Raw genomic sequence first — 144,179 nt, forward strand, 5'->3', positions numbered from 1 at the left:
TTGAGATGAAACGTGGAAGTAAAAACAGGAAAGAGACGTAGATAAGGAGGGAAAGTCTCCTGAAGTTTTTTCCTGCACCAGGACAACATTGGAGTATTGGCACTTTAATAAAGAATTTTTATTTCTCATTGATTGGCCATGCGCCACAGCTCATCATGTGATTTGTAAGAAGGGGGGATGGAACGTGAGTACAAAAAGATTCATGTTGACAAAGATTCTCATCTCATCATGAGAGAAATGGACAAAATGTTCCCCTGATCTGATTTATTTTTCAGCAGAAAGACGGCGATCTGAAACTCACCTGCTGTTTGTTCTTTTTCTCTCCTTCATGTCTTGATCCCCTCTTTTATTTCCTTCCCTCTCTGAATGAATGGGGGGGGGGGTGGTTCTAATTTCACATTCTGGATGGAATGATGGGTTTTGAAAAGGAAAATGCTCTGAGGTTGAACAACCAATTCCTGTTATAATAAAGTGAAAGTGAACGAGTGACACAAGCGAAAAGTCGTGGCTGTTCAGCTGCAGCAACCTGTGAAGAAACTCCCATGGTGCCTCTGACACTGATACCTGCGCATCTTGCTGAAAACATTGGTTCCATGTTTAATGATCAGAAATCTGAGTGGAGGAAGTCATCTTCATGTGATGCTGCTGAAAGAATAAAAGAGACCAATGTGATTTCCAGCCAAACTGCTGCTCTAGTTTTCACCCACTCAGAGAAGCTGCGTGGCGTTTTGACATCACGTCATGTGTGAAGCGTTTACCTGGTCGCACCAACGTCCTCCAGAGGGGCGGGAATGAAATCCTGTGGAGCCTCTGAGGTCATGAAGCAGCTCAAGCATCAGCTGAGAATCTTTTAATGTGATTTCTGCTGATTAAAATGTGGAAAATGTACCCTGGTTTTATAAGTCACTGTTGAAAGAGTCCAGAGCTGAAGGCGTTGATAAAGTTCCTCTAATCTCTGAACCTCCATGAAACAGAATACAAGAAGGAAAATAAGCTAATGAGCTCAGGGGGGATTTGTCTTTAACCTGAATCACCAAATTAAACTCTCTTCTCTTCTTTTGTTCTCGCTGCAGAAATGTGTCTTCTGCCACGGGAAGACGTCTAATCAGAACCGCGGCGCCTGCATCCAGTGCTCACATGAGAACTGCGCCACCTCCTTCCACGTCACCTGCGCACAGATCGCCGGCGTGATCATGAAGCCAGCTGACTGGCCCTACGTGGTGTCGGTCACCTGTCACAGACACAAAAGGCTCAATCCAAAGGTGGGACAAAAGACTGTAGACTCATCTGACGAGGGGGGGCTTTGGCCAATCAGAGCAGGACAGGAATACAGAGTTACAGAGGAAAGATTAAGACAATATATATTAATCTATATAATACAGACAGAACCAGAACAAGAAAACACCAAAACAGACAAACACCAAAGAGGTTAGCTGTAAGGATTAATCTGGGGCTGCGCACTGGATAACACAGGGTTAATAGTATGAAGGTCTTCTGTCAGTTTCGAATGGACAGGCAGCCGATGAAAGGAAGTGAAGATCAGGACGAAGTGATGACGTCGGTTAAAACCAGGAAGACTCAGTAGAAAATAAAGCGTGAGTGACTTCTTCCTGGTCAGGTTGTGAGGATGGACGTGTCTGAAACCTGGTCTTTGGTTCATGTGGACCTAAAACCTGTCTCCCCCTTCAGCCCAGGACGGCACCCAAAAGCCCCCAGGGCGTGAATCTGGGCCAGAGGGTGATCGGCCGCAACGCTGACGGCTGGTACTACCACTGCACCATCATCGGCATGGCAACGCAGACGTTCTACGAGGTCAACTTCGACGACGGCTCGTACTGCGACAATCTGCACCCAGAAAACATATTGGTGAGCGTTGGACGTCTCTCTGATCTGCTGTAAAATAACATCAACAACAAATCTACTGCTCTTCCAGATTCATGAAAGCTGCTGAAACAGATGATGATTTAGGTTTTAAAAGCTGCCCAAACAACAGGTAATACATCTTCTTCCTCCTGCAGAGTCACGACTGCCTGCGGACCGGTCCTCCCGAAATTGGAGAGTTGATCGTGGTCAGCACGCCCGAGGGTCAGGTCCTCAACGCCTCCTTCGTCAGACAGCATATCCACAAGCTCTACCAGGTGAGGGGGGGGCAGGAACACAAACCCCCACCTGGTCCACAGCTCTGATCTTACCTTTAAAATCCAAAGTGAAACACTCCGACTGTTTCCTCCTTCTGTCGGTTCAGGTGGAGTTTCAGGACCAGAGTCAGCTGATGCTCAAACACTCCGAGATCCACCAGCTGGACCAGGAACTGCCCAAGAGGGTCCGAACCCGACTGGTGAGTCTGAAACACAACACAACAGCTGCAGACAAGCTGGAGGGAAAAAGTCAGCCATTGTCATGTCATATTTAATTATCCGGAACAAAAGAACTCTTCATATTAATTTTGCTTGATGAAGTGAATTTGTCCACGTCCTAACGGGGCCGTCTGTTCTCAGGCCATACCTGTCCCTCAGGAGGACGTCTCCTCAGCAGACGAAGCCCAAGCAGCCAAACGCCGCCGCCTGCCCTCAGCCACAGCCCCACCCTCTGAGACTACCATGGAGACAACAGACCCGACCCCCGGCTCCCCGACGGCAGCCCGGGCAGAACAACACGAAAGTATTAACACACTGCAGACCTCACAACCTCTGTCCCAGCCGAACGTGGCCCGGCAGAGCGTGCCTGTCCCCGCCTCCATCAACAGTGTTCAGGCAGATGCCGAGGCGCCAATGGACACAAGCGCCACCCTCAGCCACGCTCTAACGGAGTCGCCACTGGCCTCGGACCCCACACTGACTCCGCAGACCGCCTCTTTCCACTCCACGTTGAACTCTGACCCTCTCCTGTCAGCCCCCTCCCCGCCCCCGCCGCCTCAGCACATGTCCGACGGCTACACGCCAAGCAGCGGCTACGTCTCCTACATGGAGACGCTGCTCCATTCACATTTCCCTCAGGACGAAGGCCCCGGGCCCCTGTATTAAAGGAGACACACCCCCACTGTGTCATTACCTGGTCACTGAGACTGAGCCAATAGGAAGTAAGCTAACGGAGGACCGGGCGGACAGACCGGAGCAGGAAGAGGCACGAGTGCTCGTTGGATGCATGCTACCTTTGTCTTTCTGAGTTCATGTATTTGCGGTGGTGCTTTAGCTCCGAAGCAGCAGCTAAAGAGGACGCAGCTTTTTTATTTTTCATATGAATAATTATTATTATTATTATTATTATTATTATTATTTTATTATTATTATTATTTTGGATTCTTTGCTAGGTCTTCTTGTTTTCTCGTTAGTTTTTGGTCAGCTGCTGTGCTTTTCTCCTCCATCTAAATATGAACTGGTCCCTGGGTGGAATCAACTCCATACCTCGATGCATTAATTCAGAAACAGCACAGTCCCGCCATCTTTCTACAGGAAGCTAATAACTCTGTTGGCCTCTCGCTCTGAGGCCTCAGTGGACAACACCTCTTTCTTTTCTCTCCAATCCAACAACCAGCAACTAAATCTCTATTTTTCAATCCGGCCTCTCGAGGCTCCGACCCAGAAGAGTCCAGAGTCCAGGATGTTTTATTGCCAGACTGTAAGAGGGGAAAGGGGAGGGGTTCAAAAAAAAAAAAAAAAAAAAAAAAAGTATTGTTGGGGGGGACTCAGTATTTAAATGTCTTAGTCAAATATTGAAAGAATTATTTGTAATAGAAGAAACATGTTGAATGCAAGCCACTAGTAAATGTGTCAGCGTAGTGAACAGAAGAGATCTTTTATGTAATGACGTCAGTAAATTTGGCGACTCAACTTTTCACGCCCAAAAACTCTCAGGGTTCCTACACACACAGACACACACACACACACACACAGCGTAGGCAGAGACACAACAGCCTCAAAACGATCCTCGGCCATCGTTGGCACATCAATATCTGTCGCTCTTAACATCACATTTGTTCCCGTTAATCTGCTGTAACTACAGATATTTGCCTCCTGCCACGTTGTGCCCGTTAGCATTAAGCCAGTTTGGAGAAGACAAGGATGGAAACAGGAAGTGATGTAGGAACCCTAAAATCTGGAATCTTTTTATACCATTTTTGGTTTAAATTCTGTGTAAGAATTAATATTGTACATTGTCAATGTTGTCTGTTTTTTCTATGCTGGTTTCTATGTTCATTTTCCTAAAAAATTTCACAAGCTTGGCCGATCTAAAATATTAATACCTTTTATTATTTTTCACAGACTTTTGCAGGTCAGACTCAGTTTGTACTGACGACTACATGTTTTCTTTTGTTTTTTGGGCCAGCTACAGAGGTGCTACAGAGAAATTAAACTACTGATGAACTATGTTTCCAACCACTGTCACCTTGTACATACCACAGCGCTCGTGAATTGTGAATCCAATTTGTAAATGTCTCTTGTTTTGTTTTATTTTTCTGTCACCACATCTGAAACGTGGGAGCAGACATCTCTGTCCTCACGGCGTCAGTCCACAGGTCTGATTTCATAGGGATTAAAGTGGGTTGCTAGTTGCCAGCTCTTCTGTGTTTTGTGTGCTCAGTATTAAAATGTGCAGATTCTTCTGAGGAGCCACCAAAACCTCCTCATCATCAGATGTTTCACTCTAAAAGGAAACCCAGCCAATGTCACATTCTGCTGCTAACGCAGTGCTCAGTTAAAGGAGCCATTCTCCAGACTGTCTCCTCTCATGTCCAGATGTTCTGACGTTTCCATCTGTGCTGTTTTGCTCCATTTCATGAAAATGCAGCACAGATGAAGACTGCATGCCGACAATTCACAACAAACACACAACCTGCAGGTCCAAAACAACAAATTACCTCCAAGACGCACAAGCACAAGAACCTGATCTGGTTGAAACAGCATCCACTGACCCCCCAGGATCAGACCAGATCCTGGACCTGGAAGAAGACAAAGACAAAACACACACACAGCTGTGTTGTCTCTGAATCATGGTGGACATTAACATTCCCAAGTGTTGCTGTGTCTCCGCAGACAAACTGGGGACGAGCCAGAGACGCCATTAGTCTGATTTCTTTATTCTGCTGACCTCACTGAGGAGACGCACAAGGACAGGTCCTGCAGGACGGAGATCGAGATCTGAATGTCAGGTAAATTCAGCAGAATGTCCTCAAACACACACACACACTCACAGACACCTGTGAGGTCAAAGGTCGTGGCTGTCAGTCCTTCAGCCTGGCATGAACTCCTGAAACCTGCTGACTCAGCTGAGCCACTTCTGCCTTTATTCAGGAGGGCGCAGTTTGAGATGTGTGTTTGTTGATGCGGCTGGTTTCCCTCCATTAGTTTACACGAGCTCAAAGGGGGAGGAGCCTGTTGGAGAACAGGAAGGAACGAAAAACAATGTTAAGAGTCCGTTTTTATTCATGAGCTCGAATCTTCATCCAACAAGCAAACGGCTGCTTCCAGATTTAATGGGCCCATTAGTCTTCAACCTCTCTCTCTCCCTGGCTACACTCATCCATCAGCTGATATCTGCCGACTGCGCACACACACACACACACACACACACACACACACACTCTCAGGTCCTGTTTCTATGAAATATTGACCTTATTTTCACCTTTCCAGGCAACTTTCACACGTTGCCTGGAAACCTGCTGCACTTCCTGTTTACACTGACATGTAAACAGGAAATGAAGGACTTCCTGTCTCGGCTTGGGCCATGTTTGATTGTCCACATCTGTTTTTCCTCCTTTTCTCAGCTGTAACTTCTGTTAATTCAGCCGTTTCCAACCTAATTTCAGACACAATGAGCCTTCTGGTCGTCCGAGCGAACCGGCTGTGGCAGATTCATTCTCTCACTCTGATTCAGATCGTTATTGAAACACAGTTTTGATCACTTACAGGAGAAAACACATTGAAGGTCTTTTAGCAGAAACATTAGGAGGCCTTTAGTGTTCACTTGTTTCCACGCCAGGTTTTTTAATTACATCTGGAGACGAGGCCCTTCAGCCCGGCTCGTTCTGGAGAAACTTCACTGCAGAATTGTCTCCTTTAAAAGTGACATCATTTAGCTGCAGCTGCTCGGCAGAGAGCAGAGACTAAAATCTAAAAACACTTTTATAGTACAATCGTATTGTTTATTATTCTATAGTTATAGTTATAGTTTCGTTTTAGCGCTTAATTGAAGAATTGTGTCCTGATAAACACATGAAAGGTTTTATTTCATTCCTGCTGTGATTAGTTTGACTTTTTTAAAGTTTTTTTTTAAGTACCAAACAAAAAGTGTCACATGAAGGAACAAAAACTTTGCAAACCAATTTTCACTCCATCATCAGCTGGAGACATCTCAGATGAACCAGAGAGGAGTCTGAATGTTTGTGTCAAACGTATTCAGTACCATTTAGTGTTGTATACTTGTGCATGTGTATGTGTGTATAACTGAGAATGAAGAGGTTTCTTTCCAATAATTAAAAAGTTAAAATAAAAAAGGAAGGTAACACTTTAAATGTCTTTAATTATCCTCCTTCCTCCGCCGTCACACCTGCTGCTGCCGCTTCATTTGAATAAAACTAAATTAAACCTGCACTTCAAAGTGTCTGTGTCTGTGTGTGTGTGTCTGTGTCTATATGTGTTTGTGTGTGTGTCTGTGCCTGTCTATATGTGTGTGTGTGTGTGTGTCTGTGTCTGTCTATATGTGTTTGTGTGTGTGTCTGTGCCTGTCTATATGTGTGTGTGTGTGTGTGTCTGTGTCTGTCTATATGTGTGTGTGTGTGTCTTTGTCTGTCTATATGTGTGTGTGTGTCTGTGTCTGTCTATATGTGTGTGTGTGTGTCTTTGTCTGTCTATATGTGTGTGTGTGTCTGTGTCTGTCTATATGTGTGTGTGTGTGTGTCTGTGTCTGTCTATATGTGTGTGTGTGTGTGTGTCTGTGTCTATATGTGTGTGTGTGTGTCTGTGTCTATATGTGTGTGTGTGTGTGTCTGTCTATATGTGTGTGTGTGTGTGTGTCTGTGTCTATATATGTGTGTGTGTGTCTGTGTCTGTCTATATGTGTGTGTGTGTCTGTGTCTGTCTATATGTGTGTGTGTGTGTCTTTGTCTGTCTATATGTGTGTGTGTGTCTGTGTCTGTCTATATGTGTGTGTGTGTGTGTGTCTGTGTCTGTCTATATGTGTGTGTGTGTGTCTGTGTCTATATGTGTGTGTGTGTGTCTGTGTCTATATGTGTGTGTGTGTGTGTCTGTCTATATGTGTGTGTGTGTGTGTCTGTGTCTATATGTGTGTGTGTGTGTCTGTGTCTGTCTATATGTGTGTGTGTGTGTGTGTGTGGGGTCGAGGGTTGAAGGTCGACAGAAACAAACTGGAATGAATACAAAACCAGAACCTTCATTCTATCAAATGACCATCAGGGGGCGACTCCACTGTTCAGACCGTACTGAAGTCTATGGGAAATTGTCCCTCCTCCTCAGTAAATGTTTTCCTGATGAGTTTATGGTCTCAGTCTCGGGGGGCTCATCTCTCTGCTGATCGCTCAGTAAAGTCCTTATTCGTATTAAAATCGTTCCTGTCAGGGAAATAAATCTTTTTTTTTTTTTTTTCAGACATGTTTCTCCATCCAAACAGATTTATTCATGTTTCTGTGAAAACTTCTCTACGTCTCTAAATGTATTAATTAATTAATACTTTCTACTTCCTTTAGTATCAATGAGCTGAAATCACAAAAAATTAAGCATTTAGGCCCATTTTACTGTGTTAATACATTAAACATGGTGTGTGTGTGTGTGTGTGTGTGAGAGAGAGAGAGATAATCTCTGGCTCTAATGAGTGAAACAGAAATTAATTTTTACAGACAGGGACCTGCTGCAGTGATTCCTTCATATTTCAGAGAAACTTCATAATTAAATGAGGATTCTGTTGTAATAGAAAGTAATAAACTGCTGTAATGAGACTACATGCTCGTAACGAGGTGTGTGTGTGTGTGTGTGTGTGTGTGTGTGTGTGTGTGTGTGTGTGTGTAATGACATAAGACGTCTTCTGTAAATGGAATAAAAGTTTGAGGAATCATATGAACTCTAGAAACTGATGAAGTTTTTTTTTTTTAATAAAAAAATGAAAGCTGGTGTACTGTCGAAGTGTTACCCATAATGCACCTGTGGTCTCAGTCAGGCTGGGAACTGGCTTCAGGTCTGATGAGTTCACTTCTTTCTAACTCTCCTTTGTCTTTATTAGCGATCTGCAGCCATTCAGCATTAAATTGAATGAAAGTTATTGTGGCAGTAAAAAGTGAAGCTGGAGGATTTTGGTGTTTTCCTGAAACGTCTCGTGTTGTTGATGAATGAAGCTCCTTCTGGTGAGCCGTCGTGCTTCACGGTCGGCGTCGTTGGCGTCGTCTCGAATTTTAAACGTATAAATGTTGGCTCTCTCCGATGAGCCCGCTGGCCTGGAGCTGCTCTCGTTCCTTCATCGTTAACACTAAACTCATTACTGGAGCTAAGGGCCGCAGCCTGTTTTCCCTCCACGTCCTTCCTGCAGCCTCGCTGCTGCACGTCAGCACACAGTTACTCTACAAATGGAGCCGGCCGTTCACATCATTAAAGCCAAGATGGCGGGACATAATTCTTAATTAAGCACTAATGTGATGAAGTGTGATAGCGGGGCAGAACTCTCCTTTAAGGGATGGAAGGCCTTTGTAATGAGCTGATTAATGGACTTAAGAGGGGACCGAGGTGTAATTGGCAGGTCGTCCCTCCCAGCTCTGGAGCAGGACACCGCTCGTCGTCTGAGGGCGACTCACAACGCTGATGTCGCCCGAAGTCTTTAATCACAGCGGTCAGAGTTCACGTCTTTATTTCCTGCACAGACAGTAAGATCTTTAAAGGTCCACTCTTTTAGGGCTCATTTGATTGATGTCAGGATGTGATTTTGACCTGATGGATGACATCAGGCCCTTCCTTCTGATAGGGCCCGCCCCCTTTGTCAAAGGTCACACGGAAACGCCCTGACTTTGATTCTCAAATTCCTCGTTTGACCTTTTTTTTACTTTCCTTATTTTTTCGGCTCCTCTTTAGGTTTTTTACCCAGAAGAAGAAAGAACCTTCTGAATCCAAACAAACTTCAGCAAAAAACGAAAATTCCGAAAACTGAAACTAAAGAACGAACAAAGTTAAAGTTTGTTAACATTCAAGCATTTAACATCATTAGTTCAGCAAACAGTTTTTCTTTGTGTGTGTGTGTTAATGATTGAAACGAACAGCCATCTGCTCTCATAAATTTACATCGTACGTATTTTTTTAAAACACACAGATGTGTTTATCTACAGAGATATCTGTTCAACATGAGCTGCAGACTTCACATTTACGTCATCCTGTGTTGTTTTTTCAGTTTCCTTCTCCTGTCGGAGCTGAAATGAGATTCAGGAGCTCAGTGAGTTGATGATGAGGCGGTTGCTGTGACCTTAATTAGCACAAAACAACTTCACTCCTATTTGTTTTGAAAATGCTTGTTGTGGTGAATTTATTGTGGCGCTTTTATGCTTTTTATAGTTTGACGTTTTACTGTGGCTGTGGAGTCACATGACCGCTTAGAAATGTTTTTCTGATGAAACAGGAAGTCAAAGAATTCCCAGCTTTAAGCGGGAATCCAGCTCCAAACGCTCCAAATCCATCTTTAAGGAAGAACAAAGCAGCTTCATTTTGCTGCTGTTTCTTCCTGAACATTCTTCTGTTTAAAACAAAGAATCAGACTTAAAACTGGAGCTGTGGTAAGCGGCAGGATTTGCAGAGTTTTGCTGCTTTGAAGTTTTTTTTCTTATCTGGAGAAAGATCTTACCTGCATAGTCTTCAAGGTCAGACATAAAAAATGGAGTGGAAATCATCATCAGGACAAAAGAAAAAATGAAAAATAAAAACAGCTAATGAAGCAAAAGTTCAGTAAGAACAGCAGTGATCTGGGATGAGATTCTGCTGACGATGTTTGTTCACATTTTATGGTATTTTTTAACTTTTAGGATTTTCAACATACAAGAATTTAATTTTGGGAAGAAAATAAAGAGGCACTGAAGTTCTGAACTTTCATTGAAATAGATTTTGTTTGGTAAATGAACACCGTTTGGATTGATCTTTCCATTTTGTTTCCATCGAGGTCTCAAACCGCCACATTTCAGAAGATTCACCACATTAAACCAGATCAGCGTTTGGACTCTATCTGGACCAAATCAGAAAATATTTAGTTTGTCAAGACTTCCAGAGAAAAGAAATGGGCCTTTGAGTTCAGGAGCAGAGTAGGCTGAAGGTTCTTCTGTGTTTTCATTCAGGTCCAACAGACCCTCAGACTTCTTGTCTTCCATCTGCTGCCATCATGGAAGCTGCAGAGTCGTCGCCGTCGCTGCTCGGCCCCGGAGGAAGGGGCTTTGGTCTCGGTTCCCTCCTTCAGGACCCAATCTGGCAACCTCAGCAGCTAATCAGGCTGCCGCTCGCTGCCAGTTCCCTCCAGCTGTGGCGAGGCAGGAAGGAGCCAAAACCAGACCGACTCCTCGCCAACGAGTCCTCCGGCAGCGTCCCACAACCTGCAGCACAGTTTGACCTCTGACCCCGGCTCATTCAGAAACTGCAAAGTGAAGGAAAATGATTAGATCATCATCATCAGTTTGTTCGTTACGTTTCAGAAGCATTTGGACTTCTTGTTGTTGTGAGTCCGACTGCGGACTCTGAATCAGACAAGTTTGGCTCTTTTTTTGGCTGCAAACTCGAAACGATTTGACTTTCACCTTCCCTTAAACCCAAAACGTCTGCTCATTCAATTAACAGCTGCAAGTGGAGCTGCCGAATGAAACACATTTAAGAGAAAAGAAGTGTGTGTGCGCTCAGCCTCTCAAAGTCAAAGGGTCATGGACGCTGTGCAAACGGTGTGAACTGCTCCATCTGCTCGCTTTCTTCTCTGTCATCATTCAGCTGTCTTCAGGTAGATTTATAGTTTCTCTCTCATTTATTTTTATTTTCTCATTTACTCTCGTCGGCTCTGTTTCTGTGCCTTCCATGAATTAAACCGTTTTCTTCTTCACCTCCGACTTCGTCTTTTTTCTGCTCCAGTGAAATGGAACTGAAATATAAAGAGACAGACGGCAGAACCAGAACTGACTGCGTCACTTTTTAAGACCTCATTTCTGTCCTGTTTCTTTCTTCTGTTGGTTTTCTTTCAGGCAGAAGACCGATGATCTGATCTTCCTGGACGTTCATCTGATTGGCAGTCAGCTCAGCTGCCACTCGGGGGCAGTGAAACTCCACGTGTCAGAAATGGCAAGAATTCCATTTGAGGAAGTGGAATTAAAGCTGCTTCAGACCTAATCCCACGGTGACACCGCCCGCAGGAAAAGTCCAGCAGTTCAAGTCCTGACTCTGTTCTTCAGGTTCACAGCGGGCCGGAAACATTTCAGGGTTAGGGTTCACCACCTCAGAGTTTACGATCACAAACATCTGAATTTCCATCTTCAGCATCGACAGTTTAATGAGCTGATGTCACGTAATTTTACAGACAAAACAAGAAATCAAAGTTCCTGCTTCTCTTTTTCCACAGCTGGAGCTGCGTGACGTGACATGAACCTTCAAAACCTGCAGCTCCCCAACAGACCACCGCAGTCCAGCACAATAAAACCTCTTTAGTGCTGCCAAGATGGCGTCGGTAAACCAGAATCTATTCACCTCCATCTGGACGGGACAGAACGGGACACGTCCCCAGACTCCATCAAATCATTTGACTGGTTTATTGCGGCACCTGACTTGGAGGGTTGATGACACTTCCTGTGGGCCTGGCGGTTCAGATGACGGCGAGGTGTTTGTGAAGGTCAGTGATGTCGCGCTCAGGGATGAGATCCAATCAGATCGCTGTAAAGCCGTTTTCCTGAAATCCTCTTCACATTATGAGGCAGGATAAGCCTTGTTGGATCAGCGGCTGTTGGACTTGCAGTAATCAGCTTAGCTTAGCCTCACTGTAAATATGCAAATAGTATTTGATGATTAATTGACCCTAGTTGGCGACACAGCCGAGCAGAGGGAGAGAACGAGACGGAGCGAGACCGACGCTGTAGAAGAAGAAGGAAATAGGAAGAGAGCGGACAAGTCAGCTGGAGTATTGAAGGAATTTTTTTAGGCTTTGACAGAAATAATTTAAAGCTGGTGGCCGTCAACATCTGCTGTTGAACCGACCTTCTGAGTCACCTGTCCAATGAAAACTGTTGATCTGAGTCTGTCTCCAGCGTCGTCTCCTCGGTCGGGTCACAACAGAACAACATGTCCATTTCTGAGGGGACCAACATCACCGCCGATATCGACTCTGTATCGGCTGCAGTAAAAATTATTCATCAGTCAAAACATTCTGACCACCGACGGACAACTGAGGGGTCAGAGGTCAGGCACGCTGCTGAAGAAGTTCATCGAACAGAGATCACAGTGCTGCAGTTTGAGGAACAACGCCCAGGTCAGGGATCTCCAGATCTGCTGGTCTGGCTCTCAGAGCTCAGCGTCTCAGTTTGTGGGGTTTTCAAAATAAAGTGCCCGGCAACGTTTGTGTGTCTGTAAACAAACAGATGAGTCTTAAAGTGAAGTGGAGTGATGTCGCCTGAGAGAAAGCAAAGAAGACGGAAGGAAACGAGAGATGGATCACAGCTCCTCACACTGTCGCTATGTACACACACAAACAAACCCCCCCGCGGCTCAAATGTCAACAAGGAAAATTGGAAATGATTAATTCTTTCAGAGTGTGGAATAGATTGCTTTTCATATACGAACGTCCCTGAATATGACAAATTGATTCTTATGGAGAGGCGAGCAGCGAAGCCACCAGATAATTTTTATTGTATATTTTTTTGAATTATGATTCTGATTATTTATTTATTTACATTTTTTTTATGAACAAGACTGTCATTGTAATTGAAGTCCCCTCGCCTGCAGGGAAGGGTTCCTGCTCCAAACCTCTAATTTGTTACTTTAGCAGCTGCGATTTTCCATCCGTCAATAAAGTGGAGAATCAGTGTGTGTGTGTGTGTGTGTGTGTGTGTGTATTTGTGGTTGAAGTTGTGGGTGAGTTACAGAAAGAGAGAGAGAACGGGTATAATTATTTATTATGAACATGCTGAAAACATCTGAGATGTTTCCTTTGATTACAAGATTCATATTGTACCCTGCTGTCATCCACAGGGTGTGTGTGTGTGTGTGTGTGTGTGTGTGTGTGTGTTTGTGTGTTTGTGTAAGATGCTTTAGCTCAGAATGAGCTGAAATCAACTCAATTAGTCGTCTGTACAACCTTCTGAAACTGTCAGCTTTCTGTTTGTGTGTGTGCGTTTGATTGTCCAATTTTCCGTCCTCTCATTTTATGTTGTGTTTCCATATAACGCGCCCCCCCCCCCCCCCCCCTTCCTCCACCTCTCTTCCTCTTTGTGTCTCTGGAGGATCTGTGTTTTATGAAGTTGCACTCTTGTGATGAAATTGGATGGAAGGACACACACAGAGACACACACACAGACACACACCAGGAGGTCTTTCTGTCTTATTGAAGCTCTTCTTGTGAAACTCGATCTGGATCTGTTGTTGATTTCTGCCATTGAGAGTGATTTTGGATAAAAGCGCCCGACAGATGAGTAAATATAAATCAAGACAAAGCCCATAAATCACAAAAACAGGATCTTTGCTTTAATAGATCAGAGTCATCTTTCCTGTTTGAGACTTAAACACCAACAATCTGTTTTCTCTTCACTGTTTATTTTCTGATTTGTCTCATGAAGCTGCAGCTCAGATTTGAATCGCAGCTGCAAAAGCCTGCAAATCTGATGATGGCAGCAGAAATCCTCCTCGGGAACAACGCTGCGTCCAACAGTGTTCGCCTCTGTGGTGCTGTGGAGGAAACTAAAGCCTGCCAATGAAACTACAGAACTCAAACAACAATACTCACATTCAGGAAATTTTATATTTATGACAAACTCAAGCCTGAAATGTTTTCTTCATGAAGACGATCCTGCGGTTGATATGGCTCTGGGCCTCATTTGACAGAGGAGCCAACCGGCTTCATTGAATTTAAAGCTAAGCAGCTTAAAGGCAGACACACACACCGGGACAGCCCGCTCCACAATCCGTCCTGTCGGCGCTGCAGATAGTGACGAGGTCGCGTCGGAGCTAAAACATTATCTTTCTGCTCATTAACCTTGGACAGGGTTTCCATTCCACCCGGCTGGTTCTTCCTCCTCAGCCACCTCCATCTCTCTGCCCCGTCGTTCCTCTCCTTCCTATTTGTCGAGGCGCTCACCCGGATGAGACGGGAGCCTTTTAAAATGGCTGGTGATGCTTCACGGTGCTTTTCCTTCGGCATCGGAGATCGACTTATCTGGACAATTTGTCCCTCGAGTTGCCAAGATAACTAATGAGATCATCTGCAGCAAAGTTATTTTAGGGGGGGGGCTGAAGTTAAAGCCTGAAAATGGAGCTTTTCTGATCATTTAAACTCCACTGATGCGATCAAAGTGGAACAAGATCCAGTTTTATTTAATACAACTAAAGAAAAGCTGTTCTTTGATCAAACGCTCTGTCTTAAACTCAGCTGACCTGTGCTGAGGTCAGAGGTCAGAGGTCAGAGGCCGACTGGCAACTGAAGGTCAACAGCAGTTTTTTTAACTTTTATCTCCCTTCTCTTTTCGAACTGTAGGCGGTGAGGAAACACATCCTCATCAGATTCCTTTAGTCGTAAAAAGATGAACGAAACACAGCGATGGCATTTAGGACCCACAAGAGGACAAAAACACAAAGACATTAAATTCAGCAAGAAAAAGCTGCTGTGTGTGTCCGTGTGTGTCTGTGAAGCCGTTGAGGACCATCAGACGACACACAACAAGGAAACACCGTTAACAGCTGATGTCATCATCCCCAGTTTACCTGCGGCTGAATGTTTCTGTCACCACGGATTGGTTCTGGACTCAGCAGCAGGGAAAAGTCCAGGTCCTACTCTGGTAAACATTCAGAGTTTGTGCCAGATAAGAAGAAAATGGTCATTTATCAACTTCAATACAACCGATGAGTCTGACTAATAATGAATCAAACAGAACAAAATAGACAAAATATAGATTTGAATTCCTTCCTTCTATGAGACCATAAACTCATCAGACTCACATTTTCCCATAGACTTCAGCACAGTCCTCTGATGGGTTAGGGTCGCTGTGTTTTTGTTTGATTGAAGAACGGGGATCATCGGAGACACTGGCAGAGCTGCTGTGATGTCGTATGATGCGTTCGCTTGTCGATCTCAGGCAGGAGCAGGATTGTACATCCTCTCAGCAGACGGTTCTGGTTCAGACTGATGAGCTGACCAGTAAATCTGACTTTATTGTTGCTGGAGCTGTTGAGAGCAGCAACAACTAAAAGTGATATAAAAGAAGAGAACATTCTTCTCCAGCTGCTGCAGATCATCCTTTTCCCTCCTCGCCGCTCTCTCCGAATTTATCTTCAGAGATCGAGCTAAAATTGTGAATGTAAAATTGACTTCCTACTTAAAATAAGTTTCTGAATATATTTGTGCTTCAGTTTTTCTTTATAAATGATTAAATGAATCTGAGACAGCAGATGAAAACGGGACACGAACTGTTGACGTCGGAGTTGAAGCTCAAATCAGGATTCAGACTGAAATTGTCTTTTTTAAGCAGATTCTAAACAAACGAATGTGTTTATTGTTCCATGTTGAAATGAGCTCTCTGTGTTTTATCGACCTGCAGGATGGGATATTGATGTGATCGCTCACCTCGTGCGATGAGCTGCTGAGGTGTGACTGTGAATAATCAGCCTAGCTGTCGCCGCCATGTTTTCCCCAGCGGGGCTTTTACGCGCCCTTGGGGATGGTCGCAAGCGAAACAGGAAACGTTATGTTTTATCAGCCAGTCGCAGCGCTGATTGGCTGCAGAGGTCAAACTCAGAATCGACCAGGAAACTTTGTTGTGTGGCTCATTTTTGACAGAAAAACATTCTCTCCTGTCGGTCTGAGTCTAGAAGAGAAGGAACATTCGTGATATTTCTGTTTTTCTTCAGGTTCCTTCGCGTATCTCCTGTTGTTGCGTCTGATTTGTGTATCGCTGTATTTTATCAGCGTTTCTCATTATATTTGATATTTTCCATATTTCTCAGTGAGCGTCTGTAAATGAGACAACATTTACACAATGCCACATTTTTCATTCAGATTTTTGCTCTGATTGATTTTTTTTTCTGCCTCACTCGAGTTCTCATCGTCACATTTAATGAGAAGATTGCAAGACTCAATAAACTATTAAAGCTCTTCTAACTCCAACACCATCGCTGTTGGCTACATAAAGAAAACATCACTGGAGTCGATTCATATTTCAAGTGTCTCTCCTGTGGCGAGGTGAGAGCTGTAATGTGGCGGGAAGTGACAGCTCCGTCAGCTGAGTTGTAATTCTCCTCTCAGCTGGGATCTCTTTACTGTTTGCCTCATTATTTCCTGATAAGTGTTTGCATTTGGCTGATTCCTGCTTCGCTGTACTCACTCAGACGTCAGCTGAGGGTTCCAGATGATTGTGAATGTTTTTGTGAGTGTACGTGTCGATGCTGCGACGGAAGGCCTGAACTCCCCGAGGACAGGATTAGGTCTGCGTGTCGGCCGAGAACTCGGGAATGATTTTTTAATCTAACGTCCTGCTTGACATTCACACGGCGGCGCCTCGGACTGTTAAGTGCCTGTTGAGACTTAATTGTCAGGCTGCTTCCAGTCCGTGTTCTTCTTTCTGCCTTACTGGCTGCTGACAAAGCTCCATTTCCCTTTTGACTTCACATGAAAGCACGCTGAAAGCTCTCAGCAGCAGAAATCAACATGTTTCCAGTCTGTTCTGAGCTCTGGAGCTAATTTACTCCTTCATGAAGATGTTTGGAGATTTATTTGGATTCACCTGAAATGGCTCCTCCTCTAGGGGGTGGAGTCAGCTCCGTGGCTGTGGAGGCGGTTCATCCTCTGGGGATCATGAACTGTGACTGAAAACTTTCTGTTTCCTCAGCAGAGACTCCATGAAGCTTCTTCTCAGGTTTGATAGTGCCGCTCCCTGCAGACTGTTCCTGCCCCCCACATCCTCAGTGGGTTAATGAGGAAGCAGCAGAACATCTCTGTCCCCGCTCTACCTGTAGACATTATCATAAGTGCTGCCTCCTGCGGCTCATTTGTCTCCTTTAGAGGCTGCAGCTCACATATATTCCTCCATCTATGAAGCCGTGTGAGGGAACGAAGGGCAGCAGAGGGAAGACATAAACTTCTCCCTGGACTGATTTCTCCCTTTTTTCTCCCGCCCTGCTCACAAAAGCAGCCAGTCAGCAGAAAGTGTGACGAGGGATTGCTTTGTGGCGGAGCGAGGTGATGTGAAAAAACGGGGGCATCTCGTCAGCAGCTTCCTGTTCTTTAATTCTGAATCTATAGAGTCTTCATCTGAGCCGAGCTGCTCTTTAAACACTCCGAGTTTCCTCACACACACGTGGATTCGTGCAGCTGCTTTGTCGACACACTTTCCCCTCCCTGGACGTGGAAGACCATCGATTTTGGCCTCCAGTCATTTCACAAGGATTTTAGGAGAAGCTGTTTTTTTCTGCAAACTCACTTACAGCTGAACCAAAAGAGAAAAAAAGGCAATTAGAGCCGCTTCTGATGGAGTCCGTGGCCTTGCATTATTCAGAGCTCAGCCCGGAGTCTTAAAGACGCCGTCCACGTTTTACTGACGAGCTCCTCTTTCAGGCTTCCCAGAGCTTTAATTACTGTGAAGGATTTTCTTCACAAATAAAATAAAGCTGGTACAATTCATTTGGAGCACATTAATCCAGAGGAGAAACGCAGATGTCACACATGGAAGAGACCAAAGTTTGGTGTCCGCCATGACGGTGTGCCCAAGTTCCACCAGTGAGCAGCCACAGTTTGTTCAGAGAATCAGAAATACAACCGAACTGAACACAAAGTGGAACAAAATGGAATATCGCTGAACCCTGAAAGATTATCCCCTCACATTTATATCATATTTTATGGACATAAAGTGAGAAATGTGATTTTTGGATCATATTCAGGAACAGACCTGACCGACTAACTGAAACATGTTTTTATGTATCTGCTGTTTCTGTAACATGATTTTACTGCTGTGAAGGTGAAATGTGTGTTTGTTCTGTAATCAAACAAGAATTCCTTCTGTTCTTCAGACTGAGGTAGGCCCGGTCAGCTCGGCCTGGTTATCACACACCTAAGAGCAGCAGCACAGAGCTAAATCCTCAGCACCGACATTCCCTTCGTCTTTTTTGTAAAATTCATAAACACTTCTAATTCACAGCGGTTGTAAAAAGCCATTTTCTCCTTGATGAGGTTTTGGGGTTCAGTTTGTGCGTCTGGTGGTTGAAATTGATTTTGCTGCCATCTCTGCTCTCTGTGGCTCTTTGTGGTGACATTTGTGCGCTTCAGCAGAACAACGTGGACACGAGAGTCGGGACCTGAACACAAAAGCGTGTTGGATTTTAAATGACCCATGTAATCAGCTGATCTTTTAATTTGCTTTTTCTAGATTGAAAAATACGACTTTTTAGGCTTTTAGTAATTTTCTTTTGGCCTTCATCCATTTTCATCTGTTGGTTAAACACGTCGGGGAGCTGCTGGAGTCTGAGTGGAGGTTTTTGTTTCAGCAGCTGCAGAAATGTTCCCGGAACCACGTTGTTCAACATAGTGTCTTTATTTTCATGCAAGTTGTCCCACTTTAATTATTCAGACACACTTTTGTTGAAGCCTGAGTCGGACTAACTATGAAACATCAATGCAAAAGGTCAAAGACTCTCCCACATTCCTTTTTATGAGCCTTTATAAATTGTGGATTGTGAGTTGCCTGACACACAGATCTGTTACATCACTCTGACATGCAGCCAAGACTGAAGGAACAGAAACAACTCAGAAGTAGAAGGTCGGCTATTACACAACTGAACTCTGCACTGAAGGCTGTAGGACGCATTCATCAGCACCAGGAACTCACTGTAACTTTGAATTGTAGCACTCCTCCTCCCTGATATTGAAGTCTATGGGAAAATGTCCCTCCTCCTCCCTGATGAGTTTATGGTCTCAGTCGGAAATACAACATGATGTTCATTTTTTAAAAGGGAGGGGTTAGGGGGCGGGGCTACTGTGTGACTGACAGACTGAACCACCCAATCAGGATGGAGTACAGAGGAGGTCAGAACCACCTTCTCCTCCCAAACCAGGATGGATGACGGGCACATGGTGGCTCTCACTGATGGCTGATGTTGAAGTGGTCCTCACCAGGGCATCGCCAACGATGGTGGGATTCATCATCTGGGCCTCTTCAAAGTTAGAATTAAGGTGAGATGACTCACTGGACCGACTGAATGGTAAGATTGCAGATTAGATAAAGTTAACCTGGGTGAAACAGATCCAAACAGCTGTTTTTGGAGGTGAAAATGCTGCAAATGCTTCAAGAGGAGGCTGCGTCCATATTTTCTTACATATATTAGTGTTGTGGTTCCTATTAGTTCCATTCATTACCCAGTGGAGGGAGGCCTAATGCATCTTCTCCCCCGCCGCCGTCATAAGCCTCAGATTGGTTCTGGGTGGTCGGTGGACTGCAGCCCGCTGCAGAGGAAACATATTGAGCTCCTCCACAACTTTACTTGGGGTCATTTCATCAAAGCAGAGGCCTTCTGATTAACTTTCTCTCAGCCTCATTGCTTTGAGTGCCCAACAGATCGTTTTGGCGGGGCTCGACTATCCCCTGGTTCTCTACATTAGCATCACTCTGCCTGACGAGACCTCCGCAGAAAAGTTCCAGTCAGAACGAGTTACGTAAACACTCATCATGGACGAATTTTGCTAAAGTCTAAAACTGTATATGACATGCTTGACAAGTACACGGCGTGGGTGCAGATTTGGTGTCCTGTCGCATCCAGATGTGAGATGGACTCAGTGTGTTTGGATTTTCAGCCAAAGGTGGAAGCTGCTGATGAAGCCTTCGCTCAGCCTCATTGCTCTGAGACTCGAACCGATTCTTCTTGGTCACTCTGCTGCTTCAGGCCTCCACACTGATAAGAAAAAAGAATCCGTAAGTTTATGATGAAATGTGGTGAAAGTAGGCTCTTTGTCTAACTGCTTGTCACAGAATATTAATCATTCAGAGCGTTTTTATTTGGAGAATTTCTGTATTTGTTAGTGGAAGAATGTTTTTTGTCGTTGTTGCCATTAACTGTGTAAGAATGGAGGCCAGAAGGAAAAAGCTGTGAAACTTATATTTTCTTCTCTTTGAGTACATTTATAGATGTGCAGTAAGATTTCACCTCCTGTTTATGATGCTGACGTCCTCTTTGGGGCGAAATGATCAATTCTTTCTCTTCGGTGAAGCTTTGAACCTGAACCTGGAACATTAGCTGTGTCTTTCTCAGTTTGATGTCGCACTTCATTTAAATGCCAGCTGCACATTTTTGCTCGGGTTGGCAGCAGCTCCAACCTTTGGACAGCCATCTGACAGTATAGATCTCCCCGTAACAACATAATAACATGCATCCAGAAGCAGTTCGGCGCCGTGGGCGGCGGGTGTAGCCGGGGTGGGTTACCTTTCTGCAGGGCATCACCGGGCTCTTGACAGCAAATGCTGTCAGCTTTAATTGGAACAAGCACAATGTAATGGAGCGTGTCAGATGGCTTCCACTGTGCCTGAGAGGACGGATGGCTTCTGCGTTTCTCCATGGATGGAAGGTCGGGGGTGTCGGGGGGGCAGAGTGAGATGCAAGAAGAGGAAATAAATAAATCAGCAGATTTTCAAAATCAAATGAAATACGGCAGACTCTTCTGGACTCTGAGATACGGAAACACATAATTTCTCTTCCTGACTCTGTTTTTTAAAACTTCAACGTCATTTCACAGAATAAGACAATGATACGATGGATCGGAGGACTTATGGTACCTTATGATACTGCAAAAAGAAAGAAGGCTGCTGAGACCTATTGTGCTATACCAGCCTCCTGATGACAGACAGACAGACAGAGAGATCTGGGCGGTCAGCAACAAAGCAAACTGGAGAACCTGATAGGAAGTTGAAATTTGGCAAAACGAGTTATTTCAATGCAATAAACTTGTCCAACAGCTGCATAAATTCATTTGTTGAAATAAATTTGGACTGGGAAGCGTCTCAGCTGTGTTCCAGGCGCCACTCTGCAGTGAATAAGTGAAACCTTCTGCGACTGCCACGTTTCCCTTTATGTGTTTTTTAAAAACAAACAGATTCTGAATTGTTTACTTGACTCATCTAATGAAGAACTTCTCAAATCAGGGATAGCTCAGTGACACACAGACGCAGAAGAGTTAAAGAGCTGATAAAACATAATGTGTTTTATTTGGCCGTCAGCATGTCAGTGATTAGGCCTTTGGACGTGATAACAGTCCAGGACTGACACAGCTGCAATACCCACAGACAGAGGACCCTGGAGGTCTGGACTCCTCTGGACCTCTGAAGTCCTGGTCCTGGAGGTCTGGACTCCTCTGGACCTCTGAAGTCTTGGTCCTGGAGGTCTGGGCTCCTCTGGACCTCTGAAGTCCTGGTCCTGGAAGTCTGGACTCCTCTGGACCTCTGAAGTCCTGGTCCTGGAGGTCTGGGCTCCTCTGGACCTCTGAAGTCCTGGTCCTGGAGGTCTGGGCTCCTCTGGACCTCTGAAGTCCTGGTCCTGGAGGTCTGGGCTCCTCTGGACCTCTGAAGTCCTGGTCCTGGAAGTCTGGACTCCTCTGGACCTCTGAAGTCCTGGTCCTGGAAGTCTGGACTCCTCTGGACCTCTGAAGTCCTGGTCCTGGAGGTCTGGGCTCCTCTGGACCTCTGAAGTCCTGGTCCTGGAGGTCTGGGCTCCTCTGGACCTCTGGAGCTGAGCTCTGGGTTCTGGTCCCACACATTAGCAGCAGGATCCTTTATGTCCAGGAGGACCTTCATGGAACTAAAGTTCTGCTTCACCATCAACTTCAGGTCTAGATGTTAGGTCAGGTTAGGTTAGGATTCTCCTCACACACAACATTCATAAATGAAATGTAGTAATATGAGCTCAACTAAAAGTTAGAAATAATAGATCAAAACGAGGAATTCAACGGCATCATTTTTGATTCATGTGTTACTTCTGACTGTAATAAATGATGAGATGGATGCTGCACTCTTGCATCAGAGGGGTAGTGATGAAAATCGCTGGCAAACGGAGGAAGGGGCCAAAAAAAAGGAGTAGATGAGTAAATGAGACGGAGCTGCTGCTGCTGCTGCGACGATCAGCGCGTCAAACTCATCTCACATATTTATGCATCTTTTAACGACAACAGATGGGGTTGTAGCCGGGTCTCACAGCCCTGAGAAGCTGAGCTGACGGAGGCTTTCACGGGTGGCCACTAGGGGTCGCTCTTTAGTTTTGGCTCCACCAAGACTCCGCCTAAGCATGGAGGATTACACAACACTGTTCATACAGTATGTTGATTCCTGCTGCAAGCTAACTGTTGGTTCCTGGTTTTGATGCTGCGATTCATGCCAGTTTTTAATGAGGTTCAAATAACAGTGCACTTTGACTTCAACCAAAGATATCTGAGGGAAGTCATTTTTAGCTTTAACACAAAAAATCTGCTAAATCGTGAAAGTGGGCTGGGTTACAGATAAATCCAGAGGAGATGGAGCTCTGCAGGCTGATGAAGCTGCTTCCCTCCCAGCGATTCTGGAAAATTCATCTTGTTTTTTTCAGGAACTTAAACGGAGGCAGTGATGTGCAGTTTGCTGCGATCCGTTATTCTTTCCTGTTTTCTTGTTCCCTTGGCAGGAACAGGCGTTTAGCCTCTGTGCCTCCTGTTTTCGCTCTGCAGAACTGCTGTGGGAGTAACGCCCTGTTTGGACCTTAAACCCCCGGAGACTCCCACTGCAGGCCATCAGGAGGCTCCATGTACAGTACAGCAGCAAACTAAATGGAACTTTTTCTGCCTGTTAACGACTCGTTGCTTGGAGGGATGTGGGTGTCTGACTGGGTGGCCGGGGGGGGGGGGGGGGGTTTGGGTTAAGAAGAAGGTGGAATCCAGGAGCAAAATTGCGGCAGCTGGGAGTTTTCTGCTGTATCATGCTGTGGTGTGAAATTCTTAACAAAAGAAGAGGAAGCTGCAAGTCCAGCAGATCTGGATCTGAACGAACCTCCGCTGCCGCTGCTGATGGGTGATGGGAGACATCGTTAGTCATTTATGAGATCACTGTAGGAGACGTATGGCCGGGAAAGACCCCCCCATTCAGGACACTGAAAGCTGAAGGTGCGACTTGTTTAAGACGCCACAAAGAGTGCACACGTTGTGCGACTGGAGCTGACACGATGACCTTTGGATTGGTTCAATGTTTGTGATTCCATGAAAGGTCTGCCTCAAAATAAATACAGATGTTCATGTAAATGACACGTACAGTATGTCACAATGTTGTCATAGATTATTTTACGACTGGATATCTGAGCTTCTATCAAAAACAAAAAACTACAGTGTGAATATATCGATATAGAAATTCATATTTATTCATATGTACGGTTTAGTTTCAGTGTCACTGACGACAGCTGGAGTTGATAATTTGTTGGTCTGAAGTTGTGTTTTTAAGGAACGCCGTCATGACACAGACGGAGCTGACGGCTCGGTCGTGACCGGCGTTGCTCCAACGTCTGCCTGCTGGGACTCATCAGAGTTCATCAGCGTTGTCAGCTAGCAGTGTCGATGACTTTATGACCGTGTCTGAGTAGGTGCTTAAATGAGTCACTGTGTCTGTGTGTGTTCATAGATGTTTGTCTTTTTAATCAGACAATCTGCTGAAGAAAGAATTTTTGAAGCACAAAGAGGGAAGGTTTTATTCCATTTTAATATTTAAACCTTTTCAGCGTGAAACTTCTGGAAGGAAACTAGTTTTATATAAGCGAAGGAAATAAATCCTGTGGTAACCAACCTTTCCTACAGCCGAGGACGTGTGAGGTGTGTTGTGGCTCGGTGTTGCACAGCGGTCATAAAGGAGAATGAAATTGTACGGATGGATGATAATGTGCTTCAAAGTGCAGCATGTTCTGATACCAAACACATTTCAATCAGCAGAGACTAATGGCAGCGACCAGAGTGCGTGAGATTCAAGTACAAATGAAATTTTTTGTCAACAGTTTTCACCCATAAAAAGACCTCAGCTGGACAGATTCTGCTCCCAGTGAGCTCTGCAGCCTGCTGAAGTCCCAGCATGCATCATGTAAAGTCAGCGCTGCGCGGTGTTGCATTCAGTGTCAGGAGGAGCCGTCGGTCTGCGAGGATCAGCAGGGTCAGAGGTCAAACAGACAAGGCTGGACATCATCATGCTGCACTGGAACTAAAGGGTGAGTCGCAAAAAAGATTTTACTGACTCAAAGTGAAAATGTCCAGTTTCTTCTGTTTTCTTTTCATTGTCACATAAAGAAGAAGATGAAAGCGGGCTGATTATCTGTCAGTCTTCTGTGTGTCTGCTCTTGGCGACCAGCACAGCCACGTACGCCTCCTGTTTCCTAACTCTGCGCTGCCAGTCTTCTTACGAGGAAAGACCAGGATTTAAATTGGAAACCGTCTGGCCAGCAGCCTGCGGTCTCCATGACAACCACAGTGCACACACACTACACACACACGTGTGTGTGGTGGATGGGATAAACAACAGGATCCGATGTGGCAGAGGTCCTGATCCTGGAGGTCTAGATTCCTCTAGACCTCTGAAGCTGAGCTCTGGCATCAGGGCTGACACTTCAGCAGCAGATCCTTTAAGTCCTGGAAGCTGTGAGGTGGAGCCTTCATGGATCTGGACCTGTTGGTCCAGCTCATCCCACAGATGCTGGACTGGACTGAGATCTGGAGCCGAGTCAGCACCTTGAACTGGTTTTTGTTCTTCAAACCTCCTGAATCCCATTCAGTGGGACGGGTCTGAACCAGGTTTAGGTAAGAGTTAGGTCCACATGAAACAGGGACCAGAGCTGTCCTTGTGTCATGGCTCATCTCTGTCATTAAAAAACCAAATACAAAGAGAATGAAAAACTACTCACAGTTTGTCCATTCATTCATCCATCCATCTTCTTCCTCTGGTCCGTTTCCGTGTCACCGGGGGTTCACACTGGGCGATGGGCGGGGTCAGCCTGGACAGGTGTCCCGACACAGACCAACAACCACTCAGACCGAACAACCCAAACAGGATGTCTGTGGAGACTCCACACAGAAAGCTTCTTGTTGTGGGGGAACAGAGCTAACCACCGTGACACCGTGCGTTTCTTTTCTCTAGTTTCATAAATAATTTGTCTCTTGGTTTGTCATTGTGTGCAGAAATTGCTGTGGGAAGGTGTTGATGAGATATAAATGAGTAAAGAAGATGAGAAAAATAAGACAGCTCTGGAGGATCTCTGAAAAAGGAATGATATCACTGTCCCGTGTTTCTTCCAGTGATCAGGACATTTCTGTCCGCTTGCAGCTTCCTCTTATTGTTGCCATCTCTGTCTTGTTCTCACCCCTTCGCTCCATCTGCCGTCCCTCCCTCTTCTTCTTCCTCTCTCTCTCTCTCTCCTCAGCTCCTCTCAGCTCTTCCTCTCTCTACCTTCCCCTCACAGGCAGTCCTCATTAGCAGCAGCAGACTCCTTTTGCTCCCCGTTTGCAGCCAATGGGCCATTAGTCTGTTGTGTGCAGGGCAATAAATCGCATCAGACTGGAACTCGAGTGCTCCGACTTCCTCTCTATGTCGGCCAATCAGGACAATTTGCTCTGGTTTGGTGAACAGCGTGGATGGAGAACAGTCAGTAATGGCCGGCGCTGCAGAGATGCAGTAATGAAAGATTTGTCAAAAGAGGATATTTATTTTATTACACCAGAAGAAGAAGTTCAGTTTCATGTGTGAACTACAGGAGTTGAATCAGAGTGCTGCAAATCCCAAATATTACAACGTAGACAACAATCTGCACTAACTGAGCAAAGTAACAATCCATATTTTCTCCAACGAAATTCAGACACTTAAAATTGTCTTCACACATACAATCAAAAAAAGGGGAATGGAAAATACAATGTCCTGATAGCAGAGAGTTAGTGAGGGCTGCTCCACATGGGGCCGCAGTGAATTACCAAATCAGCCAGAATCCTGCCGCGTCCATGTTGTCACATGATGCTTCTGGTCTCAGCCACCAGTCTGACAGTTCTTCCAGCTCTGTGAACAGCTGTACGTCTCTGTTACGGTGACAAACATCACGGACCTCCAGCAGTGACGCTGGACCAGCCCTCATAGCTGGATCTGCAGCCCGGATCACAGGGAGATGGACTTCCTGGCACCAAGCTGGCACGCTGAGCCAGCTGTGCAGTTTCCTTGCATCACCTGGTGGCGTGCTTCAGCAGCGACAGGTGGAAACTTTTCAAACTCCTGTACTGCTTTAATGATCCCAGAGGGAAAAACTGCTGGAGCAGCAGGAGGAAGAGCAAAGAGGAGCAGAGCTAAGATAAGGAAAGAAAATGGATGTTATGACCAAAGAATTTTTGACAGCGCCAAAATTCAGGAAAACTGGGTTAGAGTGATGACAGCAGCAGGAGGAGTTTATGAAAACAGTGATTACTTTTTGGAGCTCTGCTTCATTAAAATATGAACAACTATGAACATTCAGAAAAATAAATATGTTTCCATAAGATGGTGTGCGGACAGAATCTACACAGGATTATTTTACAGGACATTTGCATGCAGACATTCTCACGTGTCACAGGGGAGATAATTAGCTGTCCTTGTACCGGCTGAGAAAATCCAGAGCTCGCCCTGCAGTCAAACTCTAACACAACCTACAGTGATGCTTTTATTCATGTACTGATTGGATGAGGCTTTTTTTTTTTATCATTTTCCAACTTATTTAACATCTTCTGAGCATTTCTTGGCCCGACCTTTTCCAGTTCCTGTGCATTAGAACTTTATAATGAATGCATAATGATGCAGCAGAAGGGAACATGTCTGGAATACCAGCATCAGGACAAACATGCATGGACTCTTCCTGTGTGATCGCAGCACTGCGAGGACGGAGCTGACCTTTAAGGGCTGAAGGAAGACAGAGAGTTGGACGGTGCAGAGACACCGCTACAGTGCTGCACTCATTTCCATTCAGACTCAGTTATTCTGCAGTGTTGAATGATGGCATAATTATGGCTGAAGCGCCACAGATTGTGGGCAGTGATTAATTCATGCTGTGTGGACAGTACGTGTATTTAAATGTATATTTGTGTGTGTAGAGCATCTGCATGTGATGGAATCACACATATCAATGTGTGTGTGTGTGTGTGTGTGTGTGCGGCACAGTTGTCACGTCTCTGCAGTAAAATGCTGAACTAGAATCACCGAAAGCAACAATTAGAGAACTCTCCCTCTGTTGATGGAGAAACCGAAAAGCCATGAAACACACATCTGCAAGATTTTTCTGTTTAACGATTTATCCGCTGAGATCTGAGAGCACGCACAGACTTTAATGAATCCCTGCTGTTGGTCATTAGAAACTAGAAATGGAAAGTAACTGAGTATATTTGCTGTCAATTATCAATTAAAGGCTGCCAGAAAATGCAGCATTAAATAAAGAAAGGCCTTTGGCTGCGGTCAAAGGAGCTCATGTGTGACCTCACAGTCTCAAAAGGGTTTAAAGAACAGAGAACACAGTCAAGGTGGCCTTAAACTAAACAAGATGGCCGCTCTGGAGCTGAGAGGCACGTTGGTGAAAGAGGAAGTGCTTGCTTAAGGCCAGTTTGAGGGTCAAATGTCAAAGATCCATGCTCATCGTACAATTGGAACAGAAGCTGTTCCTTAAAGAAGTCAGGTAACCCTCATCTAACCCTAACCCTAACCTGATTAGTTTCCGGTCTCAGTCTGAAACACAACGATCATTTTTCATCACGTTCATTTTTTAATTGATGCTTTTATTTAGAGGGGGAAAGGGGAGGAGTTAAGGGCGGGGCTAATGTGTGATTGACATTGTTTCTGCTTGTTTAAAAAACCAGCATGGCAGCTTATCAAAGTGAAATCCAACACTGTCAGTGTTTTGTGTACTTTTTGGGAAACAGTTGTGTTTGTGGGTCACACATGGCTGTTGTGCACTTTTGTTTCTGTCCTGCATGAGAACTGAACTAATGATGGAGCGAAGCAGCTTCATGGCTCAGATATCTGTGGTTAATATAACTAACATTATCTTTGCATGTGTTCATTTCAGCGTGTCGTCGTGTGTAATATTACACTTTCACAGTACAAGGTTGTGGAGGCGGGGGGGTCCAGGAGATGAGAGTCTGAGGTCTTGCATTTTGCTCCCTGTGCCTTGTAAAAGGTTATATGCTTCCCGGTCGGCCACCGTTAGAAAAAAAAATCCAGGCTTTTGTGTAAAACCATCATACTGTTTACAAGTAGGTGTATGTAGAAAGAATGGCGAGAGGAGAATGAAAATGTCAGAGAAATGTCAAACGCCTGCTGGCTCTGTCCGATGTGTTTCTCTGGCTCAAATGTTCTCTCCAGGGAAGAGGGTCCTGGGCTGGGGGGCCACGCTGGTCCAAGGTCACCGAACCAAACCAGTACTAAAGTGGTGTGAATGGAACAAGTGAGAAACAAAGGAATGGATGGACGAAGGGGTTAAAGGCTGAATTCATAATCAGCTAAAGGGACAGATGGCTGGAGAGATGGATGGGTAATAAATGACAGGGTTACTCAGGAGGAATGAACTATCAGTAATATAGTGGTTAGAAGGATAAATGAATGGAAAGGTGCAGGAACTGACTCGAGGATAAATGGATGAGTGAAACGACAATTCGTGCATAAATAATGAGCAAGTGATGGAGAGTTTTGTTTTGATGATAGAAGATAATCAGCAGAATCGAAAGATGGACAGACATAATGGACGAGTGAATACACACAGACAGACACACACAAATCAAGCGCCTCGCCACCGCCCCTTCCATCAGAGACATCCAGAACCAGTGAGAAATTGCCTGTCTCCAATCTTTTGATTTGCTTGTTTGTGGGGTGCTAATTTATGGCTTAATCAACTATCCATTAAAGCCTCTTTCACATAAAGACTGGGGATGCTAGTTGCCAGCGATGCTGTTGTGCTTAATATGCATTAGCATGCCTATCATCCCCCACTTCCCCCGTTATCGTTAATGGGCTGAGGCAATGTTCCAGTTTTTATTATGTGTCATGCATCTGAGGATTTTTCTCCCCGTCCTTTTGCTTAATGGCTGAATTGAGGCTCTGCACTACACTAAATACTGTATGAGATCTCCATTGTAAAGTGACACATCATTTATAGCAGCACTATCACAAGCACTTAACCTGCCAAGAGCAACTTCACTTGTTGTGTAGTGCAGAGACACAGGACGCTGCTGCAGATCAGTTTGTACCCACACGTTAACATGGACGAGTATATGTTTATATACATCCGTCACACAGATCTGATCCCACCTGGGGATCCCACCTGGGGAAACCCCTGAGAGGGTTAAGTTTCCACATGTTGAAGGCAACTCTCCCGCTGATTTCCATTCTGCCCGTGGAGTCGGGGACGGAATTCCTCTCAGGAAGGGGAATGTTGAGGTCCATTAGCTGATGAGGGAAAAGCAGGAGCCGTCCTGGTTCTGGAGGACTGACACCCTTATTTAAAAATGTTCTTTTGTGGAACCATAATAAGTCTGTTGATGTCAGCTGATGACATCAGAACCAGCTGTGTGTGCGGCTTTTTGTTCAGATTAGGATAATCTCAGAAACACTTTGGCTCCAAAACCAACATTTAAATGTGCAGAAATGTTAAAAAAGGACTTTCACAACAAGAATTTATGTTCGTCTGTGTCCACAGCAGACGTATTTCAGCTCTGAGCTGTCGTCGGTGTTTGCACTCGGATGCTGATGGACGAAGCACTAAAACAGGCCCATTGTTGGCTGCTGCTGTGCAAATAAAGCAGCATTAAATCACGCTTTTGCAAGTGCAGACGTGCTCCATAATATCCACGAATCTGCACCTTTTTGTTATTCATCAGCTTTAGAGTTTAGAGTGCCAGGCTTTTGTGGAACATGTTAATGAGGAAATATTTCAGCTCTGACTCACGCTGGGGGGCTGCAGCTCTGTCAGCTGAACTCAGGAGTTCTCACATTCTCTCAGCGGCTTCACTGATTAACGCAGAAATTCGTAAAGAAATACAGTAAGCAGGTAGAAATGTCACCCCCCCTCAAACATCAAGCCTCTACACAACATTATATCTTAGCATCTTCCATCTATCATCTGAGGGAAGCCACAGAGGCTGCTGCCCCCGCTGGGGCCGTGGTGTCCCCGGTTATTAAGATCCACCGGCAGGTTCAGGGAGAACTGGGGAGAGAAGGTGAAGACGGTTTAAGAGGAGGTGCAGTTGATGGATGGGGAGTTCTTCCTATAGGGGGGGTCCCACTTCCCCACATTTCAGCACTTTTTATGGATGATAGGACTCAAGTGATGAATAAAACACAGGCTGGCCAAACCTCTGCCTGTTTAATGTTGCTGAATCGATGCTGGCTGGGGAGCGACCCGATAACCTTACATATCAGCTGGTGTGGGACGATGAGCTCGGGAACATAAACCATTTTTTATCCAGGTGCAGCTGTTTGTTATGGTGTGCTGAGTCCCAGCCGAGTGTCACCGAGGCCCAGAGGTCTGCAGTGCAGGCAGCGTCCAAACTCAGATATCTGGAGCCGGTCTATGAATCCACATCAGTGAAATGATGTGTTTAACGCTCTGTAGGAACTATGACAGCAAATATTCAGACTGAAGCTCAGACCGCTGACGGTAACAGTTTCATCCTAAATCCCTGATGGTCATCAGATGGCATGAAGCTTTGTCTTCACTTCTCAGATTTTGGTCTGTGATCATCTAAATTTATTTCAGGTTTTTAATTGTGCGTTAAATTGTGTTTGCAGTCTGCAGACATCACTTCAGCTTGTTACTTGTTGTTCTTGAGTCAACCAGCTTTTCAGAGAGTTGTTGTCCTTGTGTGTCTTCAGCAGTGTGGGAGAATGCAGCTGAGGCCTTCACACAGCAGGACTCCTATTATCTTCAGCAAGAATGACTCACTTTGTGTGTCTGTGTTTCACAGCTTGATGCCTTTGGCCGAGAAATCCTGCTCCCGCTGGAGACAAAGATCCCCGACGAGCCGCCGTGATGGGCCGATCATCATCCTGAATGATATGGGAGCTTATCCTCCTCTCGTTTCAGAGGCGGGAACCGGAATAACACTGTCATTTCCTTTATCTGTTTCATTTTTCACGGCGTTAACTCCCATAAGAAACAGCATAATTGCAGACACGTTGGAAAACCATTACGACGAGCGGCTCGTTGTTCTGTGGCGCTTTCTCCTGTACCCCCCACCCCTCTCTCTGTGATAATGATGATATAAGGTGAGAACCGAACAGCAGAGAACAGCTGCTGCGTCTTTTAGTTTAGATGTCTGAGCTTCAGGTCACACACTCAAATCGCAGGAATCAGATTTGAATCATCACAGATTAATGAAAAAGAATAGTAACTTTTTAAAATATGGAAACAATTAAAAAGTGTCATCATTCCTGTCTTCATTAGAACAAATTGAAAATGATTGTCTGGGTTTTTCTGCGAGTATATTACATGACTATTATTACCATTTTAACAAGTGTCATAATTAGATTCTTTGTAGAATAATTGAATGAAATTTATTCAATACATTTGGATCACTGAGAAGAACAATGAAGCCATTTTTTAGGACATGAAAGAACAGATTCTTATTCTTCAGAGACTTTATTTTGGTTTCTGAGGCTGCTTCAGAAACTCCGCCTGTATGCAGATGACATCTCACTGAACATTACAGGCGAACTGATGGTTTTCATCAGACATGCCTCCTTCTCCTGTGTTATTAAGCAAACAGACTTTTATCATTTGTGACAAATTATTAATTGGTACAGATAAAGGTCTACTGTAGTTAAATCATTCAGCTCTGAAAACAAATGTTCCCTGTAGACGTGTTTTTGAAACAACGGATGACGTTTCTGTCAGATTTCCACAGCTTTGGAAGAAAAGTGAGGATGACAGAAAACTTTGTCAGGACAAGATGTTCGTAGGAAGGTTCTGTGAAGAGGAAGTTTCCTCCAGATCAGTTCAGATGAGAGCAAAGAAAGAAAGAAAGGCTGTCAGGAAAAGATAAAGCCAGCTGTCTCCCTGATGTGTTGTTGGGGCAACTGAGAAGTTATTACTCAGCGGGGTCAGACGCAGTCTTATAATGCCTTTCTTTCCAGGACTCCACAGGTGGACGCACACAGACAGAGGAAGGACAAGAAAGGGCACAGGCAGACTCATTCATATGTGACAAACTCAACAATACAGCAACTGTCAGCAACACACATAAAAACATTGGCCAATTATTATCATGTAAGACACACAACTGTCACTACAAGCCTCAGTGTGGACATCATTTGTTCATGTTTGTAACAGTGCAGGTGAACTGATGTCAAATTGTGCTCTGCGTTATTTAAACTGGAAATGTCACCTATTATTCTCATGATGTTAAATACATTTAACTAAGAGCAGGAGAAAAGGGGAGACATTATTTTTTAAGGAGGATGAGCAGAACATCAGATTTCCCAAACAACATGTTTGTTTTTTGTACTTTGAAGGACAAATGCTGGATATAAAACTTTTATATTTCAGAAAATTGGTCGGGATTGTTCCAAGGTGTTGAAGGTCAACATCACATTCAGTTCAGCTACAGACAGAAAATTAATTTTCCAGTTTTCTGTCCTGTATCAAACACTTACTGAATCTGTTGGCTAAAATGTTATGGCCCTTGTCATGTCTTAGGTTTGGATACATGACAGGAAGACCCCTCCGTCTGACTTATTGGGATGTTAATATCTGTTCTTGTTTTACCCCTTTGTGTGTGCACAGATCGAGCTTCATTTGGTCAGTCACTCCTCGACTGGAGTCCATGTGTGGTAAAAATTCAGGCTCCTGGATATTAAACTGCAGTTCGACAAGTTCTTTTCTGATGTGAACTGGAACGTTAGTTGATGAGTTTCTTTAAAACATGCAGCTCTGTGCTGTGTTATGTCCGTCCGCCTTCCCCCGAAATACTTCCTGGATTAGAAACCAACCTTTACTGGGACTCTTTGGTCCAGGACTCCCTTTGTAAGCATACCTGTCAGGTCAAAGGAGCTAAAGGTCAAAGGTCGCAGCGTCCAGCCAGGGGCCCTAGGCTTTGAAGCCACATCAATTGGGAGTGGATGACGGTGGAGATTAAAGTGCCGAGCGTAGACATCCTGCTCATCATCATGGCCACCTTGTGTGGAGAATCTCAGGCCAATCAACAAAGAGCAGGTATCTCATTAAAACAGGTCAGCTGTCACAGCTGTAGTTAATAATGTCCGACAAGCTTTCTGAGACTCAATTTAAAGTCCGAGTCGCCAGGCCGACAAATATGTCGTCTTTTTCCTGAAAGAAGAAGGATCTGGTGGCACGTCCAAAGCCTCCGATCGGCGCTGAATTAGACACAGATTGTCATGTAAGATATCAAGTCAGGGAAAAAAATCATGATGACTGCACAAGTTTATGATCCTGGAAAATGAAGTCTAACGCTGACGCCGAGGTGATTCCTAGGTGGGAATCTTTAGGGGCTTCAATCTGTAGGCGTGCAAAGGATCCTCATGATCTACTCCAGTCTGACAGAATGCAGAATGGAGACATTAAAGTGTCACACTGAAGCTCATGTCAAGCTTGGTCGGTAAATAGGGCCCTATAAAATCCACCATTACAAAAAAAAACAAATTCATCATAAACACGGAACATAAACTTTTTTTGTTTTTGTTTTTTTTTCCCAATTGAAAAGGAACATATCTGTCGGGACGCCCCCCACCAGTGACAAGGCCGTCTTCAACACAAAGAGGCTGAATATCAGATGTGGTCGGTGGAAAACCCAAGCACATGGGGATGGAGGAGAGATTGAAAAGTTTACAGTGGATGAATTTGGGAAACAATGAAACAGATCTTATAGGGCTCTAGGTGAAAACCAGCATGAGTCCAAATCTTTCCTTTAACGCGGACCGGTTGAATCTCTCTTTCCTCCGTTACTTGTTTGGGTGCTTATTGCACGTGTATGTTCCACAACCGGCTCCTTGGTGACGTCAGCATGTCCCACATACAGCCTGCGGATTTGTTTTATTTTTATTTTTTAAAATCAATTCTGAATTGCAGTAAATGAGAATTGCGATTTTCACTCACTCTACCTCCAAATCGGCCTCTAATCCACAGGAAGCATTCGATTTAAACGCAGGTTGTGTCGCTTTGTGAGGAAACATGAGCGTTTGTTCTGACTGAGTGTCACAGAGGAGAATCGCAGCATATTGTGATATTTCACCTCCACAGTTAGATTAAAACGGTTGTCTCTTTTTGTGGAGCTGCTGTGTTGAACTACCTCAGCTGTACCGTTTCTATAAATAAAGCAGCGTAGCCTGCTGATACCTGAATGTCACAGCAGCAGAGCAGAGGGGAGGATTTTTATCATGCAGGGAGCAGAGATGGCCACCAATCAGCTTCATCTCATCTGGATTCCAGGACTTCTGTGTGCTGGCAGAATTCTATTTTCATACTGATTCTGCTCTCCTGTCTTTAACAGGCTCCACTTCACTGCATTTCGTTGTTGTAGTTGGTGTTCCTGTTTTAGATTCTGTTCTGTGTGACAGGCGTCCGGTGTCCCGGCCATGTAAACAGAGCTCAGATCAAGATGAGACACAAACACACGTGGACGTGTGACTGAGTCGGGGGGGTGGGTTCAACTTCACTTTACCCAAAACAAGATCACAGAACACTTTAAATACACCACAGATGCTTTTACACGCCAGGAGATCCAAAGATTTAACTCCAGAGCTTCATCTGAGCACATTTTCCAAACAGGACTGAAGAGGACAAAAGCTGCCTGAGTGAAGGCTCGTTATTACAGCAGAAACGATCATTTGGAGCTGAAGGTGCGTGTCGTCGTGTGTCAGGCTTTACGAGGAAGATGAGCATGTGAATATTTATGATTTCTGATGCAGATAAATGTTTCGACCATCGAACCTCTAGATCTTCACCCGGCAGCAGCCAACGATTGTCAGAAACTCCTCACAGGAACATTTTCATCCTGCAGGGAGCCGAGTTCTGGTGACGTGTTAGTTTTCAGCGTTTCAGTGAAGTCAGGCTGAAGCAGAGGAGGGAGAGGCGAGGAAGAGCAGGAAGGAGAAGGAGAAGGGAACCCACATCAAGTGTCCGAGGATCAGAGCAGTTTGTCCCAGATTTGGAGGGAACGATAAAAACTGTCACGAAACATCTTTATTAGATTTCTGTATTCTGGATCTGCTTTGTGTTTTGCTTTGCTGAGAGCAGCTTCAGAAAAGCACTTTGGATAATTATCAGTTTGGTTTGTATTTAGAAACAAATCCTCTTCGTTCACTTTTAAATATCGACATCTGAGACCGATTGAAACTAATAAATTAGTGATTTACCGATTTTATAGAGTCTATAAACTAATAGAAAATAACCAGTATCAACAGTATCTGCCAGAATAATCTGTTTTCTTGTTTTGCAGAATTCATGCATTAATTTCTTATCTGTAAAAAAACAATTCGAACAAAAAACAAATAGAGAGAAACAACCTTTTAATTAAATGAAGTCTGAAGACTGAGAACTTTTAATTGATAATTAGCTGTTTTAAAATTTTGCTCCTGAACGTTGAATCCTTTCAACATGTTTGATTCAGATTCACATTCAGGTCTTCAGTCTGGCTCCAGCTGACGGACCAACCCTGTCGAGGTCACCAGAGGTCGTTCGCTCTCCTCAGGTGTTGTTTTAAAGAACCAGCCTGTGTGTCTGTCTCACTTTGAGTATTCCAATATAAAGCAAAAACACCCAAAAAGTAACTTAAAAGGAGGTTGAGGATCTGACTTATGAGTCGAGAGCAGGCCGCGCTATCCAACGCTGCTTCATACACTGAGCCTGAAGAATTTATTCATACCACATGAAAAGGTTTATTTTAAACTGATATCAAAAGGAAATATTCACGAAAACTATTTTGTGTCCTCAGCTGGCATTTCCTCTAAGAGAAGACAAACAACTGTCAGGACAGCGGCTGCTCTTTCTCCCACTCGCTCCTTTTTGTGTCTGCCCTTTTTCTTTCTGCTGCTGATTTTTGTTTCCACCTTTTGTTGTCTTTCCACACGTTGAAATGACAAATATTTCTGCTCTGCGCTCTGATTTTGATTTGATTGCTTTTCTTATTGTTGCTTGGTTTATGATTGGAGAACCGACCTTTTCCTGACCGTCTTCATACACCTGATCAGTGTTCACTTCGATTTTAATGTTTTATTTTTTACCTGAATGCAGAATGGAGCCTCATTCAGGAAGAGAAACACGTAGTAAAGTTTACATAGTTCAAAGTTAACACAATCAAACCTGCAGCATGAAAATAAATATCACACTCTATCTGTGAGATTAGTTGTGTTATTGCTGTTTTCTTTTTTGTGCCGTTACATGAGCATCAGTTCAAATCACTCTGAGGATGAATAAAGAATTTCAGAAGGAAATCAGAGGAAAACATTTACTGAGCTAATAAATCAAGTGACAAGTAAGGCAATTTTCCCATAGACTTCAATATAATCAGACTTCTTTTTACAGAGTCAGCCCCTGATGGTCATCGGGCAGAAAGCAAGTTTAAAGACGAGGATGAGGAGGATTTCTGCAGCCTGTCAGGAAGTTACAGCTGCTGGATGGAGACAGAGTTTGGAAAAGGCGGAGCTCGCCGTTCAGGCGCTGAGCTTCATATTTCACCAGCTCGCCCTGTTGTAGAATCTCTCCGCCGATATCATGACTTCCTTTTAGTGGCTTGTGACACCTAATAAATTGCAGAGAGCCATGTCGCGTTGAAAAGCCTCGTTCTGTTTTTTATCTCGGTGGCTTCGAGCTGCCGTGTGGCGTCGCTCTGACAGGCAGCGCTGCCAATGAGCTCCTTTTTAATCTTTACAGAGGCTGACACGCCTGCAAAGTTGATATATTTTGTGAATGTCACGATGTTGTGATATCTGCTTTGTGTCATACTTACTTTCCTGTCTGGGATCATGTTTCCATGGAAACAGCTTTAGGGACCCTCATGTTCTTGATAAAGTTTAGTCAGACAGTTAATGACTGGCACGAGTTCCTCTTCTCAGCCTCAAACACGTCTGAATACTGCAGTACTTGATACTCAGCCGTGTTTATGGGATTTAATACCGGATTAAAAGTGATATTGAAAAACATCATTGTGAGTATTAATTACTTCCATAGCAACCACAGTTGTAGCCATAGCAACCATTAAGGCGGAGGATAATGGAAAGTAACCTGTCGGATTAAAAATAGGCTCTCCATTAACAGCCTGCTCCTGACTTTCATCAGACATTCTGTCAGAGGTTTGTCATCAACAAACTGTTTGTGTTCACGTTTTCTCGGCTGGTGTCGATGTTGGAGTGTCCGTGTGTTCAGCAGACTTTCAGTCGGCTTACAGACGAGGCAGCTTTTTTTTCTGTGCAGCAAAAACCTCAAACAGCATCCGACTCCCAGTGGAAGAGCTTCACTCTCTGCGTTTCACGGAAACTTTGCCTCATTTCTTGCACATTCTCAGCTTTTCTGCCACTTTTTTTTCAAATCCAATCCGATCGAATGAGCTCTTTCCCCTCTTTTCTCTCCTCTTTTCTTCTGCTCTCTTCTGAGGTGAAAATTGGTAGTTACTGTCTATTTTTAGTCTGAGCTGCACTGCCTTTAGCTTTCGACTCTGTGGCTCAGATGCATTTTTTTTGCTGCACAATGATCCTTGGCTCTTTCTTGTTCGCTGGCATTCCTCAGGGGATGAAGCTTTGGAGCAGTGTGGGGAGTTTGGCAAAAAAAAAAAAACTTTTTCTAACAACTGAGGCATGTGTTGGGAAAGTAACAGCAAAGGATGAGAACACGACTGTGCTGGGATGTCATCTCATGAGGGTGTCTGTCACATATGCACCGATTGGTGTTACATACTTGCTGAGTTGCTCAGATTGCTGAGAACATGCCCAGATGGTTCAGTCCTCCTTCTCTTTCTGAAAGAGCGTGTCGGCTTCAGGAGGATCAAACACTGGTCACATTTGGTTTTAACACAAACCTGCAGCAGCAGCAGTCTGTCAGTGTCAGTGTCACATCAGGAAGGTCACTCAGAGGAGGACAAGATGACCCAAATGCCTGAAATGGAATGAAACACTTCGGTGAAAGCTGAAATCCATAAAATGTGAGGAAGCAAATAGAGGAAGAGTAAGGCATCTTCATCCTCCAAGCTCAAACTAAAGCAAATATGTGATGAAGACTCAGACAAGAGAAAGAGGAGCCGTCCTTTCACCTGAGAGTTCCTCTTCCACATTGGTATCATTTTTCAGAAAAGCCAATACCAACTTCCAAATGTGGAATGAATTGTAAAAGTTTAGAACAGAGTGAAAAACAAATTGATTTGGGACCTTCACTGTCTCATCTTTATTTAAAGAAATCAGCAGCTTCCTCAGTGATTATAATGGATTCGATTAGAAACAAGCTCCAACATGTGTTGACAAAAATGTCTTCATATTTGTCCATATAATGATTTGTGCTGTTAAAATTACTTTGACCTCAGGAGGCTGCAGCAAAAAATTCTGGAAAGGTGAAGCTGTGTCTCTGCAGAAGGTTCTGCATAGGTCACTGAGGGACACTGAAGGTCACCAAAGGTCACTTAGGGACACTGAGGGACACTGAGGGACACAGAAGGTCACTGAAGGTCACTGAAGGTCACTTAGAGACACTGAGGGACACGGAAGGTCACTGAAGGTCACTGAAGGTCAATGAAGGTCACTGAGGGACACTGAAGGTCACTGATGGTCACTGAAGGTCACTGAAGGTCGCTGAAGGACACTTAGAGACACTGAGGGACACGGAAGATCACTGAAGGTCACTGAAGTTCGCTGAAGGACACTTAGAGACACTGAGGGACACGGAAGATCACTGAAGGTCACTGAAGGTCGCTGAAAGTCGCTGAAGGTCACTGAAGGTCACTGAAGGTCACTGAAGGTCGCTGAAGGTCACTGAAGGTCGCTGAAGGTCACTGAGGGGACACTGACACTTACGGCTTTTTAGGGCAGGGATTCAACCAAATGTTGGAAATATTTCTGTCAGAATTCCCCGATCACCACATTGGACTGTTGGATCTGTGTCCAGTCAACACAAATATCCGTAACAGCAGATTCCAGCAGATTCTGGTCTGAACCGGCTCCACTGCAGCCTGCTGACAGGAAGTGGAATCTTTGACAAACCGAAGCTCGGCTGATTGAATAGCTGTGAATAAGGAGGGGTGGAGGTGTAATAATAATGAACTCTGTGTGAATACGGTGTCATTGTTTCAGGCTCCTGTAATAATGTGATAACAGTGATAATAGTACCTCTTTTCTGCTGATTCTGTTTTATCCTTTGTTGATGTGGATTGTTTCACTCCCCTTCCAGTCAGATAAATGTTCTGGGTCCAATGAGCCAATGAGCCGTGAAACACGCCTGATTAATTGGAAAATCTGAAGGGATAAAGAGCAGACAGCAGCTAAACTGAGGAGCAGGAAGGTAATGAAGAGATACAGACAGCTGAAGACACGCTGGATGTTTCTGGAATGTTTTCAGGAATCTGTGAGCCACACGTGGAATACATAAATAAGTCAGCAGCTGGAACGGGACATTTTCCGGTTAATTGTGTGATAAGCAGATGAAGGACAGCTGGCTGATTTGATTTGGACTGCTCCAGGATCAGAACACAGAAATTCAACGAGGCATCGAGACGCATCAATTTTTTCTGCATATTCCAGTTAGTTAAATAAATAATACAGCAGAGTCCTCAGCGTCTTTGAGGCCGTTTGGTTTTCTAAAGACAGCTAGAATAATAGAAATAAAAAATCTAAATTACGACCAGACTCAAACTTCCTTGGACTTCCTTCCTGGTTCCAAACTGAATGTTGATCTAATTCATCATACAGAGTCATGAAAGGATTCAGTCAATGTCTCCATTAACAGACTCATAGACCTGTATGAGATGAAGCTCAAAGAAACTCACTATTTCGTAGATATTTCAGTGAAATGGTGTAATCAGCTGAAAGACACTCAGTGTTCCTCTTAACTGGTCCCAAATGTCATACTTCAGCGAGGCTGCACCTTCGCTCCATCTTCTTCTATCAGAAGCCCCACGAACCCCCGCAGACATTCTAATGAACAGGAGGGATAGAAACTGCCGCATTACTGAAACAATTCAAAGACATGCGGGGGATGGTTGATCCAAATCAAACAGGGTCTGGAACAACCCCCCCGCTGAGACACCGGCATGCGTCAATGATCCCCACTTGCCAATTGTACGGTTCAAAATTAAATGGATGAAAGAGGGAGAGATGAAGCTTCTGCCTCACTTAGTTCAGACTTTCTCAAGCGGTAGATTCCCCGCCGTGTCGCCGCTCATCTCTGACACAGAATTAAATGCAAACAACACGTGGAAACCCTGGTGATCTCACCGTCCCCCTGCTCAGCCCCCCGTACTTCGTCACCTCATTAGTGAGTGGTCTTGGAGGATTCTTCAAAGCTGAGATGGTTGAACTCGATGTTGTCGGTTCACGTGGAGCTGAGGCCGAAGGGGACGCCGCCCAACAGAGCGTTTTAACGGTAGGTTACGTTGGAAGAACAGCCACCAGATTTGAAACAAAAAGCAGCCCCATGCCCCACAAATGTGCCCCTTCTACTTCCATTCAAAGGAAAAACACCGGGGGAGCAGTTGGGGAGCTGCGTGTGCTCAGAGCTGCGGTTTGACAGCAGGACCTGTCAGATGGCATCTTTATTTGGAGTCCTGGTAGACTGCACAAGCATCTGTTTCCTTTCTCTGACACTCCAGTCATATAGAAGTGAACCGACTCCCCCGTCTGACAGAAGAGGACCTGATTTAGCGAACTATGTGGAGCAGAGTTGGTGCCAGCTAACTGAAATATAACAACACATTGAATTTAGCTTTTTATTTGTCTGTGGTGTCATGTGACTCCGCCCCACACGGGGTCACATGACAGAGACCCAAAACTAAAACTTTGGAAAAATTTGTTTTTGCAGCATGAAAGCTGATGAATGAAGATTTTTTTGTACGTTGTTGACCTTCAGGAAGAACAAAGTTTTGTCTGGACTTTAAACCTGACGGTCACTTCACTGTCGTCATCTCAGAAACACTGTTGTTGTTCCGATGCTGTTGCCAAATTTGAACATGAACTTCCAGTTGGATCTAGTCATGAAATGTGTCTGTTTGTTGTTGAGTCCTGCAGGAGAAAGTGAGAGTATCAGGAGTGTGTGCCTGAATGAAATAAATCCACACATGTGACTCCTGAAGGGCACCTGCAGCTGCTCTGGGCCTCCTGCTGAGACTGTTTTCTCAGCAGTTGGTTGAAGATCAGGGCTGAAAATGAAGCGAGGGCCCCATGGGAGCGCTGGAGGTTTCACATCTGGAGTTTGTCAACAGGACTGAGATTTAAAAACCTACATTTAGCAGCAGAAAGAAGCTGTAGGTGAAGAGCAGCCAAACCCCACCAGCTGGAAATTAATGTCATTTGAAAGATTTTCATCCATCCATCTTCTCCTCTGATCTGTTTCTGGGTCACAGGGGTTCAGCGGCCAATCCCAGCTCACTGTGGGCGAGGGGCGGGGTCACCCTGGACAGACCAACAACCACTCAGACCGACGGACAGTTTAGAGTCACCAATGAACCCAAACAGGACGTCTGTGGAGGCCCCAGGACCTCAGAGAGAGCCGCTGTTACAGCGTGCTGCCTATTTCAAAGATTTATCCATTATAAAGTGCTCCTACATCAACTGGAACAACGTTATTAAAGTGACCCGAACAATTTAACAATTTAACATGATGACATTCTCCCTCTCAGATGTTTCATCCGAAGTGTCAGACTTTTCTGAGGCTGCAGAGAAAAGTGAGTCTTTGTTTTGTATTTGAGGAGATTATTTTCCACGTTGGAGGAAAATTGTAAAGGAAGATGTCTGAAACTCAACTGCTTCATATCTTTTCTGAGTGTTGTCACCTTTCTGCTCTGCAGGGGGGCAAAACACTTTTTTTTTTTCTCATATCGTGCTTATGGACAAATAACAACAGCATCAAAACAAAGACCAACTGAAGTCTGTTCAAATTTCCATTTTATGACAATAATCTCAGAAAAATCCAGGTTTCAGCCTCGGGGGGCCATGAATGTCTGTTGGAGACATCAGCAGGATCAGAAACGTTCCTCTGGAGACCACGAACAGCCTGAAGCTGCACAACGTGTGAGAAATCCCTGTAAATGAAGTCCTGACACCGTAAATCCGACCAAACGCTCCAGCTGCTCTGCTGTCGGTGTGACTGTGTGAACCTCATTATCTGATGTTTACCAAGTCGTGTTTATCGTCGCACAATTGAAGCGGTCAGTGTTGATTTGTGCGTGCAGACTAATCCGGCTGGACTCGCCGCTCCTGAGGGCCGTGTCAGTTAGCGTGATTAGAAAAGCCTTAGCAACTGAAAGTTACCGGGAGCGCCTGTTGCTAAGCCTCCTGTTCCCGCCTGCATATTGTTTTCTCTATAAATAGGTTTATCTGCCGAGGTCAAAGCTCTTCATTCAGATTGGTGAACACAAAGTCAGAGCCCCTTTTGTTGTCAGTGGCAATTTAGAAGATTGAAATTAGCATTTTGATCATTGAGCTGGTTCTCTAAATCACTCCTGGTTTGTTGGTTAGTGAAGATTTCACCTGCTAGAGAAACATGAGAAACAGTAAACCCAGTCGGTCCTGATCCTGTCGTAGCACCCATAAGTCTTTGAGAATGGTTACTACATTTATTTTATTCATGTAAGATCCTATTTTAGGTACCAGTCACATGAACAGGCTCCTCCTCCACTTTGGCTCTCAGTCTCCTGGTTGTCCACTGTTCATTTCAGATCTGCAGCTCTCCGTCCTTTTTTCCTTCAGCAGCATCACTCCAGCAGTCGCTTTAAAAAAAAAAAAAAAAAAAACACAACCACCTGGAAGCTGATTGGTTGTCTCCTTCCATTGCAGCAGTAATGGGAGAACGCTCATGTCTGCTGTTCTTCGTCTGAAGCAGAGTAAAAGTCAATGCACTGAGAATGAAATCACATCTCAGCTGTAATTACTGACCCCATGCAGTCCGTGCTTTTTTAAACACACTGTTAATTGCACGTTGTGTGAAATCTGGAGCTTCAATTTGCCATTTGTGGTAACTAAATTTCAGCAGTTCATGAACTGCTGAAACGACCCTGCCGGGGGTGCCGTGTGGCGTTCAGGGTCCTGCTCTGCAGAGACTCTGTCCACAAAGAGGAGCAGCTTTCCCACCATTCCAGCACCGAGGGTCTGAGGTGGAGCCCAGAAATAATCGTCTCAGTGGCCTTTTGTGCACTCAGCAAGGCGAGATGGGGAGTTCATTTGCTGTGAAAATTTATCTCTCCCTTTTCCTTGGCCCCCGGTGTTCTCCCCTCACCGCCGCACACAGCAGTATGGGTATTCCTCTTTCTGTGGGCAGCAGCTGCCATCTCTGACACACCACATGTTTTATTGCCCACTAAACCATAATGCTGCACTCCTTTTTGATATTGAATTATTTATTTATTTGCCCATGTTGCCTGTAAACCCCCGTGAACGATTGGGTGCCGTCGGCCTGCTGTGACATGATCTCTGAGGGGGTATTAAATATATTGCTGCTATTTGTTTTCCACCCCTAAGTGGATCAGACGACACTGCAGACAAATACTGATCCTCCGCAGCAGAAGGGCTTCGACCACAAAACAAGTGTGTCCTCTGCTCCATAATCCTGATTGCATGCAGCCGTCTGGTGGAGGAACTCTGATTGGTTTGCGTTTGTGTTTGCTCTGTATGGATTTCTCACATGAGACCTGTGACTTTGCACAAATGTGGAGACTCTACATCGAATATTATTCATGATATGGCATGTTCATTTCCATGTGTGCACTTTCACAGGACAACTGAGGAGTGCATCATGTTCAAAGACACTTCAACCTATTCAGTAAACCACGTTTGTTAAGAGTTTAGAGTTGACACAAGCAGTGGAATCTGTATTTCACCCACGAGTCAAGGCCAGAATGCACAGCAGGACTCAGCTGATAAAACTGTTGGACTTCAGTGGAAACCAGAACCAAGAGAATCCTGAAATCAGGACTGATGTGTGACAGACATTCTGGGTGAGTGCAGCGTCTCTCACTCTCTTCATCTCCATATCTCTGACTTTCTCATTACGCCCCCCCCCATCCTTCCCGCTCTCTCATTCACTCTTTGAAGCTGTAACAAAAGAGAAAAATGGAGAGAGTTATCACCGTTTTTACATAACCAGCCCATCAAGTCTCGTACAATATCATGTTTATTCATTTTGCCCTCAGGGGAGATGGCGTAAAAGGGAGATGATTAAATTCTAATTTGACCTCTATCATAATTTAGCTCAGTCTATTATGATGTCAATCATTTGAACTCCATATTGCAGTGAGGACTGAGCGGCGGAGGAAAAGGGATTATAGACAGTTTGGGGACCACACAGTCACCGTGTCAGATCGCCTTTATCCAGCCACATGTCATTTTTCGCCCAGAGAGATCGGAGCTTGTTCAAATGTTGGATGTGTGAAGTGAACATGAGGAATCAAAGGAACGCTGCACTTCACTGTAGCTGCTGAAGGATACTGCTCAGGGAGGACGAATGTCGCCACATCAGGGGAAATGATTTGCTTGTTAGAAGAGCTTGGCACCATGGAAGCTCTCCGGCGCTGTTTGTCGTGCTGTGTAGATGAGCTGAACATGAGCAGTTAAAGCTTTTTGTTCTTTTTGCACCAAATAAATATTATTATAATGAGTCAGAACAAAGGCTGTTTGATCAATATCTTCTTTATTCAGCTTCTGGATGCTGTCGAGGTCACGAATGTAAAAAGGTAAACTGCAGAACTGATGCACCTTCAAATGATACCAGGAAGTTACTGCAGCAGCTCTGTGAGGACGGTGGAGGGAAACGGAAAAACTGAAGTTCATGAAGCAGGGTTGAGATATTTTCAATTTCAAAACAGAAGGAAGATGCAGAAATGTCACGTCCTTATATTCTTCCTTGGAGGTGATGTTTCCAAAGAGCACATTCAGACAAGCAGATATTTGGGTTCATCTGATGAATGTTTATTTAGTCATGTGACAAAATGTTTGTCAGACATAGTTTGAACAATATACGTAGAAATTCGTCTCTGCGTAACATCAACATATCCTGACAGGCCATCAACAGCCCTTTTAAACCTAAAACCGCAGAAAAGCTCTCACCTCATTCAGAGACGACTGAGAGCTCGATCCATCAGCTGCCAAAATGGGACCTTATTGTGAGTTAAATGTTGTTTTGTGGGATTTTTTCTGGGATTTGTTATCTGAACTAATCTGAGCTTTCTTTAAATGCTGGTTATCCCTGATTGCTGCCTGAGAAACCAGTTTCCTGTTCATCTGTGTGTGTGTTCATATGTTTGATGATGCGTTGTGTTTATGTAACTCCAAGCATCCCAGATTATATATATATATACTTTTATGTATCCATGTGCAGCTGCTCATATTTATTCCTGTTTTCTCTCCTGGGGGCTGAAAGGCCAGCAGAGCTCAGGGATCCTCTCAGCAGACCAAATCCCTCCACAGAGGGAAGGAGGGGTGTCCGTTTATCTCCTGGAGCGACTGAACATGCTACAGTTCATGTGATTTAATTCCTCACTTTGAAAGCACGAAAAAGAAATATAGAAAATATATATTTATCGTTTGAGTTATTTCAAAGCACGAGCAAAAATCATAAAGCCCGGCGTGGAGAGGAAAAAAAAAGCGACATAAACCTTTAAGAACTTCAGCTCATCGCTGCTATGATTTTCTTCTTGGTGTCATTTCTTAGCTCTTATTTTTGTGACTCTTATCAGCGGTCCATGTGAAGCTTTTCCCCTTTCCTTTGTGTTATAAGATATTGAATGTTAGTCTGAGGACAGTTGGGGGAACGTGGCGCTGTGCTGATGTTTTACAGTGTCACCATCGTTTATGTAAAACTTCTTCTGTCCTCTGTGGATAGAAAAAACACTGAGCGACATCCAGAGCAGCTCGAACGAGCAAAATAAGCACACAAGCAGAATTTCAAATATGGGAACATATAACTGCAGATTTATTATTTAGGGAATTATACTGAAACATGAACAGGAACTAATGTTTCAGCAGGAAAATGCTTCCTCACAGTCACTTCAGCTGCTTTCAGTCTTCGCTCGTCACTGATGATTTTAGCTGAATGAAGTTTAACAGCCAAACTCATTTGCTCAATGAATTTATGCTGCTGTTAAACATTTGTGGAAATGTTTCATTAGCTCAGCAACAAACAAAAATCATGGATGGCGTGTGTGACGTCATCAGCTGGGGTCAGAAAAACCTGATAAATGATCACTCAGCTCCTCACAGGCTCATCCCGACCCCTCCTTGCTTACTTTTAAAGTCGACCGGGTCATGAAACTGAAAATCATCTGAATGAAGAAATGGTGGATTAGATGATTCAGAACAATCTTCCTGCCATTTTTTCTACCGAAGAATAAAAATCTAATCTGTTTCCCCTTTTTCTCCACAAACAGCTGATGAATGTTAATATGAGACAAATTGGTGCATTCTGCAATTTCTGAGTCAAGATTTTCTTTGCTTTAGAAAACAAAACAGTTTCAGATGGTTTCGCCTTTAGATTAAATTTGTGTGAAGTGTGTTCATGTGGGAATCCCCGAGGTCATCGGACCCCATTAACCAATCAGGATGATCAAAAGGATTAATACGCCTCCAGCAAACGGGAGTGTTTCTGTGGAGGCACAGAACGTTCCAGTTTGGGCTGAATGACAGGAAGTGTTAAATTCAATAGTCAGCACAGATCACTGATCGTGAATTACATGATATGGCTGTGTGTGTGTTATTTCTTAAAGAAAACAGGGCCGTGGAATCAATAATGTAGTTTGCTGATAGTAATCAGCAGGTAAATTACTCAGAGAGCCGACGGAGGGGGCTGCCCCCCCCCATCCTGCTTTGCATATTGCTTTGTATCTCATTGTTGCTTTCTCTCCCATTTCTCTTCCCTCCCCTCTCATCCATCTCCTGTTTTATATCTCCCCTGATTGAAAATCACTGTTATTTCTCAGGAACCTTCAGCGATGCAGGTTTGCAGCGCTCTGATTAGATTACATTCTGTCTTTTGAGCAGAGGGAGATTTATGCCTTTTCATTATTAAGGAGAAAGCATTTAATCAATAATTGGTGGGAGGGAGAATTTATGGAAAGCATAGTTGGTTAAAAATCTTCTGGGCCAACATTATTAACTGTGACAGGCCCGTGGCTGCTGAGCTTTGGATCCCGTCCCGCCATGTGAAGACACCAGTCCGTCTGCTGGGTGGATCGAGGAAAGACACGAGACCATCGTGGCATCTTAAAGCTCAGGTGGGATCGGAGGTGCAGAGAAAAGAAGCCTGTGTGTGTTTTGAGGACACACACACAGCTTACATGTCTGACGCCTTGTTGCTTCACTCAACAGCAGAGAGCTGCGACACTGCCAACTGTGAGTTGTGTACTAGTCCCTGAAATGATCACAGGCAGCCAGAAACTCCCCAAAGAAACAACTTTGTAAAATTCAAGGCGAACAAGTTCACTCATCACCGCCAATTGCTGATCCTCCACCTCGTGTGTGTTTGTCTGAGCGCTCCAGCTTCCTTATTTCATGTTTATTTTTTATTTCTACTGTACAATAATGTCTGGGCAGACCCCAGAGCCCCCCGACCCCCCCACTCACCTCTGTAAAGTTTTGTTTGATTGATTTCAGCGTTTCTGTCTTGTAAATCCAACTATCTCTGCCATGCTTGGCTTCCTGCGCCGAAGTCTGCCCTCCCTGTCGACACAGTTTCAGCCAAGAGATGGACGGCTTGGAGGAGGGACAGAAAAAAAAATAAAGCTGCCGGAGGGGGGGGGCAGTCCTGTAAGAGGCTTAGGAGGCTCCTGGAAGCCGGCGTTTGGCCTGGGACTGAGTGCTGTTGTGGAATTGAGTTGCTCCTTTATCTGCTTCTGGCTTTATGATTCCAGGCCAAAGTCTAACCAGCGCTGCCCTGCTTGGTTGGCTGTGGCACATACACAAGTACACACACAGACACACACAGACACACAACCAGAGGCTTAAGACCCTCTCACACACCACTGACTCCATCTTTAATTTCTCTTTTTGAACTTTTTAGTTGTCGTTTGGAGGCAACAACAACAACAGCAGCAGCAAGCAGACTGATTTGTTAATTTCTCCGACTGTAGGATGGTTTTTGGACATCAGATTTCTAGAATCTGCGTTCATCCTCGTGACATTTGCTCACTGTTGTGTTCCGTGTTGTGTTTCCAGATGTGGGGGTCTGACAGTTGATGTTTAGCTGTGTTTTAAAGTCACATGTGTTTTTTCCAGATTCTGAAAAATCTGTTATCTGTTGAATACATCAGAAAAACCACTCCAAAGCTCCAGGACCTGGTGACCCCCCATAACCCCCCACACAGAACATTAAGGAAGAGCTTCTCTCTCTCATTAGCTTCCTACTATCATCCCTGTTAATTCATTTTGTAAAAAAAAAAAAAGCTGAAAAGATAATTAACCAGATTCTGATTCTTTATTAACACACATCACAAGTCTGAATTAAATGTCACTGCGTTGTCAATGAAGACTCAGGTTCCAATGCTGAGGTGTTTAATATAAAATCCCTGATAACTCCACACTTTGATTCCTAAATTGGTCCAATCAGCCAACAGATCAGTGAGTTGGACAGTTTCGGAGCAAGAATGGCTGTGAATGTTATTTCAGAAACAAAAAACCAGTGTCAGGTTTTAATCAGGTTGAGTTTTTTTGAAAGATAAAATATGAATATGGAGTTTTCCAGAATGAAAAAACCCAAACAGGATCTGGATTTCAGCTTTAAACTGGAGAGTCCAGAAGGGCTGAAACATTTGACTCATGAATAAAATTACTGGTGTGGCAGCATTTCATGCTCCAAATGGTCATTTGGAACATGAAATGCTAATTTAATTGCTTCAGTGTTCTCCGAATAAACTTGGCTAAATAAAAAATATTCAAAATAAAACAGTAAAAGATTTGAAACAAGTGAAGCAACATAAAAAAATTTCAGGGAAGCAACACAAACTAAGTGATTTTCACAGATGAACAAATTTGGCTGATACAAACGGGATGAGCAGGTGACAGAAAAGCCTGATATGAAACCAGACGGCGAGAGAATAAATATTTATGTGACATGAATCAGTTTCAGTCTGAACGTCGGCAGGTATTCAGACAGATGTGACAGCGTTTTCAGAGTCAGTCCAAGGTCAAGTAGATTTATTTTTCCAGTCAAACACGCTTGAATCAAATGCTAATTTTACCCAAATGTGCAAAAATGCTTGACGACATGAAGCCAAATTATGCGCTGAACGTTTTTACTCCTGTCGCTGCTGAATGACAACTCTGAAATCACTTTCAGCATTTTGCCAAAATCATCTCTTCCAGAGCAGCCGCCTGAGTTTCCTCGACACAGCGAAGCCGACCCGAGACGGAGGCCTGCAAACATTCCTGTTTAATCAAGCAGCCGGCTAAAAAAAGAAGGGAAATATTAAAAAAGAAGTTCAAAGCTGCTTCTTCGGATCCTCACTGATACGACCAGGTCCAGTGTCGGCGGTGTCAGACTCTGTTTATAGAGTTTTTCTGGATAAATGTCAACCCGTGACCTTTGAAGTAATTTACTCTGCACAGAAGGCTGCTGCAGCTCCTGCTACTCTTTACTGCTGGGGGGTGTTTTACTGCCATCATCCTTTACACCCCCAGCTGTTATTCACCAGAATATACACTGATTCATGGAAGTTTATTGGTGCCCAAACAGAAACCTCAACTATGAACTAACAGACGTGTGCTGGTCATTGTGAAAATCGAGAATCGGTTCAGTTTAGTTTTTTTCAAAAATTCACTGGTTCAGTTTGTGTTTCGTGGAATAAAAGTGTGATTAAAATAAAAATATTTTAATAACCTATTCTACCCTTTTTTCTTACACCAAGTTCATCCAAGTACAGCATATATTTACAGAAAATCAGGCAAAACTAATGAATGCGCATTTCTAGTCATCATCAGCACCACAGTGAATATTAGACGTCGGTCAGACCGGACAAACGGCGCAGCAGAAGAAGGTGATGGAGTTAAAGGAGCAGATGCTTCAGTCCACACTTAAGTGACATGTTTTATGTTTTTTATGGTTCCTTCTGCTTCTGTTGCACCAACTTTTCCACCTCAGTCAGGAGGAAAAGCACCTTTGACATTTCAAACTCCTGAAAAAGAACTTTGTCCGTTTTGTTTCTACTGTTCCTTCATCCACCAGCGACCTCAGTTCATTAACCTTCATCTGACGGTGGAACCAGGAGATCGACTTTGGGTTCTGCTGTTCTTTGTTTTGTTGACTACAAAGGCTGTAACTGCACACAGTAACATGAACTGTGGCGGTCCGTGATGCTGATTTAGATCAGACAACAGCTGATGGAGCGAAGCAGCAGCACCAAAACCAATCTGACCTGGACACTCAGAACAAACCCTTCAGAGGTTCTGATAGGCCTGTTCAGTTAGTGTCATGGCGGCCCGGCTGAAGGCGACGCGGTCGGTTGGGAATGAACAATGTTCGGCTGAAGCACCCTTCAGGATGAAATCACAGCGCAGGTGAGAGCTCTCATGGACGAATGAGCTCATACAGTGAAGTGTGATTGCCTCTTCAGTGGACATCTGGTTCTCCTCTAAATGAGGGAGAGACGTCCTCTCAGCTGTTGGCTCCTGACGGAGGTCAGGAACAAAAACCACACCTGCGTCAGAACCCAAAGACGTTTACTTCCAAATAACTGGACCACAAAACGGACTGACTGCAGACCAGACTCCGCCGATCAGGGGAGGGGCCACGCCCTCACACCTGGACCCCTGACGGACTCTTTATATCAACAAAAACCTTAGACGCAGCAGTGACATCAGAACACACCTGAGCAGAGCAGGAAACCAGCTTTCAGCCATTCTGCTGTGATGTTTCATCACACAGCTGCTGACTTAATGAAATCCAGTGAATGGAAGAGTGTGAAAAGGAAACGTGGTGAAGAAGGGGGAGGGGTCCTCTCATGACACCGCTGAAGCAGAAGGAACCTGAGACTCTTTCAAACACTCGCTGCTGCTAATTTCTGCTCAGCTGAGACTATTTATTTTTATTTTGATGTGAAGATCACAGCAGAGAGGCGTCCTTCGTCCTGAACCTTCATGACCTCCTCATCCCAGCTGGCGGCCCCTCGGCTCCGTCTCCTTCTGTAAAGTGACCCCATTAAATCGACAATGTCACAAGTCAAGAGTTCGGGCAGGCTGGCATCAGTTCAGCAGCCCCCCATAACAACGCTTTTCCCCTCAGCTGACTGAAACTGACAGCATGCAGCACTTTGAGCTGAAGCCCTCCAATGAGATCCACGTGACGCCAACCTGGAGATGACACGAAAAGAAACTTCTTTAGGGCAGAAGATACGTATCTCCTGGTTCTGCTCCTGCTCCTGGTCCTGGTCCTGTTCTTGCTCCTGCTCCTGGTCCTGGTCCTGGTCCTGGTCCTGTTCCTGCTCCTGGTCCTGTTCCTGCTCCTGGTCTTGGTCCTGTTCCTTCTCCTGGTCTTGGTCCTGTTCCTTCTCCTGGTCTTGGTCCTGTTCCTTCTCCTGGTCTTGGTCCTGTTCCTTCTCCTGGTCTTGGTCCTGTTCCTGCTCCTGGTCTTGGTCCTGGTCTTGGTCCTGTTCCTGCTCCTGGTCCTGTTCCTGTTCCTTCTCCTGGTCTTGGTCCTGTTCCTGCTCCTGGTCTTGGTCCTGGTCCTGCTCCTGGACCCTGTCCTGTCTCTTAGATTTCTCCTCCACCTTTCTGTCCTCCATCTTCACCTTCTTCTGGATCATAAAGTCCATAAACCTGGTCCTGGACTCTTTCACCATCATGGAGAGACTCCTCTGCTTGTAAGTTGCATTGTATTGAAGTCTATGGGAAAATACAGTCCTGGAAGCTGAAGTTCAGTTGAACTTCAAGGTTCCTTACATTCAGAAGTCTTTGTAGGATTATTGAGAGCCCCAATAAATCCCTCCATGTACGCTCACGGCTACGATGCTAACTGCTAACTGTGAAGCTAACTCTCTGAACCGTCCAGTTTTCTCGCTCTAACTTGATCCCAGGAGCTTCCTGATTGGTCAGACCTCAGAATGCCCCCATCCTCTGTGGCCTTTGACGGCAGTACGTGGTCAGACGGTTGGGAGTCGACCTGCTGCACTGAACCACACTGACTGAGAACGTCAGAAGTAGAACTCTGATCTCTGACTTCACTCCAGGATCTTTATTTTCAGCTTAAATTTGGAAAACATCCATCCATCTTCATCTGTTTCCGGTTTGTGGTTGGAAAACATCAATGTTCTTATTTTCTACTGCTTCGTATCATCCGCTGCAATTAAAGAAAAAGCTCCAGTGAAGCTGCATTTATTTCTCAAGGCCTGAACAGATTCAGAAGGAAAGACGAGGACACAATATTGCGTTGAATCTGAGGATGAAGAGTTATTGTGTTCTGAAATGAACTACTGTCAGAGAGAACTGTTGTGCAGTCAGGATGAACTATTTCACATTAAAACTACAGGAAGGAATACTATTTTATATTTAACCTTCCACTTTACTGCCCTGGTTAATAGAACACAATGTTTTTTACTCTCCTCACTTCATTGAAACTCTTTTATTCAGGCTGTTTAACATAGAAATAGTTTAGAGCTGAGAAGTTTCTTTTTTAACAGCAGATTGAGAAACACACCACTTCATCAGAAGAGCAAAAAAACAACAACAACAAAAAAAAAAACGTTAATACAACAATAACAAAGATTTTTTTAATATATATATATATATATATATAGAGAGAGAGAGAGAGATACTAAAAGATTCAGATAATAGACCTTTAAAGTGCAGAGATGACTGAGGATGGTTTTACTCTCAGGCAGCAGTAGAGGGCACTGTGAGCATTTTGGTCAGTTCACACCCCCCCCCCCCCACCTACACACACATACACACACAAAACACAATCCTGCAAATGGACCAGCCCAGTTCCTGTCCTGCTGTCTGCTGGTGTTGGAGATTTAAACAAAGAAGGTTAATATCAATCAGTGTGTGTGTAAACACACTCATAACTCACTTGAGTAATGAAGCGGCAGTGAGTCAGCCTTTTTCCTGTATGGGGAAAATGGTGTGTGTGTGTGTGTCTGTGATGAGGGTAGCCACTGATGAAAGTGTAGCCATGCTGAGTGCTATAAGAGGGAGAAGAGATTGGCAAATGGTTTTACGCAGATTTGTTGCTGCTGGATGTTGAACACTTCCAGGATCCTTCTATAAATACACACAGTGTGTGAAGCCTCAATAAAAACCAGAAATTCTCTCCTTCATTAGCAGTCAATCTTCAATGTTGGAAAATAAAAAGATAAAACAAAACTAAAGCCTTGCCTCTTCTGAAATATTTGATTAATTCAGATTAATAGAAAGATATTTTCTGATGTCTATATATATATTTATCTATTTCTATATCTATATCTATAGATACAGAAATATATAGTTTTTGTCTTTCCCTTAATGTGTCCAAGAAAGAAACTCCGGAGTCAAATTCCTAGTGTGTTTACACAAACCTTCCAAAAAACTATTTCTGATTCTGATTATTTTTAATTTAGGTGTTTCCTAAATAAAGGCCCAAATCAGCATCGAGCTCCGACTGGCCAAAGTCTGATTCATGTTTCGATGGGAGGTGTTTGATTCCTGTCGCAGGGTTTAAAAGTGATTTTCGGTTCGAGGTCGGTAACGTTGGGGTCGGCACCATGACCCGTCACAGCTTCCAGGAGAGAGATGGAAGAAAGATCTCATCATTTCTGTGAGTCAGTAATGAAAGCAGCTGAGCGGAGTGGACGTGGTGGAGGAGACAGACTGATCGCTGCTCTCAATCACGTCTCTGTCCTTAACTTACCATCACTTAGGTGGAAATGTGGAACAAATTTGAACGGCCGAGGAAGCATAAAGTCAGCTCAGCTTTTTAAATGAATTCCATAAATACCCTTTCAACTAAATCACCTCTGCAAAACATTTTGAAGACCATTTGTATCACCCTGAGCCATGCCATATGTGGAAATAAAACCATTAAGACTTAATGATACAGGACCATTAGCAGCAGACTTGAGCTATCAGCCTGTAAACTGGCACTGTAAGCTGCTGTAGAAGTCATCCGTCAGTCTGAGTCCAATTTATTCTGCTTTATTTATGAGTTTGCTTGTTAAACACTAAAAACACTGAACCACCTGCTAACCCTAAATGGAGTTTGAATGTCGATGCTCATTTTCCTCAGTTGTGTTTCTGTTATCATGAAGCATTTCATGTGTTTTTATTTTTATTATTTTTTCACCTGTTGGTTTATGAGCTGCCGTTGACCGTCTTGTTTCTTTTTTGACACCCAGAAGAAACTGCATTTGGAGGAGAAGTTGGACCTGACCTGCTCCGACTTTAACCTGACTGGATGGTACAGTCTGTCAATCGCAATGTGGCCCCGCCCCCTAACCCCAAAATGGAGCTTCATTAAAAAATGAACATCATGTTGTATTTCAGACTGAGACCATAAACTCACCAGGAAAACGTTTACTGAGGGGGAGGAGGGACATTTTCCCATAGAATTCAGTACAGTCTGACCAGTGGAGTCGCCCCCTGATGGTCAGTAGAGAGAATGACGGTTTCTGGCCCTGGTCCAGGTCTTTCTCCTTGATCTTTACGTGCTGCTGCACCTGGAAGCTTCACTCCCCCACCAGGACTACACTACCCATAATCCTCAGCCAGTTCTCACCAATTGGAGATACTGCTGTTGTCATAGAAACGTTCAATTTGGCAGCAACACCACAGTAAAGTCAGAGCAGGGAGCCTGTAACCTTTACTGGGGATCGACGTCAGTCCTGCGTGTTTTTGTGGACATTACAGACATCTTAAAGTCATTAATGAACGAAACGTGTCCCAACTTCACTCTGGCTCATATTCATCATTTCATTCTGCAGCCTCGGATTAAGGGGGTGGGCATGTCTCAGCTTTATGGAGACTCAGGGGAGTTTGAATTGATCTCCTTAAACACATGATCCTTAGGGGGAGTAGCTTTTCAACTGCAGCAGATTATGTATTTTTCACTATATCCTGTATGAATCTGTAATCCAGCAGCAGGAACATTAGTCTCACCTTATTACATTATCTAAACAGCATAAACATCTCAGTCAATGAAGCTTACCATATCATAAAGGGATCTCAGCAATATGAGGCAAATTCCTGCAACGCTCAAAGACGGAGCAGTCTTTTCTAATTCACTGTGTAATCACACATTAGAGACACGCGTCCAACACACCCGCCACTGTCATATCTGACTCCTGGCTCGTGTGGGCATCCTGTTCCTCTCACTGTACATTCAATTACAGTCTCCCACAAATTACTTGAAGAATACGAGCTGGCATGAGCCGCCTGCCGCCTCCACATGAGAACGCTCTCCTCGTCGTCCTCCTCCTCGCTTTCATTCCCTTCCTCTCTGCCGTTTGGACTGCTGGCTGTCTGGAGAGGAACTTGCCTTCGGTTTTTCTCTGCTGCTGCTTTTTGATTTCACCAACAGAGTCGAGGTGGGAAATGCATAAGCGCAGAAAACACCCTTAGTCGAGTGACCTCGTGTCTTTAAACACCGACTGCTGACACGTGCTGATAAATCCAGCTGTGCACACACAGAAATGTAACACACACGATGAATACACAGAAGCACGCACACATATACATCCTCCCAGTTGAATTCATGAACACACATTGCAGAGAGAAAATTACACACACCCACTCTGATCATATGTGAGTGTGCTTGTCAAACACACACACACACATACACACTGAATGCTAAGCGAGGTCTCAGTGTGTGTTCGCTCCGTCTTTCTGCTCCTTCTGTGCGTCCCCAGGGTGTGCATGATAGCGACTGATGTAGCCAGCAATTTAAACTGCTGAAGGAGGCGTATGAAAAATACAGATGATGGTCCGCAAAGGGGATTTCAAGAGTGGAGTGGAGTGGAGTGGAGTGGAGTGGGGGGGTCCTGAGAGACTGATGCAAAACTGTGACACCATTTAACGCTTGAATCAAGATACATTTGAAGTCCAGTCTGTGCTAACGAAGGTGATCTCTCTATGGATACGGTCCAAACGAACCAATCAGTGATCGGCGGGGGAGTCATGGAGGGATGATTAGTCCTCTGGATTAAACAGAAACTTTGCTCCTGAGTACAGCTGTCTCTGGACGGTTTAGTGGTTCACCAAGTTTTACATCATCAACTGGAGCCAGCTAGTTAGCAGGAGGTGAACGGCCGTCAGCTGCTGCCAATGAAAACTAAGAACAGAGACTGAAATCCCAGATTTCTGCCCTTCAACGGGGTCAGACTCCGGAGTTGAACTTCCTTTAAATGCTGTTTGGGTCAAACCTGAACAGAAAAAGGACATCCAGCCTCTGAGCTCTGATCAGCTGATCAAACATCTCAGTGATCCAACACAATAATGGAGGAAATGATTACTGACGGATATGAATGATCAGTGATGAATGCTCTCTCCCTCCCTGTGTGTGTCTGTGCGTGTGTGGAACTGATGAAAATGCCACCGTATTGATTATGAAGGCTCTTTTACTGTTAAAATAAAAATGTAACAGAACATGACGACAGAAACAGTTTCCATTTAGTTGAAGGTGATTTGGAGTGATGAGAATGTGGCCGGGGGGGCAGTTTAATGAAACACTGAGGTTAAATGAGAGTCAGTGTTTGGGTCCAGTTTGTACCTGAACATATGAACTCCACAACAAAACGAGTCAAAGCGGTCAAAGCTTTTCACAGATCTGGTAAATTTCCTGCGAACGCAAATGGAACAAACTTTTACTGTGAAGCAGTCACACAGACCAAAGAGGACGTTTGATAACTTCAGAGGATCAAAGTCAGGAGGAGGTCACCATCACAAACCAAACCGTCACCTTTCCATAAAGCAGATCTGATCATTGGTGTGGAGTCAGTAAAACAAAAAGTTACACTGAAGAGAAAAAGAGCCTGATGCCAATTTCTGATTTGATGGAGATTGATTCTCTCGTTAAATGTGAATTTCTCTCCATCTCCACGCCCAGGAATGTTCTTTGGTGAGATATATCATCATATTAAGGCAGCAGTGTGACCCGTAGTTTCCTGTACCTTTGACAAGTTGATTGATTTTCTGAATCAAAAACTGATTATTTCATCTCAGAGAAAAAAAGCATGAAAATATTCAAATTTCCAAACACTGAATATCTGAGTTAACATTCAGAGCACCGTATTGATCACAACATAACATCATTCAGGATGTTAAATATTTTGGAGGATATTTCTTGTTTATTTTAATAAATTGTGTTTTCAACACTTTGGCACTTTTGTGTATGTGCTGCTGCCGGTTTCCTCCTCTCTGATGTGAACCCGATCTGAAGCTGATCCACCGAGAGTCCACTCTTCATTATAATCTGCTACAATGCCGTTCCATTATTTACAATCAATACACAATTATCCCAAAGGCGGGGGCAGTATTTTGTTTATGTTTAATCATTTTCATCATCTTTCTGGAATGGTTCAGGTTGACCTGCACCTGACCTGGGGGGGACCAGGCATCACAGTGAGGATGGGAAGTCGTAGAATTTGGCATCAATTGGAGAGTTTGAACAAAAAGTGTAACAGCAGTCTGATTACAAATCAATCTGCACAACGTTTCTATGTTTTTACAACAAGCTCAACAAACAGGACGAGAGCAGGTGATATCAAGAAGTGACATCCAAAGCAAATATGGAGCTGTAAAACCAATTAATGTGGAGTCATTGATTTTCTTTACTGAGAAGAAACAACAGAGGAAAAGGATGCCCAATCAATCCCGATGACAAACATTTCCTTTACCCAGAATGCAACAAGGTCAACTTGGCGGTGACGGGGGACTTTGGATTGGATAGTTAAGTTTCATGTCGGAGTGGATCAGTGTTTCCCTCCTCTCTGGTTAGTGCAGTGGAAAGTGATCCAGTATTCCCAGAAGGCTTGAGGTCTTCCAGCAGCAGCTTCCAGGAAGGAGAAAGAGCCCCGTGGGTCTTTAACCCCCAACCCCCCCACTCTGACTGGCTGCTTTCCATCTGACTCCAGGTCTAAAAAAAGTCCTCTCCCATTGCTGTATTGATTGGGTCGCTCTGGGGAAAGCCGGCGGGAACGTCGGATACCGCCGATCTGCCCGTCTTCTCTTTAAATTGCCGCTGGGACCAAAGTAGCAGCATTTGAGGTTTTCAGTATGTCGGCAGCAGTTGAAGGCAGCAGGTGGGATTATCTGCAAGAGGTTGACTAACCAAAGCGGCGCCCCAATTCTGAGGGGGACACAAACGGGAAGTGGAGCAATTTGATTTCCATATTGATAGTTTTTGAATTGAGAAGCTGGGAACGTAAATTGATTCCGTGCACCATGTGGAGCTCCGGCTTGTTGGTGGCTCGGAGAGGAGTCACAGTCATGGAGCTAAAAAAGCCAGAGCATAAATATTTCTCTTCTGATTCCATATTACACTGGGAACTTCGGTCATTCACTGCGTTTCACGTTCCCTCCGTGGAGAGCGGGTCCCCCAACATGTCATTTGACACTGGAATAATAACACGTTCTTATGAGTGCAGCGACTTCACCTTTCCGGTCGGAGACAAAGCGAGGGCAGAGGCATACAAATGCAGCCAGGAGCCGATATGACGCCAGGCCGACAAAAGGAAAGTTATGAAACAAGATTACATTATTCTAATGTGGGCAGACACAAGGCTAAAGAATAAAACTAAATGGAAATTCAGCTGAGTCAGAGGAAAGCAGATAAATGCCAATGAGCCAGAGCAAAGAGTTTTATGTTAATGATATGGGAGGCTGAGATAGGATGAAATGAAGGAAATGAATGATTACACACCAACTCAGACGTTATGAAACGACTCATTTTTAAAGTTTCATTGTAGTTTTCTGTGTTTGCATGTTAGATGGAGATTGTTCAATAATACACACATTTCTGATCAAGTCTGTCAGAGCAGCAGAACAGAAAAATAGATCGGAAATGATCGGTTGGATATTTTTTTTTTTTTTTTTTGTCGTTTGTTTATGCACCATGAAAATTCATTCATTCAACTTGACAGTTTTGATGTGATTTGCGATGAAAAAGCCTTCATGAGTTCAGTTTGTAACTTCACTCGTTTATCTGTCAGAGCTGCGTCTTTTATTTACTGAAGGAAATAATACAAACTGTTAAAGCAGTTCTGATCTCTCTGGTGTCCCACGTTTTTTTCTCACATATATTCACACCGTTCTCATTCTGCTGTAATAAACAAATACTTATAGTCTCTGTCTATTTTAGTTTTTTTCACACATATTTTACACATTTTCCAGGATGGCTGGTGGAAACTGGCAGCTCAGCGCCTAAAGGAAGAAATCCAACATTTGGATAGTGAAAAATTTAAAAAAAGGAATCGAGCTCCTGAAGATTTCAGTCAAATTCCTTCATTATATTTTAATAAATCTTTTTGTGGCAGCTCAGTTAAACAGTCTGATCCTCGTAAACATGACTGATGTCATGAGATGATCTCACCACGGAGACCACAACCGTTTCTGAGCGACTCTGAGCCAGGAGAAGATCCTGGAGCTGGGATCAGAGCAGGAACATGGCTGCAGGAATTATTCATGTTTCCACAAACGGAGCTGAAGCTTTCGTAAAAATGGCTGCTGCCCTTCATGTTGTGGAGCTCTCTCACTGTCACGGCAGGAAGTGCAGCTCAATCACTTCTGCCCCCCCCAGCATGGGACAGCCATTAGAGAGACTCAGATCCCCCTGCTCCTCTCAAAGAAGCTTCATCTGCAGGAAGAGCTGCTCACCGAGGAGCTGTGGAGGGAACCATCACGCTGACACGGAACATGTGTCCTCACTTTGGATAATTAGGGAAAAAGGATCGATTGTTCCAAGACTCCACTCAAACAGCTGAGCGGTGCTGTGACGACTTTGATTCAAAAGAAGTGAAAACTGGTTCGAACAGACTAATTATTCAAAATCTGGCTCTGCTTGGATTTTGAATAATTAGTCTGTGTAGCTCTGATGACTGATGACCCTGGAGTGTAATATAAAAGCTGAATATCTACACGTGTGTGTGTCGTGTTTATGAAACGTGTTTAACGTTTTGTTGTTGACACTCTGGGTTAGGTGGCTGTTAGCGGGAACAACAGAGTTTGTGTTCAGTTTGTGTTTAGTTGTGATGTGCGGTGGGTTTGCAGTATAATCTTCAGGCCGTATGAGTCGACATGCTCAGCTGAATCAGCTGCTGCTCCTGTGGCTAAATTTGTCTCTTTTACCTGGAACATCATGTGGTAACAACATGAAGGTCAGAACTCACTCTCTTCATTCATCTGCTGCTCCACAAACTCTGTGATCAACATGAGCCTTAACGGTCCTGTTGCTTCATCAGAACATCCATCTGTACAGGACGAGATGCTGCCAGATAAATGTTCCTCTTCCCTCCCTGCAGTGGTTCGTACTGCACGCACAGCGAGGAGGGTTTGTGTTCGATCCCCGGCTCTGGGCCTTTCTGTGCGGAGTCTGAATGTTTCCTGTGGAGGAAAATGTTCATAAATTGGACTTTTGGCCGTCAGCTTCCTCTCCAGCTCTGCAAATCACAATGAACTCCATGGAAACACGATCGCAGCTACGAGTGAGCTGCTGCTGCATCTTCTCACAGTCTAAAACATGAGGAAGGTTCTGAACTGAAAACCAAAGCTGTAGTTCCAGATGACCCGATAATCTGACTCTCATTGACGTCTCACCTCCTCCTTTAAAAGCCGCTCTTTCAGCTTGTCTGAGCATCAATCAGAGTTTTTACACTCACACGTGAAACTAAAGAAGAAAGAAGAGATTTTTCTTTTTGCTTTTACTGCATGGACTGTTTAAGCTTTTTGGGAATGAGACAAGAAACCTCTGAATCTGCAGATAAGCCTTTTAGGCTTCTCTTCAACACCTCTGTGACATCCCAGAGTTTCACCTCACTCATCTCGCAGGGATCTTTACAGGAGGGCTTGCTGTGAAACATCGGCGTCATTTCATTTCACGTCTGAACAGATTCTGATACTGATTCTTAAGCTGACACAATATAGTGGTGTAGACCCAGATAAGACTTGGCCACATGATGCAGTGCAGTATTACAGCACACAGATGCCTGCTAATCCCACCTGTCACTGTTAAGGTTCCATTTATTATCACACCTCTCAGCTCCTCTTTTCTCTCCCGCCGATGTGAAGGATCCGACTCCTATTCATGTCTTTTCACACCCAATTAACTCACGGAGGCAGAGTGTGCCCTGTTGACCACACCATGCCACCCTGAGATATTTTCTACATCACTGCAGCATGACAGGAATAGAACAGTTGCCAGCAGCAGTTACCCAGGCAATCCTCACCAACACACAGTAAACAATGACGCCACTTTCTGTGCAGAGTCGATATCGATATCATCTTTCTGTTCCAAAGTGCATTACTGCAAACAACGCGTTTTAGCCAAAATGTGCTGAACATTGTTCCACATTGTTAGATTATGGTGCAGAAACAGCATCTGTGCCATCAGTCTTGTTAAAATGGGAACACAGAGCAGCCTGTAAATGTCTGAAGATAGCACAGGAAGCTGGTCCTGATTCTGGAGGTATTCATGAAGGTTTACTGTCTGTTTAATCCTTCTCTTCATGCTGCATAATTAGAAACATAGCATACACACATGAGCACAGACAGTAAATCTGTGCTTAATCCATCTGCCACAATGCGAACATCATGTATCTTTCCTTTCCATGTTTATCTTGGCGTGTGTGCCGGTGCAGCTGATCTCAACAAAGGTGTCCCAGAACTGACCCAGAGCTAACGCTGCTTTTGCTTTTGTCCACACAGTTTAGAGGAGACTTTAATTTGAAGTGTCCCATTTCAGGGACAATGTTGGTCTTCTTTGGTGGAGGAACAATGGAGGACTGGGACAGGGACTGGTTCAGCTCCTTGGACAGGACAAATAATAACAACTTTACTGTCACACACACACTCCTGCTCTGTTTTCTTCCATCAGACTGCTGGGATATTTCAGCAGATGGGCCCGACTCCTCAGATCTCTGTAGCTAATCTGGCTGTACTGTACCTGCAGTCTTTTATCTCTGCCAGTGATTCTGGTTTTGATGGCTGTTCCAGGACCAGCGAATGTGGTTCACCAGAGGAACTACAGAGAGGAGACAGATCCATCTGTATTCTCCCTGCGTCTCCCAGACAATATGAGCGAGCTGCGCATGGGGCGGGATAGGAATGCCTTTTCGGCTGCCTTTTGCTCGTTCAGCTGTTTTCATGTGTGTCCAATTGAGGCAGATGAATAAAGATCTGGTTTTCATTTGTGTGTGAGTGTGTGAGGGTTGTAAGAACACGACCGTTTCATCAGAGGAGATGATTTAGTTGTATTCCTTTATATTCATATATCACTAAGACAGCCAACCATAAAGTTGCACAGACTTTAAGAGATGAAATATGTATAAATATTCATATTTATACATATTTCATATAAATATGTAATCACAACAACAATAATAATAATAATAATAATAATATTAATATAAATAAAATGCCCACAAGTTTTAATCCAGTGCAATTAACAAAGATGATGAATCAGCAGAGCAGTTGTTCCATCACTTAGTGCTCAGCAGCATTCACTGTGTCCATTTTATTAAATATACATCCGTCATGATGGTGAATAGCTACATCAGGACTGTCGTGTAAAGCCTAACAGCATTGTTGCTTTGGCAGCCTGAGTGAGGACCAGGACCTTCAGAGACCAGAAGCAGGAGACACAAATCAGAGAACTTCTTCGTTAAACAGCAGGAAGCAGTCGGAGGCTGAAGGACAGACTCAGGCCTTGGGACTGACCCACCTGGATCAGAGGGAAACAACGAGGACTCACTAAATCAGAGAGATATGAAGTCAGCCGGCTGGTGAGGAAACAACAATCCAACAACACAAATGAAAAACCTGATTGGAAACTGAAAACCACAGAAACAGTAACTACTTCTGTCACGGCATGAAGACTGGTAGCTGCTTTCTGTGCAAACAGGACGAGTCAGAGAAGAAAGAAGGTTGAACATCAGGCCTGTCTGTTAATTCTTCTCTCCACTCAGATTGGAACTGTTTGAAAAGCACCTTTTCAGGCCTGACGTTTCCATCTGTGAGTCTCAGTTCAGCTCAGTCTACAAAAGTGTCTCCCTTGAAATCCAATTTTCCATGAATCAATGTTTCCTCCAGTTCTGTCCATAGATTACATCTCTGTGTATAACTTTAAGGATTCATGCTCATATGTGAGCAGACAGGCACACACTTTGCATAATCTCCTTTTGATTTGTTAATTTTCTCCTTTCTGCTTCAGTGTTTTGGCCCGTCAGTCTTTTGAATCCTCAGCTCAAGAGCTCAGTCCTTGAAATTGCAGAGAGGACTTTATTAAATTGATTCTGATTAACTCCAGAAATGACAAACAAAAAGAACTTCAGTGAAATGTAACCTTGTGGCCGGGTCCTAATCTGATGAGGGGGCTGAGTGATTTGACGCTCAGATCTGAACTACATCAGAAACTAACTGGATCACAGAGAGTTAAATGAGCAGGAGGCAGCGTGTCCTCTCAGAGCGTCCTCCTGATGACGCCGACCGTCCAACTTCATTAGGCTTTATCGACACAATTGTCCCAAACTTAATCTCTTACTTGGCCTTAGCATCGATGGGATTTCATGCCTGGTCTCCTCCAGCGACACACAGACGCTCCTTAGTCAACATTTCCTGAGGTGTGAGTTCTCTCCATCAGCCCAACAGAAGATAAAGAGCTTTTCTGTCCTGCAGCGGCTCCATGAAAGCACCAGACGCTGCCTTCCTGAAGATCTGAGCTTTACAGTGCCACCAACCGTTCATCAAAATCGATCAAACGATCTCGACGTTCGACTGCCGAAGTCTGATCTGATCAACTCCAAGTCCAAGTGAACACAGAACCAGCCGAAGAAACTGCCTCCAGGGTGGAACTGAACTGTCAAACGGACCCTGAACTGATCAGACTTAGGTCAAAGGTCAAAGGTCAAAGGTCACAGAGGCCTCACAGACACATTTCTGGCATCTTGAATGCCAAAACCACTTTGAGGAACCTTGAGTAGGTATGATGCAAAGTAACTCCTTAAATTGTGTGTAAAATTACATCTTATATTGAAAAGGTCAAAGTTCAGCTTTGCTGTGACATCATAACGTTCTGGCCTTCACCCAATGGTGTAACAGTAACTTTAGTGATTGTAGTTTTCTGCTGGACAGCTGAAGCGTTTCCTTTTCATTCACCAGCACCAAAGAAGATCTGATGAGATCATGAACGGAGAAATGAATAAGAAACTTCTATTTCAAACCGTCCAATCAGCTTTTGCCTTGAGCTCAAACAATGTTTGGAAGCTAACAAGACAAGCTCACAAAGCTTCAATCACAACTATGAAGCCAACAATAAAATTTGGATTCCTGAAAAGGTCAATACTACTGAGACGGAGTTTTATATGGATCACATTAGAATAAAATAAATATCAGATGGACATGAGAAAACAGTGAAGAAACAAAAACTCCAGAAACCAATCAGGAGACGGTGATCTTGTGCAGGCGGCACCTCGCTGTAATCGGTCAACTGTGCCAATTTACCGGCATCAGACTGGAAACCTCAGCTGTCAGGCGGGATGATCAAAGCCGCCGCCGTCTGCAGAGTTTCCTCCACGTTCTGCTTTTCCAAAGAGACTTGTTTTTCCCACTTTTATATGTCAATTCAGATTTTCATCCCTTCTCTGCTTTCAACTGTCACAGATCAAGCAAGGACCAAAATCACAACACTGAATTTATCAGAGGAGGCTTTGTCGCATAAATAATGATGTTACTGTGGCAATAATTAATATTATTCACACCTTCTGATCTGCAGTGTGTCTGCAGCTCAGTGTGACTGCTTTCGTGTTCTCAGATTGATGTTTCTGCGCTGAGGAATGTACTCATAAAAAATGCAAAAAGCTGAACTGTATTCACAAAGTCACAATCAGTTCGTAATAAATTATAAATGTTAGCCAATGAATTAAGTCAGATATAATATATTAGACGCACAACAGGACCAGCTGAGCTCAGGTGGGAGGAAGTAACACAATTAAACAACACAATAGATCCTCAAATGTAAAGAGACAAATTGCTTCATTCACTAATTGGTCAGTTTGTCTGTCACTAAAATTATAAAAAAGGCGACCTGTAAACACGATTTATTGTCTTTTTGCAACAGGTCCGGATCAAGCAGTTCAAATTGGCTCTAGATCCAGATCCAGGTCCGAGTCCTGCATCAGACCGTTTCAGACCAAAATGAGTTTGAAATGGTTTGAACCAGTTTTTACCAGTCTGATACGGTTTGAACCGGTTTGAACCCCCAATTGAAGCCACCAACATTATATGAAATACGCACATATGGGAAATTTAAATTTTCATCAGAAATAAGGTGAGACCATGAGACTTGAACAATCGCTGATCAAAAAGCATAAAAGATATCAGAAATATGAAAAAACATAGCACACCAATCCCAAACATGGCCCAGATGATGGGGTTTGGTCTGTGTGGGTCAATTCAAAGCCCTTCAACAAGGTTCCACTTAAAATCTTTACAGAAGAGGAATAAGAGGAAGAAGAAACGATGCCTCAGCGCAGGCCCTGAGGCACTAATGACCACAGCCCAGGTGAGCTAAAACAATGAGCTCTTCTTTCTTCACTAGGATTGGACCAGCTCCGTGTTGTAATGTCTGGAAGGGTTATGACTTAAAATTCTGTTTATGCCTGAACTTGTCAGAATTCATTTATGAGGTAATGTCGGGCTCAGCTGCAACTGTAATTACCCCGCTGACACATTTAATTTCATCTTTATTCTCCTAAACTCTCATTTAGTCTCAGACTTTGACAGGGTTTCATTATATCACTGAGATGAATGCGCAGCTGCAAATAAATCTATATTCACGCCGTATAAAGGTGATATGAATGCTGCGAACACAGCGAACGTTAGCGCTGATTATTGTTTTTACTCATCTTTTCATTAGAAAACAAGAGCACTCAGTTATCATCTGGATACAGGGCTGTGTTAATTTGGATAAGGATTAATAGGATAATTTGAGCTGGATAATTCAGTATTAGTGAGAGGCTAATCACTGATCGGGCTGCCATCCGTAGGCAGATATACATACAGAACGTGCTCATCGTGCATCAGAAAGGAGGTCACCCAGACCGAGAGACCCACCTGGCATCACGAGGAAGCCATTATCACCTTATCACCAACCTTTCTTCATCTTAACTATGATGCTTAGGCCAGCATCTGCATTGATCAGGGGGAGAAGAGAGCGGCGGGGGGGGATGAAGCAACAAACAGATCAGACCTGAGAATACACAGAAGAGGCCACCAAGCGGACCACAAATCACCCTCTTATCTATATTCGATGAAAGACTTGCTTTCCCTCAGCCAGTAAACACAATTATGCATCTGAACAAACTCTCAGAAGATCATTCACAGCCAATCTCCTCCATCTCTAATTATGCCGAATAAAAGCAGATAAGAGCGATGCAGCCGCTCTGGTAATCTGTTACCTTTGGAGCGAGTGCACACCCTCAAAACCTGAATCCCCTCATGTCACCAGCAACCATCAACACGCAACAGTTCCTTCGGATAAGAGCCGCTCAGAGACGCAGTAACAATTAAGATGGCATCTTAAATGGTGCAGCAACCGAACGTTCTCAGCACAACACAACTCTAACGGGCCTTCAGGGGCTCATTTTATTGGCATTTGCCTCCAAATACAGAATTAATTTTCAAACATGCAGCTTTTTTTTTTTTTTTTTTTTTTACAAATCTTTCTAAGTGCCTCCCTTGATTGTTAAACTATCATCTCCATCCAGATCACGCCACTGCTCTGAGGCTCAGCTTCCGCACACTTAATATCCACTGCGTCACATTTGGAACTCGTTTGTCTGAATCAACTTTCCTCTGAAATGCAGTCCAGTCTGTACTATTATTGACTGATCACATGTTTATGCATCAGAATATAAGAAACACAACACAGGCCTCAGTCTTCAGTCCGGTCTGGGCAGATTCTGGCCGATAGACCATCCTGCTACGGACCAGATTGGAGCCATGGAAGAGATTTATTTTGGCATCTCGCTTTATACTTTTGGATTTTTAAATTGATTAATATTTTGTTTACCTTGGCTTTGATTTGCCCTAAAAGGCTTGTGTGTTGTTTTGAACACACAGTCCTAACAGACAAAGGATGATGTGAACGTGTTCTGAGCTTCCATTCGCACTGAACTGTGAACCAGGCAACCATTTCATCAAACCATCAAACCAAAACAAACCTGCGGGGAGAGCAGACGGCTCAAAGGAATTCAAACTACCCACTTTCCAACCCCCACAACGACTGGGCTAAAATGTAGGAGGCTGTTTTGCTCACAGCATGCAGATCAGATGGACTCCACAGCTGAGAGATGATCACTTTTATTAATTCATCAGGAGTCTTTCTCCGGATCTTCATGCTTCAACAAAATGTCTCCAATGGTTCTGATGGGCAGAAAAGGGTGTTTGTGGGGGGAGCAGAATGAGCGGGGGGGTTCTCTGGTTACCTAAGTGGCTGGATTTCAGGCTGATGTGTTCCTCTGAATGACCCGCTGGCCGCTGGTTACCCGGCGTTTTCCTCAGCGGCTTCGTAAAGCTCCGTTTGATAAATGGCTGTTTCTCCTCTCCGGTTTACGGCCTCTCTCGAGGTTCGTGTTCAGCTGAAGTCCACGAACATCCAGAGACGGGGGGTCGGGGGGGTGAAGGCTGCTTTTATGTTTCACTTCTTCTTGGCCTCGTTTTATGAGCACCAATGTGGGTACACCCTGGGTACACTGTGCCCCCCCGCTGTAAGAGGCTTTCATCGTCTTAGCTTTGTCCACCATCCATTGTTCTAGTGTGTGACACACTCAACATCCACACCTTCATTGACCCCCCTCGGCCCCGCCTGGGTTCTGTCAGGTTCTGTATGTAAAGAGACATGGGGCAGATGTGGAGGGATTTCCATGGTCATGAAATTCCTTGGTGCTGTTTCAGCAGTGGGGGGGGGCTGTGAATCAGCAGATGGAAGCAAACATAAAAAATGACCTGTTGAATCAATATATCAGCTGAGTGCTGACAGTTTCCAGTGGTGAGGTGTATAAATAGAGGTTATGGAGCTGACAGTGTACGTGGGGCAAAGGGTCTGGGAAACATTTGGTCCCCTGTGGGAAACTGCCCCCCCCCATTCATCCATCCATCCATTACTCAAACTCAGACTTCGGTGTTCACTTTCCCCCCACAGCAGATTTTTTCTCCGCTGATGACAAACACCTTCATATGACACTTGGAGAAAATCCAGAGACAACAGAAATGTCATTTTATCGGCACTGTAATTCAGGCGAATACACTTTAATCAGTGGAGCGTCGAACAGAAGGAAGGTGGGGGGGGCGTCACCTCCTCCCTGCTGAGCAGCAGATGTTTGGGCCACAGCGGCGTCAGTTAAGGTGCTAATTAAAACGGAGAAGATCTTTATAAACGTGAAGGATCGGAGGCTGTTCAGGTGAAGCAGCACGAACGCCCCCCCCCACAGACACACACAACCAAGAAAGAAAGAAAATGATCAAATGAGACTTTCATTATTCAAATTATTGATTTTGTTGCTCAAATACATTTTTGAAATAATATTAAACAAAAGTATGATTCATTTGTGTTGATCATTAAATATTAAATTTCAAATGAGCATCAAATAAAATTATGAGTAAGAATTCTCTGAAGAGGCTGAAACTTCTGATTGTTCATTTCATTGAGCTCGGTAGCAGCAAAAAGCATCTGTATTTATCGTGAAAAACATTTCCAGCAAACATAAAAATTACTGGCCATGAATAACTTGACATGAAGATTTTGAGATTGGAACTTTACGTATGTTTCACGTATTTGGCTCTCAGTCAGTCAGCGATGCAGCAGGTTTTTACAGAGTGACAGACCGCGTTCGTGCTGTTTGGTGGAACTTCGTCCTAAACAGAGCTGCTGATGCGTTCAGGTGGCGTCAGCGTTATTTCAGCCTTTTTTCAGGAGCTCCCTCAGCTGCTGTGTTTCCATTAATCCCCCACTTTCCTGAAGGAGCAGAACAGGTGAATATTTCACGGTGGCTGCCCAGAGAGAGGGATGAGGCCTCCATTTATAATGGATGGGGGGCAGCTTGTCTCATAGAAGGTAAAGAATGGTCTCGGGGGACTTCTGCTCATTCTTACATTTGTCCGGCTCTGTCTTTGTGCTGACGGTCACCCTGGACGTCCGGGCTGTTTGTGGAGTTGACACGATGCCAGTTTGACTCTGCAGTTTCCACCGGAGGAGGACACTTTGGCCCCGCCCACTCTACTGGTCAGCAGGTGAAACGAACGAGCGGGAAATGAACATCGGCAGCCGGCTGCTCAGTGTTTCGCTTTCATTCTGTTAAAATACCAGAACTACTGGGGGAAAAGTTCTGACAACAACTGATTCCAGAATGAGATTCAAGGACAGAAACTGCTCCTTATTAGCCACTTTACAGTGTTTTAACTCTGCCGGTAGTTTCCCTGTTCTGTGTCCTTTTCATTTGTCATTTTCTACATATTTTGGCTGAGGGGAATGCTCTGGTGGTGAATTTTTATTTAAGACAAAGAATCTCACAGCATCCATCTAGTCTTTGGTTTGCTCATCAAATATTTAAGGCTCATTGAAAGAGCAGGACTTTTTCATTTTTGTGTTTTCTTTGTGTCTGGGTGTTTCGCATCTTGTGGTGATGTTTGTGCACATTAATGTGCCCCTGTGTGTGTCAGTAGGAGTTGGAGTGGCGTCTTTCATTGGTGGAAGTTTAAACATATTCAGGTTTTGGTCTGAGAGCCAACATGCCAGCACACAATGTCACAAAGGAGTTTTTGATGGAAGGAGAGGGAGAAGGAAAAGAAAGGAGTGGTTTTGGGTCAAAGCGTTGGATATCCTTTCAAGCCTGAACATTCCACTGGGCGTTTCAGCAAATGTCAAAGTCACTTCTGTCTGTGGACAGACAGCCTAATGGACCACAGCACAGTCAGAGTGGGAGGCCGACGGAGGAAGAGACAAAAAACAAAAGCACACATAAGCAAAAATGGTATATGCAACTTTTTTTTTTTTGGTCGTGCCATAATCAACAGAAGAAGAATAAACAAATTCATGAGCTTGCCAAGATTCTTCTCAGCACCTTTCACTCTACGCTTTGGCAGCTCCTGTGGTTTATTTTCCTTTTTTTATGCTCTGCTTTGTTGTTGAGACACGGGAGGAACGACTCATGAATAGGAGTACAGCTCCAGCTGTCTCTGCTCTAACTGACAAACATTGGAGGCACTCAGAGAAGCACAAAAGCTTGAAGGATGATGGTGATGAGCTGAAGGCCTCCTTTTGGCTCATATTTCCAGCCACGCAATGTTTTGACATGAGAGAAACAAGCCAGGAATTAAAACATGATCAGGATGCAAACCACGGGAATGCTCGGGAGGAAATTGTTGATGAATACTTTTCCATACAAACATCTGACAGTCGCGCTGTTGGACCATTTTCACCCAAAGTACACTTGTCACATTTAATCCCCGTATAATTCTGCTGCATGAGAACGCCAGCAATCTGTGTTGATGAACGATATTCCACCGTGTGCACACACACTGCAGGACAGAGGAGCAAATGCACTTTTATCCGTGAGGCCGCCTGGATGTTTAAAAGCTACTCCTTTACACTTGAAGGACAACAGCTGCTGAGACTCAAGGCTCAGCGTGAAGCAGTGAAATAGGTGACTGTGGATGGTTCGGAACGGACAGACCAGCAGAAAGGACGATCCGTCCATCCACGTTTTCAGGTGATGATCGATGTATGAAGATCCTAATTCATGTTCCACATTACAAACATTTTGATTTTAACCTTTTTACTCACTGAATTCAGTAAAACAGATTTTATTCCCACTGCAGAAAAACGTGGATGCTTTTCAAACACAAAGTGGCCCAGAAAAGGAACGCACCAAACCGACTGATGACATCATGGCGGGTTGGTGCTTGAAATCAGACCAAGCCGACAGCAGATAGAACTGCAGCAGGTAGAACCTACAGCAGGTAGAACTGCAGCAGGTAGAACTACAGCAGGTAGAACTACAGCAGATAGAACTGCAGCAGGTAGAACCTACAGCAGGTAAAACTACAGCAGGTAGAACTACAGCAGGTAAAACTGCAGCAGGTAGAACTACAGCAGGTAGAACTGCAGCAGGTAGAACTACAGCAGGTAGAACTGCAGCAGGTAGAACTGCAGCAGGTAGAACTGCAGCAGGTAGAACTACAGCAGATAGAACTGCAGCAGGTAGAACCTACAGCAGATAGAACTACAGCAGGTAGAACCTACAGCCGATAGAACTGCAGCAGGTAGAACCTACAGCAGATAGAACTACAGCAGGTAGAACTACAGCAGGTAGAACTGCAGCAGGTAGAACTACAGCAAGTAGAACTGCAGCAGGTAGAACTGCAGCAGGTAGAACTACAGCAGATAGAACTGCAGCAGGTAGAACCTACAGCAGATAGAACTACAGCAGGTAGAACCTACAGCCGATAGAACTGCAGCAGGTAGAACCTACAGCAGATAGAACTACAGCAGGTAGAACTACAGCAGGTAGAACTACAGCAGGTAGAACTGCAGCAGGTAGAACCTACAGCAGATAGAACTGCAGCAGGTCGAACCTACAGCAGGTAGAACTGCAGCAGGTAGAACCTACAGCAGATAGAACTGCAGCAGGTAGAACCTACAGCAGGTAGAACTACAGCAGATAGAACTGCAGCAGGTAGAACCTACAGCAGGTAAAACTACAGCAGGTAGAACTGCAGCAGGTAGAACCTACAGCAGGTAGAACTGCAGCAGGTAGAACTGCAGCAGGTAGAACTACAGCAGGTAAAACTACAGCAGGTAGAACTGCAGCAGGTAGAACTGCAGCAGGTAGAACTACAGCAGGTAGAACTGCAGCAGGTAGAACCTACTTCAGCCTCAGTATTCTAAGAAGGGACGGGTTGTTTGTCCAGCTTCCTGTCTAATCTTCACTCCATCTGTTTATGAGAAGCAGTCAGTCAAAGAGTCACTCTTCCACCTGGTCGCTGTTTACGCTGCTGTCAACAACACTCTGCACACATCATCTCAATTTACCCCGACACTGCTGCTGCTGCCCTCCAGTTCCCCTCCGCAGTGTGCTGACTCTGAATATCTGAGAAGGAAAATCTCCCTTTTTGTGTCTGCGAGGTAACGTGAGGGCGAGGAGGAGCCGCCGAACCCTGAAGTACACTTCAGAGTGCCGGAGAGATGAATAATAATCCAACACACTTTCCATCATTTTGTGGTTTCTCAGTCGGCTCATTCAGACAGAGCTGTCTTGGAAGACGAAGCTGAGCATTTGATGGAGTAAAGAAATAAATATCTAATTTAAACATCATGGAGCCTGAAGATGAAATGTCACGTTCACTGCGGTGAAGACTCTTTGGATTTTATTTTTAAATCCTCTGAAAGTGAGGAAACACAAGAAAAACCGAAGCACACAACAGGATCAAGTTCATACAAGAGAAAAAGAAAGAGCCAACAAAAAGCAGAAGTCTAATGAACGACTGTACGTGGTGACTCTGCTGTTAAAGGAATGGACGAGATCTGTGTTGGTGGGGGTCTGTTTTCTCAGGAGGGGTTGTTCCACCTGGTTGGTGGCGGTGGGGGCTCGGAGAACACGCCCCCCAATCTGATATTGGATAGATGTCAGATTTTTGCTGCTGATGCTGGAATTGTTGGAAGATGTTTTGAGAAGTTTTTGTGTCAGCTGTAACTTATACAGTTGATGCCAGATGATTCTTCATTTCTGGATGGTTTAACATGTGACGGCTCACACCTTCACCACAAGGCCAGAGGAGATAAGGCATCTACCCTTCAGATACACAGCGATGACTGTGTGTGTCTGTCTGGTTGTTGTGCAGGGACTCCAGCTTTGATGGCTTTGACTGGAGGGATAAGAAAAGGCCAAAGTGATGAAAATCTGGATTCTGTTTTTGCCAACATTGTCTCTACGTATTGATTTTGTCTGGAAACCTTCAAAGAAAAAGCATTTATGTCTGAATCACGCAAGAGAGGAAGTGCAGAGAGGCCACTGAGACACTTGGAGAGCAGTTAATGTGGATTTGGCTCCGTCAGAAGGTTCACTGTTCAGGAAACACTCTTATGGACAGAGACACAACATCCTGAGACAGAAACCATCTCATCCCGTCACTGCAGAGTCACAACTTCATATTGAATCATAAATTATGGTTTTATTTTAAATGGAATTAAAGAAGAAGTCTGCTCAAGCCAGCTGACTGTTAATTTTCATTTTCAGTCCTGGTTCCTACTGGTCTGAACATTTCTGACCTGGTAAAACTCTCCCATCTGCATCAGCGCTACAAAAATAACCACCAGAGTTACAGGTGTCATCCTGCAGCCGGCATCAACATCCTTTGAAAAATGACAATCGTGTCACAAGACGAGCCAATCACGCTTCAAGAGTTAACGCAGATTCTGTGAGAAACAATGAAAGTCAGAAGCATTCATCATCGTCTGAGCGGCTCTGTCTTCGCAGCGGACGAGAAATGTGTCCTGTGACATTTGGCCACATCTTCTTGAATTATTAGCGCCTTCGGAGGGGCAACAGGATTTATCACAGCTTCTGGTCGACACCGAACCAGACAGGTGAGCTGTGATCGCAGACAAACGAATGATTACCATTTTAGCACGAGTTAGATTTAACACGTTAGCCACTAATCGACATTTACGCTTTACTTCCGTTTACTCCAGAATAACACCATGACCGTCCACATCAGGCAAACCAAATATATTGATAACAACAAACTGCAACAATTTCACACATAAACCCGAAAGCAAACACTCTGATGGGAAAATAGATCTGGAAAATGTTTCAGGAACAACAGACAGAGTAGGGCGGAAAATCCAAAACTGAAGGAAGAACAGCAAGGAACCATGGGAGCAAAGGTAAAGCTGAAACTTGATTTAAAATTCATTCACCTTTTCGTCTGGATGTGTCCAGGATTGTTACCGTCGGCCAGCTGGAGACAAACACTCTGGTGAAGAAGTGAAAGCCGTGGAATGGAAGGACATCCTGGCTGTGTTTCTGCTCAGCCACATGTATACAATCACCAGCTCTGGTTGTTTGGGGCTGTTTGTTCAGGGAGCTGAAACCCCTGCAGCTGCTGATCGTGGCACAGATTTGTCCTTTAGTTACTAAGAAACTGCACACAATGATGGAGACATATCTTGCTCAAGGACACTTTGACGGGATGGACGCCTATTGATGGAAACTGTGATTGATCTCGACATAGGCATGTTCAGCTTTGTTGTCCTTGGGAGATCTGTGTGTAGTGAAAATTGAGAAAATAGTTTTTGTCTTCAGCAACAGTGTTTTGAAGCCAAGTGTGGCGCCGTGATCTCTGTTACCTCTCAGACGGGTCTTTTTATGGATTCTGCCTTTTGGCCTCTGATCAAAAACTCTGTCCAACCAAATCAGAGAATCAGAGCCGGGCTTCGCTCTCCTTGATGTAATCTGCTGAGGCCATTTTACAGTTACAGTATGAGCAGAGATAATCCAACCTGGTGTCACATCAGAGGATGATGACTCCCTCTCCTGATCACCGTCAGGCCAACTCCAGCTGGAGCGCGTCTGGTTTTGTCCCGCTGTTCGTGCTAATTGCTCTCTGGCCTTTTGCTTATGTTGTGTGAATAAATCCGCTGTGTTGTGTACATGCAGGTGTGTGCACGTGTCGGGTGGAAGATGGACGGCTCTGCAGTGAAAAGTCACAGGTGACAACAAACAACACTCAGAGCCAACTGCACTAACTGGTTCCACCTGCAGGACGGAACCAAAGGACTTTATCCAAGATGGTAAAAGTGGATCAGGTCACACCAGAGACTGAACAAAAAAGAAAAACATGACGACATGCAGTGAAACAGCCTTTGTGAATAAATCATGAAGCATCCAGACATCCTCCGAAGAGACAACACGGCCCAATCAGGAGATTAAAACTTTAATCTCATGATGGAAAATGTAGCTTATTTACGCCACCTCATCTACTTCATGAGACCGACTTCGTTTTGATTCAAATGAAATGGCGGATGGAACTTTACATTCCTTTTGCTAATTTTCCACTTGGGTGGCTTCTTGGTGAAAATACATGCTGCATTTGGAGGGAAAGCCAACCAGCAACACGAGATTACATCGTTGCACCAGGTTACCAGTGAAGGTCTTTTCATTTTGATGATGTTGGGGGGGTCCAGCCTGATACATTACCGTTCCTGCTCTCCTTGGCAGTCTGTGCTGTGATGAGAAGGTGGCCTGGTGCTGGATGAAGCTGGGAGAAGTAATGAAAACAAATGGCTGCCGTTATGGGCACTTCACATCATATTGCAGCAGCTCCATAACAAAGCCTGACGACAAGCTTTGATCTCGGCCAAGACGGAGGAGAGCGGGAGAGACTCCATCGCTGCTTCTACTTTTTCATACAACCAGACTGTGATGCTGTGACTTCAGGTTCAGCTGTTCCCCGAGGAGAACATGTCGGGCTTGCTGGGTGCAGAGTTAGCAGGTTATTTCCCAGCGGGCCCACTAAAGCTAAAAGCATGATTGGTCAGGTTGAAACTGGTTCTGAGATAAAAGTTCACATCGACTGTTAACACAGATGTGACATGTTTTTATTTTTACAGGATGATGTAACTGAAACCCGCTATTGAATAACACAGCGACGGAATAAGTCACCGAGCGAGGCAGCATGAAGAAAATGTTCTAAAGCTCGAATGCAGCTTCAAAGACTGAATTAGTCAGCAAAATTTGTTCAATAAAACCTTAAATGTGAGAGAAGAAAACAAGAACAACCTAAAAACACAGACACAGACTCTGACAGCTAGGCCTCTGATTGGCTGTGACATCACACACCAAAGCCAATAGGAGTGTCCGATGGGGAGACTCTCATGACCTCAGAAGGTTCAAGCAGAGCTGAAGCTCCCTGATGACTCCAAACCTCAACAGCTTTTGTGAATTTGGACTTTAGGAGGATTCATACGACCTCGATCTTTAATGTGCACGTTAATACAGTTTGCCCCCCCACCTCATTCAGTGAAAACATCTCAGTGTTTTATTTATGTATGAACATCTTGAAGATGTACAGTTGTTGTTCTGGAGCTCGGCTGTCACTTCCTACACACAACAAGTCGTACTTCTGGGCCCTTTGATGTGGGAGTGCTGACTCATGTCCCGCCTCCTCGATTCTTCACGTGTACTGGAGCCGCTCTGTCTTAGTCTCGTCTCACCTCAGACAGGAAGTTGGCTTTGCCCATTAGTGGTTCATTAGGAACCCCCACCCAACACCCACCAACAGCAGAAGGCAGATACAGACGAAGGTTCTGGGTGTTTCTGAACAGGACTGAAGACTCCTCTCTGATTAGAATGGATTGCCCCCCCCTTCTCTTCCTGTCCTGCAGTGATGTAGGGGGGAATCTAATGGCTGTGCTGCTGCTTTCATGTGTTCGCAGGAAGGAACATGGTGGTATCTTTCCCTCCCCCGAGCCGACAGAGACTGACAGCATCGGCTGCATCTTTGTTTCTCTTCCAGTAGCTTTATTTCAACGAACTGTGTGCATACGCTGAAGCGGAGCTAAATTTAAACACACATTCCCTGACAGCTCCTCACAGCAGTCGCATTATCCATGATGTGCTCAGGCACCAGGGGGAGCAACCAGTTTTACCCGGAGTGTTCCTCGACACTCCCCGCTGCACCTCCATGTACTGCCTCATTTTGTTGTTTACATTGACACAGTCCTGGCTCTCCCACCTCTGCTCCAAAAATAGGAAACTAAAGCTGTTAGCAGTCCCCACCATTAACCTTGTTATCACCCCCCCCTCCGTCCTTCATCTCTCTCTCCCTCTCTGTCTCTCTCTCACACACATACATACAGATGCTTTTCCTTTTGCTAGTCGGCTGCTGGGGGAAATAAAAATGCTCCTCTGTATTGAGCTGCGACTGTGTCGGATGTCTGAGGATGGGGATGTATGATAAGAGGAAGAAAGGCTCCACTGTGGAGGCTCTGGGGAGCACAAGCCGCTCTCACTTTCACAGGAAATGGCACTTTCAGATCTCCTCCGAGCTGCGGCGTCGAGCCGTTCGCCTCCAGAAAGTGACCCTGTTGTCACTGTTTGTATGCAACGCTGCATCAAGGTGGACAGTAATGTCGCCATCAACCCGTTTCAAGTGTCACAAACAAGCCAATGAAATATATAGCAGGCAGTCAGCCAGTTGGGGTGGGAAAATCATAACTCCCCACTTCGAAGTTTTACAGAACAGCTTAGCAACTTGATCACGGTTACTATAGCAGCAGAGAGTCATAAGATGGATTCCCTTTGCCAAACTGAGCGGCTTCAATGTCTAATAGACTGAGCAGCGACTGGCTGCCGCTGAACACATACAGTATGATGCCTCAAGATCATTAGAAAAAAAGTCAATAATGAACATCATAAAACCAAAGCCGGAGCTCCAAACACAATCCTTTTAGGTCCTCATTGAAAATACTCAGAATACTGTGCCTAATGGACTGAATGTGTTATATATAATATTCAGATGGCTCTCTGCAGAGGATACTCTGCTTTTGATCATGGACACGGAGAAGGAGCCATTAGTGAAGAGAGAATGACTGGAGATGACTTTATCACAAGGAAAATACACAATGAATCCAAAACACACTGAGCCTGTGCTGCTGCTCTACACTACAACATCTGAGGTACGTCTGCAAAAAGCTGCAGCTCCGTCACAACTTATGTTAGCATGCTAACCAGTTGGAGGTGGTTATATTTGGGAAAATGCTTTTCCTGCATAGCTATCGAGCTACTGAGCAATAAAAACATGGTGTGATTAAAAATAAACAGCATGATGTCCCCAAATTCTAACCAATGAGAGATTGTTGGAGTCAGGGAGGGGCCGGCTCCAGATTTCTGAGTGAGCTGGTTTGATTCCCAGAAACTCCAACTCAGACATTTTATAGGAGGGGGGACAGAGGGGACATGTCCCCTACACTTTTTACCGCCCAAAAACAATGTTACGCTAAATTAAATGGAGACGGGTCAAGCGTTAGGACTAAGCGGTAAATGGCCGCTCAAGCTGAAGCCTGTTTCCTTTAGACCGCCCAAAAGTTCATCGATTGGCTCTGCCGTTTCTTGCTAACGTGTGATTGGCCGTCCTTGCTGTCACTCCATGTGGTTTTAAACACCGCCTGGACTTGCACAGTGTCCCGTTGCACAACAATCTTCCTTTAAAGTGCTTTAACCAGCTGCAGCCTTCGGTGCCTTGCTCGAGGGGTCGTACCAGTGATGGAACATCAGTGACACAGCCAGATTTTGGTTTACGGCCTAACTTGTAGCTTCGCATCACAAACCTTCCCCGAGCAGCAAACTGGACAAATAAATGAATGCTGTTTACATTGTGTCTGGAGCCGCTCGTCTCCTGCTGCCACCAAGTGAAATAAAGCAAAGAAACCATTCTGAAGCTCCACCTGCAGAGGTCTATTATTTTACTGTCACAGCTGCGTGGGAGACGGCAGACATTTTGCAGCAGAGCAGAGTATTTACCTCACAGGGAGGAGGCTTGTTTTTGCTTTGTGCAGTCTGTACCCTAAAACCTGAACTCTTGCTTCTACAACACAACACAAGTCAAATTTTAGTGATAAAGTGTTTGTTACATGCAGTTCCACCACCAGTGTCTCCTGCAGAACAAAGCACATAAATATAGATACAAACAGAAGATAGAAAAGAACAAAAGCATTACAAAGTACGAGAGTGAATGTGTGAGTGGATTTGAAACCAAAGGGCAACAGCGGGGCAGTTTGCATGAGAAGCACAATCAATAACAAGACTGCAGCGGAGGAGAACCGAGTGAGAATAATTCCTTTGTAAGTCGAGAGTTACAGCTGCACTATTCAGTTTCTTTTTATGCAATAATCCGGGAGTCTGCTCGGCCTCAATGGAAAGTTTCTCCTAAACAATTAGCAAACAGTTTGTCTTCGGAGGAGTGAGACCTTTAGCACATCCACCCCCACCGGAGAAAAGGATGTTCAGCTTCCTGTTACATAAAAGTGTAAAATCTCTAAATGGTGAAGTTTAAGTAGCAGCGGACTCCGTTTCTGAGTCTGCATGGAGAAAGTTGGTCTTCCTGCCAGGTGTCCAGGCCGAGTGTGGGGGGGCGTCCTCGCTCTGTGGCGGATAACTGCATCAGAAATGTTCATCATTTCAGAAAGATGAATCACAATTCGCCACAGAGCGCTAACCCTCGCCCAAATTACTCCAAATGCTTTGCCCACTCACCTTAAAAGCATAAATATATATCTTCAGATCAGCTGGCTCCCTCTGATGCTGAAATTCGTTGAAGAAAGCCACTTTGCTCAGCTGCTCGCTTTACTGTGATTGCATCTCTCAAAAAGTGACGCATCAATGACTCTTCTGCAGACAAAACGACTGCAGTTTGACATTTGACAGAAATATTTAGTTTGGAGCTTTTTGAAATCAAAGAGCCAAATCTTCCTCTAATCTTCCACTGGCCTCCTTGTTCCCTCCTTCCCAGTTCTCACTCCTCCATTCTCGTCCTCCTTCACCTTCAGTCCCTTTCTTCTCTCCCTGTGGGAAGTTACTCAGGGAATGCTTGAGGATATCAGAAGATCAGATTACATGAATGTTAGTTAACAAAGCAGAGAAGTTTCATCTCTTAAAAGTCTGTTCTTGTGTGAGAGTTTGTACGTAAATATTTTTCAGAGAGAAAAAGACTCCCGAAGCAGTCGGCCGAGTTTGGATACAGGAAAATCAAATCATGTCGACTGACATGAATCAATCTGAGGTCCACTGAGGAATCCTCCGTCTTCTCTGAATTCACTGAAATGTATCTCTGTAGCTTCAGACGGTGGTTATGCCGGTTTTTGGTTCAAAGTGTTGCAGCCTCTCTGTGAGACGTCTGATCTGTGATTGTGTGTTTTTAAACTCATTTCAGTGTCTATCAGGGTTTATCAGCAACATGCTGGGCAGATCCATCGATCTATCAATAGACTGGAATGCCTCACTGCACGTGAAGATGATGATTAGCAGCAGTTCTTCCAGCGGACGTCGGCACGGTGGCTGACTTCGGAACGTTTTCTGACAGGCCTGTTTTGGCGCCTCGTCAGATCGGCTCGGTCCTCAGCAGATGTGACGTGGGCCTTGGTGGGAAGAAGCAGCTCCCTCTCTCTGTGAAAATATCCGAAAGGCAGGTCCTGATCGGGTGCCAGGATCTCCTGCCAGTCCGTGGCCAAGATCCTCGCACTCACAGGATTGAAATGTGCCTGTCATTTTCCGGGTGGGAGGGGAGGGGGCGTTTGGGCTCGAGCATGCTGTTCTTTTCTTCACTCAGAATTTGGATCCGAAGCTGCTCGGAGACCGAAGTGGGTTTGTTCTGAAACAATAAGCACAAAGAAATTGACTTTCGCATTTTCCCTCTAAGCTGGTTGGAAGCGTTTCTGTCATATTTGTAAAGGGAATAAAATCGTGACTGATGAGACTAAAGAACCTTAGAAGGTAAGTTTCAGTGCTATTAAGAGACGACAGGTGGAACGAAACAAGTTCAAGCTGCTTACAAAGAGACGCTGAGCATAATGGGGGGGGGCGTCAATGTGCAGTTACAGCGATACGCAATGTGTTTCTTGGCATTTTAGGCTGAATCATGCAAACACACACCCAAACATAACCCTTAATCTTCTCAATGGAGCAATAGTTTTCAAAATTACCATCAAGACGCGCATTAGGAGAAGTGAAAATAGCTGCTGAGGCTCTGTCAGCTTGTGTTAAAGACAAAAAGAGCCATTTTGGATACTTCATTGCGTCTGCTGGTGTGATATGTATGTTACACAAAATGCAGTCTCAACTGCTTCTTCCTAAATTAGAGCCATGAATAAAAGACAGAAGAGTGCCGCTGAACATTATGATGTCACACTGACGTTTTGATCACAAATATTTTGTCCTTTTTCAAATCATCATGTAGATTCTGCTAAAATGTTCAGTGGCCTTGACCTTCAAAATGGAATCAGTTCGTCCCGAGTTCAACTTAAGAAGAAAAATCCAGATGTTCCTAAGATCACGTTCAACAATGACGGCCGCAGAAGCGTATAAAGAACATTTATTTACATATTTCTGGGTGTGGCCTTTTTTTATTTTTACCAAACACACACACATTCAGCAGTTAGCTCCTGTGCTAACCGGTCACACACATTAGCCCGAGGATGAAGTGTCCGATCCTCCGTGTGAGTGTTTCTGCTTCATTATTAAAGAAGCCGTTCACCATGAAGGCTCGTTAGAGTCAGAGCTGATAATTACCTTAATTAGTAAAATATGAAGGAATCTGTGCCATTTAAATTGAGATGCATCCATAATTAATGAAAATCTGATGAAATGCAGATAGTTTAAAACATGTCCTGAGTTGGAGTCAAACACTGCCAGTATTTCATGAACAGAGTGAACAAATTTCAGGTACAGTTCATTTTATTCTCCATTTTCAGACCAGCAAAATGTCTCTAGAGTGTCTCACTTTGGAAAAAAAAGAACCATTACTTCATGTTAATCTTCACTTTTTGGTGGCCTCCTGAAGCTGCTCGAATCCAAGAATCCTTTTTAAGTCTCGTCGGCGCTCTGCCTTTGACTCCGGCAGTGAAGGAGCCGTGTCAGTGTCAGCCAGAGGAGGCGATTGTGAATTCTATGTGATGATTAACGGTGTATTCCAGGCTGCAGTCGGCCCGTCTTATCTCAGCCTCCAGCTAAATTGCTTTCTTTTCCCAGCCTTGTGAATGCTTGAGTACAACTGTATTGTAGGAGATGTCCCTCTCACGGGTGAAGGAGCGTTCCATTATTTATTCATGCAGTCACCTTTTTACATCTATTTGTGGAAAAGGAACGAAAAGCTGAAAACAACTTTTACTTGTTTCATCTGCAAATCTGGTTTGTTTGTTTCACTGTCAGTTCCATCTACAAGCTGGAAAATAAACCTGTTAGATGAACATCGGGGGGGCAGCTGCAAGTCAGACTGTGTTGAAGGCTATGGGAAAATGTCCCTCCTCCACAGTAAAGGTTTTCCTGATGAATTTACGGTCTCAGTCTGAAATACAACATGATGCTCATTTTTGGAATGATGCTCCATTTTAGAGGGAAACAGAGCAGGAAGGTGGGGAGGGGTTACGGGACCTCCAAGTATTGCTTCAGAATCCAAAATGGCCGACAAAACAGAAGCTAACAAACTGATGGCGACGCCACGAGGGCTCTGATTGGTGCTGCCAGTTTCACTGTTTTACACACAGAGGTTTAAATTCAGTTGAGTGTTGCAGCACAGACATTACCAGTCGCAGCACGCACACATATCTGCATGTCTGAATCAATACTGTTGTTCTCTTCAGTTTGCTGTGACAGTCGAGGCAGCAGAAGAGCTGCTGCCCTTCAGCCCTGCGGTGGCCTGGAGCTGCTGCTCTCCACTGGGGGGGTGGGGACGGTTGACTTGCCCCCCCCACCATTCAATGCTGTCATTACTGATGGCACGATTATTCACAAACAATTCCAAAGATTTTCTTCCTTCCTTGTGAATTTGTCTTCAGATCTTTGTCTGAGTTGGATGATGATGACGACAACACGTGCACGTCATGCTGCGGTTGTTCCATTCATTCTTCCCCCTATCCAGTACAACATGGCTTTCTATTCAAAAAACAAAAGATTACAATTATTTGTGTGATTTTTCTGTTTGTCTGCACATCATATTTTATATCCAGCTGATACAGAAAACAAGGTTGTCTGAAAACATTCTCCTCCTTTCTGTTGGCGCTGCACGGAGAGGGTGTCTCTTCAGCATGTCACAAGGAATCAAAGGAGCACTAATAGAAATTACAGTCAAGTCCAACCCATCCTTAAATCCCCGGCATTAAGATGCGGAAATTATTCTCAACACAGTTGTTGACAAATGGCAATTAAAAGATTTGTTAATGTCGAGTGATTAAAAACACTGTGGGCATTTCACAGGGAAATTCAGCATGCAAATTGTTTTCTCTGCAACTGCTGGTGCTGCTGGGTTTGGGTGAAAAGCCCTTTTTCTCCCCACCGTTATCATAATATTAAAGAGCTGTCACTTCTTCTGTAATGGAATGCACAATGTGGAGAATTTGCATTTTTCAGCAGCTATCTTGTTTGTGCCAGGATGAGCAATTATTGGCAAGATACTTTTTTTCCCATCAGAATCATGAGATAATTCTTTTTCCTCCAAAGAAGCTGGTCAGTCACAGTCTGACTGGTTTCTTCTCACGTTGTGTTGTCTGATTTGCGTGGGACAGAAGCAGGTAGTGATTCCTGGGACACACTTTAATCAGGAGTGTTGACCGGAGGCAGCTGAGAGGAATCACCGTTAACGACCACGCTGGGGCTTGAAGAGTTACACACCTGAATTCTTCTCTGAGCGTTTTAGGATTATTTCACTGCAGGCTAAAACCTTCAGAGTGACACATTAATGCTGATACTCCAAGAAAAGACTTCCCCATAACTCCATCATGAGCTCTCTGCTGACTGTGATGGATTCAAGTAAAACTGTAAGTGTTGAAGACATTCATCGTCTGTGTGTGAGGATGTTAGGTAGACATCAGGTGATGCTCAAGCATCAGCCATTTTGGCCTCTGACTGGAGGAGCGCTCTTTTTTTAAACCTTTTTCTTATTTAATATCAAAGTCAGAAAACCATCTCTCACCCAACTGCACTTGAGTTGTGTTTTGGCCTAAAGCAGCAGCGTGTGGCCTCGTTCTCACCGTTGCTGTCTGATCTTGTGATAAATGAAAAAGTGGTCCATGCCACTGAGAGACAGTTTTCTGTATTCCTGTTGAAATGTGGGGGCGACCCGACCGCTGAATGCTGTCGGTGCATAAACTCTGTCTGTCTTCACTGTGCCATCAAATAATAAAGTGAAAAATGTCCAAATGAAAAAGTTCAAAAGTAGAAACAGGTTGAGTTGAAAACATCTTGGCGTTTAGAGGTGCTAAAAGAGAAACTAAATGGTGTGATGTGCTTCATATAAACACAACAATAACACAACTTTTTTACTAGGAAGGAAGGTGACATGACAACGAGTGGTCTCGTGCGCACACACACAAAATTTGTTGTGTTCTTTATTGCAGGCGGTCGGTCCATTAGCAGCTCTCCAGTCCGATGAAAATCTCATCTCTGATTGGACGAGGAATGTGTGAAGCTGCGCGTTTGTGCTTCGTGCGTGTTGCATCATAGAAATTGTGTTACAGCTGAGCTCAGACAACACGTCCAGCTTCCAGCGTGGGCCGTGGTCATGTCTAGTTAACGGTCGCCCAAGCAGTTAACAGCAACAGTCCCAGTTATCAGCAGCAATTAAACCTACTTTATATAAACTGTTGTAATGGTGTTCAGAGGAATCAGGTAATCTGACGGTTTAATGGTGTTTCAATGACGTGAAGAGGCTTAATGAGACATCGTTAAGGTTTCAGCTGCGTGTGTTTTTAACAAATATTTATATTTGAGTGTCCTCGGGGTAAATTAGTGGGCGGGAAAAGGTTGATCTAATTTGATTGCGATTATGAGTTAGCTTTAAAAGAGTGGAGCCTCATCATGACATCTCTGCTCAGAAGCAGCTTTATCTCAAACTGGGCCCGACTGCCTGTGGGAGCACTAAATGAAGCCAGCTCATATCTGCGTTGTTCGCTGTTATCTGTAAACATAATGACAACACATTACACATTTAAACCCAGCCACTTGTCTCAATGTAAATTAATTAAGTCACGATGAGGAGCTGCTGGATGGGAGGAGGGCGATCCATTTCAGGTGTTTGTTGTATATATAAATATACAATCTTGTCATTGAAATGCGTGCTTCATCTCTTATCCAACATCTCCTCTTGTCGCACTTGGTGGCTGGTGGCTGTAGCAGTCCCATCCCATAATAACAACTGAAATGATAACAATTTATGATGCCAGTAATGTATTGTAATGGACAGTGATGTAAATGGGATGAGATACATTTAATTAAACGGGCAGGGCGGCCCAGCAGATGGTGAATCTGTCCAGTAACTGAGAGGTCACCAGATCTGTAACAGCCTAATGTGTCCATCCAGCGCCATGCTTCATGTCCATGTGTCCTTGAGCACGTGGACACGTCCCCCTTCACTTTGTGAAATACGAGATCAGAGTGTTACACTCATTAGGCAACGAGCGGTGATGGCCTTGTCATTAAAACTGTGACTTTGAGAATTTAAAGCGAGAACAAACTTAATATAATTAATATAGTTGTGAAGTTTGACCCGTGAACAGATGCACAAAACTGAACACACAACACCAGAAACATGCAGACACTTTCTTTTACATTCATTTCCATTCCAACAATAAGCCATAAATGGAGGGAGGCACTGTGCATCAGAAATAACATTAAATAATGCTGAAGACAACACACAATTACCTCAAATGAATTATCAGTATTCTTTATGCTTTTGTTTTTGTTCTCCTGGAGTTTTGCTGGTATCATTTATGAAGTTAATGATATGAATGAATTCAGCTGGGCTTCATGTTGCGTTCACATGGTCTTATTGTGTGTTTGCATCATTTCCTTGAGCCGGTTCGTATCAGCTGAGACAGTTAAATGACTATAAAAACCATCGTCATAAAGGGAACCTCAGCAGCTGACACTGACTGACAATCCGTCAGTCCTGTGGAAGCTGTTTTTCTGGGTCTCCTGATGAGGATTTGGATCCTGCTCTTTTCTGAGCAGTTATTTATGAGTCAAGCAGCAGCGTCCCGTCTCCGTCCTTCCTCCCTTCTGCTGCTTAGTTAACTTGAGACTGTCTGCTGAAACAAGATGTTCATGGATCCATCAGTCCCATATGGCGCCGACTGTTCAAAGGACGCTGATCGCAAGAAATAGAAAGAGCCAGCTTGCCTGCAGTGCTGTTATGTCCCATATGCAGACTGGGCCGTTTGCAGGCTCTCTGACAGACAGATGCCATCTTGATGTGTTTAAGTGGGTTGTCATCTGTTCAAGAGATGTTTATCTTGCCTCATTTTTGGTGAGCAGAGCAGAATCATTCTAATGACACTTTGGTCGAGTCAGTAACGATTAATCCAATAAATAAGGCACATAAACAAACAAGTTCAGAGTGTCACTCTACTTTTAACCACATGGAAGTTTTCCCACCCAGATTTTCTACCTGAAATGAACCAGCCAGTAAAAAAAACTCATTCATTTTATCAACCCAAACATGCTGCATTGTGTTGAGACGTGTCAACAACAACAACAACAACACTGAGCACTTTCATTTCAAGCAGGTTGAAGGAGAGACATTTCTGTTGAGTGTCAAATTTGACGGTGAGATTTGTGCATTAGCCAATTCACTAATTAGTAAAATAAAACTTGTGGAGTTTGTTTAATCATTTTGCTGTTGTTTTTTGTCAAGAAGACGATGGCATCGTGTCCACGTTGGGTCCAGCTCAAAAGGAAGAGGTGGCAAGAAATTCTATCCAGTCAACAAGTGAAAAGGTGAAGCAACAGAAAACAGATAATGGAGAAGAATATTTTCAGCCACCGTTCCATGTTTTCCTTCGTGTCATCGTGATGGTAAAGAAAACAAGTGAACTGTCCAAATGAAATGAAGCACTTGTTTTTCTAAATGCATCAGCATACATTGATGTGAATGCAGAGTCTGTCTTTCCCTCCAAGAACATCAAAAGCCCCAAATATTATTGTGGGCATACTGTCAGTTGGAATTCAATGACATGTCAGTTTAGTTTCAATGAGGCATTGAGGGGGAAATGAAACGGAGCAAAAAGCGCCATCTGACGGGACAGCTGTCAGAGAAGATGCTCTCCTCCCCGCTCTTTGTTTCTGTTTTAAGTGTAGCAGGAGGCCTCGTGGAGTTTGGCAACAGAGCACACAAGGAAGAGAAGTTGGTGTTTGGCTTGGAAAGTCAATTAAATTCACTCATGTGTGAATTATGACAACAAACTGATGGCAGGACAAAACAGTCGAGCTGCCCCCGTGTTGTTGTCGCCACTTTGGTTGGTCAAGTAGGTTGTTGATCTGCCAACAAACTGAGGTGTTTCTTCCCAATCTGCCCATTTGAGCAAAAAAAAAAAAGCAAATTCATAGCTGGATTAAATAAGTCTGCACATGCACTTCCAAGCACCACAGCCATCACACCGAAGGCCTGTTGGACCACAGCAGGACAAACCAGAATCCAGAAGGCAGAAGAGCCTGAAAGTGACAAAAGGACATTTCAAATGTGGGAACGAACAGGTAATCTTTCTAGGAGATGAATTTGCACCGCCGAGGCCAACAATAAAAAAAAAAAAAAAAAAAAAAAAAAAAGAATGCCAATGTTAATCTGAGCCCTGTGGAACTCCAACAGGAGATCCAAAGTCTTTTTTTCTGCACGGCTCTTTCTTGGACTGCACAGAATCTAATTAAATTACAGGTTTTATTGAGGAACAGAAGATTCGCAGAGTTAATGAGCTTGTTAACTGCCAGTTAGTCATCTTGTTAGCTTGATTGCTAATAGAACGCTAGTTCATTCAGAAGACATTTGAACCAGCATGGAGCAGATCATTCTCCGACAGACAGAGAGAAACGGATGGTGCACCAGCACAGAAATAATAACTCCGGTCAGCAGCCAAAGACTGACAGACTGACGAAGGTACACCGTTTTTCTGCTGAACTGCCTGTCGCACTTTAAAACAATAGAAGATTGCTATCCAATGTTTTCTCTGAGATCATTTCAGGGGAAAAGCTGAACTGTTGCATGTTTGATTTCAGACAATATTGTTCTAAAAGTAGAAAAAGTGGGTACGTGGTTAACGTGTTGTTTTAATGAGATTTGTTTAAATCATTAGTTCATACTGGCAACAGGAGAAACATGGAAATGATTAAAATACTGTCCGTGTGAGAGAAAGCAGGAAAAAGAAGAAAGGCTGAAACTGGTCGAAAGCCGTCCAATGACATAATGGTTGAATAAATTTACACTTCTTCTGCCTAAAATATGAATTCTGTCAAAAAGATTTAAAGTTTCAGCTACAGATGAAAACAGAAATCAGATCTGGTCTTCGTCAGATTTCAGATCAGATTGGTATTTTGAAGCTGATGGTGATTGTTCCGTCCATGCAGGTCTGAAGTGCCACTCTGGGGCCGCGTTGGCCGGGGCAATCTCCGATTAAGAAATTAACAATCTCATTACTTCCAGAACTGCAGCAGGAGATGATCTAGCAGACGGTTAATGAATGCGGAAGGACTATTACTGATCTGACTGAAGATTAACAGGTTTTATTTCCGTTGGTTTCTCATTCTGCAGGTTTGATCTCTAATTTTATGCACAGCTTCCCAACTGGCAACACAAGGCAGGCCAACTTCCTGTTACAGTGATGGAAACATCCAGATTAGATTCCCGATGACGGAGCCACTGAGATTTTAGTATTATTGGTTTTTATATAACACTGTCCCACCAAACTCACTGGGACAGCAAAAATCAAAAAACGCCATAGCTAGGCTGAGTAACTTTAGAAAATGTAGAATCTCCAAAGGACCAAAATCAATGCTTCAATGTTCTGCTACAAGCTAGCGGTCAACGAACACTGATTTAATAAGCCCAACATCCTTTTCCTTCAGACTTTAGTGGGAAGTCCAGAGTTTCGGTTTGAGATATAAATTCTTTGTTCTGGTGACCCATCCATACAAGGCCGAAGTGGGTGAAGTGAAGTTATGGCTCCGCTCAGCAAAACAAGTACGACATACTTCAACTGTCCAGGAAAGAAAAGGTGACACAACCATGTCGCTGCATCAACCAGCTGTGTGTCAGATGAAGGACGTTCTCCAGTTGTCAGGTCTTGTTGATGCCATTGTGTTCCTCAGTGTCGATCTCTCTGTCGGCAGCGAGCAGCTCCGACTGCAGGTCATCGCGGTGGACAGGTGTCATTCCTCACATCAACGTCTTTCTGGAAACCAAACGAGGAAAGGCCTTCGTTCCAGTGTGTATCTAACTCAGCCGGTGTGTTTCCACTCTGATAAAGGGTGGAGGTGCAGGGGAAGGATGTTAATGGCTTCACAGACCATATGTTCAGACCTTTTTAGAGTCTCGTCTTATGGGGGTCACAAGGATCCTCAAGCATGACATGCACATTCAGCCAACTGTTGTTCCACGTCGACACCATCTGTCACTTTTCTGTGGCGACGCAGCAGCGGTGAGAAAAATCCACGTTTTGGTTCGCCTGTGTGTTCAAACGCTCCGTTCAGTTCGTTGGTTCAAGACTGAGGTGGAAAGTTTTCTTCTCTGCATCTATTTTAACATTCATGCTACTTAATTACGAGTAAACTGGGGCCTGTAATTGGTCCCAGTTTGGGAGTTTACGCGCCCAGTTCTTTGGGAAATCTTCCAATAAGTTGAAAGTGTATTTACACAGCAGTCTGCGGTGTGTACTCTCCCCCTCCCATTCTTGGCTGTAATTTCACTTTTTGAATCCTCTTTTCTTCAGAGGTCACAGTGAGTCAAGCATTACAATAATTATTGTCTCCCTGATGCCACGAGTCTGCAGACAGAAGACTTTGAAGAGTACAGTGCTGCAATTGTCTGCGTTTTTGTTTGGCCTCTGTGTTTCTTGGGGAGTTAGTTAATTACAGCATCTCCCTGATTTAATCTCAGGTTGTGCTGTGTCCTCAGCAGGGCATGTGGAGACAGGCAAATGACTTTGCGTCACCTGGTCAGCAGCTTTGCAGCCGGATGAAGCCGAAGCTCAGAACCATTTCAAACCTCGTCTTTTTCCTTGTTCAAGTTAAATTGGGTCATTGGCTCTTGTCTCTCACTCTTCAGCTGTATGAATTTACTCGGAGCAGCAGGATTATTGACTTCCAATAGAATCACCACTCCTGCAGTACAGTAATGCAAAAAGGCCGTCATTAGTGAGGAATCCAAAGGACCAAATCAACATGCTGACATTTCAGTGAAAGGAGCAGTTGATTTATAAGAAACATTTCTGGAAACAGCTGCACACACGACTGAGCTGATATCAGCAGGGCTGAGAGGAGTCAAGCACGGTACGCATATTTTCATAAGTGCTTTCTGCTGCAGTCGAATTAGATTTGATGTTTGAGTGATGCCGACTTTGTGTGATGTATGATTGAATGGAAATTAATGGCAGCTTGTTTTGTCAGCTGTTACTGGCTATCTCTCCTTTCACCATCTGCTGAAAGGAGATGGTCCTTCACTTTCCATTTCTCAGTCTGTCAAAAGAACAGATTGAGATGGACCCTCTTTGTTCAAACCCATGGATTCCCCACTTTAACCGATATATAAATGCTTCATGAACAATATCTGGAATTTCATCAGAAATATCAGAGGGAGGGTGTTTTAACTGAACCAGTGTTTTCTCTCCACTGGCTCCTCTGGTGTTCATCATCGGTTTATCTGTGAGATAAAATGGTTTTACAGTAATAAACAAATAAGCCACGGACTGAAGAGACATTTATGCTTGTTTCATTAGGAGCAGCACACACACAGGTGTGTTACAAACCTTTTTTTTTTTTTGACATGACTGGATCCTCGTTCCTCGGCTGCACAGACAGAACCCTCCACACACCAACAGTTTCTCCCCACGTCAGGGAGTTCACCGAAATACACCAAACACACCTGTGTGAAACCAGAGGTGGTGGTGGTGTGTGTGTGTCTGTGTGTGTGTGTGTGTGTCTGTGTGTGTGTGTCTGTGTGTGTGTGTGTGTGTGTGTGTCTGTGTGTGTGTGTCTGTGTGTGTGTGTGTGTGTGTGTCTGTGTGTGTGTGTGTGTGTGTCTGTGTGTGTGTGTGTGTCTGTGTCTCTGTGTGTGTGTGTGTGTGTGTGTGTGTGTGTGTGTGTGTCTGTGTGTGTGTGTCTGTGTGTGTGTGTGTGTGTGTGTGTGTGTCTGTGTGTGTGTGTGTGTGTGTCTGTGTCTCTGTGTGTGTCTGTGTGTCTGTGTGTGTGTGTGTGTGTGTGTGTCTGTGTGTGTGTGTGTGTGTGTGTGTGTGTGTGTGTGTGTGTGTCTGTGTCTGTGTGTGTGTGTGTGTCTGTGTGTGTGTGTGTGTGTCTCTGTGTGTATGTGTGTCTGTGTGTGTCTGTGTGTGTGTGTCTCTGTGTGTGTATGTGTGTGTGTGTGTGTGTGTCTCTGTGTGTGTCTGTGTGTGTCTCTGTGTGTGTGTCTCTGTGTGTGTATGTGTGTGTGTGTGTCTCTGTGTGTGTCTCTGTGTGTGTATGTGTGTGTGTGTCTCTGTGTGTGTCTCTGTGTGTGTCTCTGTGTGTGTGTCTCTGTGTGTGTCTGTGTGTGTCTCTGTGTGTGTGTCTCTGTGTGTCTGTGTGTGTGTGTCTCTGTGTGTGTATGTGTGTGTGTGTGTGTGTGTGTCTGTGTGTCTGTGTCTCTGTGTGTGTCTGTGTGTGTGTGTCTCTGTGTGTGTATGTGTGTGTGTGTGTGTGTGTCTCTGTGTGGCCACAACCAGGTTTAATGTCATGATGATAAGGATGATGATGATCAGCTGGTCCCCCCCCCCCCCCCCCCCACACACACACACCTGCCTCCACTCCTGATATTAAACAGGGAGGAAGTTCCCAGTTAGAAGATCCATAAATATGATCAGCTCATGAACCTTTTCTACAGATCGGACTTGAATTCCTCGTGCACATTTTCAGGTTTACAAAGGTTGATTTACAGCCACAAACTTTTGAATTATTCATGAACATCCTTCAGCAGCTCCTCATCTTATTGACTGTAAATCAAAGTGATAAAACTGAAGCCATAAATAGATGCACATGATTAGCAACAATTTTCCGACCGGCTGCAGCTTCATGTATTGATTGATTCGGCCTCCTCACGGGGCTGGACCTCATCCTGACCTCACCACCCCTTTCGCCATGTTGAAGGTGAAACACCAACTCTGTGATCTGCACAAGTCGTCCAGTCGAAGAGCAGATATATCAGCTGCTGTAACGTGAGAATGAAGATTCAAAGCAGTTGACGTCGACGTGACAGAATCTGCTGAAACTCTCAGATTTCACATTTGTCATTTGCCTATTTTGACGGCTCCAGTTAAAATCCTCCTCAGTCATTTATGAAAGGAAGCCTGAAGGGAACCGATTCTGCTCCAGCAGTTTGACATTGTTCAACAAAAATGGCCATCTGGGAATCAGAGAGAAGCAAAAAGTAGAAAGAAAATACTGTGGACACGAATACTTGATAATCAAATTAACTTTCCAGGAGTGCCATAGAACACCTGCACAGAACTGATAAGATAAAGAACGGGAGGGCAGAATAATCACAAGGGAGAGGAACCCTATGAAAGACCAAACAAGGTGGAGGATGAGCAATGAATAGCTTAATGAAGATGTAACAGCTCAGAAATGATCTATTTCCTGTTTAGTCTCTTGTGTTCTCCGTCTCCTTTCTTCTGCTCTCAATATGAACTCATTATACGGACCATCACAGCAGGCCGCTCTTCAGAAGGATTTGACCGTGAACTGAATTAACGCTGCTGGGTCACCGAGGAGTGAGATCTTCGACGGCCACTCTGAACTTCACTTCTGACTATTTCCTGACGAAGCCGCTCTTCATAATTGCAGCTCATGAGAATTTGTCGCTGTCTGCACTTTTTAAAACATCACACTGTGTTTGAACTGTGTTGAACAGGCTTTAATTGTGAAGAGTAATTTTCCCTCATCTTATTTCAGGTTTCTTAAAATGAGAGTTGTGGGATGGAAGTATGACCTGGCTGCTCCGAACCTCCCTCGTTGTGTCTCCAAACCTGGACCTGGACTGTGGGTTTATAATGTGAAGAGCTTTAAACATTCATTCTATCATCTGGCCATTGAGGCCGTCCCTTTATCGTGCTTAGTATTCGTATTGTCTGTTGAAATCAATAGGAAAATGTCCTTCTTCCTCTGATTTATTAGCTCAGTAAAGGAGTTTCAGGTCTCACTTTCTGGGAAAATACACCACGAATGGACAAATTAGAAGAAACAGCTGTTCATTATTTAAAGCCCTCATAATGTGAGAAATGCATCTCTGAGTTTCCAACATTAAGTTTCCTGCATCTCAGGGAACAACAAAGGAAACAGGAAACAGGAAAGCTGCATCAGTGCCCCCGGTTAAGAATTCATCTTCTCACTTTTATCATTTCTACACACAGCAATTACTGAGTGGTTGTATTTAGGGAATATCTAAAGTAATCCCCAGGGATATTGGAGGATATTGGGCTGCTCGTGGTTATGAAACCACCCCATTACTCAGAGATCCCAAGTTCAGCTCTGGTTGTAGGAGCGTTTCTGGAGCCCGAAGCAGAGATGTACATTTATGGTGATTTGTGAAACTATTTTAAAAACGGTTGCTCTTTGGCAGCTGGCTGAGCTATTATGGCTGAACAGTCAAATTCAGCAGTGGACTCATGACAATGCAGCAGCTTCAAGTGGAAGATGAAGAGATGCATCAAATATAGTCAATTTTGAGTCCAACATTAACCAAATTTCATTGGGAGAGTAGCTGGAAAATTGGCCACTTTTCCTGATTATTACTCTGTTCTGAGCTCATTTTAACCCCAAATTGCTGCAGTTAAACCAAAACAAGATCTATTTTGAATTGAAGTGTCCGCAGGTCTAACGCTGTATAATGCTGCAGCCCAGTTCAGAGCAGAAGCTGAAGTGCAAGCTTCTCTTCATGCTTTTGTGGGGCGTCATCGCCTCCACTTTTCCACCGAAGTGTCTCTGGTGGTACAAAGCCACGGCAGCCATCTGGTCAGCCTGTCTGCTCACCGCCTCTCCGGCCCCCTCAAGTGTCACTCAGCAGCCTGGTGGGTGCGAAGCAGCGAGAGAACATTCAAATTATAAACTCAAATTACTAAGGTTAATAGTTGACAGTTGCTGTGAACATACAGTACTTCATGGATTCTCAATTATTGAGCCAAGTGGCTCTACCCTGCCGGGACACTGAACCGGATCTGAGACCGGATCTGAACCTCACATTCAACAAGCACAGAGTCGCTGCCGTTTAAGGCGAGTTTGAGATGTTGTCATTTCATTGTGATGGATTTGTATTTAAGACATTTTTTGGTCATTTTTGTTCCTTTATTTGATTTTGCCAGAGAGAGTGGAGGACTGACATCTGCCGACCATTTCACTAAGAAGTCGCACTGATGTGTATTTTTTTAAGAAACGGAACTAATGCAGGACCAAATGAAGCCCTTGATAATAATAGAGGCGGTCAAGGCAGCAAAGATACAGTCAACATTTTGCATATATTTCAACCATTTGTGTTAATAGATTCCCTATCCACGTATTGGGCAATATTCGGCAGAACTGCATTTGTCTTCATGCATAATCAACATCCAGAAGTGTTTCCTTGACCTGCAGAACTGCTGTGGAAGTCTATGAAACCTCTGGCGACATAAACTGGAAGCAAAGGTTTGAAAACGAGCCATAATGAGCGCAGTGAGGGATCCAAAATGCCGTGATGAAAAGCCCAGTAGCAGTTCACTCCAGAAAGGTCCTCATTTAGGAAAATCTGTGAGCGCAGTAATGCACCTACAGCATCCAGGGCAACGAAAGAGCTGCTCAAACTTTCAGTATTTTTCTTCAGACAGCTTGTTTCTGTTAAATGCACTCATCTGCAGCCGCTCACAGAGGTCAATTTAGAATAAAATAAAGGAGTAAATAAAGGAATATAAAGGCCTCTGTCTGAGGCACAGAGACTCTGGGTCACACCGGCTCTGCAGCACAAACGCTGAGTGTTCCCTCCATGAGGCAGCTGTTTGCTGCTCCCCGCTGAGCTCCTAATGAGAATGAAATCCATCCACCAACAACACGAGTGTGACTGTTTACACGCTGAACTTGTTAAGACGTCCTTATTTCACACTCCTGCTCTCAGACACACACACACACACCCCGAGCAGCAGTGTGCCACACACTGAGGGCCGTCACGTGTGTTGTTGCACACGTCCAACCTCTCAGAAGTCCTGGGCGCACACAGACATGGATATATAAACTCTGTACATAATCATCTCATTCATCCGTCCTCGTTATCTGCTGATTTCTTGCCTCTCAATTTTTTCTCCCTGATTTGATCTCTCCTCCGACTCCAGCACCTCTTTGTCTCCCCTATCTGCTCCGTCTCTGAAGTTTCACATCTTCGCCCGCCTCCCTCTATCTCTGTCTCGGGGGAAAGTTGTGCAGAAAGCTGCAGACAGTGAAACCCGTAGTCAAGACTGTTTACACTAATAGCTGTGATTTTCATTGGTGCACTCTGGATGAAGTAAGCAGAGAAGAAGAAAGGAGAAGAGATGAAGAGTGCAGTATAGAAGATGGACAAGCGTGTGAGTCCTCGGTGTGAAAGTATGTGTATTTATGTGTGTGTGTGTGAGCCCATCTGTGTGCAATTCAGTGTGTGTGTGGTGGTGGCCTGTTCTACTTCCCCCCATCTGTCCCTTTTGCCTCGACGTCCAAACAGCCTTCTAATGTGCTGTCCAATAAGCCAATGATTATCATATCGGTGCAATATTAGCTTCTATCAGCGGCTGGCTGAGGATCAGTAATTGCTGTCCGTGCAGAGGAAATGGGAACGGAAATTACATCTGCCTGTACAAAGAGATTGCTTCCTTGTTACTCCTAAGGGAAAGTGATGACCCCCCTCTGTGTGTGAGCGCGCATGCACTTGTGTTATCTCTAAAGTGTGCATGTTTGTGTATATGTGTGTATATTTAAGCCCACAGGCTTCCTGTTTGTATTTCTAATGGATCTTCTCAGTATGCAGATGAATGTGACACGACTATTAGAGAGGAGGTAAAGACAAATGGAGCGCCGGCGTTCAGGTGACTGCTGCTCCCCGGGAAGAAGCTCTTTTATTTCCATTAAGAGAAAGAAGCAGTTTCATAAAGACCGGCCTCCGGACGAGTGAGAGCGCCATTCGAGCGCATCTGTTAGTATCGAGCAGAGTTTATTCTAATGCACACTCTTTGTTAAAGGCTGAAGGCCGAACACATCAGGAGGAATCTTCAGTGCTCAGGGAGGGGGGACAGGCTGCTGCGGAGAGACACACTAAAAATCATCTCATCATCCTGATTAAAACATCCTGCATGTTTTAGATGATTCCTGCTCCAACACACCTGATTCAAATGATCAGCTCGTCATCCAGCTCTGCTGAGGTCTGATCAGGAGACACTCTTTTGAATCAGGAAACATCCAGGACACCTCTGGTCTAAACCAACAACAGACCTCAGTACTGTTGCTGTGACATCACACAAAAACTATGTGGATTTTTTGTTATTTTTGTGTTTTCACAGGATAATTTCAGCATTTAGAGAAGCAAAGCAGGAAAGAGTCCATCTGAGAATGAAATGGAATCAAATCAACTCAAATCAGTGGTCGTTCTCACTCAGTTTGAGCTCCTTCACTTTAACAAAGGCCAGTTTGTGTCAGTGTAACAAAACCTCCTCATACGCATCCATGTTCGGTTTCAACACTTTGTGTTTACATGTGTAATAAATGTGTAGTTTTCTTTTTCAATCAATTGGATATACATTATGTAAATGTTCACTTTATATATTCATGAACATTTTCCTGCAGTCTGCCAGGAAGGAGATCACGTTAACAGTGAAAAGGCTCTTTGGAGGGAGGGTGACATTGTGTGACTCATACTTCTATGTCGAAAACTGGGAAACATCTGCTGGAAGCAACAAGGAATCTCATCTGGTTTAGAGTCTGAAGGTCTTTTACTTTTCTCTCTACGACACAAAATCTGCTGCAGTGTAGATAAAGTTTCATTTTCTTTTCTCACAGTTCAGTTCATTTGACTAAAGACAGTTTTTTTGGAATAAGTTACTGGAATTTCAAACAAGTACGGACGTGAGTTTTTCGGAAGCTAATGACTCATGATCAAAGTTAAAAGTAGCTGGAACGGCTCACTTGATGAAAATTAGGCTCAGTAACATATTAAATAGATTATTTCTATTCTGAATCATTTCTAAGAACATGAACCGTTGTGGCATAACGAGGACACGACACATCTTAAATTCATCTGTTTCTGTATCAGGTGGGGTTCTGGAGGGGCGGGGTCACCCTGGACAGACCAACAACCGCTCAGACCGACGGACAGTTTAGAGTCACCAATGAACCCAAACAGGACGTCTGTGGAGGCCCCAGGACCTCAGAGAGAGCCGCTGTGACAGCGTGCTCCACGTCTTACATAATGTTGAATTCTTTACGCACTCGGACAAAGAAACAGACAGATCTCTGTAGGTAGATGTAGGCAGAGATGGAAGGATGACTGTTTTAAATTGAAGCACAGTTTGGGGCATTATCGCCAACACCGCAGTGTGTGGGTGTAACTCTGACAGAGATCATTCTTGAGTAGGATGGAAAAAAAGCTGGCTGGACGGCTCCATCAGGAATCCTTCCAGTTCCTCCAACTCCTTCAGACCAGGCCTTCACCTCCCACTGAGGAAAATCTTTTTTTTATTCCTGCTTTTGTATGTTCCACTTGCTTCTCTCATGATTCTTATTCATTAAGTTGACTTTGTACATTTTTGCTTCCTCTTATTTTTTTTTATCACGTCCCTTCATACACTTCAGTCTTGTCCACTTGGAGGAGCACATGCACAGCTGCTGTCCGTCGTGTCCGCACAGAGGAAATTGGACATGTGAGGCCTCAGATGGAGCATCCTGTAGACTTTGAGTATCTGAGGGTGTGAAAGTGGAACAGCAGCCTGTTAATTACACTGAATGAACTGGCTGCATGGAACAAACACTCTGGGCTCTGGGAGCTGGACCAAGATCCTTAAGTCCTGTAAAATGCGAGGTGGAGTCTCTGTGGATCTGAACTCTGTGAAGTTCTTCAGCAGACTCAGCTACAGTAGGACCAGTTGGACCAGACCACATGGTCCCGCCTTGACCCCTGACCCTGTGGTCCAGTGGTTTTAAACTAACCTCGTCACACTTGACCATCAGGTATGGACCCAAATGATCCATAGATGAGAAATGTTTTACTTTAATGTTGTCACTCACTGTTCTTGTCAGAGATTAGACCGGCTTCACCTTCATGATTACAGCTATTTAGTTTAATGCAAATGAGTTAGATGATTTTTACTGTCACACTGTGACTGCTGGTTTGACCTCTCCTCCCATCTGTGTCCCCCCCCCTCCTCCCACAAGGAGCAGAGACAGGACGGAGGAGGCGAGGAGGCTGTGTGTGTGTACACAAAGTACAACTGTACAAGCCAATCAGAATGGAGTACAGAGCAGGTCGGCTCCACCTTCACCTCCTTAAAAATTTTTCAAGATGGCCGACAGACAAACTTCAAAGTTGAGTTTTTGAACCAGCTCCGAGGCTGATGGGCTACTGATACTGAGAGCGGAGACACATCAAGAACGAGAACTGTTCAGTCTTCAAACCACATCAAATTCACAGCAAACCAGCACGTTTTAGTTCTTCCCTTCCGAAATAATCTCTTTCATAACGCAACACCATTGATACAGACTTTAACGCCAGGCAGAAACTCTTTCAACAGTCAGAGCTCCATCTGTCTGTGGCTGACCTTTGACCTTTGTGTCTGGAGGTTTCATTTCTTTATTTAGACTTTTTTATGAATCTCTTTCTGGATCCAACAATCAACTAAATGTTGTTCTAATGCCACAACATCTTTTTATAGTCTCCACTTTGGCTGACGGAGGCTGTGACAGCTGTTCATGACACTTTGACTCCTTTGACTTTCACCTTCCTTTGATTTTCCTGAGCATCTTCCTCTTGCCCTCAGAGAGCTCCATCGAGCTACTCTTGACTGCCGTTGGGACTGATCGAAGGCCCCGGCAGCCTTCTTGTTCTCGTGGTTAATAGTGGCCCACCTACCGTTCTCTCCCAGTCAAAGTCCCCCCTCTGCGATCTCTTCACCCCGGCCTCCTCCCTCACGCTGCGGATTGATTCAGTGGCATTGATCCCCTCCACCTCTTCACCTCCTTCAAGAAGACTTACTGACGTAGCTGTCACACTTTGATCACACGCCAACTCCTGTCACATTTCTGCCACCAAAACTTGTTCCTCACAGGAACTGTCGCTCATTTTCACAGAGGAAACTTATCAGTGGTCTAAAGGTACAATATGTAATCTGAGTAATCCAAGTGGATGTCATGAAGCAGTGTGGGATTATGGGAGTTGTTGTCTTCACCATCTTTCCTGTCAGTGGAGTCGAAGCCTTCCTGTTGAAGTCTCCTCCTCTCTGAAACAAATGGACCTCTAAAATGTTTGTGTCTAGATCTACAAATGATCAATATCAAAGAAGGACATTACAAAAACATAACTTTCTTTTTGGTCAACCACAATTTGATGAGTGTTTGGTGGGAACATAACAACCAATATCCAGATTTCACTAGTTTATAAAGTGATCTACATTTTATTTTTGTACTTAATTGCAGCCAAACATGAAGAAAGTTTTAAAATAATGACAAAAGTCTATTTTGCTTGTGGAATATTGTAACATATAAAATCACAAAACAGTAAAATTTGAATCCAAAAGGATGAATGTTAGTAATTGACATTTGGGTCATGCAAAAGTAAATTACTTTTTTCATAGTTTTTAGCCTTTTTCTCCAAGAGTGTAATTATGCACTCACAGAATTAATTAAGAAAGGAGCTTTTGAAACAAACCCTGCAGTCACCTGCATTTATTTAGTGAAGAAAAGGAGAACATTTTATTTCAATAATTTAATGTCAATTTCATAAATACATCAAAATATTTCAGATGGCATTCATGTCTCAGAGGTCTTACAGTCTGTACAGAATCCAACTCGCTCTACAGAAGGAAAAAGTCCAACCAAAGGAAGCACGGACCAGGAATTTAGGGATCGTGTTCCTAGAATGAATGAACATGTAACTGATGTCATGAGTCGGAAAAAAAGGATGAAGTTTATGAGATTTCAGTGTTGGCTGCTTTCTGAAAGGAGAATAAATGAGCCGTTCTAACAGAGACACCAAATATCAACGCAATTGGAGATGGATGATTTTTGCTGTGGAGTCATCTTCACTCTTGGCACCATCTCTCACTTGTTGATTTGCCACATCACTTATCTGCAGTAGAGCTCGTACCTTCGACTGACTGCGGCCAAGAAGTGGAGGAATAACAGAGAGTCTGAAGTGTGTTTGATCTTCATTTATTCAGCGTCAACCTTGGAAAAGAACCAACGGACACTGTAAAAGACCATTTGTTCATTAATTCATAGTACACGTCGTATTGCAAATGCTATTTATGTCATTCCTTGGATGAAAACACCATTTTTTCCCTCCAAGCCTTGGAACAATTACATGAGCTGGGAGCCAGGCAATCTGTTGGTGTTCTTCAGTTATGGATGGCTGCATAACTTCATTCCTCCTGCAACCGGAACAACTTTTTAATCAAGTTAACGCTTGCACCAAATCATATTTTTCCTTTAGCTGAGCTGACCCCCCCCCCCCTTTGTCTTTCTCTTTCTTCAGTCTTCTCCTCCATTGCCACAGACGCAGCAGCCCTCTTCCTTTTTTTGGTATATTACCCTGTCCCCGCTAGAATGGTTCAATTGTTTCAGCTGAAGACAGAGTCCATAAAGTGCCATTAAAGATGTATCACCACAGCAGCTAATTTTTTTCTTATCCATTGTTGAAGCACCTCCAGGACTCGCAGACTAACAGATTCTTTTCCAGCCCATTTGCAGCCCTTCGTCCCCCCCTGCCTCACAGGCCTATTGACTCTGTAACATACCCATAAGCTACAGGTCATCAGCACTCTGCATCATTGATGAAGCGCTGACACTTAACAAAGGGCGTTTGCCCTTTTTTGTCTCTCGACCTAATTGGGTCCATTCGTGGAGAAAGAGGGGGTGAAGATAGAGACGCCACGGAAAGGAGGAGAATGTGTGGTGATTAAAAAAAAAACAACAACAACATAAACCCTGTGTAAGGAAAGTAAATAGATGGAGACAAGACAGATTCATTTCTGTCCCCCAGTGTCAGAAAAGGCCTGATACTCCCACAGAGCTCTGCCTCCATGATACTCATGGCTGATGCACTGAATCACCTCTCATCCGATCCGGTCTGTCTCACTGAGATTTGCAGTTTGTGGGCTGAACACTTCATCCTCATTTATATTTAACAGCAGTAAATAAAACCAGGGATTAAAGACAGAATGCAGCCGGCAATAAAGGGGAGGTGTTTGCTCTGTACGACCGATCGGACCATGGGGAAGACACAAGGAGCGAAAACTATAATATGAAGACAATATGAATTCTATAAATCGATGATTCATACAAAAAGTAACATGGTTACAGCCGCCAGGAACCGCAAAGAATGCTGGAAAAAAAATCTCTTTAAATGTGTAAATTACCGGGATTATACTATCATATAATCCCCCAGTTGGACAAAGGGGGACTCAGGAGTAAGTCAAATCAAATCAAATCAAATCAGATTTATTTGTATAGCGCCAAATCATAACAAAGTTACATCAAGGCACTTTACATATAGAGCAGGTCTAGACCAAACTCTTTATAAATTTATTTAAATTCGTCTATCTCGTCCGTCTATCTCGTCTGGACAATCAAACAGGTTAACTCCAGAGCTCCTGTCTCGGTTCTCTGGCCGAGAACTGGACAGGCCATTTTTCCCAGAGAGCTGATTGGTCACCACCCCCTCACTCCCTCCGCCCTATATAGGGAGATGAATGTAGTGGACTATGGAGTGAACTCGTTCACAAAATGAACAATCGCTTTCGGACACTACTTTTGGTGCCGTTAATTGCGTCATTGCTGTCACGAAATTAAAATGTACCCAACTAAAGACAGAAATAAAACTGTTCTGCTTATCGCTGCTATTTTGTTAGAGGCTTTTGATAATCTTGCACTGCACTGCAATTTTTATTCTCATATTTGGTCTCTTATTTTATTTTTATTTTCTATTCTCTTGGCTCTTAGGCACCAGTTTTTAATTGTAATCTAATGTTACTTGACTGTCTGATTATACTGTGTTGTGCACGATGCTAATGCTCTTTACATTCGTGAAAACAGTACGTTTAATTGCCTTGCTTTTGACATGTGTGGTAAAACAAGCTGGAATAAACTTGCTCACCATTATTTTCTGTATTTTGCCGCCACAACATGTGTAACTCGTGCCTCTCATCTGTCATCTGTCAAATCCATCAATTGTTGCTGCAAGCACAATGCATCATGGGATATCTTGCTTGGTTAGTGAGCATTGACTATTCACTACTTTTCACAATGCCTTGTGGGATACTTTGAGTGCGTTGCATTTTGTCGCGAAACATTGGCACACCACAACAAAACGACCAGCTCCCTGCACAGTGCGCTGTGGAGTGATTAGTGGTCTCGGTGAACCGAACTCGGAGGAGCAGAACTCCCGACCCGGTAATGCTCCAACGTTACCTAAATGAACTGAATGCTGCTATCGTAGCTTGTCAGGGATTGAAGCTGTTATTTTTTGAACTTTGAAAATCTAACATGTGACAGCATATTAGTTCAGAGCTTGAGGACTGTGACTGTTGGTAGTAGTTGATTTTGTTTAAATATGCCATATTGTGAATTTACGGGTTATTGTTGTTCAGATGGTTGAGTTAAACTAGCTAACAACTGCTAATGTAAGCGGTCACTTGTTGCCATAGCAACAGTAAAATTCATGTAAGGACTAATGAGCCACGTGCATTTGGTCCCGCGTTCGGGACAAACTGAGACCCACTTTTTCAGGCTGACCGAACAGCTCTGGTGTCAAAGCGACCTGAGCTAAAGTGTAAAGTAGTCCCGCTGTCCGGTCCGGGAGGCACGAAGCTAACGGCTAGCATGTTAGCATGTGTGCTAACGCTTTGAGGACAGACCAGGACCGGACTGAGTCCGAAGGAGCCTGGCTGTATGACGGACGCCGCCGTTGGACCGGCTCCGGGTGTCTTCCGCCGGCCTGTGAGACTGCTCATCATGAAACAGACTGAAATACTGCCGTTAATGAATGAATTTAAAATGGTTGAACAATCCCACAGAAACAAAGAAAAACACCCCTGATCTGAATTTAAAAGATTATATTAACCTCATTGGCTCGATGACAAAGCTTAACTGGACTTCTCTAAGGCAAATATAAGTAGAAGTGTGGTGGAGTCAAAAATGGTACATTTAAGTAATATAAGGGAGGAGGAAGCAGATTAGCTTTGTTAGCGTCCACCTCTGCAATTTTCTTTGTCTGCTTTTTGTGCAGATCCACATTTAATTTGGACGGGGAGACGCTGTGTTTACAGACACTCAAGGCTGATTAAGGACATTATAACTGGTTTATATTTTTGGGTGATTTTCTAAAGCTCATTACAGACTGACCCAAGATGTCGATAAGTGCGTGTGATGATATTGCCCACTGTGAATTTTTAAGGGGGGTTTGTTGGTCTTTTGTTTTGTCATTTTCTTGAGAATAGGGGCAGCTAATTTTTCTATAATAATTTAGATTGATTTTAACTAATGTGCTAAGGAGGTGTACGCTCTCTGTTATTCAATAAGATTTTCCTTAAAAGTACGTAAACATTTAGATTTAGATTTTGTTGATAAATCATTTTAACTCATTTTACCCCTTGTCAAGTGCATAAATAATATTTGAAGCAGAGGTACATTACAGATCATACTCAACACAACATCACAGGTGATAATAGCAGAGACTGAAAAGTGAAAGAACCCAGAGCGCCGGGTCTTTATGAAGTGGATACCTAGAGAGTGCTACATATCTACGAACTGGCAGGCTTCACTGTGGTTTCAGTCCAGGTAGACTGATTAATATGATGTGAAGACATGTTTGTGTTGGTAACTAAAGGCACCTTCACTGCTAATGTATGAAGGTGTAAATTTAGTTTGCTGCCCAACAAATAGAGTGAGCCATCCTCTGTCACGTGTTGACAGATCATGGTCATCTCTCTGACCTTCTGCGGGGAGGCTGCCTCGCTCGAGCTGATGCCGGCATGACACCACAGCATGTCGTGGTCAAGTCAAAGACAAATCGAAACCATCCACCATTGTGCTTCGGTGGCTGCTGATCAATTCTTATCTCGTACAGGTGGAACATTTCAGTGCAAAAGTTACATAGTGTTGCTCTTATGCCACAAACAGAAGCACACATGGAGAGAAAGCTCTTCTTCTCTGATGGAACCACTGCTTTACAGAACGTAACTCTTGCATTTCTGATGGCGATCTAACGCTGTTAGAGCTAAATACAAAAAAAGTGCTCAAATTCTTGAAGCTCTCCAGCCGAAGAGGATTTCTCCAATCACACACAAGGTTGTGCTTGAATGCATAAGAGCAGAAACTTGATGTGGAGAGATCGAGTGCTCACAAACTGGATCGTTCCTGGATCATGATCCCAAAGCCCCCACACTGCTGCATGACAGCACAAGCTTCATAAAGTAGAGATAAAATTCATCGCTGTGAATTTCCCTGTAATGCTCTGTTGAAAATTCTAGAGTTTGTCTCAGAAGGCTTTTCAGTCATGGCTGTGGAGCAGAGTCATAAAGATGTGGCGATTGAAACCCTGGCAGGATGCTGAGATCCAATCAACACCCTGATCCAGCCACATCAAGTGGCAGGAGTGGTTCAGGTCTCAGGATACCTTTCTCTGTGACACCGCCGCCCTCACCCTGCCTGTCTAACGTTGTTATTAGCGACATTACACACTTCTGCTTTTACATTTTTCCCGTCTCTTGCCTCATTGTGACTCGCTGACTCTTCATCTCATGGCCTCCTTTGTTGTACAACACAGCAGCAAAAATGCATTTAAAGGAAATATGCATGCTGTTTCTGCCTCCACTGTTGATAGTAAATTCATCCACTCAAGTGGATATCCTCAATTTCCCTCCTTCTCACTCCATCACCTGTTTTATTCTCCGTCAGTCTCTTGGATCTGCCATATATAGTATCTGTGCTGATTATTATGGCGGCAGAACAACTGCTCTCCAGTCCAGATTTTATACAGTTGACAAGAATAGATGTCACCGGAGCCATGTTCTCTAATCTTAACTGAGATGAGACAATGCTTGGTTTGGCGTGGTTAATGGGTCAGTGACCGTCTGTGCAAACACGCCAACAGATAAACAAGGCGTGAAGATGGGAGGGGCGGGGGGAGACAAGAGAGAGGGGTCGATGGGCGGCGAGGCCTCCAGACAGGAGATGATGAACCACTACAAAGGCAAAGAGAAATCAAAATGGAAATGAGGCCCTACCCAAGTGCACTCCAGTCTCCAACTAGACAAATCTGAAAGCCAGGCAGGAGTGTATGTGTGTGTCTGTGTGTGGCTTCAGACTACATTTATTGGGGATGAATATGATGATTTACGGCACATATATGAATAAACAAGATTAAGGAGCAGCTGTGCTGATGCAGGTGGTTTAATCTGAAGATGAAGCAACTGACGTCTCAGTGGCTCGCAGGTTGATCACTTCTGGTTTCCTTATAGATGATAAGTGTTTAATGAATGTGATACAGCCTCATGCTTTTTTGTGATTTGCTCTGAATGACTGAATAAATATTTTCCCTCCAGCCGTATTCAGGGTGTAAACTGACATAAGACTGGAGGATCTTTGTTGTCAGATAGATGTGAAGAAACTGTGTGAGTGACAGTTTGACTGTGCTGGGAAACTGAACGAGGGGCTTTGGAGCATGAGCGGGAGAAAAAGTTCCTTTCTGAAATTGCTTATCCATGGAGATTGTGCGCTTTTCTCTGCCAACTAATAACTTGAGTCAGACTGAGCTGCAGCTGGTAGGTAACTATAGGTAGTTAAAATCAGCTGCAGACAGTCAGCTCTGGCTGACTTTGGTTTGATCAAGAATAATTTGTTGAAAACTATTAAAAGTGTAAATATACATAAACATGTCATGTTCATGTTCATGTCAGAAATCTGTAAAGACCTTAGAAGTAAAAAGTAGTAACGACTACAGCACATCTGGTCAGAGAACAGAAGCTCCAGCAGAAACAAGTTAAATATCTGAAACCTGACTGTTGGTCAGTCTGATCTGTACCGAGACTCCGGTTTGGTTCTGTGAACTGTCGTCATTCAAATGTAATTCTGCTGTTATATAAAACACTGGAATTAAGTGAACTGGCGCATTTGAATGGGATGCTGTTGGATTAAAGTTTTCAAATGCAAAAAGCTCCACTGTGAAAAGGGAGAAACATGATTTAGAGGAACAAAAGATACAGGAAGCAGCTTTAGGTCCAATCAGGTTAAAAGATGACTAGAAGCAGGGAAGATGAGGAGGTAATGCACGAGAGAACCTGAAGATTGACGGGGATGGTGGGGGGGACAGCTGAGCATGAGACAGGCAGAGTGTTGGGAAGACAACGAATGGCTGATGCAGATGGACAGGCAGGATGCTAATGTGATGTCTTCATCTCTCTGCTGATGTCATGTCAGGCAGCAGATGACCAGGGCAGGCCGGAGTCTCTCTGTTGTTCTCTTCTTTCATACTCACTTGCTCTTTTCAATATGTTCTTCCCCACATCTGTCTTTCCTTTCCTCTGATTCCTTAAAGGCGTTTGAACAGACAGTAAATATTTTCTATTTCAGGGTTTTGGCGCAAATCCGTTGTTTTGCTGTTTAGCCATTCTGCCGATTGGATGCTGCAGCAAAGCTCCACATCAGATTCAGCCCAGAACAAAGTCCAAAGAGGCATTCCCAAAGTTAAATTCTGTTGGTCTCTTCAAAACCTTCATTTGTTCAGATTTTCCTTTAACAGGTGAGTAAAAGCTCTTCAAGGTCTCAGAAAAGTCTCCTGGCAACATCATATAAGTAGTCAGAGATGTTGTTGAGGGAAGGAGCTTTAAAAGATGAAACCATTTAACAGAAGTTTAATCAAAGGCACCACTGAATCACTTTTCTGGAGTTGTAGGTTTGTAGGAAATGTCGCCTGAAATGAATGGAGAAGGTGTGAACTTATATTTCACACTTTCTTCAAACTTGTAATTGCTATAATTGCTCGCATGCAAAAGGTGGCTTGACATGAAAGCATAAAATGAGCTCTATTTGCAAAGAATTCTGCATCATGACAACGTCCACTACGCTGTATTTTACTCTTGACAGCTTTTCATGATCAGATGTCATCAGATTGGAGTACTTTAAAATCATTCATAATATGATCCAGAGTAAATAGAGCAGTCGGTGGCAGAAAGACCTGATCAGTAATACTGTTTGTATTGCAGAAGAAGTGATGAAACTGCGATGCCACAGCCAGCGCTTGTAGAACTGGGTGAACCTGAAACAGAACAAACTGAATCCAAAAGCACACATTTGAGAAGAGTTCAGGGATCATAGCTGAGGGTTCATGTGTGGACTGAATCAGTCGGGGTCGCCTGAGTTTGCCCTGTCAGCTGACAGTATGAAATCAAAGTGCCATGCTCTTATGAAATGTGAGGACACAGCACATGTGAAATAGGCAGCAGCCTTAAAGCCAAAGAGAATTAGTCTCAGTGGGACTGCTGGAGGACCAGTGGCCCAGCGTCACAGTCAGAGAGTCACTGAGGTGAAATGTTTAGTTCTCTACACTCAGATCTGCAGATTTATTATTTTAAATCAGACTGATGGTATCACTTCAGGCTTTTTGACTGCTAACTAATTCTAAAATTAGCGTTTCCTGATCTGTTCCTGCTCCAAAACTTTGAGGAACCATCATGACGCAACTAGTTAATGGTCGGCCATGTCCGATCCGAAGGTTTTCTTAATTTATCCGCCACTCCATGAATGCTGTGACGTTACTTCCTCCTCACTGCCGTTATCTTTCTTCAGTGGCCAATCTCTTCATAGACTTTGGTCTAATTTTAGTCCTTGTGTTGTAACTCCTCCCCCATGAAAGTCCCCCCTCGGAGAGCATTTTCACTCAGGAACTGAAGCGTGGAGTTTTCGACCATCGCTACTTTTCAGAAACAAACTGAAAGCCAGAGGTCGTTGATGATGTCAGTATCAGCAATCCTCTCTCTTTATGTGTCTGATCTTTCAAATGCAGCTGACTTCATGACCACCTCAGTATATTTATGTCTTTATCTCACACTGAGCAACATTCAGGAGGTCTGAGGATCAACAACCAGTTCAAGGTGCTGACTCGGCTCCAGATGTCAGTCCAGTCCAGCATCTGTGGGATGAGCTGGACCAACAGGTCCAGATCCATGAAGGCTCCACCTCACAGCTTCCAGGACTTAAAGGATCTGCTGCTGAAGTGTCAGCCCTGATGCCAGAGCTCAGCTTCAGAGGTTCAAAGTCTGGACCTCCAGGATCAGGTGTCCGTCATGTTCTGGGCCGATTGTTACTTTCAGCTGTATGCAGCTGTTTTCTCGAAACAGTTCAATACCAAAAGAATTAAATTTGTCAGGTGGACACAAACATGACTGCAGGTGCATGCTGAGGTCACTTCCTGTCTGCTTGCTGTATGTATAAACAGATGTCAGCTGCATACCATCCTGGTAGTGTTGAAGTGTGTGTGCTCTGCGGTGTGTGGGTGTGTGTTAGGTTGCGTCACGCAGCGTCCTGCTGGAAGTGCTGATGTGATCACACGTGATGTGTACAGTACACATCTCATTGTGTGCGGCACAGAGAAGGGAGATATTTACTATACCAGAGCTAATATTAACATGTTGGCTGAGCGATTCGGATGCCCTAAAGGAAGTGTTGCTGCTCCCTCTCCAAGCCTCTTCTACAAAAAGATGGCAACGATACGAACGCCTCGCTCAACACATTTGCATAGCAGTCCTAATAATCAGATTTTCCTCTGGCTGCTATTATGTACCCTTTTATAAAAGTGGTTATAAAATCCAAACATTTATTCCAGCAGTCCCCCAGGCCAGGTTTAGTCTTCTCAGGATTCCAGCAGACCCACTTGAACTGAGAACTTGTGCAGCTCTTTTTCGTTTTTACTGTGAGATGTGACAGAGAGGCGCTTTGCAGGATTGTGAGTCACATTTATCATCCATGTTCTCATCTATCTGCGTCTCTCTCCAGTTTCTCACAGCGAGGAGATCTTCAGTACTTCTATAACTCAGACAGCTTTAATGGAAGATGCCTTAAATCTGGCATGTGTTTAATTTCACTTTTGTGGCCTCATTTTGAGTTCTGTTGTGCGATGATTCAAACAATGCTGCTGTGACAGTATGGGTATCCACTGGCAACTGGACTGCAGAGCACTCCGCTTTGAAGAGGGTGGTGATAGTAACGAGGTGGATGGAGAGACAAAGAAGAATGCACGCATGCACACTAACTTTTCTCGTTGTTACACACGGGATAAAAACACATACACAGCCGCACACAAACACCAACAAACTGAAGTCCAAATCACATGAACACAAACACACATACACCTCCTTCTCCTTCTTTGTCAGATAAACAGATTCAGTCAGCCTGAAAATCATTTACATCCATTTATTAAAATGGACTGAATTCAAAATGGACAAAATATTTCCGGATTTGAAGAATAAAGCTTCTTGTCAGTGAAGCAGTGATGTGGAAAACATCGATGGAAAAGCTTGTCTAGCTGATTAAGTGCTGCTGGCTCGGCACAGTTAGTGCTGTGTAATTAAACATCCACAAGTTTAACTTCTGAGTCTGCAGGTTGAAACAGGACCTTCATTCTATCCGATGACCATCAGGGGGCGACTACACTGGTCCAACTATGTTGAAGTCTATGGGAAACTGTCGCTCCTCCTCCCTTATATTGAAGTCTGTGGGAAAATGTCCCCCCTTCTACCTGATTTATAAGCTCAGTAAACATTTCTCTGATGAGTTTGTGGTCTCAGTACAAGAAGATGTTATTTTTTTAAATGATGTTCCATTTAGAGGGAAACAGACCAGAAAGGAGGGGAAGGTGGGGTTGTGGAGCTACTGTGTGATTGACAGAACATATCACCCAATCAGGGTAAGGTACAAACCTTCCCATCTTAATCTGGTTTCTTCTGGTTTCAGAAAAAAAAGATGGCCAAGAGCGAATTATGAAACTGGCTTCTTCCGATCAGCCGTTGGGGGTTGATTAACGTCGGTCACAAATTCTCAAAACTTCAATAAAGATGTTTGTGTTTTTAGTTGAAGTAGAATCATTTCTTCTGTCACTCACAACAAGCTGAGAGTCCAAGGTCACCGCAGCGTTCCCATCACATCAGGATCATCTTACTGCCTGTCAATGTGCACGTCCACTTCTGAGCATGAACACATCGTCTCCTTCCGACTGCTGAACACAGAGGGGGGGGGTTTCTCACCCAGCCCACCCCCGTCCCCCACCTCTATCAACTGGGTTTCAGGTTAAGGCAGGGAAAGTGCTCAATTAAGGCCACATCATCGATTAGGAAGGGAAGCTAAACCGTCACCGCACAGACAGGGGAGGCTGTGTGTGTGTACAGACTCACACCTGCAGACACTCTGCAGGCATCAGCTCTGTGATGGACATTATAACAAACAGTGCTCCATCTATTGTTAACGTAATAGTTTAGGTGTGTTCCTACAATAATCGGTATAAATACAGCATCCATCCTTCACGTTGCACAATATCACAATCATATCGTAGAAAGCAGATGTCTGTTGGACCGAATAACACCAACTCTGGCTGTATATATGTGGAATCTGCACCAACTATCCACTTCAAATAACGTCACCCTTCGGACACCAGGTGCTTTTCAGAGGAGATGACAAAACTTCACCATCTTCAGCGGCGGGGGGGACAGGTGTGGTGGAGGAACTGGAGGGACCGGCCTGTCGCACACGTCAGCTGTATTGTGCTCAATGTTGTGGCACATAAAAGCTCTGTTGGTGTAGGTAGACTGCAGCGACAAAGCAGGGGCAGGTGGGGAGGAATTATGCATGATCCTTGGAACAAAAACAGCAGACCAGGAATGATGTGGATTCAGTCCACTGCTCATATGAAGGCCTTCTGCTCAGAATCATTAAAACCAATCCTGGTTGGCTTCAGGTTGTAGCCATAAATCAGTAAAAAGCCACCAAAATGCAAAACGTATGTGGAGAGATACTGCAAGATGTTAATCACCTGCTGATGTGAGTGTGGGAGAAATATTCAGGATTTATGCTGTTGTCAAAAGTCAGATTTGGGGAAAAGGATAAGATGTCAGTGAGAAGTGGAGCGAAGCCCAGAAATTTGTAAATCAAGGCCACTTTTTATCCTTTATATCATCAAAATTGCAAGATAACGCTCAAAAACTCGGCGCGGAAAATGTGGAAACACTGGAAGCGTAATGGGTGAGGTTTGGACCCAAAAGCTGCACCAACAAGAAGCAGGTAAATAAGCACAGTTCAGTTCAAAGGGGAAATGGCAGTCCTTAAGGGGCTTGGGGGGGAAATCCGAGGGCCCAGAATGAAGCTGTTGGTGAGGCAGCAGTACCCAGCAGAGGGCAGGTCGGAACCAGGCAGAGGACCAAAGAACCAGCAGGTAAGTTGACACAGGAAACACGAGGACACTGTCCCAGTGATGATCAAGGGAGAGACCAGGTCACTCAGGTCAGATCTCCTAATGCATGCAGTGACTGCAATGTAGGCCCTCAGGGCCCACACTGGGCACAATAGTTCAGGTTTGTCCCCTCCATCTCCTGGAGGAGGGTTGTACTGCGCTGTGTTTGGCCACAGAGGTTCGAAGAGGTTCCAGATAGTGTGCACTACCTCTGGGTGGAGGTGCCACTCTCTTGCTGGAGGTTTCTGGTGAAAATCTGCCAGACGGTTCTGCTCTCCCGGTAGGTACATTGCCTGAAGGATGATCAGGCGGGGAGCTGCCCATGTGAGGAGATCCTTCGTCACTTCCAGCAGCTGCAGAGACTTGGTCCCACCCTGATGATTTATATGATGCACAGCTGATGTGTTGTCTGCCCGTACGAGGACATGCTTGACTCTTCGGTGTGGAAAGAAGTGTTTGAGAGCTAAGTGTACTGCTCGCAGCTCCAACATATTGATGTATGCACCCCAGTCTCCCATGGACCACCGCCCATGGGCTGCCCTGCTCTGCCACACTGCACCCCATCCTGAGGGGCAGGCATCTGTGGTGAGAGTCTCCCTGCGAGACGGAATGCAGCCCATCGGAACACCCCTGAGCATGTAGGCCCTGTCTCTCCGAGGGGCCAAAGCGAGGACAGCCTGCCGTGATACCCTGAGCTACCTGCACCTGTGCCGCTTGGTGTCCAGGTGGAAACTGTTCAGCCATCTCTGCAGGGGGCACAGTGACAACAAGCCATGGGGAACCACAGCTGGAATGGTTGTTAGTTTGCCCAAGAGGTGAAGGAATGTAGCATAGGTCAGCTGGCGGCCCTCCTGGAATAGAGTAAGAAGGTGCAGGATGTCGTCGACCCGGTGGGGGGATGGTCTGGCTGTCATTGTAACACTGTTCAATGTCACCCCAATGAAAGATCTGGTCTGTAACGGCACCAGGCAACTCTTCTCCAAGTTCACCCTGATTCCGAGGCGGGCCATGTTTGTACAAGAGACGCGCTGTGTCCTGTGACACCTGGGCCCAAGACGGCACACAGACAAGCCAGTCGTCCAAGTATGGAAGGACTTTCATGCCCTGAGACTGGGCTGTGGCCATACACCTTGTGAACACCCTTGGGGAGAGGGAGAGCCCAAAGGGCAGCACCCTGAACTGCCAGTGGCGGCCTCGATAGGCGAAGAGAAGGAACTGCCGTTGTTGCTGAGCGATGGGGACATGGAAGTAAGCATCCCTGAGGTCGATGGATGTGAACCATTCTCATGTGCTACAGTTCGCAGGACCTCTGCTGTGGTCAGCATGTGGAAGGGTATGACTTTCATGAGTCTTTTTAGCCCTCTGAGGTCTAAGATCGGGCGAAAGGAGGGCGGATAACTCCTGGTCCAGTGCAAGAGCCTTTGCTAGATCGCTGATGGAAGTCATTCTGATCCGGCCAGATGTGGGGGGCCGCCAGCGGAATTTAAGGTTGTACCCGTGGGTCAAGGTGGTAACTACCCACAGGTCTGAAGCATGAGCAGCCCACTGTTGGAGCTGCTGATGCGAGAAAGACCTGACCGCTGGCCCCAAGGCCTCAGTGTGTGGCCCCCCGGGCTCTAGGAGCCCTAGTAGGGGCACGAACAGGGTCTGGGGGACGAAGTTATCTGGAGGGCAGGCGGGTGGGGTCTCTGTGTGGGACACTGGACATTATGGTGGCCAGTGGGGTGGGTTGGTGGAAATTAGCGGGTGTGAGAGGCAGCCAAGTGGCCCCGAGGCCTGTCAGGAGGGGGCATTCGCCTGAGGCCTGCAAGCTGCTGCCTGGCCTGTCCGGCCTGGATGGTACGTTCTAGTGCCTCGTGTGCTGCAGGGCCAAATAGGTGGTTCCACCGGGAGGTTACGCAGGGTTCTTCTAGCTGTCTCTGTCAGGTTTGACTGTGAAAGCCAAACCTGGCGATGAGCTTGAACCAGAATGGACATCATTCTTCCAATCTCTCTGGATATAAGGCTAAACACCTCCAGTGAGGCATCACAAAAGGTGACGGAATCACCAGTCACATTGCCCTCCTGTAGTGAAGCTGAGAGGGCCAACATGAGATGTGACATTGAGTTCCCCATGCCACCAGCATGTGCTCCAGCATCGTAGGCCCTTGTGAGGCCACCTAGCATCCCTTCGCAGAGCTTCATCCGGGGACACTATGAGTGAGGAAATGGTGGGCTCAACGGCTGGCATGCAATCTAGGCCAACTCTCGCTGCATTGTGCATGGCTGCAGTTTATGCAAGGATTGTCGGACAGTGCATCCAGCCAAGGCAGAGGTCAGAGGTCGTGGCCGTCCTCTGGTTGTAGAGGGGCTCCATTGTGGTGGCTCCAAGACTGCATAGGTGCTCCTACCTTGCTGTCCAATAGGGGCCTTTTACTGGGGGGAGGGGGCGCGTACACCACCTGTGCCAGGCAATGGGCTCAGTAAAGATCAGCGACTACTTTGGCAAGCTGAGCGCGGATGCTATGGGCAGGCCAAGTGTGGGAACTGTATGCTGAAGGCAGGAAGTTTCCTATACAAGCAGGAGCCCAAACACAGAAATCAGCAGCACAAGCTGTTACAAAACAAAGGTAGCCACTGCTGTGGCCCTTACCCAATCAGGGTTCTCAAGTTTAATTAACAAATTAATTGAATTAATTGGAGCGCTATCACTACAAATAACAAGAAGCAAACCGTGTGCTGGGGGGAGGCAGCGTGCACGCAGCCTGTACCAACAGAGGTTGACAACCACACTCATCCGCGGATGAAGTTATAAGCTACAGCTAGCGGAGAATCCACGTTGGGCACTGGGACGCGCTCACGCAACCCACCAACTAGGTAAGCGAGCGAAAGACGTCAGCTCAAGCAAATAAACTATATGCCGGGAGAAGGATGCGCAAACACCATCATCACCAACAGGCAGTTAATAAGGAAAACAAAGTAGCTGCAAAGAAATAAGAATATACTCACCTTGTCCCGGGAGGGAGGTGAGGGCACTGCCTTACTGGCGAGAGAGTGTCGTGGTGTCCACGCGAGCTCAATACAACTAATTGAAAAAGAGAGATATCGTCGTTGCAGCTCCTGGAGGGCGAATGGTTGCTGCTCCGAACGACACGGAACTACTAGCGACGGAATAAGTTAGCTGTAGTGAAGCGGCCGAATGCGGCTCAGTGCTTCCAAAAGCAACCTGCGCACAAGAATAAAAAAAAGAAACAAGCCTCAGGGGTCACCCAGAGGTCACAGGTGATATTGTTGGTATACATACTCGAACTGAAGGGGAATATTCAGTGCTTAGAGCACCGCCTCTGGCGGTCAGCAGGGATGAAATAGAACTACTGGAGGCAGGTATGTATGGAGGACAAATCATGACAGGAAGTTAGCTGTTTGCATTTCCTCAGAGTTTAGATATTTTTCTCTTCCATACAGTTATCAAGCACACAGTTTCTGTCAGGCAGTACATGAAGTGCAAAACGCACAGCCACGGTCATTACCTCCAGCTTCTAAAACACATTAGAGACAGAAAGTGACTTTTAGAAGTTTTATAGTTAGTGATCTCAGCATCTGCAAGACACGCTGGAGTTGGTGATCAGACACCAAGCAGGAGAAATTACATTTATCCCTCCTTCTTTTTTAATTACTGGACACTCAGACTGAAACTTTTTAGCCGAACAGATGAAATGCATTAAAAAGGAAAGAGTCAAAAATATCCACAATATGTTTCTGTCTTCAGAGATGTTGAGTCCACAAACACACACACACACACGCCAGTGTATGCATAAGCATGACTCAACCACTTGGCTGTGTCTTGTGTGTGTCACCATTGTGTAGCACCGTTCTCCTGAACAACACATATGCCAGTGTGTTCAGTCCAGTGGCCAGAGTGGCAGCTCCGAGGTTTGGGCTGAGCAGCGGGCAGCGTGCCCTTCATGGTCATGACAGATGGAGCTGGTAGAGATGCAAGGCTATTACAGAGGCTGGGGGGGCGGGGGGGTTGAAATGAGTTAGAGAGAGAGAGAGAGGGAAAACACAAAGAGCAAAAGCGGAAAATCAAAAGGAGATAGAAAGATTGAGATGAAGAGGAATTAGTGTCGATTTGGGAGGAGTGGACGCCGAAACAATCAGACTGACTGCAAACCAAAGGATGAAGAAGGAATGAGGAGGGAAGTAGTCAAGTAAAAAGAATCAGTGACTGAGTGAGCTGACGCATTTTAAAAACGTCCTGCCAAGTGTCGGCCTCGTGCCGTTGAATCCAGGACACTCACATGGACTGTTTGGAGCTCCGGCCACCTCTGCTCTCAGCTGATTAGTCTGCAGAAGTGGTTTGCCTCCAGTCTGCTTCCCACTGCCAGACCAATGGAATGACTGAGAAATAATTACTTTCTGCTTAGTCTAATAAGCAAAAAAGGAATACAGATGGAGGCAGAGTGAGAGGCAGGTAATGTAGGCCTGGAGTCAAGGGCACAGAGGCCGATAAATCTGGATCTGAGAGCGTTTAGACCAATCAAATCCTATTATGAACAATAGCCGGTTGGGCCCATTGCCAAGATGGCATATCATTATGACGGCTGCCCATTAAGGACAAATTGGAAGAACTGCCAACTCACTGTCAATGACGAAACAGCTGGAGAGCAAACAGTGAAGAAAGTTACATCCAGACAGGAACTTTCCAGAAAATACCCCCTTGAATTTTGGAAACTTAAAGACTGGTGTGATCTTTTGAGCAGTCTCTTTGGAATTTAATCTTGAAAGAAGCCAACAAAAGGCTGCAGCTTTTAAGAGAAACAAGAGGAATAAAGGTAGGAGGCTGGAAAAGGTCAGATTATGGAATTACAGGCTGAATGTCACAGAATGTCCTAATATCAGAAACACACAGATGTTTGCTGGCTGAATCTGAATCTAAAGTTTACTTCACACCAACATTCTGGTTAAAACACAGCACATTATTACCTTCATTAGATTCCTGCACATTGAACTGTGCTTTTTGGTCCCATCTGACCTCTATTCTTATTTAGTTCATCATTTACTGTCAGTGAAATCTGAAGCCGCCTCTCAGCGAAGAGATCATTTTTCCTTCAGTCCTTCTTAACTGATGAAAACTAAAATATTGTGTTATAGTTTCTATATATATGTTTTCATTTCATTTTTGTCCCATTATATTGTATGTCTTTGGCTTTTTAGGCATTGTTGTGGTTGATGAAATAATTACTGGAGATTCAGACTGGTAAACACATCAGCTGCTGTTATTTTCTATAATCTAAAGCCCAATCCTCCCAAAAGTAACAATAATGATAATAATTATAGTAATAATAACATTAGAGCACCAAAGTGCATAAAAAAGTGTTGAATGCAGCAGTCAGAGACACAACTGTCCCAGACAGTCAGTTTACTATCGCACACATTCTTGCAAAAGCACCAGGGAGCCACCAGGTATCTCCTGGGTTCTTTTCTCGCCCCTGTTTGCTCACTGGAACCCCCCAGCTTTCTTTCTTCGCTGACCTTTGTCCTCCCTTCACAAACCCATCATGCACAACAGCGTCCTCTCCCCTCGCAGCTTCAGTCCAGATCAGTATTTCCGTGTCACGACCTATTTAGCTTCGATGCCTTTCCGTTCCCCAAACAGCTCACCTGCTCAGGACGGGAAGCCGCTGACCCCCGTTGCTCCGAGCTTTGGTCGTCATAGAGAATCTAAGTCACAATCAGAGCTCAAATCCGAGAAACAATTCAATATAAATCAAGAGTTTGGGACAATTGAAGCAAAAGCAAGAAGTTTAGAGGTTCAAAAGGTAAAACATGATGCTGAGATGAAGAGCAAAGGCGTATATGTTATGGGGGGATCCATTCAGCTCCTTCGCTGTAGGGCTGTTATTGTGAACCATCATTAAAATTCTGATGACGATATTTTGCGTCAGGCAGCTAATTCCCCTTCACGGTTTGAATCTTCTAACACTCCCACCAACACCCTTCCAGAACTTCAGGAAAAAAAGCATTAGACAAGTGTCTTTGGTGTATTTCCCTAACCCTAACCATCATAATTTTATCTCATTTTGTGTTTTTATTTGTTGCTGTGGATGGAAAATGGAGCTGAAAATTCAAAAAGGCAGCTGTTTCTAAAGATTGTTACCTGGAAAATTGTTGAAAATACCAAATCATTGATGTGATAAGGGAATTGTAAGATAACAAATATGATTCAGCTCACCTATTGTAACAGAGAGACTTATATTTAAGTTTTTCTTTACATGCTTTCAACCTTTTTTGTGCAAATATTTGTCAAAGCCATCCAGCCATCCAGGATTCAATAATGTCAAATGACAATAACAACATCTAGTAGTAGACTGGTTGTTTGTAATCTGCCAAGCTGCCGGGAACGAGGACTCAGAAGCCCCCCACGAAACACAGAGACGGCCGATTCTGGTTATAAGCAAATAATCCTTTAGAATGACCTTCCAAAACGGGCCTCTATTCAGCTGCTGGGACTTTTCCATATCCTGTGTGTGTCTGTCAACATGTCAGACGCAGCACGAGGCTTCCTGTCAGGGTAATGACTCTTTTATCGCTTCATCTTTTCATTTATTTATGATGATGGCACACGCACGGCATCCTCACAAATCATGAGGGGACCAATTAGTTGGCGTTTTTGTAAAGAGGTTGAGGCCGTTGTACAGCCTCCACTTTGGTTAAAATTCAGGTGATGACTAGCAGAGTGTTTGTGTGAAGCCGGTGCGGACTGAGCCCCGCCACCCGGCACCGCTGTGACGGGGGCATGTTTAAAACCTGGCAAACCAGCCTCGTCACCTGGCACCCTGGACCCCCACCAGCCTCAAGGTCGTCAAGCTTGGCGTGCGGCGGCGATAAGCTGGAGGGGAGTGTGAGCAGCATCCCTGAGCAGGCGTGATGGGCTGCCATGTTGAAGCAGGGGTCCCTCTTCACCTGCAGTCATCTGAATCCTGCTGCGTATACACACACAGCTTCAGCCTCTCTGAACAGGCTGACGCGCCCCCCCCCATAGAAACAATGAGAGGCGTTGAGGCTCCTTCTCACACGCTGCTGTGTGATAACGCAGCAGCATTTGGAGATAAAACTGAGTTTATTCTGTGTGAATTTGCTGCTCAGACCTATAAAAGGTTAATGAGGTGAATTCATGCCCCCACCTCCCCGACACACATCTCTCATCATCTTCTCATTTACCCCCCTATTTAACTTTTCTTTCCCTCCGTGAGTTTGGTGCTAATTGTGCTGATAATTTGAAGGGTTCGTTCATCTCCGACTTCACCTCCAACAATAGATGTGAGATTGTTTTGACGTGTGTGCACGCATGCATCTGAGGTTACAGAGAAAAAAACAGGCCCAAGCAGGCGGCGATGAGCCCAGATGTCATTCATGTCTCGAATCTCATATCATTCTGATCATTAAGGCGCCTTTGAAAGCTGCACTCGGTGACAGGAAGAGGCGAACATTGTGATGGGTTGTCATTAACAGCAGCAATTTAGACACTGCCAGTTGACAGTGCTGAAGATTGTGGTGTTATAATGACTTGCTACATCTTTGATCATCCTCACATGAAGGTGTGAAGGACCTAAAGTGTTATTTTATCCTGTTCATTTTTACCACAGAGGCCTCCATTAGTGGTCAGGATCCATCAAGTGGTTTTGCCATCACCAACGTGCAGTCAGTCTACATTCACAAGAGGGAAGTCCAACCATGTTGTGATTTCACCACAGTTATTTTATTAATAATTTTATTAATGAATAATATTAATAATCATTAATAATAATTGATAACCTTAACCCTTCATATTCCTTATTTGAAACTGCTACTGCTGCAGGTTGATTACAGCTGACGGGGAAGAAAATGAGCTGAATGATGTTAGAATTTAAATTTCCATGCAGCCAATATATCTGAGCTGTGTGCTGTGTGTTTCTTGTCAGTGTTCAATAGAAATTTTGTTTTCTTCAAATTTTCCATGTCAGAAGATTAAAAACGTAATGAAGTCGTTGTCTGCTGGAAGATGTCCAGAAGGGCAAAGTGAGTGAAATAAAAAAAACAAACAAAACAACATAATAAGAAATTGCAAAAAATAATAATTTGGTATTCCTGTTTATCTTTTTTACTTTTGCCTTCAAAAGCAATCATTGTGTTTATTGAGTTGGAATTAAATGTGTCCTTGAAATCGCTGTAGATGTTGTGTTTGCACGATTCTTCATTGTTCTGCTGGTGATGGAGCCTCGAATGATTAAATGTCTGATAGAACTCACGTTTCTAAACACAGAGCCGGTGACGTAGAACAGAGAATAATAAAAGATGGTTAAATTATTGATCGGGACATGACGGGGCTGCTGCCCCTCTGGGCGCACTTCATCAGGACGTGCCTATACATAAGCACTGAATGAGTGATGTTCTGCTCTCTGTCACTCACATGCATGAACACATGCAGTAAACCCCACCCCACCCCACCCCCACCACCACCACCACCACATTGAAATGCATTATTGAAGACGGGGTGTCATTTCTCTCTCGCCTACGAGCGACGCCTGGATTTATCTTTCTTTGTAAAAAATCACAGTTGACAGATAAATTCTGCAGAACTGGTTTAAATCACTGGATCAAACAAAAATAAGGCTGAAACTGGACCGGCCCGCCATCACTGCTGGCGAGTGTAAAGGCAAAGGGACCAATCAGATCTGTGAGGTCCAGAGAGGCTGTCAGAGAGTCCTCCAGCTGGTCCACATGTATTCCCTCCATTAGCTGCACTGCCAGCTGAACTACAATAAGAAGGCAAATCCCAACAGTAATCAGTCAACAACAAAGGGGATGCGATATTGTTTGGAGTTGTGTGATGCCCGGGCCTCTGTGCAGGCCATGTGTGAGTATAAGGTTGCCCCCCCCCAGGTGCATTCTGCAGCCAGGTTTTCAGCCTTGTGCTCTGCTGGATGAAATATTGGACAGGCTCCTGGATTTTTTAATGTCTCCATAGGCATATATGCAGAGCTTAGCACCATGTAATGTCTTTCAATCCATCAAAGGCAGGGAGGGGTGGGGGTGTACATGCTCATTGTTTGTTTTACAACAGCAGCCATTGTAAAAAGCCCCCTTTCTCCTGCACCCACTGTGCAGCTCCCAGAGCTCCACAGACAAGGCCGCTCATTAAAAACACCCAAAACAAACCTCGTTTTGAAGGGACGCGTGCCAGAACATGCATAAAGCCAAAAGACGAATACATCCATATTTCTCTGCCTGAATTAGTGTCTCTTTTAAATAAAAAAAAATCCAGTCAAATGTAAGCAGTGAAATATAAAGGATCCATTAAAATATCCATTTAATGTTTAAAAATGGAGAGAATTGTTGGTCTCTTTGCTTTTCACCTCATTTAAACACAATAAGTGGACAAATACTGAAGAGGAACCATCATGGAACAATATAAAAACTGAAACATTGTTAATTCAATGGAAAAGGAATATATTCAGGCATATATTAAAAGTAGCTTTTTCACTGATTTCCCCATGATACGTAGATAGATACAGAGACATTTATGCCAGTATTTGAAAATTGTCTAAAGGGAGGTTACTTTATAATTGCTGAATATGTAAATTATTATTTATTCCATATGTGTTTTATATCCACATGTATTTAATCATGGATGGGCCATGATAAATACTTGTATTGTGCTGTGACCTAACTGAGGAAGGTGAAAGGTTTTGTAGAACTGAAATATAATATTTTATATGTTAATGAGAATCTGCAGTCTCCAAGAAAGCTGTGAAGCCATTTCTTAAAATCTGTCTCACTGTACAGAGACATTTCATTTCTTTCTAGAAGATTTCTTTCTCTCAAAACGTTGAGTCAAAGTCTTTTTAGACTGGATCAAATAAATGCCAGTGGAGGGCGTTTCAGCGGCCGGGCTGTGTGTGATGTGTCGTGCGGCCGTCACCAAATTTTTTCTGGCTGGAGACCTTTGTCGTGTGTTGCCGCGCCGCCCCACCAATGTTAGCTGTCACTCTCAGCTGTCAACTGTCATGTTGGGGAAAAATTATCTTGGAGAAACGGTTATTTGTCTTCTTATTACTTACGGTTGAAGCTCCAGATAATGCACATACACATTGATGGCCCCAGAAATAATGATGGAGCACTTCAGCACACAAAGCTAGTATTGGTAAAATGTATTGCTTGTTTTATGAGTTCCCTGAAGGTGGAATATTTTACAGAGCCCAGCCAGACAGTTACCTCGAGGGGGGAGATGACCTCCATCCACTGACGGAGAGGCCTGAAGACAGTCAGTGTTGTCCATAGATTAAAAAAAATTTCAACACTCAATAAATGGTTCACTGAAGTTGGACTTTGACTGGTCTTAAAGTTTTGGAAGATTTTGGAGAACATCAAGCTTGTAGGGTCGATAAACTTGAGTTTGAATGAAATGAACAAAACTTCTCTAAAACTTTAGCCATCGGTGCTTTTTTAAGGAAAGAGTTAGAATAAGCTCTTGAATAAAATCCCTTCAGGACCAAATTCAGTGGCTGCTTCGAATCTGCAGGTCAACATTTCCAGGCTGCTTTTCTAGTTTTACGTGAAGGCCAGCCTGAAACTGTTCAGCTCGGCTGATCATCGGATGAACAGGAGAAACTGGACAAGCTAATGATGAAGACAGTCTGATTTGGCTCGTCCTTCAACACCTCCACATCTCAGCCTCTGCTGGGGGGTCTTGTAGATGGTTCTCAGGTTCTGGGAAAGGCTCCTCCTGAATGAGAGGACAATAGTATACATGTAGTGAAATAGAGGGAGAAAGACACGAGTGTCTCTCAGAAAATCCACAGTTTTTTCTCCAGTAGAGGAAAAGTTTGATGCTCGAATTCTCAAATAGCCCCTTTAAGCAACATGACCATCAGATGTAGTGTGACGTTGTACTAAACTTTGAAAAAGTACCGGAGCTGTTGAGGAGGCTAAAGACGTGTTGAGTCATGTAAAGTGTAAAGTCAAAGACAAAAGTGGGTTAAAAAAGAGAAACATCAGCAGCTTTCACAGTCCCGGTCGTTGAGTGGACAGCTCGGAAAATGACAACATCCTGTTTGTTAACGTTCCTGAAGCTCAGTTAGTAGGAAATGTTTAGCTGCTTTAACCAGCACATAAAAAAGATCCAACAAAACAAAGCGGCTCAGTGCAGGGCGGTGCACAGCGGAGGAAAGGCGTCTGCTCAGCTCTCCTGAAAACACGCCGCCTGTGCGGCTTTGTCAAGCTGACATTAATTACGGAGAGTGGTTGGTAGCTAAAGCCACGGCTGTCGTACAGCACTCGCCTTCCCTTCGTCTTCACTATATCTCTTACTCATAACTGCATAATTACAGGCTTTCTGAGAATATGTTAATCATCTCTCTTTTATTTTCTAACTTCTTAACACTGTATTATGTTTTCTTGTTATTGTGGATGGTGCTCTGTTTCGATGAATAGTTGAGGAAGTGAGAGGACGGTAACAATGTCATGATGAAGTCGACTCCTTGGTGTCAGTTTCCTGATGTTTATCTTAGATCTGACAGCTGAACAGGAAGTTCAATATTTTAGGGTTGATGTTCTTCTTCTTTGTATGTTAATGAAATCAACAATCAGGAGGTGTGTATGAATAATGCAAATGATCTGAAAACATCACACACACAAAAAAAGAAAAACAAACGCACATGGTTGTCGTTGCTAGGGGACAGGGGCTGATATTCCTGTGTAGCACCTCCGTACATGATGTGCAGGTTTGGTTTACTGAAGTGTGGGTGACACTGATGGAGCATGAGCATTGGAAACAATGTAATGAAACAAGCTTCACATTGGAATCAACCAAATTGGTTCAGTGCAACAACGCAATGAAGAATTTAATCACTAGTATGCATGTTGTGGTTTTTGCATGTCTGTGTGTGTGAGCTTGTCAGGTTAGTGAAGCCTTCAGTAAAGAGTGTGTTGTTGTGGCACGGTCCAGATATTTAACATATCTGCAAACTGATGCTGGGCGTGTCTTTGGAATGAAAATGGAATCAGCCCGTTGTAGTCTCTCATGGTTATTTTTTTATTTTTGCAACTGATTTAGAAAATGTTTTTCATTCACAATCGTTCAGATTCTGAAATCAAATGTTTCCAATTTGAACAAATTTTCCCAAGCGGGGGGCTGATAAAATGGAATCAACCTTTTTAACTCTGATGAAAAGAACTCATTTGAATATTTCAGTTTTTTTAAAGTGGTACATAAAAAGCCAAAGGATAAGGCAAAAACACACAAGGAAATGATGCTGATGATACTCATTAGGGGGCGGGGTCAATCATCATGATGCCGAGAACTGCAAATCTGGAACAAGAGGGAAAGGTGTTAATCTACCGTGACCTGCCAGAGATTCAGTTTTGTGCTCTTTCACATTACAACAGGATGCTCACCTAACTTTTATTTTATTGATTTAGCCATCAGCTCAGGATATTATGGTAGAAATAGTTGAGTGAGATTTTTGAACAATTTCATCAGAGAGAGAAGATGAATTTCTCTCCTCTCTGTTTTGGAGTATCCATCCATCAGCTGTCCCACTGGGGTAGTTGCATTGCAAAAGAATTTTACAAGCACATATTCAACTACAGAAACACTGCTGTCAGGAGGAGTACAGTCTGTAAAAAATGGACGTGTATTATCAAAAGTAAATCCCATGATTGAGGAGTGTTGCACTGATCAGGATTCATGGGAAGGCAGCATTTCATTCAAATCAATGTACATGAGAAAACTGTCTGCGATGATGGGAATCCTGCAGCGGCCTGCAAGAAATTAGAGTCTGCTGTTGAAAAATCCCAGGGGGGATTGGTTTGACAGTAAGTGTGAGGAATGCTAACTTCAATTTGTATGCAATGCCATCGCTTTTAGATTTTCAGAAAACTGGTTGTCAAAAGGAGGCTGAAAGACACACAGGAAGTCCAAACAAGAAACGCCTTTTCTGTGACAGGCAGTTCTACATTCTGTCACTCACACAGCAGCCCCACCCCTAACACCCCCCCCCCCCCCCCCCCCCCCCCCCCTCCTAAATGGAGCTTCATTTAAAAAAATTAACATCATGTTGTCATGTTGTATTTCAGACTGAGACCAGAAACTCATCAGGAGGAGGGACATTTTCCCATAGATTTCAATGCAGTTGCCCCCTGATGGCCAGTGGATAGAATGAAGCTTTAGGGCTCTGGAACTCTCGGACTCCTTGTGGTCCGGTCCGGTTGCTGCCTTTCCTGAAGGCTCCTCCTGCTGCCTCCACTTGAACTACTGCAGCTTTTCTCAGAGCTGCTTTTGAACATCCTGAGCCAACACCGTATGATCACACCTCGGCGAGCTCCCTGTCTGGGATATGAGATTGCGGTCACAGCGGCCACCACTGCAGCGCCTGCTGATGTCTGTTGTGTTACTTACTTGGTGACGGTGTTCCTGTGCATCAGGAGTTAGGAGGCACTGACCGCGTAAATACGGCATGACTAAACAGCGAGTAATGGAAGCCCTGTCTGCTGTCTGTACAAACAGCTTATCCCCAACCTGGGCTCTCAGCGTAACATGTTGACGGCCTCGGTTTCCCTCCCTCACCGTCTGTCTGCATGTGCCAGACTGATAGGAATATCCCCACCGCCTTCATCCCTTTTGCCGGCAATCCTGGATTCACGTTGCCTGGTTTTGTCTGCTTCGATCTCCAGGTGTTTAGGTATTCGTGGCTCCTTTCTGTGACTCTGCTGGGCCTTGTTGCTGAGGGCTGTTTCCAGATAGCACCCCAGAGAAGAGACAGAGGAGAAGAAAGGGGGGGTTAGAGGAGCGAGCCGCAGAGGCTGCAGGGCTTATCGGCTCTGAGCACCCGAGTGTCGGCAGCTCCCCCGATGCTATATGTGTTTATTAAGCAGCAGGAAATTCTTTTTTTGCAAGGCAGGCAAAACAAGGGGAGGAATTTTGTGTGTTGGTGTGATGCCACGTTGTGTGCACTTCATTTCAGCAGTTTTTCCTCTGCAATACAAGGAAGGTATTAACGTTGTACTGGTGTCACAGAGAGGCTACAGATGAAAAAAGAAGGATCTCTGTTATTAGAGCGAGCACGCCGCTGATAGACGGCCTGTAAAGAAGGATTAAAATTGGTCATTATCACTGGAGCACCTCCAACACTAGAATAGAATAGATAGATGGATACAAACTTATAGAACTTTATTGTCATTGCACAACCAAACGAAATAGCGGAAAAAAAAATAGTCAGTGTGAAATGATTAGCAGGGAATGACAAATAAATGGCTTCTTGCTAATAGCTCTTAAGTGTTCACTCTGTCAGCAGAACAATTCATTTGTGGCCAATAGCTGATTCGTTCATAGTATGATGGGATATTAAAGTCAGAATAAGAGATAAATGATATTAGGAGAATCAAAACCAAAAATAATTTCCTCTTTTTGTGCGAATGCGGTTTTGTCATTTCATTGCTCTGACAGTCACATTGAATAGGAGAAAAAAAAATAATCTGTTGCCACCTTCTGGAGTCAAAACGGCAGCTACTTCTCATTCTGCATGCTGGGCTGAAGTCACGAATGGAAATGAGATCGACAGTCATTGACATGTTTCCGGAGATAAATTATGCAGCAGCATCGGCCTCCATTTCTCTGCCGGGGGCCAGGAGTGTCTGGAGTTAAAATCCTCCTTCTGATTTCAGGTGGTTGTTTTTCTTGGGTGAACACACCTCCTGCCTTCCGTGTGCCGGTTTGTGTCTTGGTTTGTGTGTTGGTTTGTGTGTTGGTTTGTGTGTTGGTTTGTGTGCTTGCGTGCTCCATCACACAGCCCTGAATCTGGGTGCCAAGAGGCTGCCAACTTGCATTGCTCTATCTGAGCAGGGAGCTGTGATGGTGGGGGGGGGGGGGGGGGGGGGGGGGGGTGCTTTGGATGTGTTGGATGTGATGCAAGATAAACAAGAAGGATGCCACACTGCTTTGTGTTTAACGCTGCAGATGTGAGGCGCTTCAGAGCATGTTGGAAGTTTAAGGCAGCTTTTAATTGCAGTGATTTAAGATACAGCTGACGTCGGCTGGAATTAGACTGAATATCAAAAGGAAAACACATTGAGGATATAAAATGAATTCACTTATTCTGTTTCACAAGCTCAGGTGTGAGTGATCCAGCGACATGCTCAAATACGTCTTCTTTTTTAAACAATAGTGAAAAAATTTTAAGAAACATTTAGCAGAATTTGACTCGTAGAATAATGTACACATATATATACACAAAACAGGCTAGTTACTGTTCAACGCACAAACCACATGCCCGGCAAAAGAGTCGTCAGCCCTCACCATTATTGACACAGTGGTTTGAATGTTTCTTCTTCTTCTCTTCTGCTCCCGACACACATGGGTGAGACTTCTGACAACAACATACTGACGGACATTAGTTAGAACAGCAGAAGAACACATGATTTATTAAATCTACACATTATTGTATACAATAGGGGAGAACAACACCTGCATTATTTACGAAACCACAGCTTGTGCAGCATCAGTGTGTATTAGTACAAATGAAGATTTAAGCCCCAGGCCTGTCTGCTCCGCTGTGAACGACACATGTAGAATAAATTAAGTGTAAAGAACGACGTGTCTGACTTCTCATGCTACACTCAGATCCGGATCCTCAGCTCCATCTGAACCGGCCTCCCTCATGGACCTCCCCTCGTGGTCGCACAGCGCACGTGTTGTTCTTCCCGATCAGCTCTCATTTTTCTAAGGTTCACAGTGGTGTGTTGTTGTAATGTCATGATGTACCGACAAACCCGGAGAGCACTTAACAGCTCAGTGAAAAACTAAAAACCACAAAAGGTAAAAAGGAGAAATGTTGTTTGGCCCTGTTAATGATCTACATGTCCTCTCTGTTCAAGCTCTCTATTGATCACAATCAGCAATCGCTCACACTGTAATTAAGCCTCTCCCCATTACAGCTGTAACAACAACAAACCACATCATTGTTCCTTGGAATCTCATCACTGTTGTAAATGTGGATGAATCACAGGAAGGCGAAGGCCGATCCGAGCTGCTGGAAAATGTCTGTAAAAATCCACAGACGGCAGAAAGGCCACGAGCGACGGGCGATTTACGGTGACATCCACCTGTGCCATTATTCCAACAGCACCCCAGACGATCTCGACTCATCCTTGCTCTCCGGCTTCCTTTGTGGCTGGAAATTTCCTCAATCCATCTGTAAGATTCCTGCATTGTGCGGAAGTGAGAGAAATGGAAAACACTCCTACCTTTCTATCACCCGCTTGTGTTTTTAAATTGGCTCCTGTGAGATTCATCCCCTTCTAAAATTCTAATGACACCTCACGTTTGACTACACTGGAGCTGCTTCTGCTTAAGAATTACACACCAGCCTCTAATGCAGATTGAATTATACTCGGTGCCTTCTGGATATTGCTCCATGTCTGATGGTCTTTTCTATGTTACTAAGCAGGTTTGTCCTTGTTGCAGGCCTGCAGTGTTTCTCCTGCCTGTTCAGTTTGAAGCGAAGGATGAGACCCAGGATAACAATATCCTATGATGTAGGCTGTCAGAGCTTCCATCAGGCTGTATGCTTTTATCAGCAGGCTGAAAACACGTTGATTCAAGCTGACGTTATCCCTGGACATGTTCGGTTGGTCTGTAAAGAGAGGCCAAAGCTGAAGAGCCTGAAACCTGCATTCTATCTACTGACCATCACTGGGTTGATTTATTAGCTCAGTCTGTGTTGAAGTCTATGGGAAAATGTCCCTCCTCCTCAGTAAACGTTTATGGTCTCAGTCTGAAATACAACATGATGTTCATTTTTTTAAATGGGCACATTTTATTGTCAGAATCCGTTAAATTAAAAGGATGAATTACTTATAAATGCGAATCTGCAGTAGAAGGAAGAAATTGTACCTACACTGTTTCTTTCTTCTCCTGGCGTCACATATCTTTGATCAGTGGAAGCTCAGACATGACCGACCGTTCTACCTAATCAGTGTTTGAAGGAGAAGCAGTTGCTGCGAGCACCGTTAACTCCAAGTGGATTATCCTCCCTAATGACTAAAAGGCCTGCCTCTGAAGCCATTCCACCTGTAAGTCTGTGATTCAGCGTCCCCTCCTGTCTCCTATAATTGGAGGACGAGGACTTGCGTCATCTTTTGGAAGTTGGCCAAAGGAATAAAAGAGCCTCACCTTTTGAGACGATTCCCGCTGCACAACCCAAATCCGGTGCCAAGAGGAGAAAGAGGTAATGCTTGGGGTTTTCAGAGCAGTGTGGAGAACAAAAAAAGGAAAAAAGTAATGCTCCCTGTCTGAGCCGGTCTGCTCCAGCTGGCCTCAGTTTGGACTGCAGCCACAGAGATATACTTGGTATTACCCGAGCAGAGCCGCTCAGACTGTGTGCAGCACATCTTTTACTCCTGCTAAAGGAAAACTTTTAGTGCATTACCTTCGCTGCGCCAACAAAAAAAGAGTGACACTTTCATGCTGACAGATGGCAACACCATCACAGTATTACACACTCCAATGAAACGTTATCGTTGCTAGGTTTCGCTGTCTTTACTAGACTAAACGTTACACTTAGATTTGCTTCTTTACGTTTTCTTGGTGGCCATTAGCACACAGAAGAGACACCCGTATACCCCAAACACAATGAACACAAATGAGAGAAGATGGAGAGCTAATGAAGGTCAGTTCCGGCTGTTCCGCGTCCAAACAAGTTGTGGATAGGAAGCTGCTGCACCGTTGGGTCCAGGAGCAGAGAGGATCAGGACTCTGTGTTCTCATTACATATCCGTCATACACACACGTACACATTAACATGAATTCGCCCGTCCACCTCCCTCCATCATCTTTCTCTCCGTTTCCTCCTCCCACACTCTCTCATCTCTCCCTTGCAATTTCCATCTGTTCAAATGAAATATATTTGGCATCTGGAGAATGCCCCTCAGCAATGAGGGACAATATATCTTACAAATATCAGCCTACCAGCCGCAGTTCATGTAATATTTATAAAGGGAATGTGGCGGTGGGTGATGTCAACAATGTTTACCGAGAACAGGTTGAGCATCTCTCCGAAGTGCCCCGACACCTGCCAACTTTTTGACAGGCTAGGTGACTCATTTACATGTTACCCAGCGATCACAGCTGACCTGATCACATCTGGCATGCTTGTCCAATTAATTAATCGTGTGTATGTGAGGCCAACCTCAGGCTTTGATTACGGGCTGCCATATTGTTTTAAAGAGAAGTTGTGTATGCGGAGGGAGGTTGGCAGACAAGTGGACAGTTAGATGAGGAGGATCTTTGAGGAAACTTCCAAATATTCCATCTGAAACACCTGTTAGTGAGGATTAAAAACAGACATGCATGAGTTAAAAAAATGGGATTATGACTGATTGATTGAAAACGTTATCTCTGATGGTTTGCTATGATGGACATTTTAATTTAGTTTAGTCATTTGGACATTTGAAGTCTATTTCGACTTCCAAAGGTTTTATCTGTTCAGTTGCTAACTCTCATGATCTTCTGGCTTTCTTATTGCTTTGTTGTGTCCTTTAGTTTCAGATTTTGGATTCCTCGTTTTGTTTGTGCTGTTAAAAACTTTTTCCCAGCAGCTTCCTTGGTTTTACTGCTATTCTTCTGCTGACATCATCGGTGCTCAGACTCTGCACATCCTTTTTACATCAGATACGTCCATGAGGATGTCAGCTGACCTTCACCAGTTCCGTGAAAGCATATAATTTTTCCAGAACAGTCTCTTCAGGTCGGCGGTTTGTCAATAAGTCTGAGTTAATAAGAGAAAATGAGCAGCTTCTCTGGAAAAGGCACAGCAGAGAGACGTCTGTTTACTGTTTGGAGTAAACAGCAGAGGAAGGAATAGTTTCTGTCATGATCGGAGTGATTTCACTCATATTAGTTGTTTTTTCAGTAGACAGAGTTAAAGAGAATTAACTGAAACGTTAGGCCAAGAACAAGCGATGAGAAGCGGACTCGATACGAGCTGTTTGAAGGGTGACTTACATTTCTGTTTTCAGCAAAGTGGGACGTGAACTTCTAACCCCGACAGTGTTACCACCAAACTTAAATCACTGAGCTACAGCACCGCTCACAAGGATGTGCTCTGGACTTTAATGCTCGTGCTTGACAGTGTGTTTTTCTAGTCATTCGTGACAGGGCCAGTCAAAACATGTCTTCAGCAGACCCAGAGGCCCCCCCGGACATCCACGGTGTAGCAGGGCGGCGTTAGCCGGGGCTTTAGTTCACAGTCCCTGTTCCCCCGGAGGGCAGTAACCTGACCCCCCCTCTGTGGACCACTGATGTCCGTCTGCTTCTCTGCACTTAGAGAGGCTTAATGATTTTCTGTCTGAAGACAATCAGGTAGTCCACTTTTAGGGATTTTTTAGTTACATCGCAGTCACTCATCTGGAAAACACTTTGATCCGAAGCATCGGTGCAGCAGGAGACCTCTGTGTAAGCACTAAGTACGGCATCTATTCGATCAGTGCAAGCAGATGAGATGAAGAACATCAAAGTGCAGAAGATTTAACAGGAAACAAGAAACTGCTGAAGTAATCCTGGACGCAGTAAGAAAAAAGTCCATCTCACTGACATTTGGTTTTAAACAGAATATATCAGCAGCACCATGACAATTTGTAAATACTTTACCTGAAAGTACTCTAACTTTTGGCACCATGGCAACGTGGATAAGCCTGCGTCAGAATGAAAACGTAAGTGACTTTTTTTAACCTCGAAAGTCATCATTAGAACAACATTGGCATTTATTTTAGAAATTGTCAGAGATCCAACAAAAACAACAAATTTACGTGAACTTTTGCTGCCGACTGTGACATCTGATCTTGAATAGCTGTCTGTGGGTGGAGCTGAAAAACTCTTATTTCTCTTTTCCTCTTTGTCTGTGAACTAACTCAGTGAGCCCGTTTTGTTCGGGTTGCTGGTTTCTGACATCCCCCCCGTCCGTCACCCCTCATCCATCTCTGTGCTTTTGAATCAGGCATCAATGAGGAGAGAGGCAGACATGAAAGAAGGGAGCGAATGGATAGGGAAGTACTGGATGGATTGTGTGTGTGTGTACCTCAGGGAGCTGCTCGTCACAGCTCTGTCATGTTGATCGACGTGTCAGGCCTGACTGAGCAGGAGGTGAAAGCTGCAGAGACCACGAGAGAAAAGAGACGAGAAAAAGTGAAATTAAGGAAAAAGAAAATGAGAGACCATGTCGGGAGGATGTTTGTTACCTCTGCTGTTGCTGCGCTGTGAACTCTGACCCTTGACGCACTCACTGACTGATGGATTAGATGATCCGAGGTCTCCGGCAACAACTGTGTTGTCGGTTTGTCTCCTGCCTGAAGTGACCTGAGAATCATCTGAGAGTTTAAGTGACCCCCCCGTATTGAGGACAGAGTGCAGGGACGTCTGCCCGAGACTATAACGAATGTATTTCATGCTTTGACTATATAACTGTTCACAAGTCATGAGACTAGAAGACATAAGGGCAGATTGATACAAATTTACAATTTTTTTCACGTCTTCAGCAAAAGAAAGTTTTATTTTGAAAAGCCCAGCTACCTTTTGCCCTCACAGTGTTGTGTGTTTTTCCTCCTTTTAGTCTCATCAGTGTCACTGAGCTGACAAACAACAGAGTGAAATATCGTACAAATAGAAGAAACAAACACGCTGTTTCCACCTTCAGCTCCGGATGCTTGGAGTGTTTCGCTGCTTCGTCCTTTCAGTGTTTCTTTGATTTTAGTTCTTTATCTGTTCCAACGATCTCTCTTCTCTCATTTCTGTTGCTCCCATAGGTGAACAATGAGCACACACACTCTCTGGATAACTCGAAAATGTCTCTCATAACTGTTCCTTCACTGGCCAACTACAGTCCAAGCCACACTGGGGTCGTACCACTTCAGGAGGGGCAGTCCCTTCGCCCCCCCCCCCCCCCCCCCCCCCCTTCTTTGTATAAACATCAAATTGGTTCCAGCGTGCAGAGGTTGTTTACTTCGAGATAACACAATCATCAGTCAGGTGCAGCCTGAAAGCCTGGAATGCTTCGATGCTCCTTGTTGCCACTTGGCTGTGGAGTTGAGTGTCTCCTGCACCAACACCACTCTCAGGTCAGAAGCTCATTGAAGCTCAGCTCCTTCCAGTCTGGCTTCTGTCAGCTCATTTTCAGTGAGAATACTGGACGAATTGTCGGAGACTCCATGAGCAGCTACCAACATGGTGACCTTTCCTCCATCAGGGAGGCTCCACTTCTACTTCCCAAAGTCACAGTCTGCCTGAAATTTATGTAAATCTGAGCCTCCTCAGCGGTGATCAGAAGCCCCCCGTTGGCTTTTGTTTATTCATATTTCTTTTTAGGGGAATTGAACATTAGGAGCCGGTTTTATGGCTCTTAATAAAGTGGATGTATTTTGAACTCTGCAGCACACAAGCACGCAACAATGTCCTGTGTCTTTATGGCGCATCAGTCACTGGTCGCCGCCACCTCCTGGAGAGTGAGCCTGAATTTAAAAGCTCTTTCTCCTTCAGGCGATAAAACGGCACTATTTGTCTGTGGTGCATTACAGCCTGCAACGAAGGCATTCCATATGCTCGGCGGCCCTTCCCTCTCCCCTCGTCCTTCGCCATCACTTCTCCCCCCACTGTAGACTTAAACACTGCTCTGCCTCTGACGCTGAGCGGCTGCTGCGTCCCTGTCATGGTCTTCCTAACGTATGGGTTCAGATTACGTGGGGAAGTAATGTGCGGAGGGCGTGGTGGCGATCTGAGCACGAACATCGAACACCTCGGCTCAGTTCTCGCTTTCTCATCCATTTTTCTTTCAAATCTATTTGGCTGCTTTCTGTTTCTGTTTGTGTTCGACTTTGTTTTGATCTCCATTTGAAGTTTCCCTCCTGACTCCACTCAGCTGTCTTTGTCATTAGACACATTAATTCATCAGTTCAGCCGAGAAAATGTGGACTTTTGAAATTTCTGCATCTCCAAACTAACATCTCTATAACCCCCCTCCCCATTCACCAAGTGTTCAAGATTAAAGGAAGAAGCTGCAAAGCTCCCAGGTCGAAATCAGATTCATGCTTCCCTGAAAGAACAGAGAAATTGGGAGGATGAAATCCGTAGGTCAGGTCTGCAGTCTTCTCCTTCTCTCTCTGGACCAAAATAAATTAATAATTAAAAGCTCTCTCTCTCTCTCACACACACACACACACAATGACTTCTCCTTGTATTAGCTCACCGCCCCACCCAATGTGTTGTGGATGTGAGTCACTGATTCAGTTCTGACTGCAGCAGCTTTATTAGCTGGTCAACACTGAATACGATTATTAAAGTTAATACCTAATCAGGAGAAATAGAGACTCAGACTGTGAATTAGCTGCCTCACATGGCCCGCTATCTGCCGTTTAACGAAGTGACGGATAGTTAAATCAGTCAGATAAAATTTAATTGTAACTCCAATAACGTAGCACTTAAATAGGACATTTTAATTTCTCAACTGTAGAAGCAGCTGGGGTGGAAATTTCCTCTGCTACAGATTTCCGTAGATTCATGTAGCCCCCCCCATCAGAGATTTAAAAAGTCCTCACAAGCTGCCAGAGACCTTTGTGTGTCTTATTATGATTATTGACAGGGAATCCACCACTGGCCTGTTTTCACTTACTGGGTGTGTTCCCCTCATGCTGCTTTCATGGAGTCAACACGTATAATTCAGGACTGCTTCAGAGGAAACGGCCTGCAACCGTCACACCGCAAGTGTTGCAGTAAATGTCAGTCTGACGTGGTGAGCAGTCGTGTTAAAGATATTTCTGCCAACCTCGCCATTATAACTCCAACATTAGGCTCCAGTTGTGAACAAAGATGCTGCTCTCTTTTGCTGATACAAGCTGATGCGCAGGTTTGTCAGCTCGTCAACACCTTCAAAACATCCCTTCATATACACTGAAAAGAGCCATATATCAACTGCAGCCATTTCATGTATTTTGACCAGGAGTGTTTTTATTCAGGAAAAAAGATTTTCACAGATGATGATGTGCTAATTGCTACTCTGCACAAAGGCAGTGAATTCACTTTCCTCCTCAGAGAGCTGTCATCATCAGACGTCGAATAAGAAGCTTTTAATCAGTTGATGCAAAGTATCTCAGGAAAATGATAACTCCATTAACTCCATTAACTCCATTAAATTACATGTGGGAATATGCAATTAGAAATTTAAAGTCAACCTCTGTGGGATGCTAATTTCTGTGCTACTTTACATGGAGACACGTCGCATTGAAAATTAAGGTTGGGAATGAAAAGACTATTCACACAGTTATTGTTGTTGTCGTGGACTGCCGCTCTTCTTTGTGTGTCCTGATGAGCTGTGGAACATCTGCAGCGCCCGAGCAGGGCCAACTGACTTCACTGTCTGTTCCCTCTGGTTGCTGTTTCGACCTGCAACATCCAAAAGTTTCCATGCAGTTGAAATAGTTGACCAGACCAAACTGCAGCTGCAGGATCACTGCAGCAAAGCAGCCTTGAGCGAGACATTGAAGCTCTCACAAGTTCAAAAAATAGAAAGAGAAAAGAAAAACACATAAATCACAGACGTAGAAAAACTTCACTCAGATGTAAAAACCAACAACTGAGACACGCAGGTGCACAATTAAAACATCACAATGATTTGCAGCAATTATATTTGATTACCCCCCCCCACCCCCCTCACTGACTGACGATCACTAATCACCACGCTCCATCCAAACTTTAGCAAGTGCTGACAATTACAGTGATTGAGGAAGACCGGGGCGTCAATGCTGTGTTGTTTGTCCAGTTTTATTTATCCTGGAGAATCGACGGTAGATTTTATCTCATCTGATGCATCCGGTGAGATGTCACGGTCAGAAGTGTTTGGCTCCTGTAAATGGAAATAACTTGTTTCACTCTTAATGCAGCAGTTCATCCTTTTCTCATGCACATCAGCATTTCTCACTGTGTTTCTACAACTGTCCGATGGATGGATGGATCAAGATATTTTCTCTTTGTGTTGATGCATCTCTCATTTGTTTCTGACCGCCTATGGAAACAGTTTGTAGCTTCAGCAGAATCGCAGACCGCTCGCACTTTGATACAGTTCATTTTCAATGAAATCACTTTCAGCTTTCCTCAAATAAGCATGAAATAGCAGAGTCTCTCCCTCACACATACACACACACACATATATATACAGTGTATATGAGAACTACACACAGCTTTATATATCTATATATCATACATTCCATTTTTGCTGAAGCCAAGTCTTTTTCCAGTTTCATTAAAGTATCAAATCATTTGACGTGCCAGTGGAAAATCAGGAGTGAGAGGGTTTCATTCACTTTAATGAGAACAAGTTTTGATTGTTTTAGTGGCTTTTGTGTTGTGAGAAATGCATGAACTGATGTGTGAACTGCATTGATGGTGTGTGAGTGAACCGAATCAAAGCGTCTGAGAAAGCAGACTACCTGCTCTGAGGGAGACGAACGGGGGAAGTCACCCTTTGCACTCTCAACTCAACAGCTACATTTCAGTGTTTGCTCAGCCGTTTTTATTTACTCAACCACTGTTTTCCCGGAGAGAATGAGCTACAATAGAAGTTGGTGCAGATGAATGATCTGAGCTGGAGATACTGTCTGAATTAGGCCGGTGACTGAAAGCAGAGATAATATATCTATAAACCACAATATACTGTAACATTTCATCCAGCCTGTCCTGTCAGCTTCTCCGTATTGATTGGTCAGCTAATTTAGTCTCTTTGCAGAGTTTAGCTCGCTGAAACAGGATGTGACAGGTGATCAGTTTTCTCAGAGTGAACCCTATTTTAGTTCACGTAAAGTCCTTCTTGGGTTTTGTCATCACTGGCATTGACAGGAATTCAGTTAATTTGGAGGGAATGAAGTGCAGATCATCAGGGTGAATTTAGGTCTGGGGAGCAGCGGGGGAACTGGGGAGGGATCAGTGAGGAAGGTAACAGGAAACAGGTGGTGTCCCCACGGAGAATGCAATGAGGGTATCGAGGACGGGACGGGGTAGAAGGAGCGGGGCAGAAGATGAGCCACTGCAGCTGCCACCCTGGTACTCACACTGAAGGCTGGCAGAATCATCAGGGTGAGCAGCAGCTGTAAAGGTGAGTCAGCAGGGGAATGAAAGTAGGTCAGCCACACCCAGTCAGTGATACACACTGACGCCTGACGACAACAACAGGGGAGGGGCAACAACAAGATAAAATGTCCAGCATCGCTGGACAAACAGCTGCACTTTTATATTTGCAGATCTGGCTGAAGTCGGGATTAATAACACTGTCCATATTCAAAGCGTAATTGTTGACACAGCTGATGGAAGACTAACAGGAGCGATTCATCACTGTCGCAGCATCATTACTGCAATTATTTAACCGAGCACGGGTCGTCAAAACAAGGCCGGCCAAACCAGGATCCATTCATCTTTTCACTGTCACTCCTTCGCCTGCTAATTTCATCCGATGTTTTTGTGTGAGCATCATCAGCTGCTGGATAACCATATCTGATTGATCGGGTGATTAGTTGATTAGTGCTCCGGGGGAATGGATTGTTTGCTTGATTGACTGACTGATGGGTCAGAGTCAGAGGACCAGTTGTGGAGTTTCATGAGGCCTGACGGCTTCGAGGCCCGTTAAAAAAAGAAGGTCCTCTCATCGGATTGGTTTAAAGATGCTCATTAGAGTTTCTCATTTTTATGCTGTAAACTGAGACGAGTTTGAATCTGGGAAGACATTTTTCATTGTCGTTGTGTTGTGAGTTGTAAAGTTGTCCTCTTCCTGTCTCTGTGCCAAGCAAACTTTCTGGTTAAATGGCATATCAGTCACCTTTAGGAGCTTCGTCTGAGACCCAGCTGCTGCACGTTTTCATGTACTGTATGGGAAATCTGGTTTTGAGTGTCTCATATTTGTAGCTGCAGAGATCAGACATGGTTTAAACTCTCCAGCCACCAAAACAGCTTCCACAGCACGCCATCTACTTTCAGTCCTATAGCAAAATAAAATAACAGCATGTGTGTTGTTGACTGCCGCTCTGCCTCCCACAGATATGTAGACAACACAGACACAACACTCAGCCCACCTTCTTGGACACAGCGCGCTGGCTCGCCGCCATTTTCTAGCTACTAAATGTCACCGCAAAAGGAATGCTGTGGTTTATGAGCACCTGGATGGAGAACAAAGAAATGAAAAAAGAAAAAAGTGGGCAGGAGAGAGGGAGAAGAAGAAGGAAAAAACATTGAATTAATCCTCTAAAAGCCTTTTAGCAATATTGGCCTCTCACAGCCATCTGCAGCACACAGAGACCACTTCCATCATTTAATTCCAGCTGAAATTTAATTTAGTCCGAGAGCTATTCATTTTGTTAAATGAATGTGCCGCCCACCCCCAAACACATCACCACCACAACATCCATACATATGCAACACACACACACACACACACACACCTTGTGTTGTGCACAGACACATATCTCCGATGACTCAATGAGATGATGAGTCCGCTTCACTTTTGGAATCATGCATTTAACACAGCAAACGACACAGCTAACATCTGTCAATAGCACCACACACACATTGCAGTGTGCATGTACAACACAACAGAGGTTTCGTGTCAGCGATGATCTGCTGAGTCACTCAGCCTTTTCTGGCTAAGTGCACTTTGGAGGAAGGAGGATCCCTCCTGGTCCGATTCCCTGCAGCACAAAGCAGAGGGGAGCGCTGGAGTGTGTAATTGTGCAAACAATGGCACACAAAACATCTTGTGAACTTTGGCAGTTTGACCTCTAGCGTTCACCTGAAATGTCTTTTCAGACCATGATGTTAATTTTCTCATCTTCATCTCTTAATGCTGCTAAGCCAGCAATGGCTTTATTTAGTATTTTATTTGTAAACCAACACCTTCAGTGATCCCTTATTTCATTTGTCTGCGTTTTTCCCACATCTCACTATGTTTACTCCTTATATGTTCAAAAATCTGAACTTTGGGAGACGGGACAGTTGGGTCTGTGCTAGGGGAGTCTGATACCTGCTTGGGCGTCTTGGACAACACCAAGACAGAGACGAAGCTACAGCTGCAGCCAACTCATCATCTCAGTTGTGTCTTTGGCCGCGCCGCCATCAGCCAAAGGCACATTTATTATTAACTATCACCGACGTAACTAATGTGCTGTTGGACACCTGAATTTCCCCCAGGGGACGGATAAAGGCTACATCTCTGTCGCTCCATGAGGTCTCTATGTTGTATTCCAAAATATGGGAAGCAAATAAATTGAAGCTTTGTGAAGTCGTCATGTCAATACAAAAGAAAAAGAAAACAGATTTTCCAGTCATGCTTAGCTTCTGAGCTGCAGCTTCAAAGAAAACAGATATTTGTTGAGTCAAAGTGGAAATTATTTCCATCACTTTAAATTCTCTTTGCAGAACAGAACAGCAGACAAAGCTTGGAAGACCCCGTCAGTCTTGTTCCATGTGCAGTCGGCGAGGACGCTATGAGGCCAAACAGGCATTTTCCCAAACATCCCAAACAGCCATCGATACAGCAGAGACCATTTGATTGGCCGCAGCCCACATTTCTACTAAAAACCTCTCACCTGGTACCTGGTGAAGAAATCCTCAAATCCAGCACTTCTCTGGATGCCTCAAAAAGCTGGACTTACAACTGCACCCCAAAAACACACACACACATTGTGTCCACCACACCAGCTGATCAAAGCTCCAGCTTGAAGCTCTCTCATTGGGAATCCCAGGCTGCCAGCTCCAAGACCCGAGCATTGTGTTCAGCAGGAGATCAGAGGATCTGAAGAAGTCGCTGTAGTCTGCAGACACGTAGAGAAACAAGACGCACATCTGCTGCAAAAAATGTTGCTGAAGTAACAAGCCCAGTCTTCCAACCCTGAAGTTCACCAAGCATTAAAAATATAACAGAACAGTCTGCTCAAAAGGCAGAGACCTCACCAGAAATCTGGCATCCACTGACTGACCTCTGCTTATGATAGAAAAACCTATTTTTGTATATGCAGATTAAATACTTCACATACAGGCTGTATCTCGTTGTGTATTAGCATTTTAATTTTTTCTAGTCCTATTCCAGGTTTACCAGAAACAGGAGAACGTTAGCAGCACATCAAGCGTCTGTGCACAAGGCTCTGAATCCTACGCAGCCCAGGACTGTTGTTGTTTAGCATCTCTGCAGAGGGACCAAGCGGAGGAATTTGCCTACAGTGCTGAAAATGGAGAGTTGTGTTGTTATTACATTTATAACTCGACTCACTCATGGATAACTGGCTGCTTGTGGGCTGAATCTGGCAGCAGATCAACCACAGGACTGCAGTTGTCAAAGCTTTCCATGTTGCTTCTGCAATAATTATATGATATTGCTGTTTTTCTGAGGCTTTTGACGGATGACTTCCTTACTCTGAGTCCGCATTACAACCACTCCAATCCCAACACTGGAAGATGAACTGCCGAATCTGGTCGGCAGATCGCTGAGTGTTTGTTATGTAATGCCGGCGCGGTTCCTCTGCTGAGATTGAGCCCAGAGTGCCGCGGTGCTGAGCTCTGAGGTCTTTGCTAACTGGGTTGGAAAACGCACTAATGGCAAGTGCAAAGAGGAGTGGGCCAACACTGGGCCTGATATCCAGTTGTAGCAGCATTGAGTTGAGTGAGTGTGTGCGTGTGTGTCAGTCGGTCAGAGTTGCCGTAGCACTCACTGTCGGTGTATCTCCCTTTCCCTCTTCTGAGCCCATTATAACCTTTGCTATCTATACTGGGAAAGAGCAGCGTATCATCTATAAGAAGTGTCCTGCCTATACACTCCGTGTGTACATCTGTGTGTTTGTGTACACCTACGTGCGTGATTGTGGCTTCACAGCAGAAGTGCAGAAACAGTGCTGGTGTTTCTACTGAAACAGGTTTCATCAGGAACATGTATTCTTTTATTCCAGGCTTGGATTGTGAACTCTTAACGACTCAGTTTGGGTCACCACCTCTGCTGTTAATCATGGTCATGTCCCTTGAAAGGCACCAGGTGATGCATTAAATGTGCCCCCCCTCGGCTTTATTGAATGGTTTGACTTTAAGTTAAAGGAATCCTTTAAGTTCTCATCTAAACTGACGATGCAAACACGTTTAAACACATTTAAATTTGGTGCCTCCTTCGGTGTGGCTGGGACAAAATTCCTCATCAGACCATGAAACAACGTTAAATGAACAATATGTTGGAAAAATCAAAATACACCAACACGACAGGGATCTCCTGGAACCCCCAAATTAAAATCCTGAAGCTGAACTCTTCACCTCTGTTTATTGCTGCAGTTGATGTGTTTATGTTCTGAGAGTTTGGATGAATTCTTCACATTCTGTTGTTTTTTAATAAACAACAGAATGTGAAGAATTCACCAAAATCATCTGCATGAGTCAGTGCATCGATACTATTATAGTAATTACAGCCTATAACTGTTATTAATTAAAATAATGGTTTTAGAATGAGACAGCTGTTCATGTACCAGCTTAATCTTTTACTTCCCAACAATGGAAAGTGCTGCCAAAATTCAATTCTGTTTTTCACCTCTCTCACTTCTTTTCTGTTTCTACTGAAGATAGCATGCTAACTAGCTGCCACCCTCCTGGGTGTTTTATAACCTCCTCTAATGCCACCAATACCTCCGGCTCATAGAAAGACAGCCGGAGAAAACTTAAATTTTTCTGAAGTTCTAAGGTATGAAGCAGGTTAAAAGTTTGAGTTGCTGAATTGTGTGAAAGATGTTTCAGTCTCACCCTCTGCCGCGGCACTTTGAAAGAACAAGTGGAAGGTGGGAGACTTTCTCAATTGATTGCACTGTTGCTGAGAGGTGTGTATAATAGCTTTGAGTCACAGCTGAGGTAAGCAGCTCCCTCTGAGGCGGTAATGGAAAGGTCATCACCCAGAAGTTAATAAAAAAAGAAATATTTGAAAATGATTCAAAGCGATGCATTTACACCTTTTGTCACACTGGATATCCTTCCAGATGCTCAACATGAAAACGCTGATAAAAGGGGGTTTAAATATACACAATGATACACAATCAGAGTTTTAATTTATCCTAGATGTCGTCACCCATCGCTTTATCTGTCAGACATCTTGGCTTTTCCCCTAGACTTCAATACAATCTGACATTTTTTGGTCGTTAGATAGAATGCAGCTCTTCACCTCACAGACTTAGTGTCTACTTCAATGATTGTCATGAGTTCACAACACGTCAAGGTTTTGTTTTCATGATGTGTTCAGGAGTTTCCTTCTCACGTGGCAAATCAGAAATGGGACAAATGAAAGTTCGGAGAGTGAACATTGGTGCAGCAGCACAGGAAGTGTGATCTCCTGTCCTCTAACATTAGCCTGAATGCAGCGCTGTTTGGAAACAGCATCCAGCAGCTGTCCAGGGATCAGAAAAACTTCCAAGGACAACCGACTTCTGAAAAATGTGACTTGTAGCAGCTTTAGAATCCCTTCGCACATAAATCTCACCTGACTGAATTTAACAGCGTCTGCACATTGTTGCGGCATCACGAACAGTTTGCCAAGCTGACATCGGTATTTGAGCTCAGCCCATATAGAGTATATTGCCTATTGATTCAGCTACTCATCTGCTGACCGCTGCTGCAGGCTGGGCGGACTCTGAACCCACCTGAAGGTCGCCGCCTGTCTGGGGGGGCTCACAAACAGCCCCCGCCTCCCCCTCTTCCCTGCTGGGATGAGGCCAGGCAGAGGTGTGATAGCTGTGGGCAACTTGCCCCGCTCCCCCCTCCATGGTTTGTCAAAGCTTGTCTGGCGAACGGTCGAAGAGTGCCAACATTTTTGTGATGGCGCAGGAGAGTGAGAGACTCCGAGTTGGAGCTGGAAACAAGCAGGTGGTTGTGTTTGAGTGATTTTATTTGACTGTAAGTTGCAGATTAACACACAGATCAGAGTGTGTGTTCGAGGAGCGAGGTGAGCGGGAAAGGTGGAAGACTCGGCGGTGTTTGTGTGATACGTGATGATACCTCAGAGGCCGGAGTCCAGTTCACATCAGAGACCACAACAACACTCATCTGATATTCCTGCAGGCCAGCCTCCACTTCCACTTCCATGCTGAGCTTCACACCACGATGTGAACACACACACACACACACACTCACACAGAGCTCTTTGTGCGCTTGTCATGGCTCAAAACACAAACACAGTGCAGCGTCTCACCCTTAAAATCGTCCTGCCTTCACATACGTCGTACTGTCGGTCAGACAGAAACAGGCCGACTTGTGTAGCAGGACTTCAGAACTCTGAGCTCATCATGTTAGCAGGTTTAGAATAATGCCACTTATACCTGATATGGATTTCACAGGACGTTGTCGTTGGAAAAGGCTGCTTTGCTTTGCTGGGAAAATTGTTTGAGCACTTAATAACTGTGTCCTTTCAAATAAAACGAGAAAACAGGCAGGTGGGGGTAATGTCGGTCGCTAACGTGTGGCTTTAACACACACACTAATTAGTCATTGCGTGTTTCTTTTCAATTTGTGGTCACCGAAGACCCCATGTGCAATCTAAGACTTCAAAATATTCCCCCTGCCACAGCATGCCGAGCATATTGAGCTGTTCAGCTGAGGGTAAAATGCCAGACAGCGTCTTACTCAATTTGTATTGACAAGGTTTCAGCCATAGGCTACTTCAAAGCTTCACCCTGTGATGCTGAACTGGCCTCAGGGTATTCCCCGCGGTGTCCAAGGAGGCCAACCTCTGGAATGATAACATACTGATTGCAGAATATGGCCTTGGAGATTTGTCCTCAGCATGGGGAATTAACTGCTTGTGCCTGCGCTGCATAGCCTGATTCTCTGATTCTCATGGGCATGCATACACAAGTACGCATTTTTTATCTCACAACCATAAATATGCATTAGGCCAATACACTGATGGTGATCATGGTAACGCTCACAGAAAATATGGCCATGTCAGGATCACCACAACGCACACTATGCTGTCTTTGTGTTGTTTTATTTATTGTGTCTGCTCTTGGAACAGAACACAGAGGGAAGAGAGCGTGACATTAAATTAGACCTTTGCCTGGATATGATATTTAAACACATGCTGACTCTGTTCGTTTATGAAAGCCAACATGACGCACCGACACTCGCTTCATCTCACTTTCACAGTTTCGACCGTCA

At 44.4% G+C, this 144,179-nt stretch overlaps 2 protein-coding genes across 3 annotated transcripts in view; one reads left to right on the forward strand and one right to left on the reverse strand.

The window, feature by feature from the left end:
* The window catches only part of kdm4b (lysine (K)-specific demethylase 4B), a 28,182-nt gene extending 23,626 nt beyond the window's left edge, over positions 1-4,556 (forward strand). For both annotated transcript variants that reach the window (XM_029499928.1, XM_029499930.1), the window contains exons 18-22: positions 1,074-1,262; positions 1,690-1,866; positions 2,019-2,138; positions 2,246-2,338; positions 2,499-4,556. In XM_029499928.1, coding sequence (XP_029355788.1) covers positions 1,074-1,262; positions 1,690-1,866; positions 2,019-2,138; positions 2,246-2,338; positions 2,499-3,023 — 1,104 coding nt within the window. In that variant the 3' untranslated portion in view covers positions 3,024-4,556. The remainder of the gene's footprint in view (positions 1-1,073; positions 1,263-1,689; positions 1,867-2,018; positions 2,139-2,245; positions 2,339-2,498) is intronic.
* A 46,193-nt stretch (positions 4,557-50,749) lies between these two features.
* On the reverse strand, positions 50,750-104,513 carry LOC115042019 (keratin-associated protein 4-6-like). The gene is given in 8 exon segments (XM_029500014.1): positions 50,750-50,980; positions 51,609-51,661; positions 71,593-71,754; positions 71,833-72,090; positions 72,188-72,229; positions 72,280-72,430; positions 72,579-72,713; positions 104,460-104,513. Coding segments are annotated over 8 exon segments (1,086 nt in total).
* Between the last annotated feature and the right edge of the window lie 39,666 nt (positions 104,514-144,179).

This window comes from Echeneis naucrates, chromosome 4, assembly GCF_900963305.1.
Source record: "Echeneis naucrates chromosome 4, fEcheNa1.1, whole genome shotgun sequence".
NCBI lineage: Eukaryota > Metazoa > Chordata > Actinopteri > Carangiformes > Echeneidae > Echeneis > Echeneis naucrates.